This window comes from Diadema antillarum, unplaced genomic scaffold (assembly GCF_040938485.1).
Source record: "Diadema antillarum isolate AM-2024a unplaced genomic scaffold, OU_Dant_1.0 scf00000201, whole genome shotgun sequence".
Taxonomy (NCBI): domain Eukaryota; kingdom Metazoa; phylum Echinodermata; class Echinoidea; order Diadematoida; family Diadematidae; genus Diadema; species Diadema antillarum.
The window spans coordinates 3,091,632-3,208,360 of record NW_027271090.1 but is presented as its reverse complement, the minus strand read 5'-3'; the positions used below and the strand labels follow the sequence as shown (position 1 = coordinate 3,208,360).

General features: G+C 38.1%; 4 protein-coding genes across 4 annotated transcripts; 3 read left to right on the top strand and 1 right to left on the bottom strand.

The window, feature by feature from the left end:
* The first annotated feature begins 12,392 nt into the window (after nucleotides 1-12,392).
* Nucleotides 12,393-56,061, top strand: LOC139723837 (gamma-aminobutyric acid type B receptor subunit 2-like). The gene is made up of 19 exons (XM_071635043.1): nucleotides 12,393-12,656; nucleotides 23,923-24,060; nucleotides 30,820-30,990; nucleotides 35,353-35,454; nucleotides 38,007-38,072; nucleotides 38,913-39,116; nucleotides 43,410-43,667; nucleotides 44,261-44,321; nucleotides 44,727-44,958; nucleotides 46,585-46,799; nucleotides 47,251-47,328; nucleotides 47,665-47,830; nucleotides 49,976-50,108; nucleotides 50,694-50,801; nucleotides 51,704-51,826; nucleotides 52,681-52,827; nucleotides 53,735-53,923; nucleotides 54,776-54,940; nucleotides 55,516-56,061. Exons 1-19 carry the CDS (start codon nucleotides 12,393-12,395, stop codon nucleotides 56,059-56,061), a joined length of 3,366 nt encoding a protein of 1,121 aa, XP_071491144.1.
* A 4,116-nt stretch (nucleotides 56,062-60,177) lies between these two features.
* On the top strand, nucleotides 60,178-70,619 carry LOC139723868 (uncharacterized). Its single transcript, XM_071635074.1, has 5 exons — nucleotides 60,178-60,348; nucleotides 67,054-67,140; nucleotides 68,121-68,237; nucleotides 69,352-69,432; nucleotides 70,439-70,619. Exons 1-5 carry the CDS (start codon nucleotides 60,324-60,326, stop codon nucleotides 70,612-70,614), a joined length of 486 nt encoding a protein of 161 aa, XP_071491175.1. The 5' UTR covers nucleotides 60,178-60,323; the 3' UTR covers nucleotides 70,615-70,619.
* Nucleotides 70,620-78,678: 8,059 nt separating this feature from the next.
* On the bottom strand, nucleotides 78,679-97,714 carry LOC139723867 (uncharacterized). The gene is made up of 20 exons (XM_071635073.1): nucleotides 97,613-97,714; nucleotides 96,265-96,440; nucleotides 95,535-95,720; nucleotides 93,908-94,104; nucleotides 93,371-93,482; nucleotides 92,649-92,831; nucleotides 91,803-92,003; nucleotides 90,777-90,890; nucleotides 89,854-90,057; nucleotides 89,413-89,565; nucleotides 88,653-88,855; nucleotides 87,922-88,045; nucleotides 87,241-87,441; nucleotides 86,302-86,502; nucleotides 85,615-85,731; nucleotides 83,668-83,733; nucleotides 82,224-82,365; nucleotides 81,146-81,420; nucleotides 80,135-80,271; nucleotides 78,679-78,948 (listed from the first exon to the last, which is right to left on the bottom strand). The coding sequence occupies exons 2-20, from the start codon at nucleotides 96,428-96,430 to the stop codon at nucleotides 78,679-78,681; spliced, it is 3,252 nt and encodes a 1,083-aa protein (XP_071491174.1). The 5' UTR covers nucleotides 96,431-96,440; nucleotides 97,613-97,714.
* A 270-nt stretch (nucleotides 97,715-97,984) lies between these two features.
* Nucleotides 97,985-105,066, top strand: LOC139723866 (mitochondrial import receptor subunit TOM20 homolog). Its single transcript, XM_071635072.1, has 5 exons — nucleotides 97,985-98,130; nucleotides 99,394-99,464; nucleotides 100,811-100,892; nucleotides 101,616-101,758; nucleotides 102,482-105,066. Exons 1-5 carry the CDS (start codon nucleotides 98,007-98,009, stop codon nucleotides 102,548-102,550), a joined length of 489 nt encoding a protein of 162 aa, XP_071491173.1. The 5' UTR covers nucleotides 97,985-98,006; the 3' UTR covers nucleotides 102,551-105,066.
* The last annotated feature ends 11,663 nt before the right edge of the window (nucleotides 105,067-116,729 follow it).

The window sequence follows — 116,729 nt, the reverse complement described above, 5'->3', positions numbered from 1 at the left end:
CGGAGGAGAATATTACCTTGATTGCTTCCCCTTTCCGCGCGTGTGCGAGAGCTTCTGGTACGAAAAACCGAAGATGCGGGACACCCTATTAAGGTCAGATATGTCATGATTCGGTCGTTTTATCAATTTCACGCTAATCAAACTCACGAGCATTATCATCAATCTGCCCTGTCATCAAATGAGGAGGGTAAATTGAACTCTTCTATAATGAACTCTTCTTCAGACCTTCTTGCGACTGCTGTATGTTAGTCATAAGCCGATTCAGCTCTTTCTGCATACTCATCTATGGGGAAAAGTACATTGATTTCGTTTAATTTCTGCGCACTGTGTTGTACGGCATGATTCACTTTTCTTTTGGTACATCCGCAGATGCATTATTATAATTCAAAACAAGAGATTGAACTTAATCAAATAGATTTATGTCATCTCATATTTTGGCATAACTTTTGAAGGAAGGTCAGATTAAAATAGATGCACTTCAAACAGAACGTGCAATCAGGGAGGTGCACCTCCCTGGTGCAATCATCCACAAATGGACGACGCACCAAGTGGCACATGTAACTCAACTTTGATGCTGCAATAATTGAATTAAACTACTCAATGACTGCTGAAGACTATTTGCGTTATTTCCCGGCAAATTTCTGTATGTTGTAATGAGTGCATGATACGAGTGGTGAGTGTGATGGCTATATTGCATATTATGATCGGTGTATGTTATTGCGCCAGACTCCTTTAGTGGTGTTGTTCAATGAACATGGAAATACTACATTTGCATTTCGTTGGCACAAACTTCATCAAAGACAAACAAAATCATCAAAGTGAACATTTCATTCTTTTGTCGGACGTATCGAGTGATTCTATAGATTTCTCTCTTATAAAACCTAGTCGACGTTTTCGAACAAGAAAGAGGTATCAAATGATAAATACTTATTGGAGACGAACGACATGATAACGAATCATGTAGTATAAAATAATGTACCACACTACTGCATTCATGGACATGATGAGATAGCTAATGAAAACAAAAATAAATAAGAATACTGTCAGTGATGACGGTAAATCGACGCCCCCAGCGACTGAAATGGTGAACGTCAAATAGGCAATATCTGCTACTGCTGCTGAACCAGGCGAAAATTTGTTCCCCCTTATAATTGGCCCACAGCTGATATAATAGCGTGGTTTTTATCTGCAATCACAGACGATTAGAAAAACAAGGCTAACTATATAGGGGTGAACGTCATGAAACGCAATGATCATTGTTCTTTATAATGATAATGAATCTACCCATTATAATAAGGTCTTATCCAGGGTAGCCTCGTCAATGTTGCCACTGCTCTACCAGAGGGCCCTGCCATTATTATTACCCCAGCGTTGCCAGGTATAAGCATGAAGTTCCTTGGTATAACCCATTTATACACCTGGGTCGAGAGGGACATTGTGGGTATAAACATCTTGTCCAAGGACGTAAGCACTGGGCAGGATTCGAACTCGGGTCCTCCGATCGGGAGTCGAGAGTCTTATCCACTATGCCACAGCTCCCCCACTACGAGTGTTCTTTATTTTTCATCAATCAATTCTACTACTTTATTTAGACATGAAACCATTGGTAACCAGTTTTTAATCAGCAGGGTGATATTTTTGAAGGACACAACCTCGGTGATTTATGTGAATTATTTTGGTGATTTATGAAGGAGTGAGTTCACATGCTATAATAAGGAGCTTGGACAAGGAGACAGTGGGCAGCGTCGTGTAAAACCCATCATCCTGAGGGAAACGTGAACTTTATTGTTTACGTCCCTTTAGCTCAATTACCCCAACCGATGGAATTAAACCAGACAATCAATTGACAATAATTTTGAAATGCATTAGCTATAAAATGTGAAGGTCATCAGTGCGCTGTCTGTGTTTCACGGTACATGCATTGTGCTGATACACGTCGCACTGTGGTGATGTGTTACAGGAGATAGGACTCAGGGTTGTAAATAGAAAGTTTAGGTTCGACTCCTGCCTCATCCTTGGACAATTTGCTTTTATCAACAATGTCCTTCTTGACCTAAGCGTGTAAGTGGATACCTGGAAATTTTGGGGTAAAGATGGGCAAGACTTATACGGAAGAGGCTGATCTCTTTCTAAAGCAAGACCATATTAGAATCTTTTATTATGATTTCTTACCATTTACAACACTTTCATTGCGATTGCTATTGATAGTAATCATTATTTTATCACCATTATTACAAACATCATCAGATACAATCCTATTATTGTTGTTGTTGTTGTTGTTGTTGCTATCATCGATTCTCATTTCAGCATATAGAGGGGATTAGGTGTTGCTGAAATGATATTGTCAACCTGTTGGTGTAAGTCATACATCCTGACAAATAACTTTATCTCAACGCTTTCAACATTATGATAGATTTCTGGATGCCAAAGAGAGCAAAACACAAAAGTAAAAGAAAAATGCTCTTCCTCATGATTAATCTAAGCGATTGGTAATCATCAGCATGCATTCAATAAACAGTGGTCACCCTGCTGCTGACTTTGAACCTCTGCATATCCATGCAGCTTCTTAGGGGATCGACTGTTGTACATGTGTGGTGATATACCATATTGAACACTGTTGAATTGCATCCATGTTTTGTTGAGACTTATGTGATTCAAAGTTCCTTAAAATATCATGTACTCACGTAAGCGTTATGTATATTGCTTTCTATTACTCTATGTAGAAATAAAGTCACCTGACATAATTGATTGATATACTAGTACCTCCATCATAGCGCTATACCGGGCAAGGAAAATGATAGACGCGGAATATGTCATGTTGTAGTAGGCGGATGTATTCAAGAGGCTCAGTGTTTCTGTAACGCCATCGAGGGCCCACAAGGCAAATTATAGCAGGAATGGAGTGTCTAAAGTGGCTTAATATCTATTACCTACACGAGCTCATCGGATTCGGATTGTAAACCAAATAGTCGATCCACTGTCGTTACTGGACTGGATTTTTTGTTTGTTTGCTTGCTTAACGTTTTGATAACATATAGGACGAATGGTGGGGATATCCAACCAGCATGAAACTTGATTTGGGATGAGGTCAAATTCGTGATGCGATCAGAAGTGCGTGCAACTTATTGGAGAATACGCGATGTGCACAGGGGAGACAGATAGTGGGCTTGTCCACTTGAAAATTAGCCGCTAAATCAATTCCAGAAATATTACGGGCTGTGGTAGCAGTGCAGAAACGTATTTAACGTTTACATGATATGTATAATCTTATCAAACCGTTGAGTTATGGAACGATAAGGGAATGGTCTCTTAAAGTGATGACGATTAATAAATCACCACCTGTTGAAACAAAAAGTGTTAGCAACGGGAGTGTTTTAATTCAAATGCTACAAGGGACACCAAATCAAACTTCATTTGCTTGGTCTTGTTGGTGGAACGCCAGAACTCTCTATATACTGGTCATGGTGTACATCAGATATTGTGGCCAGATGTCGACTTTGCACTCTTTCCTTCAAGCAATTGTTCAGACATGATATACCGTCATCTAGTTTAAAGAAAATGCCACTATCACAGTAAAGAATATTCTAAGCTACAACAGATTGACATCGCAAACTCAGATAAAAGAGTATACAGTTCAACGAACACATTCAATAGTATGCAACATAATAAACAATATTGAATATCAACCAAATAGAAACCTATTGCATGATGATTACAGGAAATCTTTCCTATTAAATTGCCATAAACTATAGAAACGGCCTTGTTTCTAATGAACAACGAGGGAGTAATAATCACGATATTCTATTATTCCTGCAACACTCAATGTCATCGACGTCTCACTTTTAAAACCACCGTGAATTCGAGGACCTATGCAAAGTCAAATACATGTAGTACTAAACGTGAAAACACGAACAGCCTTGCTCATTGTATTGAGGAAACTTGTACGGAAATATAAACTGCATGCAGGTGTGCCTGAAAGATAGATTAATTGCCTTTGAACAAAGTCCTGAAAACACCCGTCTATTCTCTCGTATATTTAAAACAGAATGCAGTCAAACTGAAACAGAAACTGAAACTATCCTTTGTTAACTGGCTGTTGTAGATACTCGGAAAAACTCTGTGTGATTGTGAAAAGGTTAAAGGATTGTCTTTCTTCATATTAATATGACGAGCGCAATAGAAAGACGAACTGGTTTCTGTGCTTGTAAATTTGCCGATATTCTTCTAGATCCGTTCGCCATTGCCAGTGTTGAAGTTTTAAAATCTTTCCTCATTGTTCCATTGCAGATAATTAGTTACAGCAGAATGTTGAGGGCGCTGCTTTTCTTGTGATTTTGCCAGCAGTTTGGCGAGAAGCTGAGCAGCGGAAAACGTAGAGGTACGTCCCGCATCTTGCACGGACCAGTCACCACAACCAGTAGCAGATCGGACGTCAGACCGTCTACCGTAGACGTGTGTTCGTAGTATTATTACTCTAAGCCGTCTGCTGACATGGCAGACACATATTAGGGTTTGCATCTGCCTTGGAGGGGCGTGGTCTTCCATAACCAAATGTATATGTATGTATGTATATATATATATATATATATATATATATATATATACATATATATATATTCATTATCACCAAGTTCTTCTCTTCTCGTACAGCACATTTCGTATAGTCCACCTGATTTTGGATCTTGTGTTATTTATGCTTTATAAACATAAACAAACGTACATTTATATATTTGAATTGAAATAATGTTATAAGGTTTTGGAACCCTGGCGTAGCAAATACAAATCCGCCATTTTATTGAAAAATTATCATTATTTCTGGCGCAGTACCTTGAGATACCCCCGCCCCCAGAAAAAAATGGATGACTGTAATTTTGAGTACTTTATGGAAGACAACTTTGTTGCAACTATGAGCTCAGCAGTGCAGCAGCATCGTAAAACCAGCGACTCATCATTCACTACACCAGTATAGTGTCATACACATACATCAGCACCGCACTATGCGACACCAGTCCACGCCCAGGGGAAGACGGAAAAGAAGTGATCATGGGCAAGTTCGTTGATTGAAATGATCTCATCCTAAATTACTGTCCAAAATTGTAAGAGCATATGTCGAGAAAAAAACACAATCAAAAGGTGCTATCATTATTGAAATAATGTTCAACAGTGCTGAACTGACATCGGGATCATTATGGCCGACTGCTAAAATCTGGCACCAAATGAAAATGTATTTGCAAATCTTACGAAGATATTAAGATAGCACTACACAACGCCATAACCCGGACAGTATCACGAGGTACGGCGTGGTGCATCACGTATAAAGCATATTCCCTTATACGATGCAACTCGATACAATATAGTAGCATAGGTTAATAGTACATTAAACTATGAAGGCTTTGGTTGTACGCATACTTATTGTTGTTGTTTTTCTAAAAGATTAAGGTACAAAATGAAAGTATGAGAAACAATGATACGAAAAAAATAATGTTAAATATGTTAAATGCATGATATTTCGAGACCAGTTATATCAACAGTCATTTAGAATAGTCAAAGTGGTGCCAATAGAAGAAAGATGATCCCTAGAATATATTCCATTCCACCCCAATTTTGCTAGGTTCTCAACGAAACTTGAAAAATCGTGAAACAACGGAGTTGATAGTTGTTTTTTTTTTATTCACACGCAATAAATCTCTTAATTCTGGTCAATATAGTTTTCGTATAAAACAGTACATGCACTGATGCTGCAATCACAAGACTATACGCCAGAGTGTCGGGCTCCTTGGCGGACCATAAGCACGTGATCGGTGTGTTTATGGATCTCGGCAAGGCGTTTGATACTCTGGATCATAATATCTTACTTTGAAATTGCATCACTAAAGTGTAATGGGTGTCGCTCTTGATTGGTTTATTAATTACACTGTAAAAACATCGGTGTTAAATCTAACAGTGTAGAAAAATGTGTAGAAAGATGTAAAAAGGTGTAGAAAATGTATTGTGACGGTGTTAAAAAGTGTTCGCCTGGCACTTCGTGGTCTTAATTTGACACTGTGGCTGGTGATATTTTTGACACTGCGTTAGAGTTAATTCAATAATGACACCGCATGGTGTTGATTTGATATTGGTGGTGTTAATTTCAATGGTATAACACCCGTCCAGCTTCAATAGGGGACCACACCAACTGGTGTTACTGTGGTGTAAATGTGTTTACACATTTTTTTCAAAAATCAAGTACTTTATCGGAAAATTCTTTATCGTCTTTTTGAAGTTCTAAATTAACAAGAAGTGTAGTAACTAAGAAACTATTCAGAAAACACTTTTAAATTTTGAAATGACACCCGGAGGTGTTAATCTAACACCATGAATGAACACCGGAAATTTAACACCAGCTCGGTGTTTCATATTTAACACCAGACTTTTTGCAGTGTACTTGTCTAGACATCAATATACTGTTTGCGCTTCTTACTCATCTGCTTTGCTCCAGGTATAAACATGTGCTGTCTCCCAGGGATCCATTTTTGGTTCCCTTTTATTCCCAGTATAATTACGAAAACAATTTGGTTAACGTCTCAGATTCGTTGCAGTATATTCTATTTGATGATGATACGAGCGTACTCTTTCTCATGTCGATTAGAACTCTGTTACTATGGAGGGTTCAAAATTCTTAATAAAAGGCTTTCTGAGGAAGTATCACCCACAGCCTTAGGTAGGAACTTGATGTTCAAAATAATTATGTTCAATCTTCGAGGGAAACGAGGGACCGCAGCAACCCAGCAGCAACGGCCGAGCAGGCGCAGTGTGGAAGGGCGTAGTCCCAAGCCCTCCCACAACGGAGCTTTTGCGTTTTAAGAATAAAAAATTAACGACCTGGTGCACACTTGGGTTGCATATGTATAAAATTGTCAAAGAAAACAAAGACGATATGTTGGTATTCATTTAGATTGCAACAAACAAACACCCCAACCAAACTGAACTCTGTAATTGTTGTGTGATTTTTTTTTCTTCATTGATTGCTCAATTGATGTATACAAAAAAACGACCGAGCAGGGACGGGTGTTGGATTGGGTACCCCATAGTTTCTGGCCTGATATACATACTTATATATATATATATATATATATATATATATATATATATATGATCATCATTATATGCAGACGGGAATATTAACGAAGACATTGGGAGAAAAAAAATGGATAAGAGGCTGAGGTGATGAACGCGTATAGGCAAGAGAAACCCCCGTTATATAATCTAATTTTGTCTTTAATTTGTCGAGTATTATCAGCTGCAGCATGGGTCAGTGAGTGGTCACTCTCGGATGTCCACTAAACCACCTGTGCCTGGATCAATGGCCATCAACAAACAAAAGGTGGTGTTGCGTCAACGCGCTGTCGCGCTCCGCGGAAGAATGGGACACCAGTTGAAAAATTAATGGCACGCTGCATGGGAGACAAGTCAAATTAACGTTGGATGCTCCGTCATACAGTATACCAACGTTTAATGTATGCAGAATGATTCATGGACGCGTAGCTCCATGAATGATCTCAGCGCAGTATTTTACACAAAAAGCACAAGCACCGTAGCACGGTCAATTTCCTTAATGAGTGCAGAAAGCGTTGAAGTAAAATTTGCAGGGAAGGTCATGTCCATCTAGAACCTCAGGTGTGAGCGTTATCTTTGCTGATAAGACAATGACAGAAAGGAAAGGACTCTTAAAATGAAATTACATTAACTTTATTAGAAGAAGAACTGCAGGACAAATAGATAATGATATAAACTTAGGATGAAGTAAATGACGATAACAGTTTAACTGTACATAGGCTTGGACGACTAGAGTGGCGCATGTCAGGAGCAAGTTACTTACGAAAGGTGATCTTAGAACCGGCAGTGAGAGTACCTTAATAAAGGCATAAGTTACTTTTGCAGATGAAACAAAAACCCAGCTTTAGTGCTTCAAAATAGTTCTTAAATGTGCGTTAGGGATAGAAACAACCAATGTAAAAATTTGAATCAGTATAATCAATGTTAAGTATTGTTAAATATACGAAATGTGAACAACAGTTGCAATAAAATTGTATAGACTAATCCGTCTACAGTCATGGTTTAATGCGAAACACATATCTCCCTATATTCTAGGTTTTATTGCAAAAATTTCATATGATAGGATGTTTTGTGATACACCTGACCTACATATATGCATCAAATGTGATAACTTGAAAATTTTTAAAATCACTGTTCCCAAAGGTAAACTGTACCTTTAAATCACCCTGAAGTCAATTTTAAAAATCTATTAATTGGTTATACTGTGTACAGAGCCTTAGAATAATTGTATTTATAGTGATTGTGAAGAGGGATAAGAATGTTCAATTCAATTCACTTCAAGTAAATTTAGATTTATTCCCGTTTTTAGACAATAACATAATATACATCTTGCTTGCCTTTACTGACAGAAACCATTGCTTTCAGCATTCGTAAAAAAATCACACTGTGAATTCACAGGATGATGGCATAGCAGCTTCACATCGGAATGCATGATTGCATGCTCAAGGAAGCAGAACAAAAGAAGAAAGCATTAATTTATTCTATACATATGCAGGTGAAGTTATAAAGCAAGTGGTAATGGAATTACTGTGCTCCATTACTGGAATATGTGAGCCTCCTTTGTCATCATCCCTGTTCGTTGCAATTTGTTGTTGATTTTTTTCAGAGCATTGGTTTGTCTACTCAGGGGCCACAATATATCCTCCAATTTACTCAGGGCACTATCGATTTATGTACTAAATGATGTGAAATCACAAAAATCGTCTGGAATTCCATGTTAATGTACACCACACCTCCTCAGGGGTGTGAAAGTAAACATTGTGCAGGCTATTGATGTTTGAAGTGTATCCCTACTGGTAGCCACAGGGTTAACAGTACGGTGAAATGGACTCCATGGGGTTATGTCTCTGGATGTAGTCTGACAGACTGAAAAACCTCTTATCTGACCTTCTTTCCTTCTTGTTATCTAGACAATGAAAGAAAAAAAAAATAGGTCAGCATCACTTAATCTGATTACACCTCTATTTACTCAGAAAAAAAAAATCTGCTGTCTATATAGTCCCTCACATCAAATGTGATCAAAAAAGTGCCTGGTAATCTTGATACAACCATTCATAAAGTCCTCAGAGTAAAAGGCCAACGTGTTTAAATGGTAGAAATATAGTTTTCACACACGTCTCGCTTATGACACGAAACACGAACATTCTTCTTCTTTTTTTTTTTTTTTTTGCTAAAGCTTTAATCTATTATGATTGAAGCTGGTACTCTATCTTCCCTCCCTCTCTCCTTCTTTCAGCCCTCCCCTCCCTCCCCTCCCTCTCCCACCTCTCTATCTCTCTCCCTCTCTTTCCCTTGTTCATTTCCTCTCATTTTGAGAAACTTCCATTAATGAGCTATGAGAGTATATGTGCATGGTAAAGGATGCTCACATGCATGTATGTAATTATCATTTCTTTTGGAGAATTTATCGAACAGTAATTAAATTCACTTTGAATGACAGAAGTTAAACATGAACCAAAGCTCAGTAAGAAAAAAAAAAACTCCGAAAAAACTAAAGATACAGTGAATGTGTAGGCATCTACAGGGACGGGATACGAACGCATCTCTCTGGTATCAACAAGTCCATTACACCTGTGTCCTTGAAGCCTCGGTAGATGGCGCCGCAGTAACACTACTGTGACGTAGGCATATCTCCCATAGTGACGTATAATTTGAGAGCCTTACCCCTGATCCATCATAAATTTATGCCATGGCTGATTCCGCGAATACTCTCGAGATTATTATGATGAAGATTAGAATTCATACACTTATCTCATCGATAGAATTGGATTATGTTGCAGAAAGATTCTAATGACAAAAACAATACTTTGTTTTGTAAATACGAGACATCACTTCTTATAACAGTCATTTCTCATTTTGTTTAGGTTCGTTTGTGAATCATCCTTTGCTGCAGTATATAGTGCAAACTAATTGCACATGATTTCAGTCATACGGTTCGGAAAGTAGGAAAAATAATTCAATTTGTAAGCCCTAATTTCAAACGTCTTTCAATAAACGATGGTGTTTAAATCAAATTAAAAAAAAAATCAAGATTGTGCAAACAAATTAAGTAAATTAGTGAGACGCAAAATACAATAGATTATTGCATATTCTCTTTCACGACATGTTCCATAATGCAGGCGTCGCGCCGTCGCAATAAACAAACATAATATTGTTTGTGAGATGACAGCCTTTTCCTAACAAAACGACTGAAAACTGTTCTCAGGATTTACATACAAAGATAGAGTAAAAAATGCGAGTGCGGGGGGGGGGGGATGATTCACAAATGGCCTGAATTAGTTGTACTGAAGAAAATAATGATTATATAATTATAATTCAATTTTGATTTAATTCAATGGTTCATTTATTTCCATTAAAAAAAGTACATGATAGAAGACGGTACCTACATGTGTCAATTCGATTTTTATCCAGTTGGTTATTGTGGTTATGCTTAAAATAATAATGCATTTTTTTAACATGATTATATGTTTCTATTTTAGTTGTTGTGTAATATACTGCACTGTGTTTTGACATTGTTTTCATTGGTTTGAGTTTCATTCAAAAGACAAAAATCGACTACCCATCATCCTTTCCATCTAAAAGAAAAATGTAAATTGCTTTAGGTGGTTAGGGAGAGCATTCCATACATCAGGTCCATAACGTCTTAAGCACTGATTTCGTGAACCAATAGTATTCTTGGGTTGATGTCATTGCTGTGTTGGATATAATGTTTTGTTGTATCTTTGTTGTATGAAAAACAGTCGTTGGAAGCTTAATGTCGCAAGTTTTTCGTATATTTGATTATGAATATGAAGTTATTGTTATGAAGTTTGCAAGACATGTATATCGTCTAATTCAAGAACTTTTACTTTGGGAAATAAAGGATCTGTATGTCTTACAGTAATACAAAGGAAGAATTTGTACAAATTCTTACAGCCTTCTTTTGTAAGACGAAAATGCCTTTCAATTTGGATTTACAGCAGTCTGAGAATTATTGCTCTTTCGTTAAAGCACATGAAAATTCAAGATTAAGCAGCTGTCATATTTTGGTCTGATTATAGTAAAACTATTATATTGTTTTGCTTATTCAAATCTAATCTTTTCCTACACATGCTATTATTTATCTCAAATATTGAATTGAGTTTCTATTTCAACAATAAGAAGAATGTTGTTAGGCTAGTCACAAGACCCAGGACAATGTTGCAGTTATTGCTGTAAGGATTGTCTTCATAGTCACTTGGAATGCAATCTGCAACAGGTTTATCAAAATCATCACGATGAATAATGATTTTTAAAAGATATGATTTCCCTCTGCCGACCCCCTTTGAGGAAATGATGTGAAGCCAAAATGACCAGCACGACTGGTTAATATCTTTTAAACTTGTTGCTGTCTCCGCATATCCCAGCCCCCACCCCCCACACGCACACACAAACACCCAACGCCCAACACAAGTGCGTGACCCTTGGTACAACACTGTAATCACGCACAATCAGTTGCATTGAATTGCTAGATAAACGGAGATTTGACGTACAGCTACCATTTTACCTCGTCTTCTTTGAGCTCGCTGGGCGAACTTTGACTCTTTTTTGATAAAACTGCAAGAGCGATCATTATTTGAAAAATACATGAAAAGAGACACGTACATCTTCCTCCTGTTGGCTTTCATTCCTGACCCCCCCCCCCCAAAAAAAAAGAGAGACTACCGATATTACGCATTATACCCATGGACAGTTCCGCATGAATGCTGTCGATGAATGGAAACATATTAATCCTACAACACTGCGCATGAGATATGCACAATGACTTCAGGGACTTGGAAACCAAGAGTCGCTCAAATGCATTGAACAACGAGGAAATAAATATGGACGAGAGATTGTGGATAACGACGCCGGCGCAACATCAAAACATTGAGTGTGGCGAACAGGTGGTGGTAGTTTACGCCAATGTGCCAGTGAACGCTGAGTGCGTGTGGACCTGCGCAATTAACCATTTTGTGTCTCCATACCATTATTATATACCTGTCGTTGGTAGCAAAATCTGAGTGCTTTGCTCAGTTCAAGGGCTGACGCTACTGCGGGATGGGCATGCAGAATTAGTTCCTTGGAAGTTTGAATAGGTTCTAACAGGTTCTAACGGCTAGAGAAAACATTCACGTACGTTTTTGCTTCGCAAATTTGCGATTTTCATTGTGATGTATACTCGAGATCCTTCAAACGTCTGCATGGGAGGAAGCCTTTTTATTCTTCTCACAATTTCGACCGTGCTACGCGCTTCGACAACGTCGCCGACAACGGAATCGAGAGATGATTCCTCTACCATGCCAAGCCCTGTCGATGATGCCGATGTCACGGCGGTCTTGCTCGAAAGTACCGTCATCAATGAGCAGGATAGACTGACAGAGTCCCCAGGTGGAGCTAGCGGGGAAAAGATTCCCCTGTATCTGGCGGGATTCTTTTCAGTAAGTGGTGGATGGGACGCAAGTGGTGTTCTCCCTGCCGTCGAGATGGCGCTTGATCACGTCAATGAGCGACCTGACATCCTGCCCGACTACGAAATCAAAATGGTCTGGAATGATACACAGGTGAGATTTTATTGTGTAGATTATGCAACGATGATTCTCAGAGCTTCTCCGTTCCTGGGTGACTTACTTGGTTTTATCAAATGTTTATTTACAATAACAATTAATACCAGAGGACATTCTCCTAAGAACCTGACATTCAGCAGCAGTAGGAGTGATTATTATAATATATGATTATGGCCCGTATGAATATATACGTATATCAGCCGGTGATCCTCACATGAACTTATTTTCTGGTCACCCACTCTTTTTTCTTTCTTCACACATAATCAGTATACACTCACACGTATCCGAAAACACTATCACGACACGCGAATATAGGTACACCACGGTCTGATGAACAGCATATTGTCGGAAAGCGTGAGCGAAGTTATTCAGTTTGTCGCCTTCCTGCATATTGCCCTTGAGTAGCAGTATATTTCATTTTCCTGGATTTATTTTCAGAATGTCATTGTGATTGATTGACATAGTGAAGTCGACCGTGTAATTTCAAATGACGAAAAAAAAAAAAGGAGAGAAAGAAGGAGAAGTAGAGTGTATCATTTATTTCTCCTTTTTGTGGTTCCAATAGTCTCACTGGTATTGTTTGTTTACATTTTGAAAGAAGCTAGAGAAGAAGTGGGCGAAAAGAGTTAGGTCTGCGAGCTAGCAGTAGGCGAGAATCTGAGAATCCTTATGGCTAATATGGTTCATCCTGTGTCTCATTTCATAAAGGCTGTGGGAAAGGTTGTTGGGATAGCAGTTCTTGGTAGAAAAGGAACTTCTCGTAAGCAACAGCCAATCAGAAAGCAGGATTCGCGTCGTTACCGTGACACTCTTGTCATCACAGCAGGAGTTGATATTATAGCAACTTTCTCTAAAGTTGAGATTTGTCCCTCAAAACAATCAATATCTGTGTTCTTATTGCATCGTAATTGCCTATTCTAAAATAAACCATATATTTGTGTATGTGATGTACATAAACACAACATAAATGATTGGTTCGACGAACGAGATGATATTGAACTAAATGACTGAATAATTGAGAAGGAGCATGAGAAATAAGTCTTTATTTGTGTGTGTATGTGTATGAGTGTATGTGTTTGTGTGTGTGTGTGTGTGTGTGTGTGTGTGTGTGTGTGTGTGTGTGTGTGTGAACCTACTGGAATTTGATGCAGTGCAGTTTAATGCAATCTTTACCGTGTGCTTCTAATCAAGATAGAGTGTAGAGAACAGAATGATGGCGTGAGATGACAGGTGTGATGATACTGCTCATCCATTAGGCTAATAGTACCGGACGTCACAATGGCGCTTCCCCCTCCCTTGAATGTTAAGCTATTAACCCTCCATTATACGAATTCCCATCCTAGACATGAAACAAATGAATCAAATAGAAAATGATGCGATGTTAGGTGTCATTGGCTTGTCATCTCGACTACGATGATAAGATAGTCAAAATCACTACACATTCTCAAGTTCGTACCATTCTAGCGAAATGCAGTTACAAGAAATGACAACTTGTGGAACGACATATCATAAAACAAACACACGCACGCACGCACACACACACACATTTTTCACATTGTTTTTGTTTGTCAGTAATCTTTATTTGATTTGTATACATGTAATTTCACACGACAAAAATATTCACCTTAAATGTGTAAACACAATATACAATCAGGAATGTTTGATCAATTAAAAAAGATTTAAAAGAAATCAATCGGTGCGTGACCCGAAATACATACAGCTTACATTAAACACATATACTTTAAACACATACAGACATTAAACACACACGAACACACACACACACACACACACACACACACACACACAGCAGGCCTCGACACTTTTTTCCCTTCCGGTAAATATCGCTAACTACAGGAGTGCGTTCTCTGTGACCCAACCGTAATAGACGTTAATTGAAAACCAATACTCTTTGTCTTGCAAAGGCCTTGCCTTTCCATGGGTTGTAATCATCAGTGCAATATTGATTGACGCTGTTGGCTGTTGGTGCAAGACAGAAGGTAGCAGGTAGAGAATTTCGATAATGACCCTTCCGACAGTATCCACTTCACAACTGACCAGTGTTTCCTCCAGTTAGATGATTTTGATTTTGCATAAATGATGTATATAGTATGACAATGAAATGCTCATAAAGCCATTTGTTTGTTATTTTCTTTATACTATGTTATAGATACATGCGCATTGTACTATCATTTCTGGGCACTTTATTGTTCCGCGGAGGAATATGTAATTAAAGAGTTCGACAAGATGACCGACATCGACCATACACCTTGTTTGAGAGTCTGGGTATTTTTGGTGGTTATATGATAGTTCGTTAGTCCAAGTTAACCTTTGTAACAACTACGAGGACGCAATCAATAATGACAATAATGATTATGTTCACATAGTGCCTAGAGCGAGAGTGACAATATTTACGAAATGATAGCTATCACATTGCATATACGTATAGTCATTACGTGCATATCCATTAAAAACAAATGAGACTAATCTTGCTGTTGTATGAAAAAAGAGGAAACGGAACTCTAAAAGTATCATATTAGAATTCATAAGAGCTACATTTTTCTCTCAGGAAACCCAATTGGGGAAAAAAGTTTTGGTTTTATTTTGATATTTTCTAGACAAAGTAGGTAGGCAACAGAATCTACTTGAATCCAGAAAGATACAATGAGCATTACCTCCTTACCACAGACTTGATCACTATTGTGAAAAGCAAGAATGACAACATGGATACTGTTGTCATAATAAACGATTACATTAAAATGATTACTGAGCAACCGAAGCAAGGGTATCCTGGTTCGCTTTGGGATGAATATTTGTACATCACATTCCGCCTTTATTAATGTAACACACACGTTAATGTAACACACACACACACACACACGCGCGCGCACACACACACACACACACATGTTACTGTAACACACACGTTCGCTTGGGTATGGATATTTGTACACATTCCGCCTTAAATGTGACTCATACACCAATGTAACACAAATTTAAGCGCAATCATCAATTATTTTAACACTATATAATTCACATACTTCTGATGAATTAAGGATTAATTCTTAAATAAATGCCAGGGCCACCGCTCTCTTTTTCTTCCAAAAATCAAAATTCTTTGTTCAGTCTTACTTACATTTCTCCAACTGTAATACATTAAAAAGGAGAAGGGTGAGATGGGAGTGGGGATAAAAAGAAGAAAATATCAAGCGATCTTAACACTTTCCAAATTTTGCGAATGTAATCTTAGCTTACTATCTTCGAGAACTACATTGTATTTCTTTTCCTCTTCCCTATGTATGTTTAAAAAGTGTTTTGTCCAATGAGTGACGGAAGAGCTTCCCCTTTACAAGTATAAAGTTTGCTTAACCATGAATATATGATTTCATCCTGGTATACCAACGTGAATATTAGTCTTCATTAATTCATTCATTCATCTATTCATTTTTTTTCCATCTCCAACTAAACGTCTAACTTGTCAAAATACATTTTTTTTTTAAACAGAAGTGCATGATAATAATGTGACATTACAGAGTATAATAAGTGAAATTGCCATTTGCAAGGAAAGTGAAAAAAATAACTACAAAAACTATTTGAAAATATGAATATGCTGGAGATTGGGAGGAATGACTGTAGTGTCTATTCGAAGAAAAAAAAACCAATTACGTAACGTAATTGACCTGCTATTTATATGAATGAAAAGCGGGGTCGCAAAACCAAATGACATAAACTAAGAATACAAACCTAGGAACCAGCCCTAAAGAAACACCCGGACAAATTTCAACACTAAGTCGCTGTCATGCAGAAAAGAAATCAGGAAAGAAGGGGAAGAAGAGGATAAGAGAAAGAGACGAAGAAAAGCTGATAACACGGTGTAAAATAAAAAAGGTTGATGGAGAAGACAAAAAGTGAAGGATGAATAAGAAGCTACTGAGCTATCTAAGCTTAATGTTTAAGAATTGCAGTTAAAAGTTCTTTTGCAACCATTGACAAATCAGCACATTTTAAAAATAATTTGAATGTATAAAACAATTTATTCAAAAATAAAGATCAGATGCATGTTTGTTGATATCTACAAAAGAAAATATTATACTTTGAATCAATTTTGAAAGAGTTTGAACCTTGGACCACTTTAGAGCTACAACAGTGGCTATTCCTAAATTTTGGTCCAACAAATGTAAACGTATAAATTGAGTAAAAATAGTCCTAGTTAAAGGCAAATGAAATTCATTAGCCGTGGCGGATCCAGAGGGGGGCGCCTCTCTCTCTCTCTATTTTTGTTAAAACAAAAGAAATAAAAAGAAAAATGAGGGGGGAGGACGTGTGTCTCCCTTTTAATTTTGTAAAGGAGCCTCCCCTTTACGCGGAATTCCTGGATCCGCCCCTGATTAGAGTGATGGGTTGGGTATCTGTGAAAGGAGTTATTTTCAAGATGCACCCGTGAAGGTGGGAGGTGTTAAGTTACTGCTGAGTTTATATAATAAGTTGACCAAGATGATAATCATAATAATGAAGATAAGTTTTCTTTAAAAACTTATTTTCGGAAAATAAAACGCCAGTACGAGATCTCCAAGATACATTTCAAATTATTTGAAGGACTTTTTATTTCTTGGAGACGTATAATACAGTCTATCAAGATAGATTGAATGAATGTTTCCCCAAGCTATGATACCGTTATTAAGATAAGGCAGAATCAAAGTTGAGTATAACAGTATAGCATTAAAAGAGCGGGGGTGGGAAAACAAAACTTAACTTCGTTGATGACACCAATATTTCGAGATACTGTAACACCATCAATATGTGGCTTCCATGCACGAAAGTTTGTCGATTGTCAGACCTAAGAACTTGGTTAATGTGGCTACATCTATTACTATGTCATCTAATACTAGGCCTATATTATTAAGAAGATTATTTAAAGAATTACTGGAAAACATACACTTGTTTTTGAAAAGGTTTCTGTTTGAACTTGTTCAATGAATTAACTTTTGAAGTTCTAGATTTAAGGTTTCCAACCAAGGTGTTGGGATATGAGAGAAATACGCTTGAGTTGTCTTCCCAATCTATATCTTCCAATTCAAATAATTTTGACTTATCTATATCTTACTGCCATAATACTTTCACTTTTACACAATCTCAGAATAAATGCAAATGTGTTTCTATCCCTTGCTTACAAGAAAAACATGCATTATTCGTCACAAAGTCAAACTGAAAAAAAAAATGTTCCTTACTCTATACAACTCCATTAAGAAATTTAAATTAACATAATTGTGTTTACTGCTTTCCAGGGTACAACATTTAAACTTTGCTTCATGCATTATGATGCGAAAACCTGAACATTACGAGTTAAAGTTCAAAATGTGACACTGACATACCGTCCTGGGTTATGACTTTTGACTGTCGTTTATCCTTCAATCATTTTCGTTGGCAGTCTTGTTTTTCGTGTGTATTGTTAAAGTAAATGGTTAGGAAATAATGTGTAACGATACAGTTTACGAGAGAAAGTAAAAATATGTCGGCTTAAAGTTAGTTAACCATCAAAATAAAGAATCGACAATATCTGACTAATTTTAATGAAAAATTCATGAAATTGTGTGAACAAAGACGAATTTGATCTTCACATTCTGCAATCCGTCAGCGGGAGGGACGAATTTGAATGACAATTGATGATTCTGAATGCTATGTCTTCGAATATGTTTGACGAAAAACGAATTACAATGACAATTGACGAAATTGAAGTTAGGATTTGAGTTCCACGTGCTTCTCGGGACGAAATTGAATAATAAATCTTTGAAATTGAATGACAAAAGTGCGGAAATGGATGGGAAAACCTATAGTATCGTGACATTAGTCTATACGAAAGCATGAAACAATGGTCCCAATGCTGTAAAAAGGAACTGAGGAGAAATGGATTTTTCTTTAAATCTACAACTATCAATAAACTATTAAGATCTTACTGCTTGTTTATCACTGTTTCCACAAAATTGCTCCTTCTTACCTTTCAGAGCTCCTTGTAAAATATGAGCCTATGAGAGTTTTTAGGTCATCACGGGAGGATCTATATGTGATACCCTCCATTTCAATTATACTACTATGGCAAATGTAGTTTCAGGCATGCCCCCCCCCCCCCCAGAACTGTGGAACAACATCCCAAGCGATATAAAACATGCGAGTTCCATCAATAAGTTCAAAACGCATTTAAAAACGTATCTGCTCAGAAAGTAACACAGTGATTGTAGATAATGATTTATGCAGCATTTTATTGTTTCTGTAATATCTTTTTCTGTTTATCTCTTTGTTTCCCCTCTAAAGCGCATAGAGACCTTGCCAAAGGTATTACGCGCTATATAAGAATGGTGATAATAATAATGATAATGATAATATTTATATCTTTGCTTAAACAGGAAATACCATGATAATCGTCTATCATTCGAATGGCTTCGCTAATATTCCGGTTTTTCCCTTTTACCCCACTTGATCTGAGTTAATTATTTATCTTTCATTCTATTTGCTAAAAGTTTAGAAAAAATATATAGTTTCCATTCAATAAAGTAATTAGTCTGTAATTATGTCTATTCCTAGGATCTTTAATAACCTTTCCTGTTAAGGTTATCACACCTTATCTCTTAGATGAAGAGAGCCCCCTACACCCCTCCCATCGCGAACATCAACTAAAATTCCCCTTACAATAAAAGTTTCAAGCACACAAATACAGCTTCATTGCACAACATTGGGCACTTCTTTGCATACCCTCTGTTTACATATTCATTTACAGGTGGGACTGCAATAGTTCTTCGCTGTTGAGATAAAATGTAAAGTTGGAATGACATGAAATGGGATGAGCAAACTGATTGCTCTAATGCAATGTGGTATATAAGTTGTGCATTGACGAAGGTTGGTTTAAACTAAGCATATAGAATCGTCAACAGAAACCTAAGTCGCAATGAATATGACAATAAGTGCCTCTAATAACATACATTCAATCAGGTGGCAGTTATTGCCTTTTAGTCCCTGTCTGTACCCGTCAGGATAAAATAAGGCATACCCAAATGACTTTATTCGCCACCGTCCATGTTTAATGGTAATGACGCTCAATGCATGGCACATCTGAATCTGGGAAATCCCACGGATTTAACTGAGTTGGAGGATACGGCATTATTCAGTGCACATTATAACGACCAACCTCAATATTGGTTCGATTAGCAGAGAGACTCCACGGGGAAGGAGTTATCTTGCGCTAATTTAGATATTTTCCCTTCTCTTGATTTAATAATCGGAGGATAGAGAAAAACTGCTCGATCAAATAGCCACCTCATTTCATTTCATTTTATAATTCATTTGTCTTTCGCATATCATTTTGTTATGTATGCCTGAAAAAAAAAAGTATTTTGTTGATGGAAATGAAACAAAATTCACTTAAGTTCAAGTCACGTATTTGTATGGTAAGCGATCTCATTCGACGGAATTTTATGTAGGCTTCTACAAATTAAAATGGAATGGAAATCAGTTCACTTTGGAATTCAAGAAACATGTTATGGCCATTTGATGTCTTTTTGTGTCGTTGTTGTTGCAATAATGCTTCTTGTAATATTGATGGACAAATCTCATTTGAACAGCCAGGCCAGATGATGAGAGCAAAAAATATTTGACATCAATGTTCTCTCAAATACTATACAAGGTCATTATTTTGACGCTGTCTCATTAACTCGAAAACAAATCTATTTGTGATATCTATACATGTCTGCATAGCTTCCATTATTTTGAGTTGACATCGGCTATTCCGTCTTTTTTCTTCCTTTTTTTCTTTCTTTCTGGGATATAGTAACTAAAATGCGAGGAAAAGTAGAACGTGTAAAATATTAGTGTCTATTTAACCTTGCTTAGTCATGGTATGATTTCAAGATAAAGATCTTAGTGGAGTTAAGGTTTCCTAGAGCGAGGGAAAAAATCGATACTTTTTTTTTTTTTTTTTTTTTTTGCCGGCAGTATGGTTTGCACAAAATAATGGGTTCTGGAGTTACTCATCAGAAAGATAAAATGTATTCCATGTAACCATCAGCGGATGCTAAATGCGTACGAGATTATGAAGCCCGAATCGACATATTGATAACAATACTTTGAATAACTCGCACATCAGTTCCTATCAAACGCTGATGAAGTAAATGTGTCTACTCTCACACCAAAAGAGATGTTATACGCACTACATCGGCACTTTATAAAGCTGTTGCCAAAGAAGTGACGGCATTTATGTAACTTAGACGTAATCTAGTTAACGCATCCTTCAATACTATCGAAAAGAAGCGAAGGGTAGGATATTGTTCATCATAGCATGACAGTGTTTTTGTAAAGCAAATCGAACGATAAATGCAGTTCCTGAGGACTGCACGCCAATTTGAATTATTCTATTGAATTTACACTTCCTTATTTCTCGCGGAATGACCAATACGGAAAGGAATCATGGGGTTTTCGACTCAGTTGACATTCTCTGAAACAAGATTAAAGCACTCCTCTTCCAATTTTCTGCAGTTCATTGAGGATGGGATAAAGGATCCAAAAACTTCCCTAACTCGTATCGCCAAGCATTTCACACGTAAATAGTGTTTAATTTCGCTTGCTATATTAGTATAGTCTGTTGTTACTTTGGGTAGAGAGCAGATTAATTGCTACCGACTCATTGGCGTCCTCGCGCTCCATGTATCTAGCGGGACTCGTCCGAACGCGTTCATCCTGTTCAAAAGTCGCATCTCATCCGTCGCCGCTAATTTTCACCCGAGAATAATCAATGAGCAGGTTGGAGTCGTTAATGACGATCACGTTGCAAACGCTCCATTAACGGATGGAAGCGCTGAAATGCCTCCAACTGACTGAGGCGGTGGTGGCAATAACAATTCTACTCTGCTTTATGCTGCCTGCATCGCAACAGTTATATGCCACGGCATGTAAATTGAATTAGAATCCTAATAAGATGATGCATTAAAAGCTACCTGCGTGAAGGCCTGATACACCAGGTTCCCTCCAGTATATACCAAGTGGTGCTAAAGGTATTATCACCATCACAATGAGGGCAGTCTATCGAGAAGCGGAAGTTTGAGCCTGAAATATCTTATTTTATGCTTCTACACTCAATTATGTATCATACCTGCCTACTGGAATGTACGAGCTAACGTGATATGAGGGCCGAAGTTTGCTTCTTTTTTTCTCTTTCTCTCTAGAAAACTAATGGCGGTGCAAGGATTTTTAGCTCATGTTATAGAACATACTTGTATAGATACATCTTTGTCAGGAAACGGAGGAGTGGGGTAGAGTGATAAACGTTAAAGAGTTCTCAATATTCTTCTCGCCTGCATTCGTATAGTTTGAGGGAATTTTGTGCGCCAAAATGTCAACAGTCCTTCACTATGTAACCAGGGCTCTGAACCTACACACACAATTATGGAGTTACTCACAGCATGTTGTTATTGTCTTGGTGCGTATATGTGTTTATATAATATTTTGTGGGTAGGTTGGTTGGTCTATTTAGTTCCGTATACACGCACAAACGTGCGTGACGGTTGTGTCGTTGCTTTTTCGTCTTGATACGTCAAATGTCACATATTTACGGCGAATGTACATAATTTGGAATATACTTTATTTCTTTTTGCTTTTCCCCTTTTCCCTTTTAAAACATAAATGTAGAGGCCTACCAGCTTTTTTTATACATATAATATTATTCTCGAAAGGTTGATCAAAAAGGTAGAAAATGCAATTTTTCTATGAAAAATGAAAATGAAGTTTCGAAAATGAATGAGAAAAGACGGACCCCAAAATTTATTCATATGTTTGTTTGTGTGTTTGTTTTCATTTATTTATTTATTTATTTATTCATTTATTTGTTTATTTATTCATTTACTTGTTTATTTATTTGGTCATTTATTCGGTCTTCTTTAAATTCACAGGGTAGTCTGATTCAGGACTGAGGGGCCTGCTTTACAATAAAGCCCTGTGACGTTAAAATACATCGCACAATAATAGGTTTCAGAAGTAAAAACAAGAACAATGAACGCCATATAAAACACTAAGAGAGAGAGAGAGAGAGAGAGATAAAGAGAGAGAGAGAGATAAAGAGAGAGAGGGAGAGAGAGAGAGAGAGAGAGAGAGCGTTGAAACATAAAATATTGCAGCAACCAGAAAAAAAAAAAAAAAACAAACAACCCATATTAATCCTTAAAATGTTGTAAGCATATAAGACCACTATATTTAAAAAAAAAAAAAACACTCACATAATCGGGGTAAAAATATTGCAAATAATTAGCTTTAAAATCCTGAGTATGATAAACAAAAACGAACAAATTAGCCAAAAAATACAAAGAGCCACGTTTCAATAAAACTGCATAACAAACACGAAACACAACACAACACAATAAACATTTCTTCCTTAATGTAAAGCTAATAGTGTTTGTGTAAAAAGTAAGTGTAAAAATATGACAAAGCGAGACACAGTACAAGATAAAAAGAAACAATAGAAGTTACTATCATTAAAAAACATGAATTGAATATTGAGTCTACGAATTTGTCTGTGAATATTGAATATTTACTGGCAGTTTGTTTAAAAGCGAGCATGCGAAATATGAAAAAGATCGTTTCTTAAAATCAAATTGTATTTTTGAAGTATAAAATAGATTATTCATATCGCGTATCTGGAGTTATATATATTGCACGTGGCGATTGGAAACAATGTAGTCCCGATATGACGGTGCAAGCACATTCCTGGTTTTGAAAATCGCAACACAGTACTGATACTTAATTCTTTGTTTAACCGTCTTCCATTTAGTGAGGAGCATCAAGACATCTTTTGATGTGTCCAAATCAGCGTTTAGCACTTATTGGGCGAACTTATTCTACCTTCTCTGAAGCCTTAACATCAAAGTTTTGGAACAAGTGCCCCAAATGATACAAAATGATACAATCGTAATCAATATGAGGTAATATCATATTATAATATAACTGTTTCAAAATTGTATTTCACACAGTACAGTGAGCTAACACTAACAGAAGTTCGAGATATTTTTGAATGATTGAATTTGTGTATATATATATTTATTAGTGGGATAATCGTGTAATTGAGAGATATGTGTTCTCCTTGGTGTTCTAAGATAAACATTTCAACATCAACATACAGAAATTTTTTTTATTTGATCAGGGGTGTGTGACGAAATTTGATTATAATCTGTGTAAAGATTAGAGGAAAAAGAAACTAACATTAGTTGTTTTGTCTCTTGTTCTATAGTGTGAAGCTGGTCTTGGTACCCGTGTCCTTTTCAACCACCTGTTCCACACTCCGCAGAAGATAATCATCATTGGTCCAGCGTGCTCCACAGCGGCGCAGGCTGTAGCCGCCACCGCCTACCATTGGAACCTAGTCACAGTAAGGATGCCTTTTACCCTCAACATTGCCTTATCATTACAGACACTCCGCCCACACCCAAGTACTCAATTGTAGCAGAACCGAGGGGTATCGTAAGATACTTGCCCCTTCTCCCAGCCCCTTAAAGATAAAGATTTGCAAAGCTGCCTCCTTTCTGAGTAGAACATGCTCTTCTTGGTTTGCGCCCGTACTGGGTGCAAGGACAGTTTATGGTTTTTGACGTAGACCTACACGCTTCTTTTGCTCGGTCGCCATAATTAGTGATTGTCGTTGTCTTTGCGCCCGTGTCGGGTGGACACAAGGAAGACATATTGATCAAAAAGATCGTGCCTTCCTTGAAGGTACTTCCTATCTTCCTCGGTCAAGAGATACCAGAAATGAACAGATATAAATATAACAAGTTTTTCTTCTCTCGCTCTGGCTCAGTAAAGGTATGTACAAAAGCGTTTGATATCAGTTAATGAATATGCTTAGATCTATATCAAAATGTTAACATTTCACTTAAATTCAGCTGAAAGTTAATAGACAGCTTTATTGCTAATACCGTACTGTCATATTATTTGGGTTTATGTGATCCAAATTGCTTTTTCGTCTCACTATTTTGTTCCAATAAATGATTGATTTTTATTATTTTGTATTTTAAACTCTGAAGAAGACCCGTTTTTAAGTCGAATGCTTGGCAAGTACAGGTATAAAGTGAACAAATCCGCAACGTCCCTCTGGCTCTTTTGATAGTCACAATTACATACACATAGTGTTATGTTATGTCTACCACTGTTCATTAATTGCATACAGTGCCTGTGTTTTGTACGAACAATGGAAACCTCCAGCCGTCCTTGCATCCCTTTTATTTTCCATTTTCACACGTTAGGGTATGTAACCTTAATTCCTTTGCCTTCTGCATCGATACCTTAATGCATCTTTCTTTCCCACAAATCCTTGTGTATGTGTGAGTAAGCCTTAATAGTGAGTGTGTGTGGGTGTGGGTATGTGTGCCTGTAGTGGGGGCGCAAAGAGGATGCATTATGAACCACAGTTTTGAGTGTGCTTGCCCGTATGGCAAGCCATATTGCTTTTTAAAAAGATTTTCTGATATCACGAATTCCCTTTCGTGATATCAAAAATTCGAATTTCTGATATCACAAATTCGAATTTCTGATATCACAAATTCAATTTTTGATATCACAAATACCCATTGGTTTATCACGTAAAACCAATTTGTGATATCACGAAATCGAATTAGTGATATCACAAATTCAATTCGTGATATCACAAATTCAATTCGTGATATCACAAATTCAATTCGAGATATCACGAATTCACATTCTTGATATCAAGAAATACATTTTGTGATATCACTAATTCCAATTTGTGATATCATTAATTTACATGGAATTTCAGCACATATCTTTCGCAAAGAAATGATTTGATTTCGAGCATTAGTTTTGCGCTGAAATTCAACCGAAATACACAGGGAATTCGAGCTTTAGTTCAGTGCAGAAAACCAACGGGAATTTGAGCGTTAGTTAAGCGCAGAAATACATACGGAATTCGAGCATTCGTTTTGCGCTGAAATTCAGCTGTGAATTCGAGCGTTAGTTGATGGCAGAAATACACAAGGAATTCGAGCATTAGTTTTGCGCTGAAATTCAACTGTGAATTCGAGCGTTAGTTGAGCGCAGAAATACACAGGGAATTCGAGCATTAGTTTTGCGCTGAAATTCAGTTGTGAATTCGAGCGTTAGTTCAGTGCAGAAATACACAGGGAATTCGAGCATTAGTTTTGCGCTGAAATTCAACTGTGAATTCGAGCGTTAGTTGAGCGCAGAAATACACAGGGAATTCGAGCATTAGTTTTGCGCTGAAATCCAACTGTGAATTCGAGCGTTAGTTGAGCGCAGAAGTACACAGGGAATTCGAGCTTTAGTTTTGCGCTGAAATTCAACAATGAATTCGAGCGTTAGTTGAGCGCAGAAATACACTGTGAATTTGAGCATTAGTTTAGCGCAGATATTCCTATGGAATTTCAGGTGTTATCTTTACATAGTACAGGCTGTATATAACGATAGTTACAAAAAAAAAAAACCTAAATGAAGAGTTTTGGCAACTCGTCTTCATTTAAAGTGATTAGGAATTGGTTTTAAAAGAATCGATGAAAATAAATCGTTTAGCAACATATCTAAAATGCCATTATTTATATGTTGTCAATTACTTCAAGGTCATTATTATATTCTCTCTTTTTTTCCCTCCATTTCTCGCCACTGATTTGGCAGAGACTGGTTGACTTACAACTTGCGTTTCTCTTTACTCTGTCATGTGAAAGATACTCTCTCCCGACCTCCCCCTGTTACTTAATAAGAGAGATTTCTCATTGCTCAGATTAACAAAATTGAAGTCCTTCGTACCACTGCTTTTTTCCTACTACAAATTCTAACTGTTTGTTTGCCATGCATACTGCTGCATAAACTCCTCATAAGATCTGGATATCTTCACTCTTCTTGATCTGGTCTGAAGACTTTTGGGCTTGTGCGTTCCAGTTTTGTTCTCCCCGGTTTTGGTTCTTGAATAAACTTGCCTATATGATTACACTTTAAATCATTTTACAAAATCATAAACATACTGGGGCAGGCAAACTGTACACCCAACACAATTGGTCTTAATGGATACACCCCTTTGTTCTGGAGGACTGATTTTGAGGAGTGAGAAAATGTCTTTAGGAGAAACACGTTGCTTTATGTGACCACCAGCCGACACCAGTGGTGGACATTAAATTGGCAAGTTTACGACTCCCTCTCGCACCCCGCATGACTCACAGTCTCTCTCTCTCTCTCTTATTCTCCGCTGCTGACATACACAGACCAGAGGGTTGATTGCCCTCGGTCGGTCCTCCGCAATACAAACACATAGTATATGCTTTTATAACACACATACACATGCCACCACACATAATTATCATCGATTTGGTGGAAGAGTCTACTGTAAAGGGGATTACCACATGAAAAATGTATCATAATTAACAATAATGTAGTAATAGATGACAATTTGAGGACCAAAACGATGAATTAAATGTAAGCCCTAAGTGAACATAGTATCATTGAATTCATGATAACATGTTGCAAAACAATTGATTTGTATCAATAATTCATCGAATATACCTTGACGATCATGTACGGAATGATGGATGTGTAAATCTCTTATATATAGTTATTGGTATTTTGAACATTGTTCTAAAAAAAGTTAGCAGTAGTATACCTTCCATCTGAATATCAGCTCAAAAGTAATGTTCCAATTCCCTGTGTATTTCTGCGCTAAAAAAACACAACAAACAAAACCGCTCGAATTCACAGTTGAATTCCAGGGCAAAACTAACGCTCGAATTCCCTTTGTATTTCTGCGCTAAACTAATGCTCGAATTCACAGCGATTTTCTGCACTAAACTGACGCTCGAACTCCCTGTGTATTTCAGCGCTCAACTAACGCTCGAATTCACTTTGTATTTCTGCGCTAAACTAATGCTCGAATTCACAGCGATTTTCTGCACTGAACTAACGCTCGAAATCCCTGTGTATTTCTGCGCTCAACTAACGCTCGAATTCACAGTTTAATTTCAGCGCAAAACTAATGTTCGAATTCACTTTGTATTTCTGCGCTCAACTAACGCTCGAATTCACAGGGATTTACTGCACTGAACTAACGCTCGAAATCCCTGTGTATTTCTGCGCTCAACTAACGCTCGAATTCACAGTTGAATTTCAGCGCAAAACTAACGCTCGAATTCACTTCGTATTTCTGCGCTCAACTAACGCTCGAATTCACAGGGATTTACTGCACTGAACTAACGCTCGAATTCCCTGTGTATTTCTGCGCTCAACTAACGCTCGAATTCACAGTTGATTTTCAGCGCAAAACTAACGCTCGAATTCACTTTGTAATTCTGCGCTCAACTAACGCTCGAATTCACAGGGATTTACTGCACTGAACTAACGCTCGAATTCCCCGTGTATTTCTGCGCTCAACTAACGCTCGAATTCACAGTTGAATTTCAGCGCAAAACTGACGCTCGAATTCCCTGTGAATTACTGATATCACAAATTCGATTTTGTGATATCAATAAATCAATTCGTGATATCACAAAATGGAATTTGTGATATCAGAAATTCGCATTTGTGATATCACAAATAAGAATCCTTGATATCACAAATTGAAATTAGTGATATCACAAATTTATTTCGTGATATCACAAATTCGAATTTGTGATATCAAAAAATCATTTTGTGATATCACGAATTACCATTGGTTTTTCACGTGAAACCTATTTTTGATATCAAAAATTCGAATTTCTGATATCACAAATTCATTTAGTGATATCTCAAATTGAATTTTAGATATCACAAATTCGAATTTCTGATATCACAAATTGAATTTGTGATATCAAAAATGGATTTTGTGATATCACAAATTCGATATCTTGATATCACAAATTAAGTTCATGTGCTACACTTACGGGAATTTGTGATATCACAAATTTAATTCTTGATATCACAAATTGAATTCTTGATATCAAAAATTTGATTTTTTGATATCACAAAATGGAATTTGTGATATCAGAAATTAACTTTAAATGTAAAAACGGCTTGCCATATGCCCGCGCAACCATGCCTTCCGTCTAGCAACACAACACCAAACTGCAGCACAGAGCTTTCTACGCGTCACGGATTGCGATGTCTCCAAAAACCAGAAGACGAAGAAGAAGAAGAAAAGAAGAAGAAGAAGAAGAAGAAGAAGAACTATACTATCAGTACTACTAGGGTCATCCCACTAGACCGACACCCACGAGTCATACAGCCCGCGAGTTCGACATTGAAACATGTCCATTGGTCCATGAGTCATACAGCTCACGAGTCATACTGCCCATAAGTTCGACACTGGGTAAAAACTGCCCACGAGTTCGACAGATGCAACACGGGGGTTAATGGGTCGGTCTCCGTGGGTCTTATTCGCTTGGCGTCCAACTCATGGGCTGTATGACTCGTAAGCTGTATGACTCGTGGGTGTCGGTCTCTTGACGTGCACCCGTACAGGTTACTACGTCTACTATTTCTACTAGTACTAGTACTATTACTGCTACTATTACTCGCTAAGAGAAATAGGTTCGAGTTTCCCCTTTTAGAGTTGCAAACCAATGTGACACTGGGGGCACCTTACGGGTGCAACTTTGCACCTTTCAGATCAGAAAGGTACAAAGTTGCACCTTCAAATATGCTCCCATTGTGACACTGGCATATAAGGTGCCAAGTTGCACCCGTAAAGGTGCAAACCAAATTTCCGTAGAGCGTACAACTAAACAACTACTATACTTCTACTGCTGCTGCCATTCGTGAATCATCATTGACGGAAAACATGACTCAATGCTTTGAGGAATTATAGATTTTTAACGTTGCACTTGATGGCGTAGGATCGCATGTGAGGTACAAGGATCATATGATATACTAATAACGCCCTATTCACAGAGAAAAGCATGCATGCGTTAAAGCTTGCAATCAAAGCTGATTGAATGGTATTGTTTGCTTCAAATTGCAAAGACAATTAATTGCCGGGAAATTTTCCCGCCCCCATCAAACGAGACATCTCTGCATGTCATGATACGAACAAAGGATTGTCTTAAAAGAATTTAATATGGCCCACACACATTCCTGTCCTTCATTTTGTTTGCTACTTTTTGTCTTTGATTATTGAATCGTGATACATGTTTATATTAATATTATTTCCTTATACGGCTGCATGGTTTATCGAGAGCAACATTATATCAGGAATATACCGCATTCATATTCCAAATTAAATGTCTGCACTCATTTCCGCGTACAATCAATGGAATATCTGCTGACATATTCATTCCACCTTCTTTAAAAGCAGGTTTGGTCCATTTACAGCAACAAAGGCCTGCTTTACAAGGGAGTCTTGCGTCAAAATACATTACAAAGTGTGCACAAAAAAAGAACTTAAACGAGCATAAATAGATACAGTTAACGGACAATCGATTTGTAAGAATATAACAAAATTTCTCAGCGACTACGGGATGGGGAATGCTCCTGTTCAATAGAAAGATGAAGAGATAAGGGAGAAGTGATAAGAAAGAAGAGATATGAGATAAAAAGACAGATAATAACCGTGACAACACCAGCCTACGGCGACGATGATTCATTATGTCTCTATCCTCTCTTTTCTTGTTTTTTCTTTTCTAGCTTTCTTCCATCTTAAGATTTCATACGTTAATGAGGTTGGGACTTAACACAATCACGAACAAAAGTATAATAGATGCTGACTGTGCACACACAAAATAATGCGTCACCCAGTGACATGGGGTTAAATGCAACAAATACTAGTACATACAATGAGCATTTCAAAACTATACATGATTGCATCTTCGTGTTTACCTGTAGGTGAGTAAACGTGCAAATGTGACTGTCAGCATTTAGAACTTTGGGCCAATATTTAATTCTGCGAGATCTGTTTTTTTTTTTCGGTGTTTACAAAAGATATCTCACTATATTGACAGACATCCATTAGCCAAATATATAACAACAACAGAAAATACATATTGTAGGTACTGATCTAATGCAAAATAATTTCACGCACTAGCAGGACACACTGTAAGATTGAGGAAAATGCTCCCAAGATGTATAGATTTTCCCACGAAACGAATTTCTCCGCCAGTTTCATAATGATGTTATTCTTTTTCGCGCTAAAATTGTGCCATAGGTGTCTTACTCGGCTGCCTCTCCAGAGCTCTCCGACCGGAGCAAGTACCCGTACTTCTTCCGACTGACGTCTGACGACAAGATCCTCAACGCCCCGAGACTTCGTCTCCTCCAGCGCTACGGCTGGAGCCGGGTGGCGACCATCCACGAAAACCATGAACTCTTCTCCCTGGTAAGTTTGATCTGAATTAAGGAATTTGCTCTCCTGCGCATATACCATCACCATCACTATTTAAACGTTATTATCTCCTTCGATGTCATTCTGACGACTTTTGATAAGTATATAATCACTATCATTACAGTCATAACTATTGTTATCACCATTGTCCTCATCATTTTCCTCAACTTCTTCATTCGTCGTCACCATCGACAATCATTCGTCATCATATTGTTTCACTTTTTCACCTTCTCATTTATTTACTTACTTACTTCAATGTTTTCTTAGCAGTACCCCTTTCAATTGGTTATTTACTGTTCTACCAAGGGGCCTCGCTCACACATATACAGATGGAAATGTCATGAATATCTTGAACTTGAACTTGAACTTGAACTTTATTCTGTTTCATTAAAAAAAACATATAGTTTGTACAATGACAAACTGAGGACAGGAAACGAGTACACGAACATGCATACGTAACATAATAACAACTATAAATGAAACATGGAAGCTACAAAAGACCGGAGTCTTGTCAGGGTAGTTCCCAACAGAACAGAATAATAGGAAATAATATTGCATTACGATCAAGATATAGGACAGGTGAAAATATCACAAAAAACAAACAAACAAACAAACAGACAAACATACACAAAAAATATGTTATCATTAATGAAATTATAGTGTTAGGTCATATCACCCCTAGAAAACAAAAACCATAAAATTATCTATAATCATAGTGTATTTCATAATAACAACTCTAACTTTCTAACAAGTGTCTTTTCAGATTTTTCTTTAAAATATCTGTAGTTGGAGAATTTATAACTGTATCTGGTAAAGAATTCCACAATGAGGGTCCAGTGTGTCTAAGTGCGTGCATTACATACATCTTATCTACCTTAAATAAATGATATTTATTACTAATGCGAGTATTATAACTATGAATTTGATAATTAGATCTAAACATACCAGAAATCATCTCAGGTAACAAATTCATTCTATACTTGAACATATACATAAGAATATTAAACTTATTCAATTGATATATATTCATAACATTCATTTTCAGAAACAGAGGCATTGACGGTGCTTTATAATGGGAGTTTGTACAGAGTCGAATTGTTCTTTTTTGAAGGATAAAAGTGTCATGTAAATTTGATTGAGAAGTATTCGCCCATACAGCATTACAATAATTCAAATGAGATAAGATCAAACTGTTATATAACAAAATCAAAACCTTTGCTGGTAAAATACCTTTTAACCTATTTATTACTCCAATATTTCTCGAAATTCTTTTATTCATTATTGTTATATGTTTTTTCCAGTTCAAATTACAATCAATATAAACCCCTAAAAATTGTGTATATTCCACTCGAAATAATTTTACATCATTCATTTTTACATCATAATTCAAATGATTTATCACCACATTCAAGTCAGAATGAGAAATCAATAAAGAAGAATCATCAGCATATAAAACAAATTTAACCACACGTGAAGTATTACACATATCATTAATAAATATCAAAAATAACAATGGACCTAAAATGGAACCCTTGGGGACTCCACGTAAAATATCACATGTATCCGATAAAGTATCTTTATATAATGTAACTTGTGTCCGATTGTTCAAATAACTTCTAAACCACTTTAATGGATGACCTCTAATACCATATAACAATCAAGCTTTTTAATCAATATTAAGTTCATGATTTATCAGATCAAAAGCTTTAGACAAATCAAGAAAACTCCAATAACATGCAAATTATCATTAACGCAGTAAGAATATTATCTTGCAGATCTACATGAGCCATTTCAGTTGAAAAATTAGAACGAAATCCATATTGAGAATTACATGAAATATTGTTGTATGACAAAAATACATGCAAACGGTTACATACAATTTTTTAAGGATTTTTGAAAAACATGGTAATATTGATATTGGTCGATAATTTCTAACAAAATGCTTATCTTCTTTTTTAAATACTGGAAATAACTTTAGCAACATTCAATTTCACTGGAACAATTCCTGTTACTAATGACATATTAAATATATGAGTTAAAGGCTTCAACAATAAAAATATAACTTGATTAATCAAAATTATCGATGAATTATCGATTCCGGTGCTTGCAGAATTTTTCATCTCTTTAACTGTATCATATATCTCATGATCTTTGACAGGAAAAAAGAAAAAACAATTGTTTGACTGATGAGAAACAAAAGTCAATGGATCTGAAAGATAACCATATTCATCTTCATTTACAATATTTCCTATATTAACAAAATAATCATTAAAACAATTTGCAATTTCTCTTTCATCTGTTATTTGCCGACCATTATGTAATACATATGAAGGATAACTTGACCTTTTCTTCCCTAACAATCCATTTATCACGGACCATGTTTTTCTTAAATCATTTGAATATTTGTGAAGTCTATCATGATAATGTGTTTTCTTGGCATTTCTCAACAAAAATAGTTACCTTATATCTCACTTCTCCATACTTCCTATTTACATTCTCATTATCATCTTTAATACTTTTCTTTAATAATCTGTGTTTTTAATTAATAAGGGACAATAGTACAAATGAAATCCATGGTTTCCTAATTCTACTACTATGCTTCTTTTTCTTAAAGGAATGTCTTGTAGACATTACTGTTTTGTTAGTACAAAAAAAGAAGAAGTTCTGTGTTGTGGCATTGACACCTGTCTCTTCGGAGTCAGTGAACTTCACCAGTTGTCTGAGCAAAATATCAAAACAAAATACAAACAATGAAATAACCTACACTACAAATCAACGTCCGATAGTCAAAAAAAAAGAAGAAAACTCAACTATCTTGACAATTGCAACTTGGCAGGGCAATCAGGAAAGTATTGTCACTTTACCTATATACCCCCTACAAACTTACATTTCCCTTCTTCAACTCATTCTTCATCCTCATCCTCCTCTCCCCCCCCCCTTTTTTTTGGGGGGGGGGGGTGGCGGGGGTGGGGTCGTTTCCTTGCTCCCTTGCTTTTCCGGGTCCATCAATGACCAGCTATCGTGAGGATGTTTCTCAGAATCTGTGCATATTGTAATATTACATACATTATTATATATGTCTTGTAGACATTACTGTTTTGTTAGTACAAAAAAAAAAGAAGAAGTTCTGTGTTGTGGCATTGACACCTGCCTCTTAGGAGTCAGTGAACTTTACCAGTTGTCTGAGCAAATTGATGAGTCACGTGACATGATCATGTGGTTCAGAATCTAATGGCATGGGCTTGTGGTTACGATAAGCTCGCAACGAGGAAAAAAAGGAAATTGTCAACAACGGTGCTGAAGCACTTAATGGTATACAGTACATTTTTCTTCCTTTGGGAAAATGAGAAATTAATTTCACAATTGTATACTCTCATTTCTTCGTTTCTGTAAGTTCATAAAGTACACGCAACAGCCAGAAATGAGTAAACTATTGATATGCAAACTACTTTCAAAGGACGTAGTTGTAAAAAATAATCTGATCATTCGGGATTTGGTTAATGTACAGCGGTGCCAACGAGACCACCCCTGCCGCATTCTGTGATTTGTATTTTTATTCTATCTCACAATATACAATAATTATTCATCACGCTATACACACTTGATTATATACACCTGAGCCGTTTCCTTCACGTGGTTGGAGTTTTTCCTCTTTGTAACGTTTTTAAACTTGACAATCAAGTCTCCAGTAGTCTTCTCACATGCATTCCTTTAGAATCAAATTCATGACATACATATATATATATATGTATACATATACGAAAGAACAGAACTCAGGAAATGTGTCATGCTGTCAATACCAACAGTTTATTTCAAGAACACACAATTTTCTGGCTCCCTGCCCTTTGTCAAGTGATTTTGAATCTGAGAGAACTGCAGTACCATCCCAGCGCATCCTTTGTGTTGCGGTTGTAGTATTGTTAACTGTTATCGTTCTCTCAGAATCAAAATCACTTGGCAAAGGGAAGGCAGTCCAAAATGTGTGTGTTCTTCAAATAAACTTTTGATATTGACAACATAATTCATTTCCTGTGTTCTGTTCTATTTTTTATATCACTGTACCAACACGTTCACTACGAATTACTTAACAAACACACACACGCACACGCACACTCGCACACGCACACACACATACATTATATATATATACATATACGTAAAATATACAAAATGAAATGAGAGTATTACCTTCCCTCGAGGGAGAGAAGCACGGATTGGGGATGTTCTCCCGCAGTAAAAATTACTGTAGAAAAATGGGGTAAAGTACTTTTGTTAAGCCTGTTCCCTCGGGCGCAAATGCATGCATACTATGAATGACTAATAACATCATGCATTCAATCTCTTACGTACACGCAGGCCATTGACCATATTCTGACTCTGCTGAAGGAAGCCAATATTACAATCATCGCCTCGGAGAGTTTCTCGGAAAGTCCGCGAAACCAAGTTGCCAATTTGAAGGTATAACTATGAATCATAGTATCACATAGCAAAAAGAAAAAATATTAAAAGAGATAAATTAATCAGTCTATTGTGACGAAAGGAAGAATTAGAACATGATAGCCGTAATCTGTTTCATATTTTTTTATAGTAAAGATACTAAGAGAGGTATGTGTGCTCTACGCAATCTTAAGTTACGCGAATTCACGCAAACTCCACCCGTTGTATACACAACAAAAAAGTAACTCCCCCCCCCCCCCTTGATAAAAATAGACCAAATTTTTAAAGGTTTTGAGCAAAATAATTTGCCATGAATATTTCTACATTTATTGACTGACTTCTGTAAAATCATTGAATCTGCCGCGTTATGCATGTTTATACACATATAAAAGACAAAATAGTCGCTTTTCAAAAGTCACAAAAGTAACTTTTGATGATTTTGATTTGATTTGATTTGATTTTATTGTTCCACATTTCAAAACATCAAACATGATACGATCGATTGAACATAAGATTGAACATAGCGTCGTAAATTACAAAAAAATACAAGAGAAGACAATTTAACAAACATGAAATGTGGGGACCTACTAAAAAGCAAAGCTTGTAATGTATAGGTCCCTGTATATATGAAAGTGTTGGTCTTCTTAAACAACCTAGAAACGAAAACTATGAAAGGAAGGAAAGGGACGTAAAAGAAAAGAGAGCAAAAAGAGCAAAGGAAAGGAATAAAATATACGAAAGCATAGCGAAATACAAAGTAGCCACCTGTAACGCGTTAACAAGACTCCTTGTCACCCGAGCAACACAGTTACGTAACTGTAAGAATGCGCAAAAACGCACATGATACATAATGATTCATTAATTCAGGAATAGCCTTGACATAAATGACTCAGTAAAAAACAAACAAAAGGCAACCATGGAATACATATGATAAACAACGAATCTGATAAAGAAGAGGGAGTTCAAATAAAATTGCATGTTGTATTATTAGATATAAGCCTGCACAAGGGATTTTTTTAGTTTACGTTTAAAACAGTTCAATGACAACGATTCAATAATGTCGGAGTCAAGGCTATTCCAGAATGTTGGACCTGTATGTACTATTGTTTTAAGAGCAAATGCAGTTCTCACGGGAGAAAAGTGAAATGAATTTTCCTGTCTTGTAGGGTAGGAATGTATAACTTTATTTTTTACAAACATGGGAGTGAAAGCATAAGGTAATTCGTCTTTAGTTAACTGGTACATAAATATCCCAAGGGAGTAAAAATATATATCAAAAATCTTTAAGAGGTTATTACTTTTGAACAGAGGGCTTGTCGGTGCTAAATAATTGGTACAATTGATAATCCTTACAGCTCGCTTTTGTATTCTAAAGATAGACTCCAGGCGTATTTTGGAACAATTCCCCCAGGCCAGTATGCTATAATGAAGATACGGCAATAACAAAGTCGAATATAAGGTACGTAATATATATGTGGGGAAAACATGCTTAAGCTTCTGTATAACACCCAAATTTCTTGATAATAACTTACATAAAGATGATCTGTGCTGTTACAGGTTGGTATACAATATGTGATGTCAATTCTTTCAATAAACTAAATGGATGTTGCAGTTTTTCATAATGGTTGAGCACAGCCTATTCCTCTAAGATTGTTCTCACCTTACACTAAAGGAAGTAAATACCTGAAAATGACTAAAAAGTGTCAGGATAGTTGTGAGGGGGTCAAAACGATGGCTGATAAAACAACAACAGCACTTAAACACTCACGAGATACAGAATGTTTCGAAGACTCTCCAAAATGACTCTTTTGACGTTTGAAATGTGACCATTTTATAAATGCTCATTCATGCATGACTCAATATACCACCATCATGCTCATTCCTACACAGAAGTTAGTCATTACGTATAGACGATTCTACAGAATTCAAAACAGATAGAATCCATTTGACCCCACTGAGTGCAAAAAAAAAAACACCCTTTTTTTGGCTTAAACTTTTTTGTTAAAAAGTTGCCTTGTTTTGATCAAATGAGAGTCTTTTTTTTGTCACTGTTGTGTTTAGATACTTCATGTAAAAGTAATTAGGAGTTAAACAACATATCTTTGAGGCCAAGGACTTTATTTTGCTACAGAATATTGATCGCGCAGTATACATTTCATCCTAAAGTTTGGGTTAAAATGTTGCTATGCTCATGCTATATTGTCATCTCAAATTCATCCATTTAGATGAAATTTGTAGGAATTAGAAGCCCCTATATACTGAGAATGGCTAATTCCACTGGGTCACAAAACATCCATGTTGATCTTTTCCTTAATAGACATTAAAAGGGCTTCTAAATGAGGTGGGCTAATGGCAATAGGGTTTCATAATTATCTAAAGAATTACCAAGCAGTATGGAAACAAACTAATGGGAGTGTAATGTATCTTCCTTCAACGATACTCAGGACTCAATGGATGACAATTTTGGTGTGCTATTCTATATACATCACATATCAATTGAATGTCTGATAATCATATATTAATGTTCTATCTCTTTCTTTGTTGTGCCCAATTTTTCATTTTGCCAAACACAGTTGCAGGATACAAAAATTATCATCGCAAACATGTATGAAAGCCCCGCCAGACGCTTACTTTGCGAGGCAAGTACAGGTGTATTGTAATTAGTTAGCTTCAGTCAGCCGTTCATTGTTTTTGTATGTGATGTAAAGCGCTACAGTATGCTACCCTAGCGCTGTAATGGCTGCATCGCCTACATCAATTATCAAATTATATACGGGATGCATGGAATTGGTAATTTATTATTGAACTGCCTACGATGTTGCAAAGTTGTTGTTGTTTTTCATTTCTCCCTTTCCCTTTCTCTTTCTCTCTGGAAATTACTGTTAATGATATCAATTCCATTCGATATCAGTCACCTATAGAAGTACATCACACTCGCCGAAAATGATATCCGTAGAATATTGATTATTTGCTGGGCTCGTATGGTGCTTTTATACTCTGCGTTCGTACAACTTCACATGCGGCAAAGAGGAGAGCAATTTTGAGCTTGAAAGTGCAATATAGCTAATGATGATTCGAAGACTAATCCATCTTGAATGAGCGTAACACCTATAAATCTGAAGAAAAAAACTGCAACGGTAAAAAATAACAACAAACGAACACGACAAACACAATAAAACCAAACAGAAAGACAACTAAACAAAAACACAACGTAGGTGCTGAACACAAGGGAAATAGTTTAGGCAGTTGATAATAAATAAATCAATATGAAATAAAATTTGGAGGGAATCTTTACGGCTGCAGATACCCTATAAGATGACTTAATAATATTGTAAAGAAAGAAACAAAAAGCGATTCATGAACATCAAAAGGATTTGAAGGTCCATACGACGACGACAACAACAAAAGCTATAAGTAGACAAAAACCATATCAAGAGCATGATTGTGACGTAAATCTCGTAACTGACGTGTTATATCAGGCTTGGCTGCAAGGCATGACGGGAAGGGACCACGTGTGGTTCATGATCGGCTGGTACACGGACGGATGGTACCTGCAGCGGGATGACACTTTGGATACCCGATGCACCCCGGAGAGAATGAAGGAGGCTGTGGAGAACGTTACATACATCTCCGTAGAAGGCATCAATCTCGGCAATGACCACGATCTCACTATCTCTGGCTTGGTGAGAAGACGGAACTCTTTTCTTTTCTCATCCATGAAACCTGGTTTTTTTTTCTCTCTCTCTCATTCGGATATATATATATTTTCTCTTACGGCCTGCTAAAATATTTAAATTTGAAACTTTGGTGGTTCGAAATAAAAATAAACATAACAATCCAAAAAGATAATCTTTTTTTTTTTGGAAAGTTGGAGGCCCGACATCAATTTTAGTGGTCACAGGCTGCCGTCAATGTAGTGCCATTAAAAGTGATGTTGTGCTGCGCACTCAATGTCCAGAAGGCTATCTTTTGGTGGCCCGATTGTGATCGGGCACACAAGATTAAAAATGGATTGTAATGTTTCCTTTTATTTGGGGCCACTACTATTCATAATTAAAGTTGATAGTTGCCAGAAAGGGCCTCCAGAGAAATAGTCCAAAGTCGAGCCCTGTAAAAAAGAAAAAGAAAAAAAATATATATATACATATACATATTATACATATACATATACATATACATATACATATACATATACATATACATATACATATACATATACATATACATATACATATACATATACATATGCATATACATATACATATACATACCCGTTAGTAAGCTCTCATTTGCAAGAATAGTCATGCGTATGCTGATTTAAATGATCAAATAATTGCCATCTTTCCTTCTGATCACAACATTAAAATGAAAGCAAAAAAAAAAAAAAAAAAATGTCACTTGCTACCTGTAGATGACTGCTGGGTACCAAATCTTGTGTTTTCACGAGGTTGATTCGTTCGATTACTGTAATGTCTGTGCAGCGGTTGACTGTTATTGTCACATTTTCATTTCGCTATTCTCAAATAGAATAATTGTATTTCTGAGTGACTGGATAGTGCATCAAACTTCTGACTCAGTTAATCCTTCTTTCGTTATAATCATGTTGTTATTGTCATTTGGGAGCCATAACAATTAGTTTGATGTATTTTTGATAAATGGCATCCAGGGATGTATGACATTGAAGTCAGTGATACGGATCGTGACTGAATATCTGATAAGATGAGGGCACTTTGCCCTGGTGTGGAAACAAGCGATGACATCATTGCATATTCCTTGTCGTGTCTGTAATTTGTCCCCGCCGAACGAGTTCGAGCAGGGGACTATGAAACGGGCTCCGTACGTGTGTGTGTCCGTCCGTGTGTGCGTCCGTGTGTGCGTGTGTGATCAAAATGTTCAAAATGCTACTCCTTCGCCATTTCTAACCCGATTTTGATTCTGTTTGCTTTATATGATAGCACTACATGGGAGCTTTGAAACTTCTATACAGAATTTCAATTGTGACCTTTGACCTTGACCTTTGACCTATATTGTACATTTTGCTTCAAAATGCTACTCCTTCGCCATTTCTAACCCGATTTCAATTCCGTTTGCTTTAAGTGATGTCACTAGGTGAGGGCTTCAAAACTGCTACACAGAATTTTGACCTTTGACTTCTTTGACCTTTGACCTTGATTTTTGACCTATATTGTACATTGCCTACAAAATGCTACTCCTTCGCCATTTCTAACCCGATTTTGATTCCGTTTGCTTTATGTGATGGCACTAGGTGAGGGCTTCAAAACTTCTACACAGAATTTTGACCTTTGACTTCTTTGACCTTTGACCTTGATTTTTGACCTATATTGTACATTTTGCTACAAAATGCTACTCCTTTGCCATTTGTAACCCGATTTCAATTCCATTTGCTTTAAGTGATGGCACTAGGTGAGGGCTTCAAAACTTCTACAAAGAATTTTGACCTTTGACTTCTTTGACCTTTGACCTTGATTTTTTTACCTATATTGTACATTGGCTACAAAATGCTACTCCTTCGCCATTTCTAACCCGATTTCGATTCCGTTTGCTTTATGTGATGGCACTAGGTGAGGGCTTCAAAACTTCTACATAGAATTTTGACCTTGGACTTCTTTGACCTTTGACCTTCATCTTTTTACCTATATTGTACATTTTGCTACGAAATGCTACTTCCGGCGGGGACATATATTACGCACCGCGTAATTTCTACTTTTCCTTGTTTGTTTACACACACACCATCGCACACCCCATCACCCACGGACAAACGGGTGCACGTCACGAGTCCCACGAGTCATAAAGATCACGAGTCATGCAGTCGATGAACCATACAACCCACCAGTCATGAAGCCCATGAGCTAGACACTAAGTGAACAAGGCCCGTTAGCTTGACGTCAAGTAAAATAGGCCACAGAGCCATACGGTCCACCAGCTCGACACTAGGCAAATAAGGTCTGTGAGCTCGACACTAGGCAAGCAAGGCCCATGAGTCCGACATTAGGCAAAAAGGCCCACCAGACCGATATAATATCACGGGACCAAATGTATGCAGTGTCGGTCTCATGGGCCTTTTTTTGCCTATAGTGTCGGCATCGTGGGCCTAGTATCGAGCTCATATACCTTATTTGCCTAGTGTCGAGCTGGTGGGTCTCTTGTGCGTAGTGCGGATTACGGGCTGTGTGACTCGTGGGCTGTATGACTCATGGATTTTTTTTTCAATGTCGAGCTCGTGGGCTGCATGACTCGTGGATGTCGGGCTTAGGGGATAACCCCGACACAAACACACATACACACACACGTCATCAAAATTATATGCGCAGTTATTCTTCCTATTGATTCTCACCCTTGTACAAAGAAAATGCTGGGGCACTAACACAACGCACCACTATGACGTGTCATTACGTAGGCATTAGGTAAAAACATGATAGACTTATTGATGCAATGCTGTACCAATTACATGTATTTCACAATGTTCATTGATTCTTTCTGGGGGGTTTGTTTTTGTTTTTGTTTTGTCTTCGAAGCGATTTGGTAATCCTGGAGAATGTGAAATTAATTGTACTGGAACTACCCATCATCATTATCATCATGGAAAAAGAACAGAAACTTTTTAACGGATTAGGCTTATTATGCCTCCGCCACGAAGTGGTGCCGGAGGCATTATGTTTTCGGGTTGTCCGTCCGTCCGTCCGTCCGTCCGTCCGTCCGTCCTTCCGTCCGTCCGTAGTGAATTTTGTGGACAAGGTAACTATCAAAACCTGTTGAGGTATCCTACTGAAACTTGGCATGTATGTGTATTAGGGGGTGAAGTTGTGCCTATCAACTTTTGGGTGCACATGCTCAAGGTCAAAGGTCAAAAGGTCAAGGTCAAATACATAAAATTTCACTATTTCCACCATATCTATTGAATGCCTGAAGATATTTTCTTGAAACTTAGTGTATACATGTATTACCCAATTAAAATTCTCTGGTGAAAGTTTGGGTCATGAGGTCAAAGGTCAAAAGGTCAGGGTCAAATACATAAAATTTCACTATTTCCACCATATCTATTGAATGCCTGAAGATATTTTCTTGAAACTTAGTGTATAGATGTATTACCCAATTAAGATTCTCTGGTGAAAGTTTGGGTCATGTGGTCAAAGGTCAAAGGTCAAGTGCAACACTTCAAAATTTTACTATTTCCCTCATATTTATGCAATGCCAGCAGGGTTATTTTTTTTTTTACACTTGGTGTATGCATGTGTAACCTATTAGAAATTCTCTGGAAAGTTTTTTTTTTCTTTTTTTGCCTCAAAGGTCAAAGGGTCAAAGATCAAGTGAAAGTGCTGAACTAACTTTTTCCTCCATATCTCGGAAGTGGCTCAAGTTATCTTGAAACTTAGTACATATTATGCATGTTCTACCTGAAAGTGATTATCTTACGAATTTTAGGGTCAAGGGCCAGATGAAAACGGTAACAATTTACTATTCAATTCAGAAATTCACACCAATTCTCCACACCTGTACCTTGAAAATTACTCAATGCCTAAATATATGAATGGGTCAAAGTCAAGTTAAAGTCCTTAAATCCCTAGATACATGCTCTCCTATTCATGCAATTAAACCTAGGTCAAGGAAGGTGAACATTCAACACATTTGTGACAAATTTGTTATTTCAATTTCAATATTTTGCCAATTTTGTGAAAATGTAATTACACATTGTCCACATGTACTATCTAGACCTACTGGGAAAATCATGCATTATGGCGGAGGCATACCAGTCGCCAAAGCGACATTTCTAGTTTCCATATTGTATCCGAGTGATAAAGCTGTTTTTTTATTATCAAAAGAAATACACGAATTGATGGCGACTTTATTTACTCCTTGTCGTCCCATCCATCTATTTTCCACTCATCCAACGCCATCCAACGTCATCCAACAACAACCACACACTGCCGAGCCACAACCACCTGTGTTCCTATCAGACGGCGAAGAGCTACGAGCAGGCCTATTACGCGAGATTTAATCTGCCAGAGAACAGAGGGAAGACCCCGAGCCTATACGGTGCTCCCGCCTACGATGCAGTATGGGCCATCGCCCTCATGCTGAATCGGACCGCATCAGCCCTCCAGACCAGCTCGTCTGACCGCTGGAAGCGACTGGAAGATTTCAACTACGACGACAATGAACTTGGAAGACTTTTCTTCGACAACCTTAACACCACAGAATTCAGAGGTGTAACGGTAACTGTCGACGCCCAGGGTTTGATTGCTTGTTTGTCTATCTATTTTTATTGCTCTTGGCTTTCATTCATGTATCTCCTTTACTTAATAGTTGTCGTGCTTATCTGGCAGCGAAAGTTTTTGTCAAGTTGGTAGGGTTTAGGAGATTTAACTTAAATTGTTATTTGCCAATTAGTTAGTCAAATATAACCAGTATATGATATCGTCAACACATTGAAAACTTTTGTCCTACAGTTTCCATTATGATATTAAAGGTTGTGATACTTGACGAGAATTACTCTAAGAAAGTCAGAAGAAACAATGAACATTTGGAAAAGTAATGCAGCAGATGCTGTATAGTGTATCTTTTTTCCCTATAAATTGATATTAAAGGGTGTAATGTCTAACGAGAATTACTCTAAGGACCACACACACAAATACATGTTTGGAAAGGTAAATGCAGCAGATGTCGTTGATTTTCTGTATTTCTCACTGTACTGTATCTTTTAAATCTAAAGATATTACGAAACGAAATTTTTTTCATTCAAGTTTGTCGAAGTCCACAATATTGATATCGTCACCTTATTCTTATTGTCGTTCCTTTGAAACACCAGGGAACGGTTACGTTTAAAGATGGAGACAGAATCACGGATTGTGCCATCAAGCAGCTTAAACGTGAGCTATAAGCTTTTACGTCCATTCTTCTCGCATTGTTACTGGTACAGTACCTAAGTACGTTGTTTTTTGTTTGTTTATTTGTTTGTTTTCTTTTTTAAAGTCACACCAAAATAATATGTACGTATGCCTATATGTAGAAAGCATGCAGATAATTGAAGCGGGGAGGGCGAAATCAGTGAATTGCATGCTCATCTGTGGAGTGGAACTGCTTTCGTTTCGGGAGTTTAAGTAATAACAATATGCGTAGAAAATATGACAGAAATTTAATGTTAAGTTGAAATCGATGAATGACATTCTCAACTTTCAAGTATTGAATTATTTGCTCCAAGGCCATTCGCACGAAAATAAAAGGCCCTAGACACAAATTTCTCTTATCTACTGTTGCTCTTTACCTTGCACTAGTTGGCTGTAAGCAGCATCGAGAGGAGCTTAACGAGGAAGCGTTCCTAAGCGGTTCCATGTGCATAAGATTTGTGAACCAAATCAGGACCTGGTCTGAGGCTAGAATCGCATGTCTCTATGATCACGGTGAAGGGTTGATATTGGCTCCAATGTACGAGCGGGTGGACATCGAACTGATGGTGAAGACAGTCATGGAAGAACGACCAGATGACATCGCCTTGTACAGTCGATGGTAAAATAGGTTCCTGGCTTTAATATTAAATCAACGAGGCCATCCCACGAGACCGACACCCACGAGCCACACGGCACACAAGTTCGACAATATAAAAAGGTCCATGAGACACACATCCTACGAGTCATACAGCCCATGAGTTCGACACTTGGCAAATAAGGTCCATGAGTTCGACACTAGGTAAAAACAGTTCGACGTTACAACATGCACGGGCCTCATGTATCGGTCTCGTGGGCCTTGTTTGCTTAACAGTGTCGAACTTACGGGCTGTATGACTCGTGGGCTGTATAACTCTTGGGCTGTATGACTCATGGGCTGTATGACTCGTGGGTGTCGGTCTCATGACGTGCACCCAATTCAAAGTCAGGAAAAGCTAGATCTCACTTATATCCTTCGACTTCAAATTTCATGTATTGTCGTACACGCTACGGCACACTGTCAGCGTTTGTCTGTAGTTTGATAGTATTGAATAGAAAAAAAAACCATCATAAAATGATGAAGCAGATTTTAATTAGATGATTAGGTGACAGGGTAAAGGTGACCATGCAGGCATTTATTCTGCACTATATACCTACCTTTTCTTGCGACTTGCCATACGTAATTAAGTACGATGAGGTGTCATTAGCACTTTCCCTACGCGATGGTTATCGGGCGAGATTTCATCATTTTATTTTCTCGCGAAAGTGACTGCTGTGGAATTTAGACCGACTACATTTGAAATCATATTGGAGTCAGACCCATTGTGTTATCTTGCCTGGTTTAAGATCCAACGTTACATCTACGTTACATGTAGATCTACTGACCTATGAACTTTGATATGAGTTGGATTTATCAGACGACAAGGATCTGCTTTATAGTTTATAAAACAAATAATGCACAACATTTAATTCTGGCATTAGTATAATCACTCACACTCAATACCTTTAAAACAGCCCAAACAACATCGGCTATCCGATTCGCCTCAAGTGTGTTAAACTTTTAAAAAGGTACATTGTGTGAGTAATTCTTACTAGCTCTTCCCACCTCCCGCTCTTAGTAATACTGTATACTGTTGGTACAGGACGTATTTAAAATGATCTTTCTCTTTCCCTACACGATGGTGACCGGGTGAGATTTCATCACTTTATTTTGTCGCGAAAATGACTGCTGTGGAATTTAGACCGACTATTATACATTTGAAATCATAGTGAAATCAGACCCATTTTGTCATCTTGCCTGTTATAAGATGTAACGTTTTGGGATCTAAGTTAGATGTAGATCTACTAATTATGAACTTTGAGATGAGTGTAATTTATCAGACGACAAGTATCTGCTTCATAATTTATAAAACAAATAATGCACAACATTTAGTTCTGGCATTAGTATAATCACTCACACTCGATACCTTCAAAACAGTCCAAAACAACATCGGCTATCGCTTCAAGTGTGTTAAACTTTTAAAAAGGTAGTAATTCTTATACCAGCTCTTCCCACCTCCCTGTTCTTCCTAATACTGTACTGTTGGTACAGGACGCATTAGAAAATGAAATGGCATATGAGAGCAAGAACAGTGATGGCGTAGACGGGAAACACTTTACCAATGGGTTAGGAGGGAAGTGGTCATTTCAATTCAATTTGTATCCTCAGGTGGCTGGGGCTTTACGTGAACACCAGTGGAGAGGTGTGGCGAACCAGCTTGTCTGGCGAGGAGAAACTCTCCGAGGTGAATTTGAGCGATACGTGGACGTCAATTTCGTCGCCGTCAGCCCCAGGGTGCGTCGTCGTCGATCTCAACCAGGGCGTGGATCTCTTGGTCGTTGACTGCAGCAAAATGTACCCCTACATTTGTTCGCGCCAAGCCGGTGAGGAATAAATCACTGGAATGCCAATCCTTACTCTTTCATGTGCAGCATTTGGTTCTATAGTATTAATGTTGATGTAAAGCCTGTGTTTTCTTCCCGAGCTACTTTAGTATTGTCCATTTCACTTTAATTTGCAATAAACCTGAGGTGACTCATATCAAGTGAATTATTATGTTGAAATATGTATGGAAAGAGGATGGGGTCTAACTTTCCCTCAATACATTAAGGAACAGAAGCATGCAAGTAGATATTTTGCCCTCCGGAGAGAGAGAAAAAAAATGAAGACTCAACAGTTGCTCCGTTTCCGGTCAGATATGATATCAATAACGATAATCATAGTAGTCTTGCCTTCAAAAGTCTTTGATTAGGTCTTCCTAACCTCTGAAGAGACACGATAAGATCTCTTGATTATTTATGACGGACTGTTCCATAATTCTTTCTTTGGTTCCAGAATATAGCCAACAACGAATTGGGCGATATTATACTCTGGACGACGACCTGCGGATTGACACTGAAGTACTCTTCCCCGGTATGTACAAACACCAACATCGCATGTCGATCGCATGTTCTTAATCTCTTCTATCAATCTGTTAAAGAGAACACAGCAATGTTTTATGAAAGTTATTAGAATTATATAGCGCTAAAAAGTGATCATAGGGCCAAATATCCTGTGCCTTTTACAATTAAGAAAGTTGTAATTAAAATATAAGAAGCAAAAACAAAAAGAAAAGAAAACCGTTTTCACAACGCGTCTAGGTATGGCTTTATGAGGTAAAGGTCATGCATTTGAAATGTTCTCCAAAGAGTGTATTTTGTGACAGACTGAAAGTTCGAGTCTTTCTCTTTCCTCCAATGATATCCACAGGAGGCGTGATTCCCCTGGACAGAACCCCCGAGGTCATTCGGGTGGTCAACAAGATGTACTTGGGCATCACACTCCGTCTCTACATCGTGATGGCGTCTGTTGCTTTCCTCGGCATCGTTATGGCGGTCGTCTTTTTCTCCTTTAACGTCAGGTTTAGGAATCAAAAGTGAGTGAAGGCCGCAACTGTGTGGAAATTAGCACACCGTCAGTTTGCAAACAAGCAACTAAACAGACAATAAACAAATTAACGAGGAACGGTCATTCAAGAAAAAAACAAACAAAATAGTCTTGCAAATCAGAACACGAGCTCAGAACCAAACGCTCGAAAGAACACATGGTATTTCATGTGTATATTTTTTCAGGGATTGAATAACGCAACAGGTAATCTATAATTAGAAAGAAAGTGGCGCACGTTATATTTTTTCCCGAACGGATGCAACCGAAGGAAATGAAGCTTCTATGGGGCGTATCAGCTTGAACATTCTGCGACATCTTGAAAAAAAAAAACCCGGAATGACATGACGGCATTTTTACCTCATTTGCCGAAAACAATTGGAGCTCGGATTTTACTGGGCAGCTCAAACTGCAATTCCCAATCATGATCAAAGTTGACTTCCATATATCATTTAGTAAAATTAAAAGAACACCCAATTGTGATATTGGTCACATGGACATGATGTCATACATGGTTTCTTCACAAAAGTACCATGATTTTTGGTCAGAAATTTATGGCAAGCAACTCTTTCCCCTAAGTACCAGAGTTGCAGGGTCATTACACAATTATGATTATATCAGGCGAAGGATGCAACTTATTTTCCTGACATCATGTTAAAAAAAGTGAAATCAAATGGGGATAGATGTGTATGTCAAGGGAAATTTTGTTAGATAGCGATATCAATCATCACCTCCCCAATTTGCTGAGGTAGTTTTTCCTCTATTGACACTTGAAGACGCGTGCAACTCGTTTGGTAACATCCCTTCTTTCAGTCCGATTTTGAAGAGAATGTCATTCTGTTTGTGTGACTTTATCTATCTAATTCAACGTGAAGCATAAAGTGAAAATGCACGACGAATATGCACACATTATCACAGAATAATGTGTTGCATGTTTCAATGAATCCAATGGTGTCAACTTGGAACTTAACCCCCTCTTCCTTTCAAACCCCTCGGGAGTTTTTATTCTTATTTTTTCAGGGTAACTCTTTCAATATTAAATGAGTAAGTTAATTTCATAATTTACTCTCCATACTTTTCAATCAATTTCACAAAAAAGTGCATGAGCTTCAACTTTTGTTTGCTTTCCGGGTCAATTGTCGGTGAAATTGTTTAAAATGCTGCCGATTGCTGAGTCATTCGAAATCGGTATTGCCTCTATTTGGCCATGAAATCAATTTACACAGTGTGTGCACATCAGATTGTTATCAATTGCGAAAAATGTTTGGGTGTGCACGCGAGTTTTTTTTTAAAATTCTTATTGAAAGCTTGTCTGAAAGAGTGTGTACCCTTTACCATACAATATTGCATGGGTCTATTCTGCTCTCGCTAAAGCCGAATTTACATTTCAGCACAGCATCCAGCATCCCACAATGTTCGGATGAGATAACAACGAACTGATCAATTTACTTTATAGCCTTTTGGACGGGGTTAGTTATTCCATTCACTTGCTTTCTAAAAGCATGATGAATACTGCGATTCTTCGTTTGCAGCGTAATATAATGGACATTACACTATAGCTGATTGCATAGCTGTCTTTACTTGTTTTTTTCCTTCATGAATGCGTTTGCTCATGTGTGTGTGTGTGTGTGTGTGTGTGTGTGTGTGTGTGTGTGTGTGTATGTGTTTCATGTAACTTTGTGCCACATGTACCTGGGAAAATGGCACAATTTGACAAGGAATGGACGTTTGGTAGTCAAACACACATTCAGCTTATCTTGCGTGATAGGCAGGCCCACAAGTGATGTAATATCATCTTTGATTAAAAATTCTACAATTTTGGTTTTGCTTCAAAGTAGGTAGATCCAGAAGCTTTAGCAAATCGGTGTAACTCGCTGAGGGACAGTGAGAGAGAGAGGAATGAGAAGGCGGATTTCACAAAGTTGTCAAATAGAGACGCCTTCCTTGAGAATGAAAGATATGCCTTGATGCCTCGGAGAGTGTAGATAAGTCGCCCTCTCATTCTGAGATAAAAGCGGGTTTCAACAAACCTTTTCGCTACACCTTGAGAGTCTCCATAGGATCTCTGGCTGTGCAACGCTCTGTTAAATCGTGTCACAACACAATCATGTGGTTTGGCTTGTCATGTTGTCTGTAGGTTCGTCAAGTTATCCAGCCCAAACCTGAACAACCTCATCATCCTGGGTAGCGTCATGGCCTATGCTTGGATCTTCGTCTACGGACTGGACAAAAACATCATTGGTTCTGAGGGCAGCGAAAAGATTTGCATGGTACACTTTCAGCTATGAAGTCTCAAGAAAAAATTCGCGTCTAGCAATGAAAGACTGAAATATTTTGTTCCTAAAGTGGATTTCATAAACTCTAATATAACCCAATCGTTCCAGTGTACAGTCAAACTTAAGCTCATATCTCATGTTTTGTCAAAACAATGCCTATTTGAGGAATTGTATATCCGCCTCATGTAGACTAATGACCCTATTTGATGAAGTTTTAGTGAAGAAAAATGGGATTTCTTCCTATTTCCGTCGCTGCCTACAAAGTTATGAAATAAATTGGGAACATATTTCTTTTTGATTCCGTTTGCTGGCTTACAGCAGCTTTCGTGTGATCATGTTGGACACTTCATGATTAGATAAGGCCTGAAAGTTGAAAACAAACAGTTTGCTTGAAAGGTTCCATTGACTTCTGCTTCACGGCAGTGTTATTCAATAACAATAGAGTACAGTCCACTTTTTATCATGTCCACTTGAGTGGCATTCAGAAACATGGGTGACACTAACTGCGAGAAACATAATCTTTGTTAGTAAAATGCCACCTCATGATAGTTCCATATCGGTTTTTTTTTTTTCTGACAGGCGAGAAACTGGATTATTTCGCTGGGTTTTGTGTCGGCGTTTGGCGCCATGTTCAGCAAGACATGGAGAGTGCATCGGGTAGCCTCGTTCAAGACGCCAAAACGGAGGGTTCGTGCACACCTTATATCGCTCTGTATAGACAATATCTAATTTACCTCTTTTTTTTTTGTGGGCGTGAATAATGTCTGCATTCCCATTAGACCGGTGCAATTCACAACATTACATTACGAGTTTCTAACATTGTGCCTTGTTCAGAATCAAAGTTTTGCTTTGTAATACATGACTGTATCACAATCGTGTGGACAAACTGAAAGTTTGTACCACAAGAATGTCGACGCAACTAAAAGTAATTGCACACATTGTCAAAGGAAATAGCTTTTTGCTGCTCATCATGCAGAAACATATTTACACAGTAAACTGTGGATGATTTCCGAGATAATAGTCCGAATCTGATCTCCACGTTGCAGTAGCCCTCCATCACCATGACAAAGTTAGATATGTTATGATGGTTTGGTGTGTTCAGGTTTTTTCTTCTTAACTTTAAGTAACACCGTTTTGGACTCTGTTTTCATTACACCTATTTCATTGATCTCACAACATATGAGATCTCTGTTTGTTTGTTTGTTTGTTTGTTTGTTTGTTTGTTTGTTTTTTTTTTTTTTGGGGGGGGGGTTGCCAGTTGACACAGACTGACAATCTTTGATTTCATTATGTCGGCCACTAATAACGTATAGTTATGCAGTCAAATAAAAAGAAAATTCAGCTTGTAACTTTTTTCAATTTTTCTTCCCCCTTTTTTTGTCTGGAAATTTCAAGTATAAAACATGCTGCACATATTAAATGAACTCAATATGACATAAAAATCCACCATCTCGAATCCTGAAAAAAAAAAACCCAAATGAATAAAAGATACTTTCCCAGATGGAATTTATGCTGGGTTGAAACAGTAACGTTTCTTTTCTGTACTTATTGTGACTATAATGATTTCCATTCATCCTTCGGTCTCCCAGATCGTCCGTGACGAGCACCTCTACCTCATGGTATTCGTTCTCGTCATCATCGACTTCGGTATTCTTCTCTCCTGGCAGATCTTAGACCCAATGGTTCTCAATCAAAAGATGCTCTACTCTGTGGTAATTTTTTTATTTTTTTATTTTTTTTAGTAGAGGATCAGGGGTAAAGATGGAAGAACTCCCTTGTATTGCCGGGTGCAAGTCGCGAGACCGACACCCACGAGTCGTACACCCCACGAGTCATAGAGCTTACGAGTCTTACAGCCCATGAGTTGTACATCTCACGAGTCATACAGCCCAGTAGTTCGACACTAAGCTAACAAGGCCTACATGAGACCAACACATTCAGCCCTGTGTTGTATCTGTTGAACTCGTGGGCTGTTTTTACCTATCAAGTGTCGAACTCATGGGCTGTATGACTCGTGAGCTGTATGACTCAAGGACCTCTTTTCAATGTCGAACTCGTGGGCTGTATGACTCGTGGGTGTCGTTCTTGTGGGATGACCCCGTATATCCATGGAAACAGGTGGCCCAGCGAGTCCTTGGATCCTATACCCTTTCCCCTAACAACAACAACAACAACAACAACGACAAAACCACCACCACCCCAAGTCCCAAACAATATACATTGTATACCATATACCCTTCATCCCTGCTTTTGGTATATCCTACTTATCTGATATTCTAAAGGTGTAATCACTCCGATGTGTTCCTCCAAATAATTATCCTCCTAGCTGCATGCTTCTGCAAATTTACACGTGGCAGTTCTGATCGACGTTGATAACTATATAGTAATTATATATATATATATATATATATATATATATATATATATATATATATCTTATGAAGATGTGTTATGGCTTGGCCTGCTTGTACAGACCGAAATCTGGTACAGCTGTATACGAGTATACGATGAGATACAGTCATTGATTCAGAAAATATTGTTATTTACTTTTGTTTTTTTATGCCAGGTGGATCCTCACGACCATTTGTCTGACATCCAACCCTACATCGAATACTGCAGCTCGGACTACATAAACTACTGGATGATAGCTATCTACTGCTACAAGGGGCTGCTCTTGGTGTTCGGGACATTCCTGGCGTGGGAGACGAGAAAGGTGGGGGTGATGTGAGAGTCTTAGGTCGACTCTACTCCAAGTCTATGCGCACGATCTGCACTGCAAGAATTTTTGAACAATCTTTCTATCATTTCTGGGCCCATTTGCAAGAATAGTTGAAATCAAGTATAAGTCAGAAAGTCAGACATAAGTCTCTGGATTCTTAATTCTGATTGGCCGATATATACCTGACTTATGTTTGATTTCTTCTCTCTGATTTCTCGGTTATCTTTTCCCTCGCACTTTCTGCTGAGCTATAAAATTCCTTTCAGTGAATAAGGTACAACATCGATTCTATCCAACTCAGAACAGTTACGGAAGGAACCACAGCAAGCAGTTTTTTTTTGTCCCAAAGACGTGTGTAATTCGTACCAATATCTGAATTACAGGCACTCAGACACAGAACGGAAAACGCACAAAACGGGAAACCAACACAAACCATAATGAAAGCTCAATTGAAATACCTCTTTCAGAAAGCAGGAAAAAATATTATACCCGTAACATTGTGTCAGTAGCAAGACAAAGGAATTTGTTCTTTTCATAAAGAATGCCATTTTTGTAATTTTCTACATATTGTTTTACATCATTGTTTCGCATTGACGTCATGAACTGAAGTAGTCTTCTTATCCAGCACTACAGACAATGAAACTTGAAATATTCATAACTATTGAACGGACCGTCCGATATTCCTCAAACTTCACTGGTATCCAGTAATATCTTTGCATTCACTCAATTCACCTGTGTATTTTGAGAAACTTCCCCTTTAAGATATACATTTTTAGTCTGTATTATCGCTGCCATCTATAGGTGACTATCCAAACCTTAAACTACAGTTAGCTGATTGGAGCATGAAACTTCCCTTTAAACTAAAGTCTTAGTCTATGTTATCGCCGTTATCTCCAAACAGGTAACTATCCCAGCCCTAAACGACAGTAAGCTGATAGGTATATGCGTCTACAACGTGGTCATTCTCTCCTGCATCGGGGTCGGGGTCAGCTTCGCGCTCATCGACGACCGCGCCTCGCTCTTCATCTTTCTCTCCCTCATCGTTATTTTCTGTACGACCATCACCCTCCTCGTCGTCTTCGTTCCCAAGGTAAGAGTGTAGATCGACTACTTTTTCTTCATTATTAACGGATGACATTTCCTAGTTATTCGTGGTATTCATGCCCTTGTGTTGACATTAAAACACTTCACCCGCAAGCTACAGTACCCATATAGCCAATAGCTCACTTTCTTAATCTGAAGGGCTGATAACATCTGTAGTATTAATGTATATAGGCCTACATCGCCTCCAATGATCCAGAAGATGAGAGCACAGGTAATTTTCATCGTGTATACTCAAATCAAAGACATATGCTTTCATGGAGGCAATCATTATTCCATGAAGACAATAAATCATGAGCTTCCCCTTGAAGATCTATATCAACATTATCATAAATTTAAATAGTATTTTCGTTTGATCTGTTTGTAATATCGTGTCATTTGATATAACTAATGACTGAGGCAAATCATATTCAATAGGGCCGCAGTTTTTCCCATGAACAACAACAACATGTTTTCACTGTTGTATTTTCATTGGACTGTAATATTAATATGGACATCATTTCTGTCTATATTTTCAAAACCACCACACAACCCGTATAACTTGCATGAAATAGTCTCTACAAAATTAGTCAATGAGGACTCCAAAAATTGCTTGGTACCGCTGTTCTTGAAACCTTTTTATCTTTATAACTGTGATTATGTGAGTCAATAATGTCAACATCTTTGATACTGAATTGAAAAAAAAAGTGTTAACATATTATGTTATTCATGTTCCTATGTTGGCATTTAATATGATCCACAGATGTATGAGATGGACATGATCACTGTGATTAGTATTTAACATGTAAGTAGATTGAATCGGAAATTAGTAAGACTACTAGTATTTTGTTTTATTTTCTAGATGATTTCCGTCTACAAAGATCCTGCTGGAGAAAATGCCACGGGGAAGAAACCCGGTGGTCGTGGTGTATCATCACTGGTGAACATCGGAGGGACTTTGGGTAGTGAAAGAGCCTCTCAAAACCAGGCAGAAGTTATTCAAAACCTCAAGGAAAAGATTAAAGTGGTAACGATTTCTGATTATTAGTTACTTTACCATTCATTATCAACAACGATTAATGATAACCTTTTTGGTTTGGACACGCATCTGTACCTACGTTAAATTGTATAGTGTGTTTTCATTATGCTGTGTTGTGGAGTAGTACTTCCCTCCTGCTATTCATGTAAATTACTATATACATACGAATAATTTTGATATAATTTCATAAATAATAATACAAAAATGAACGCATTACTATACGATTATATCCAGACTGGAAGAATTCAATTTATTTGTATTCAGCATTGTGACCGCATGCTTTGTCATTCTGAAACAAAATACCGGTAATAACAATTCGAAAGGTCAGCTGTGCATTGTTTCGTAGTAAAAAACAAACAAACAAAACAAAACAAAAAACAGCCCACCAGCAAACTCTTCTTTCACTCACTTTAACTTGAACGGTGATTTCACTTTGTTTGCGACTTTTTTTTTAATCAGAGCCGATAGTTCTATACTCACAAGTTAACAGTAATTTATTCTCCTCATTTCATAAGCTTATATTAATTTCATTGTCATAATTGTTTCTAACATGCCCTTTGCAGCTCGAAGCCAAACTGAAGAAAGAGGGGAGCGCGCCACAGACGATGAATGAAGCAGGAGGGAACGTCTGCGGGTTACGGTGTATGGGTTTATTCTGTGGATGCTCCTGCAGGAATGGTTGTGCTCATTTGGACAATGAGGGCGAAGCTTCGGTCTACACGTTAACTCACGATGGAAACACTGAAGATACGAAACATGTTTATCTCGGGCATAGAGCAAAGACAGAAGCGAGTACATCTGATGTTGCTCTAAAAATTACATCGCACGATGTGCACTCTTGTGCTCCAGGGCTGAGAAACGGCGGCTACATCGCTGATAGCGACGACGGAGAGCATTCGGGTGGGGCGAAATCCTCAAGGACAAACTCGCCGTCGAGACAGGGTGCTACAACAACATGGAAACCGATAGAAACGAACTCTCCGTCGTCAACGGCGACGGCGTCGACGGCACAAGCGGCGTCAGGCGAAGAAGCGCTTCCGACCGAATTGACGAGTCCGCCCTCTAACGGGCGAGCGGAAGCTATTCAGATGAAAACGACCGACAGGTGAAAGGTTTCGAGGACTCAGAGGGAATACCCATTCACTGAGAGATGTCCCACATGGTGTAGTACTTTTAAAGGGACCACCGTTTCAATATAACTATTAACATTTTGAAACTGACATTTTATATATGAAAAGGATGCCGACGCTGATGATATGCTAACATTTCTCGACACCAAAAATTTGGCCCAAAACTAATGAATGTTGGATGGAGATCACGCTTCTTTACGTTATGGCGACGAAGCGGAAAGTGTGGAGATGTTCCCGTTTATGGCTCTGCGTGTTTCGTTACTTTCGCTAATTTAATTTCGGTGGCAGCATGCCATCTTCTGTTTTGATCAAAAGTATATAGTGATTAAAATTCATAAACTAATAATGTGTTTACTTTATGTGTTGAACTTTTGGTTTGATTGGATGCTGATTGGCACAGAAAATCCCATAGCGTTGTACACACTGTCCCTAGCACACAAATGGTTAATTGTTTACATCGTGTCATGCACTTTAGTGTATTTCTTAATGATCTAATGAGGGCAAAATAAAATGGTGTTAACCATCATCAGATCTCTAGAGACGTCTGTGACGATCGCAAAACATGAAAGATATAAAATGTTTCATAGTTTTGTCTAAGCTATACTGAGGTGTGGATTTAGTCATGGCGTTCGTTTAAAAGGATGGTAGTTTTAGTTGTGGTTCTAATAAAAGGAGGGTCCCACCTATAGCCTTTATTAGGACCACCTTGTTTTGGATAATTATCTCAGGCATTTCAAAGCCGATTTTCATTAAATAAACTTTATTTCCTCTTAGATTTGTATGCTCTCTCATATTTTATACGTATCAAATTTGTCATTATCTCACCAAAAGAAGCCCAATTTCAACCAAAACTATCCCATCCCATTAACATGACATGGCTTCGGTGGTTTGTAGTATTGCTTGATCAGACACATGGGTAGTTCAACGGTGACCTTCGTTATTTACAGTCAGTCAAAACAAAACTTTACCGTAGTCCAACTGGATAGTTAACACTTTGGTATGCTAATTGCTTCGTGGAAATGTGCTACCCTTGATAAAGAAGACCTTATTAATCATTATTTATCATCACCATTTATCATATGTTATGCCAAATCCAAAAATAGCTGCAGTTTACCAATCAAATACAGGTAAAAGAATGCTGACACAGCGAAATGTATGTACAACAGGCACAACGCACATGTATTTCAAGAGCTTCACAGCAAGACAAGATACGCAACCATCACTTCAATTCATCTAGAAAAATGGGAGGGGGGAGGGTGGATGGTTAATTGATTTGTAGTCAAACTTATTCGAGGTAGAAAAATATCAAGTGTCTTATATTATGTTCTTGTTTTTACGTACAGCCAAAAGGAAGTTTTCTACGCTTTTCTAAATATGACGTGTGTAAGTATACATAAAGCGTGTTACGAATAGAACTGCATATAAAGCTCAAGACTTCAGCAATAATTTGTGTATAAAGTCAAAGTACTTTTATCATCACTCTTGTCATTTTGTGTGACATCACAATAAAAACATAGAAACTGTGACCGGCCTATCACTTGTGAAATGTCGAAAATTCAAATTGTGTTTGTCTGTCAATTTCATTTCAATTCAATTCAAATATACTTTATTGCCATCAAACAAAGGTATAACATACTTTGATATCATATAGTATACTCCATGACATATTTCTTTCAATTGTTTAGCAGTATGAATTGACATATACTTTGTGTATATTTAGTATGTTATACCTTTTTGTTTTATCCGTACATACATTTTGTATCATATATTATATGATACAAAATATACAAATGTATGTACGCATAATTATATCACGAAAAACAATGCACACTGTATGTGCGTGTGTGTGTGTGTGTATGTAGGGGGGGGGGCTCTCTGGCTGATCTAGGACAGTCAAGAGTCAATATTGACCCCCCCCCCCCTCCCTTTCCATGGAAGAATCTCGGGCGGACCTCTCGGAGAGTCGTCGGTTCTGTCGTGGTTTTATATTTCCGTGTTGGTTTTTAAAAAAAAAATAGTGTGTGTGTTTGTGTGTGTGAGTGTGTGTGTGTGTGTATGTATGTATGTGTGTAGTTTGGTTGGTTGATAGCGTAGAATTTGTTCCATCGATATTTATTCACCTATATTATCAGTATCATCCTTATTCAGCTGCATCTAGGGAATTTTAGATAATGCGAAAAGAATTTTCCAAAGTTTAGAATCTTCAAGATTACAGTGTCAAACTTTCATGTTTCAATTTTCAAACTTCAGTTATATTGTTTATCATCTTTTAAACATACATCTCAACAGAAGTTTGCTTCTCGTTACTCTTATCCTGAAGGGTAGTGATAATGAGAAGAAGGAAACATATTCTGTGACGAAAAGTTAACGAATGTGGCATTTAACTGAATATAAAAATATCACATTCAGTTACGTTTTGGCAAGACATCTCCAAGTTTTGGGCAGTTCTATAGCAGATGCATTACACGGCATTTCTGTAAAAAGTTGCGATAAAAGTTACCAGCTAAATTATTTTTATTTTTCGATGACACCAAGAAAAAAAAAATATAGGGTGTGCAAACACTAACCATTAAAGTTAAATCAATATCATAAGGTAACTACATAGCATTACCTGCCAAAGCAAATACAGTGATATCATATATATATATATATATATATATATATATATATATATATATATATTGTTCCTACAGCTTTATACCAAGTTTCTCATTGAAGACATAATTCACAAAGTTTGAATTCGTTTCAGTTCAATTTATTTCTTTTCATTTCCATACAAAGTTATTAATTATTTTGATTTACACATAATGCAACTTACTCTAGAGTATAACGATAAAGAAAAAAAAATGCGACAGTTGATACAACACTCTGACCATCAAAAAGAATAACAAAAGGCGCCAGTATATTTTTTTAAGTGCGCCACTTCGGAAGTGCTGTACGGATAGGCTTTCAACCTACACACGCCTATTTATAGCTACTCACACTCATACACATATACATTCATAAACACACAAACGCGCACAGATGTATAAATCATTTGCGTATGTAGAATATTTAATGTTGTTTATTTCATAACATAAAATGATTTAAAAATGATAGCTTGGAAGCAATATTCTATATAGACCGTACACTATTCATGAAAACACTGAATGTCACGTTGTACAAATTCAAACAATCACAAGTAAAATGAATGATCTATATTTGCTATACAAAAACAGTCGATATTCTGTAATACACCTAATGCATAAAACACGCACACTCGAATGTGCATTTATAGGGCCTACATGATTGTATTCGGGCACATGTGTTCGCAATATTTAATGTAGCAATAGTGTCAACAGTGTAAGAAAGTGAGAGAATATAGAGCTAGAATCATTCGAATATATGGATAGAATTATACGAATATAAGGATACAAAATCAATTTCAAACTACATAACTAAAACAATGCAGGAATTCGTTTAGAATGAAGAACAATGAAAAGTAAAATTACGAGGCTGAGGGTTGTAAGAATAGTTAGATTTCTTTCTTTCTTGCCTGTAGTACACTTTAATGACATGCGTCATTCTTCTGCAAAAACTATTGTGAATCTTCACATTTCTAAATACACCAAAAGGTGAACAAAGTAATTGTTGGCGTCAAGCATCTATACCCTTAAAAACTGTTTGGCTGCTCTCTTTGGAATCAGGGGTCGCACGGTGGCTCTAACTGATTCCCCCTCCCATCTCCCTTCGCCATTGTTTTCGAGCTCTTATACGATTTCTATCTTCTTCTTTTTTCACCCGGCCGCGCCCTATCTTCTATCAAAGGGGATTTTGTGACAATGTAACGCGAAAACTGCGCACAGATCGGAATTAATTCACGCAAGGTACGAGTAGTTAGAGAATGAACGTTACCTCATCGTGATTCTGAAGCGAGCAATTTGCTATTGACAGACTTCATCAAGATGCCTCAAGTACTTCACTCTTTTCAGTTGCTGTCACATCGATGGGATTTGTATTCAGAGTGCCTTCGATTTGTCTGCGTCGGTTCAAAAGGTCGTGCCCTGGGGGTGTTCCGACGGTGAAAGCACCACCACACCGGGGCCTTCGATCGCACTTCATTCTATTCAGTGGTGCGAGCAGAGCGTAGTATATTTTGATTCGGCTGCTGAAGTCGCGGCTTCTCCGTCGTGGGTTTCAGAGGAGATCCCTGGTACTGGAATTTTGAGATTCAACTGCGAAAAGCAGAAAGAGACGAAAGCATGTTCATCACCGTTCGTTTCGGAGGTAGGTGCCTATTTGATTATTCTTGCATTATCGCTTTCCCGAACTAATTTCGAGAAAAGCAAAACCTGTATTACCGTGACTGTTTGTATGTTGTATGCTTGCGGAGTCAATACGCCGAATTGTTTGCGCACAAAACATGAGTGCACACACACACGCACACCAAAGGTAGTGTGTCTACCGGAATGGCGTACAATACAACACAGCGTGCAAGGTTGCTAAGTGCCGCGTTTATTCAATTTCTATAATAACACACCAAGTGCGTGGAGTGTTCGCGAGAGGATAATAAAATCGATGATCACATTTGATATCTACTGTATCTGCATATAGATATCGACGTTCAAATGCGTAATGTTTCATTTCAACCACTTCACACACTTATCTTTCAATCACTGAACAGATCATCCACCGATCCACTTACTGAAGAGAGTTCTTGAGTTATTGCCCTGTCGATTTACACTACATATTGGCTGCGTTCAAAAAGTTTTCCTGACCTGACATTACAACCTTTTTCAGTATTCTCTCCTGCCCCCTCAGAGTCCCATACGTTGTTCGCCCACTTTTAGTCACTCCACCTTATTTTGATGTCTTTCATACTAGATGATGTTTCTTTGTATGACTAACCTATACGGGCGAATATGTTCATATGTTCATTAAGCCCGCCGTAGCTTTTTATATTTTGTTTTACTTCTGGTTTTGTTTTTCTTAAGTATTATAGGTTTTTTTGTTTGTTTGTTTCTTGAGGGAGAAAATTAACACAGCTACCGAGCTTCCGAGCGCGCATATAGCATATAGCAGCGATTCAATACTGTACAATTTGATTCACATCAATAAGCGAAGCGTATAGTAGCGTGTATGTTACCATGGCGAAAGCGTGAATTAGTCTGATGTTGATAATCAATCTGACTAATACACTTAATTTGCAACGAGCAGCGATGAGTGGTACTTGATACAACAAACCTTTATAGACGCTCATAGACAAAGCTATGTGTATAGGCGTAATATGCTTCCATAATGGAATGTTGAGTATTAGACGAAGGACACCACTGTGTATGATATATACCATTATGGTTACATTCACAAGATGTCCAGCAATAATGAGGTTTAAACATACGAATATTCTAAGCACATTCATACCAACTACATACCGCAACACAAATTACTCAATCATGAATTGGGAGAATAAGGATGACTGTGATTTAGATTATCTCATTTCACTTCGAAATCTTTGCTCTGAAATTATATTCCCTGTCTAAATTTCGACCGCATCCATGAATAGAATGTAAAATTAGTCTCCTCTGCTTTGAAGATACTTGTATCTGAATCTGTATCTGAATAGAGCATACAACTAGCTCAGTTTCTTTTTTAAAGAAATGCGGGATAAAAAAATGAACCTCTTGTTAAGACATAATGAATTGAAAGACGTGTTTTAGATTGAGTACGTCTAGGAATGCGCGACCCGTGATCCGAAGCGATGATTGCACAAACTGTCTTTCAGACTCCTGCTATCGTACGTCCTCCACCAAATGGACAACCCAGTGTAAGATGACAATAATTCTAAGCCGCGGTCACACCGGCAGAACTTCTCGAAATTTAACGTCGAGAAGTTTTGCCAGTGTGACCGCGACTATCATAGTAGCTATAATAAATGGTCAAGGTTGTCCAATACCGGCATTGATCAGAAGCAGGGAAAAGGGGAGGGGGCTACCATTATCATCACTCATTCCCAGCATTGCTGGGTACCCAATTAGACGTTTTAACCATGAGAGATGCTGAAATAGGGTGAAACATCATGTCCGATAATGTATCCATCAAAGCGGGATTCGAACCCGAGACCTCATGTTTAAGAGGTTTTTGTCATGTCCGCTGCATGTCACATCTCGGGGCGCTACGCCGTGCGTGGTGACAATATTATAACTTATTTGATGATAGTGTAATGTATTAAATTCATGAATAATTTGGTAGTGAACCAAAAATCGTCTATATTATATACAGAGTTCTATTTTCATTATATGTGACGGTATGCGCTGTGTGGGAAAACACCTTTACTCGTCTATAAAATAAAGTGCCGTGTCTTTTGACTTGAGGTTTTCCCCAGTAATGATTGTTATCTGTTCAATCTAGTGAGATTGGCCTGGAATTATTCAGTCTTACATGGAATTATATGCTCCCCGCCCCCCCCCCCCCCGTCTAACTTTTCTGAGCTGTGCACTTGCTAGATAATTTTTCTCTGGGCCTAGAGCAGCATACGAAATGGAATTGACGGATTATAATTTCTCAAGATGATATTTGCTATAATTTTCATTATAGTGGATAGTGAATCATAATTAGACAGTTAATTGTTATTTTATTATCATAATCATTATGAGTAGTAGAGGTAGATATAGTAGTAGGTAGTAGTAGTAGGTAGTAGGTGGCATAGTAGTAGTAGTAGTACTACTACTACTACCACCTATACTTCCGTAGTAGTAGTAGTAGTAGTAGTAGTAGTAGTAGTAGTAGTAGTAGTAGTAGTATAGTAGTCCCCCAACAGTAGTAGTAGTAGTAGTAGTAGTATTAGTAGTAGTATAGTAGTCCCCCAATAGTAGAAGTAGTAGTAGTAGTAGTAGGAGGAGGAGGAGTAGTAGTAGTAGTAGTAGTAGTAGTAGTAGTAGTAGAAGGAGTAGTAGTAGTATAGTAGTAGTAGTAGAAGGACTACTGCTACTACTACTAGTAGTAGTAGTAGTAGTAGTAATAGTATCCAGTAGTATAGTATTAGTAGTAGCTGTAGAGGTGGCATTTAAGAAGTGGCGAGGCTGCAGTTTTACTTGATTTACTTGTAGAAATATATAGATACCACAATCGATACAGACGGTCCAAAATAAAAGAATGGCAATGGTCTCAAACAACAGATCGAAGAAGACCCTTACAAAAAGCTCATTTAAAAGCAATATATTATTGACCACAGACTAACTCCTAGTTCGTTTTCATCTTCATGTGTGGTGGAATAATTAGCATTGTAGCCGTTGCAACAAATCGTGCATAATTGATAAGATCTCCTATTTTAAACTCTGTTCCAGGTGTCGAGCCGGTCGTTGCTATGGTTACGTCACGCCACAACCATGCTCGTCAGTAATAACCATAGGTCGCACCAAGGAATTTTTGTCAGTAGACATTCATTGTAATGTCACCTACCAGCGTTCAATAAATGTTTCTTTCTTCATATTTGCAGTGAAGTAAATTGAACATAAATCTTGCTCAAGGGGCTATATTATATTCGGCATGTCCGCCATTCATGTATGCAACTGATATTGCATTTATGATTTTGGGTGTTCAACTTGATAAGCGAGCTCTTAATTTTTACCGCCATATATGCATGTACTCCTGGCAAAAGCTTGGATTATCATAGCAACAACCTACACATTACTGATTCTGTTTATGTTAAATGAAAACTATTTTATGATCCTTTAGAAGATGAAAGTAGGTGTACGCTTAGATTGTATAGAAAGGTCGTCGAGTTCTGATGTCGTTGAGCATATTAGAATCTGTTGCTGCTGTACGTCCCAGGCCGTTGTACATCAGTTAAGAATCTCATTTTATACGAGCTAACTCTTCTGGATTTCCATGATCTCACATCATAATATTTTGTGTTAGTGATCGACTGTTCCTTTCAAATCTACCGCTTTTGATCAGACCGCTCTGAATGTTGGCATTCAGCAGACTATAATCAGTTTCATATCGTACACTCGCGCTGATATTGAAAGAGCATCGCCGAGCAGGTGCACCCGAATGCCAGAAGTGGTAAATTTAATTTTTGTCCGTGTGCTGTAGCGTCATAACAGGCATTTACAGAGGTCCGTTTTTGTTCGCTGCTTTACTCATTCATTTGACTAAACTTGTTCCACTTAATTTCCCGAGGGTTGGAGAATTGGTTCAAAGTTGATAACTAGTAATAGGAGTCTTAATTATTCACTTCACTTAAAGAGTAAGTAAAGGAAATTAATTCTGCTGTAATGTTGTTGTAAAAACTTGAATGTTCGCTATTCCTGACGGATAAATGGCCCCAACTCTCACCAGGCAGCATCTACCCAACACCCCCCCCCCCCAAAAAAAAAAAAAATGCATTGACTTCAAATACGGCGTTTACTATCATCAGCATGCAAGTTCATTGCCGAGTTGTTCCATAGCAGTCTCACTAGTTCACTTTACGACCACCTTCCATGATTTTGCTTTTGATAGTTCGATAGAACCATCGTGTCATTCTAGTGCTTACACAACTTCAACTCGTGTTGGGATGCATTTGTATAGAACATCAAATTTTGAGTCGTTGTAGCCTTTCTAATAACCATGTAGCCAGCCGACGTCCAAAGAGCGTTATTGAAAGAGTTTCGGCCAATCTGCAAAATACATTGTAGGGTGGACTGAAGTCGTGCGCGCACAAAGCAAAGGGGTGTTTACACCTCCACTCCAGTCGGCCAGATGTCCTTTGTAGGTCCGTGATGTTTGTCCAAAGAAGAGAGATACTAAATGAGATGAAAGCCTCCAAGTTTTCAAAGGCCGCAGGCATGTTGGCTGAGCAGTATGAGATTGGACAATGGAAACAATGAAGAATGTTTTCAGGTAGCGCCCAGAGATATAAGAAGGTTTGGGGACAATGAGTGTAGAGTGAAGCTTTCCTCACAAAAGTGTCACTATCGTTAGAGTCTCGCATTAAATGTGGCGTGACTTAAAAGCAAGGCCAAAGAGATTTTAGTCTACCCCATTGATCAATCAGGCAATAGGATTAATGGTGTCCCAATCCCCCAACCCCGCATCCTAGTGAGTGATTCTGCGTTGTTAGATTGACTTCGACATTTGATGCAATATTTAAAGGAAAATAAAGTCTAGCCTAACAATTCTGGTCCTGTCAAAGTAATACTTGTGATGATGGGGTTTCGTAATTTGCGTTAATTTTAACTCTCGTTAAACTGACACAATTGCAAGTGCCACATGAATGGATATAACCTAAGATTCGACAGGGACGCTTCAGCTCTTAGACGTATTATAGAGTAGTGATGTTCCACGTGCAGCATGTGCGTGTAAAAACTGTTGTCAAACACGACCTACTCTCTAAACCCAAGTACGGAACATTACTTCCCCCGGGGTGCCGATACAATCAACGCCTCTAGAAGGTGTGCTGTGCACACATGGCGCTTTTAAGAATGTTTGCTATGTCCTTCTTCTATTGATGTATCGATGTTTGAGGGGTTAATGATATTGATCCATTTCAATTATATGAGTGAACATCAGGGGAAAAATTCAGGCCGTTCGTAGCTACAGAGTTTTGATTGTTCGCCTTTAGCACCTTGATTATGAAAGCCTCACTTACTTAGCAAACATCCAAGCTTCGTACAGTCACGAAAATCGAGATAGCATCGATTTTTTCTTTGTCCCTGAGCCTTTTGATTGGACACATCGAGCGATGCACAAAGACAGAATACGCTTTGGAGGTGTGACGTGGAAGATTATTATGCCGCTCATTAACACGGGGATACAACTCCTTTTCTTTTGCGACGAAAAAAGGTATAAGAAGTCCATGATGTTGCAAATCAACAGCAGTTGAACTACTTCAGTTTCACAACATAAGCCAAAGACAAGAATTTTTTTGATAGCTTTACCTTGAAACTAAGCAATATATTGTTTAAAAACAGCAATGTGACTTTATCAAACGGACTACGTTAAAGCATATAGATAATGGAAAATCTGGTAAATGTTCTGTTTTCGTGTTTGTATGCACCTGTAATGCCTGCTTTTGTTTTCTTGCGACATCATGAAAAGTGCATTTAAAGTTACAGCCAATTTCGACATAGAATTTTTAATCATAGTGATAAGAAACGAAGAGTGGCAGTGGGCAATGAAACTTTTCCCTGCGTGCAATCGAGCTTTAGGTTCGTCACACTTTTCGCATATACGCAGAACAGACGACAATGAATACGATTGTGATCGATATCAACCACTCGTGACAACCTTGCGTATATATTGGAACGTGATGCGTGCTCCACGAGTATGTTTCCAACAAGCGGTCGATAAGTCGGAACTGAAGTGAGCAGTTTCTGTGATGGAATCTGACAAAGCAATCTTTTAACAGTCATTAGATTTCAGTTGCTCGCTACAGACCTATATCATGAATAATTTTAAAATGATGTTGGCCTATGTGAATCGCATTTTATATCTTAACTGTATCATAATGTAGTGTTTTCCTTAAATTTTGGACGGTAACATTTGTTTATCTTAATCTTCACTTTGCTTTTGCTCCTGTCTTGCAGAAAGTGTATTAGAAACGAAGATGATAACGAACAACAGTTCATATTAAAGCATGCTTTCTCTTGAGTAATACAAATTGACAAACAAGATATCAGTAATTATAAGTCTGTCAGCTACAACATGCAATGTAAACAGATTGTCCTTGAAGACAATAAGCAAGTTGATTTTACAATTCTAAAATGAATCAACTCTAGAATGATACTGTACTACTGATTTGCTTTTCCTGGACTGTTGTGTATTCATAGAAAATAAAACTAAAATATAGTATGGGAATTATTAGCTATTGACAACAAAGTAGTCTCAACGAACTGCATAGGGGTAAAGCATTGCCATTATACGTGCGGTAATAATTATACGGGGGGGGGGTCGTAATGTTAAATAAATGAAATGTACCGTCTAATTCCCTTTTACTTCAAACCTCTCCAGATGACCGGAGTGAATTATTCAACCCAAACTGTCGAAACGTGATTCTTCTGGACAATATACGGGAACGGTGCAACTGCGACGATGATGGTACGTATATAGCCATGGCAACTGCGCATCCGAGTGACTCAGAATCCGCCATACAATCGATTACAGACGATCGGGTCAATGGTTAGACAAAGGGGTGACGGTGCTGAGCTTTCATGCATCGTGATTCTAAGAATAGTCCAGTACTATGGCTAATGCCTACAGGGAAAGACAATGGAAAGAGATTGAGTAATACTGGACAGTGAGCGTATGCATGCGTCAGAAGAAAATTAGGAAGTAATTGAATGCCTCTGCAGAATTTGACGCAGTGAAATTATAACAAAGGAATGCTCCTTCATCAACGCAGAATACTAGTAAAGGAACGAATCAAAGGGGTAGATTAGAAGTTGTAAGATCGGGCATTTAAACAACGTGTTCATGTACAGTACTCGTAACCATGATCGCAAGACACTTGGCCTTACACCATCGATGATTTTACGTTTCCGAATGTGTTATTAATCTACTTACTTAGAGGGCCTCATCTGTTTCTATCCTATATATGAAATAAAAAGGGCAATGATGAAGCTTCTTCTTACGTTTCCCTGGTTATATTTACGTGTTCCAGAAAGAATGATTTTGTTTTGTCACTGACAGTGTCAAACACATCAAAAACACATACACTCCTACACACAAGCACACACACATACACACACACACACACACACACACACACACACACACACACACTCACCCACACACACACACACACACACACACACACACCCACACCCACACACACACACACACTCACCCCCCCCCCCACACACACACACACACCAGACACACACATACACACATATAGGATGGCAACCTATTGCTGGAAAGGCACGCAATATTATTCTCTATACCCAAAAGAGGAACGAAACAAAGAGAACCAAGAAAGACCAGCAGAACAAAGTTAATTCACTTCTCCTTATTCATTGCGTATGCGTATTGCAGTTAGACTTGATTGTCTCATTTGATGTTCTTTGGGTACATCCTAGATGTCATCGACCTGTCCGACGAGCACGGTTCCATCGCCAACTTACCCGGCCATCTCGACGACTACGGCAAGAACTTCCTGGCGGACAGGGGATCGTTCATCTTGGTCCGAGTAGAACGTGAGTATGCCTCTCCTCTTTTGACTTCCGGTGAAATGACCTTCCTGGTACAAGGTCATTTCGATAAATACCATAAAGTTAGACAAACTCGGTGGTAAAATTTTCGTCGAAGGCAAACATGACATGACGTCATGACACTTGGATCTTCTGTCCACATCCAAGTTGCACCAAGATGTGATGATTGTAGTCGTTGTCTTACTAGCCTCTCGCGGACGCCTGAGACGAGCCTCTGCTAAGTAATCTCTTATTTTGAGTGAAATCGACACGACTGTATGTTTGCATCCTTGACATTCCATTATTGTAAAGACAGTTTCTTCCTTCTTTCTTTCATCTTTCTCTCTCTGAAACCCTCTTCCTTGTGTTTTTTTTCTCTCTGCTTTTCTCTTTTTTTTTCTCTCTCTCTGTACACACTTATCTTTCCTTTGTTTTGTTTTTCTTCTAGTCTCATTTATATATAGGTGTCAATTTTTAATGAGATTTTTAATGGTATTTAAACTTGTTTTACAGTGTATGTGTTTAACAATTTTTTTAATGCTGTCATGAATTTCACTTCTTGATTCTCATATTCATGTCAAATTTTACGCTGTAAGCTCACTCTGTCAGTCTTCGGACTTGTGATGAGGAACAATAAAGACCGAATTGAATGAATTGAATTTTGGTGGCAATTTAGCAACGATGAGGTTAAGGAAAGCAAGAACACTCAGATATATAGATTGATAGATAGATACACAGATAGATAAATCAACAAATAGATATATAGATACATTAATAGATAGATTAATGAATAAATAAATAACGATCATGAATACATATTCAGCCGCAAATCATTAACAGTGGAGATTCGCAAAATTTGTCTGTAGCCGTGTAGCCTTTGATGAATTGAGTGTTGGTGACAGCTGAGACTGCAACAAGATGACGATCATTATGATAAGGATGTCGATAGTGATGGTGATGTCAGATGATGGTCATAATTGATAACAGTGAAGGTTTGCAAAAAGACTTATGCCGATTATCCGCATGGGCGACGTTAGTGTATTGTCAACAGTACTGGTAGCCTATCTAACTACAGAGGTAGGATAAATGATAACTGAAACGTTTATATCTATTCTGGTAGGTGAAACAGAAGAAGGCGATGACGACCGCGTGACGTATATTCCCCTTCTCCACGGAATGGACAACGACAAGGACTTCTTGTGTAAGTAATCCACTATGGGGTCTTCAGATTAGTTTTACGCAATGCTAGGACAGCAGCCGTCTTTAAGAGAGCGTATACTGTTATACCGTTCTTCGGCTCTTTAGAATGTTCGTCATCCCCAGACAAACAGTTGTTAGCGTTCTTGGAGTAGCTGTCTGCTTACTTTCGCAAAACATAACAAGATGAATTCTTTGGTTTGAACTTCATCAAGATGATGTGAACTGACCAGTTTAGATAGGTTCATTACGACGTTAGTAATCTAGATTGATTGGAAGTTTTAAACTTCGAAGATTGGCTCGTAGTTTAAGCCCCGGGGAGTTTTAGCCACATAGACGGACTCGAAAGTTACCAATTCTTATAATTAGTCGAAGATTTAGCTATCGTCGTCGATGATGAGCCGCCGAATAAGCATGCATTTGATTTACATGCATACCTTTATGACAAATTTTTTTTTTCAAACAACCAGAATTAATGCTTTGCATCAGGGTTACCTAAGGGTTGTCCGACTTTGTACTAATATAGCAACAATAGTGCATGCAGAGCAGGGCCGCCGAACGATAATGTGTGTTTGTGTGTGTGTGCGCGTGTGTGTGTGTATACCTTTAGAGTCAAAAGGGGCCTGAGCTTTCGATCCTAGCAGAATCTTCGTCAGAGGCAAAATGATTTTGAGGGGCCTGAGCTTTCGATCCTAGCAGAATCTTCGTCAGAGGCGAAGTGATTTTGAAACCATATTCTCTCTGACGAAGATTCTGCTAGGATCGAAAGCTCAGGACCCTTTTGACTTCATTGTACTCAATTGGCTCGCCACTATTGGATAAGCAGTTTTCAGCAGCTTTTTTTGATACACTGTGTATACCTTTATAAAATTCGAAGTAATGTCACTCCCCTTACGCACACTTCCGCAGTCTGTCTCGTTTAGATTTTCGCCATCAGATTCTCTCACATTCCGTGTTTTGAAGAGTGAGTTTTACACAAAACGCTTTCTTTGTCCTCAATTCTTTTCAAGCTCGTTTGAACCCCAAGCCATCCAAGGGAGGAGGAGGAAAGGGACGAAGGAAAGGCGATCGTGCCGGTTCCCCATCGTCAGCTAAGGGTGACCGGCGGAAAGGTCGCCAGAAGCAAGACACGCAGAGTCGGCGGAGCGGTGGAACTGCTTCAAGAAACGCTCCACCTAAGCGGTGACGTCCCTCAACGACGACACAACTAGGAAAAGCTAGTGATGATTACATTACGCTTCGAACATTTTATTTTTGATGGTATTATTTCCAGCCGTAAAAGCACAGAACTTGACAACATTCTCATACATTACTATCATCTTCATAGCTGCATATGCTGCTTGGAAATAATGTCATAATATTGTGTACATGTACTGCCGTGGTATATCTACACTACCGTGACTGCGGGATGACATCTGTTCTCCCGCCTTCGCTACCTTCGACAGGAAGCTGGAATCGAGTCGAGAGAATCGAGTAGGATTCTCTTTCTTTGCAAGAATATGTCTCTATGTTTTAAGTCCTCCACCCAACATTAATTACTAGAGGGGATCCTCTTGAGTGAAGCTACGCCCCCATCGTCACGATTTGTTCCTTTGGAGACCCTTTTAAATTATAATACAATTTATATCAGTTCGTATGCAATTTGATTGTTTGTGGTGATGAGGGTCGTGAATAAGATGGCCCTGCAGTAAAACTCATCTGTTATCGTGCCTTTTTGAGATGGCATTCCATGTCATAAGATATCTCCACCTTGTCTAAATGTGCGCTCCTCCTATTCGTGTGAAAACAAAACAAAACCAGCGGAGTTATTTTTGTTTTTGCACGCATTTTATCATCGTTTGAGCGTTCAGTGTGTGGAATATTAATGTTGCTGCTTTTCGAATTCAGATTTTACAATAGGCTTACGATTATCCCTGCATTGATAAGAAGTGGAGGTCACAAAAACTTTCACATATATTTCATCCAGATTAAACAAACAAATAAAAAATGTACCATGTATACAACCGTTATCCTGATGTTACATTAAAACGATAAATAAACTGGATGCACTCGTACATCCTGCGCAGCTTCAAGCAGCTAAAACAGTAAAAACGCCTTATATGCGCACAAAGCCACTAATATCGTAGATAGACATAATGAATAATACTTATGCAGTCACCATTTAGATTTGCAGAGACATAACAGCAGAAAGCCCGTTTAACGGGGCAGCGTCAAGTTCGTAAAGTTCGGTTAGTACATTTTTATGTCGGTCCTTTTGTGATTGTGCTGAGGTGAAGTGATGCCCTCGTTCTGCTGTATATGATTGATGAATCTACAATATTTACTTTCGTTAGTTCAAACGAGCACGGCAAGCTGTTCGCTCAAAGTCTGCGGTGCCAGTGCTGTTAGTTTGAAAAGGAGTGGGCGATCTTTAATTCATTGAATAACTATATATGCGTGATAAGTCAGAATATAATATGGGCAGTGAATTTATTTTCGGCTCACAAACGATAGTAATATAGGTCGTTATCAGAGGCGTGTTTGCTGTGATGGTTGTAAAGATGGTCGCCTAGTTTCCAATGGGAAATGTTGCTGTCAGCTTAAATGAGCTATACCTTTATGAATAGACTTTTAGCACTGTCATTAATTTCAACAGACATTTGGGTTTCCATACCATTACCTTGTTGGAAGTGCAGATCGCGCAGCGGTAATAACTATAGTCACAGGCTGGGTGTTGTTGTGCCGATGACTATTTGGCCGAAGTCATTTTGTCAAAATAAACAATTTACCAGTCAATGCAGTAAAGTAGGGAGAGCAACTATGCGAACTATTTTGTGTGTTTGTTTGTTTGAGTATATAGAGCCCACGTATTTGAGTCTCCAGAAGATCAAGTACCTAGACGTGTAGGGATGACATGCTTCGCCGCGGAAGAATAAGAGTGGTCAAGAAGCTTTACTCCGTGTCACGAGGTATTGTTATGCGCTGTGTGAGTTAGAAAATAACAATGTGTTGGCAAGGTGACTCTGTAATCTGCAAGTTAGAAATATTCATTGCTCCGTATAGAGTAGGACTCTCATTTCTCCCGTTTACTGGACTCTGGTGGGTCCCAGCGCGCCAGAATATATATATATGTATATATATATATATATATATATATATTTTTTTTTTTTTTTTTGCTACCCACCCTCGTTGTTTTGTTCATGAATCAGCAAAAATGTTTGATTTCAGATGTCACCAACTTTCACAAATCGTCTCGCTGTCATAGTTGTAAATTGTCGTTCAACATTGATTCAAAAGTGATAATAGGGTAAGACTTTGGTTTAGATTACTCCCGCATGCCTCGATTGTTTCTTTTTTTTTTCAGTGGTATCACACTCGGTAAGCTCTCTTAGGACCACCACGACAAACTGCCATTATCCTTGATATTGTGTACAAGCAAATTACTGGTTGTGATTTTGATGAGTTCTTGTGAAATGTTGACTAGCGATAAAGAATATGATATAAAAAACACATACTCGTATCATTTTTCAAACGATCATTATGGTGATCTGCATGTACTAACCACATAAACTCTTGCCCATAAAGTTTAGTGATTGTCCACCCTCTCCCCGCCCCCATCCCTCTCTGCGTGTGTGTGTATCCTGTGTTTGTGCGTGTGGGCTACGTTGCTTGAAAGACGGAATATTATTCACATTTAATTCCATTTGATTAATTTATACTACTGGTTATGTAAGCTTGAAACAATAATGCGTTAAATTCCCCAGCACATGAAGTCTTTACCTAGAGAGAATAGGAATGCGTGGAGTGTTAAGTGAGCGACTCGGAGTAAAACGGTGGTGTGTGATACTAACAGCATCCGTCTAGTTTTAAAATATTATGGCATAAAGTAATGAAGACGAAATCCATGTACCGAGTAGTACGTTTTTTTCCCCTGTTTGACATCCAGGTTGTTTTAATTCCATTTTTTTTTTGTACGTCAAGAAATAGAAAATTCCAGCATAGAATAGTAATAATTATCACTGCAAACGTTTTTTTTTTCTTTTCTTGTCATCAAACTCCACCTTGGTGTCATTGAAATGCAATTTTCATTAAATTCGTGTACATAACGGTTGCGTGTGTTAGCTTTTTCTAATGTCAGCTTGCCTAAAAACTGATGTATTGACAGTGTATAGAGAGGATTCCTCAGATTTACTTACCACCTGACACTAAAAGAGTGAGTGAATTTAAGATTCAAACAAAATACACAAGTAGTCGTTTTTACTCCTGAATTTTACCAATACAGAGAGCCCCATTTCTTCAAGACTTTACACCGATCTCAGCTCCAAATCATCATCATTACCTTAGCAACAAGAAAGCGTGCAACATCCCCATCAGCTTTGAAAAAGGTAGTCGTTGCCAACATTGCGCGCTCTACATGTTCAAATTGTGTTTTGGTACCGTCATTGTCGAGACTCCTGAAGAAGGTGGAGGCCACCGAAAATTCGAGTCAAATAAACTCATTTTTTATTGGCAAAAAAAAAATGCATTACCGGTTTATTTCTTGATTCTTATATATATATATATATATATATATATATATATATATATATATATATATATATATATATATATATATATATATAATATGAAAAAATGAGTGTGTGTGTACATACATTATGTTTATTTCTTGTAGCTTATTATCAATTTACATATAATCATGATCAACAAGGTACATTATGTATGCAGGAAGAACGACTCATTTCATAGACTGTGATACGTACAGAAAGAAATACTTGGTTTAATAATCTTTCATGGGTCACAGGAGTCCATTGCTCAAGGGAGGTCATGAACAAACGAAGACTGAAAAATAAACATCGATATGTATACAACCACAACATACCAGTTCATCAAAATACAGACACAAAAATACACTCACTCTAGACAGCAGCAATACATGCACAATCCATCATTCAGTAAGGTTGTAGCCTCAATTACAAGTCCTCATGATTTCTCAAAATAGTGTAGGTTGTCAGAACTAGATGTGGATACATCACACATTCTTTCATTTCCAGACTTTACATGCATCACTACAGGAATTGGATTCATTTACCTATAAGCTACAGGAAAAGCAATTTGCCTGCACAGGAATGCTACCACTTCCTAGCAAATGTTTTCATTTCTACTGCTTGGTAGAAAACAGTCATACAAAAAATGAATAATTAATAAATTTAAAAAAGAGAGAGAAAAGAAACACACACACACAGTTGAAAGCTGGAAATCTAGGGGCTGCTATAACTTATGCTTCTATTGGAAGCAGACTTGTCCAAGCTATTGTACAGGAGATCTTATCTATTTCCTATATCTTTGGTATATTTTCATGAAAACCTACTGAATTATCAGTGGATTTCAATCGAACGATAAATCAAAGAAGCAAATTTGCCTCAGAAATCACGATTCTACATTTACTCTGGGTGCAGCTAACTAGAAATATCGCTTCAAGAAGATCACATGCTTTCCATTATAGACATACATAGTTCCTGTTTAGATTTAGAGGCAAATATACACGATTAGGAAGGTGTAAATATACATAATTAGGAAGGTGTAAATAAAGTAATTACTGGTATGCATGATGATTTGGAGAACTGTTTTTTTTTTTTTCTGATCCTAGAATGTTCACTTAAGATCAACAGTTACAGCCAAACATACCTGATGCCTCCCAACGATATATATTCAAAGTCTCTGCTTCTTTAGAGAAAATATTGTAATCCTTAACAATCATTATATTTTTGCAAAGTTTCACATCGTTTTAGTCCTGAAAAGGTGTGTATCCTCCAATTGAACACATAAATAGAACACCTCTCTCCCACAGGCTTAATTTCCAGGGGGAGAAATCCTGACCTGGGTACTTGACAGTTAATCATCATCTGCTTCGTAATACAGTTCGACCTCAATTATCTGGCCATGTCGGGACCGGCGCTCATCCGGATAAGTGAATTGGCCGGATATGGGAGACACAATGTTAATGTATATAGCTGCCGTCCAAGCTGCCGTCCCAGTGCACTGGCAGCTAGGCAGGTAGCGTACCCCGCAACGGTGGTGTAATCTATGCTAGCCTGCGCAAAATTGTAGTCCCTTACTTTTAGGATGATAATGTGGTGTGAATTTATGTTAGTTCTGTCAGGAATATTGTAGGTGAATTGTGTGAGTTTTGTAGAAATTTTAATTGAGTGTAAAGTCACTGTTTTTTCTCAATTTTTGGATGAAAAAAAAAAGTCCTTCACTGCGTGAATGTGTCCGGATTATAGAGATTTCCGAATAGAAGGAGGATAATCGAGGTCGAACTGTACACTTAACATTGGGCATAAGACCTTCCAACACAATATGGGTTAACAAAGTGGGGAGACTCATGCTATAAAACAGCATTTTCCAGATTCAAATAAGTATTATATTACATGGATACAATAAGATATAGGACAGATATTTTATGTACATGTACAAGAGAATGCACTATCATTGCACCTAAGCTGCAAATGATGAATTATTTAGTATAGGGGTTGTGCTGTGTCCATTACTTGCACAATGCTTGACATCACAGGGATGTAAAATGGAAATACATAAGAATAAAACAACACACCTGAGAAAATGGAATACATTAGCTTTACTTTGACTCAGTCTTTTCAAAATGAAGGAAGTACATTTCATTCACACATAGATCTCAAAGACAAGGTTTGCACTGGATAACACAACAATGAAATACTGTTAAAAACAAACAATTCAAATACAATTCATACCGACAAAAGTTCCTCTATATCATGTAGAAAATCAAGAAGTACATGTAGAACCTACAGAAGCATCAACACGATTGTACGCTGCAAAAGCATACCTAGCTATGAAGCTTGGGTGCATGATATCATCACTTTTATTTACCATTGCTGGTAAACATTGGATTACCGGTATGTACTATGCAGAACAGTCAACGATGGTATCATCTACGAATCTGGTGAAAATCAAATGTTTTAGATTTTATTGTTAGATAATCAGTTAAGTAATGTCTTGTCCAAATCCCAGCTGTCCTGTAAACCTAAAAAGAATTTACTATGACATGTCAAAAGAAAGCTCATCATTTGTTACAGTGCTATAGGGCTGACATGTTTTTGCTCTCCTAACATTTGGTGTTTTTGAGATACAAGATCTTGTCTTAACAACATTGCTATCAAATAATCTTGCAAATTTTTATACCTTCGATTAATAGTGTACACAGTGATAACTGGAGGGGCTAATATTCATCAATACAATATAACACAGGTAAGTAATTCCTGGGGTGAAGATACACTTTGCAAACAATTCTAAGTATGTTAGAAGTTTCTACTTGGAAGCAAAGATGCCTTCTAATGAATACCAGAGACGAGCATGCCTTCCGCAGTATCACACAAAAATGTCACATCAAGGTGATAAGATACAAAAATATTTAGTACAATTATTTACATATATCTACCGACACTTGCCTCTGAAGAATACTATGCATGAAATTTAAATCACTGATACAAGCAGCCTATAATTCAACTTGTGCAATGCACCTTGTTTGCATATATATCTATAAAGACTATAACTATACAATGGATTGTCTCTGACATCTATAGGGCAGAAATCAATACCTGAAAGACACTGACAGTTGCTGAAAATAACTTAGGAATCTACAAATGCAGTCGGAATAGTGAAAGACATACCTTGTTCAGAAACATGGTACAGGTGCACTAGGGCAGAACATCTCTAATAGCAGTGCTACAGTTTTGCACAGAATTGAAATGTATCAAATGCGATATCACACAATACACTGGGATTTAGTCATGAGGAAAGGGCATTGAACCTGCATGTGACAGACTATCAAGAAAACATAATTCTTTTTTTTTCTGTAATCTGATCCTACAAATTAAAGCAACAAACAAACTTGTAATCTATGATATAACTTCTTTTTTTCTTAAAGTAATAAGCTAATTCAGGAAGTGACAGAATCAAGAAACACTGCAACTTAGAGTGTTTCATTTCTCTGTTCTCAATTTCTGTATAAATCTTTTGAGAAAAAAAACAAACAGAATTGACTGCTACACCCTGCTCAAGGCCCATCAAAGTTGGCTGCCACACATAATCTCTAACACTGTACAATAAAGTTTGCAAATATGCACTTTGTCTTTGTAATTTGTACCTAAACTTACACTTTAATGCAGTCATTCAAAACTTTTGTGACCATATTTTATACGTTTTTTTCCCCCCTATTTTTGAACAGCTCTCGGTAGAAAACATCTCATTGAGCTATTCAATGAATACAGTGGTGAGTGAAACAAAATACAAAGCAACACAGCAAGTTTATATAGTTGAACATTAATACACCTCGCCTGACAAATCACATTCATCATAAAAACTTATTTGTTTAAGTTTTTTTTTTCTACAATAAATGAGCAGTTTGAGGGAAAGAGAGAATACTGCAGAACCATCCACTCTTTCAGTAAATTCTCTGCCATCACATCTACATCCATGCGTTAACAAATCACGTGATATGCAGCTTTCATACAGTGGAAGACACATGAAAACAGAGATTTGTGATCTCACACCATCACAGTGCCTCCATGGAAATCAAAAATATTAACCCACTGAGGACGGGCTAATTTTGCTACAACATGCATTTCCCATAGACCCCTGCCTGAGCATACTCGGGACTCGTCCTCAATGGCTTAAGTGTGAGGCCATACTAAATGTGTGCCAACCATCCATGCTATTGACAAATATTGTCATGTAGTCTTTAATCAGACTCTTATTGTAAATGAGTATGATGGGTGACATGTTGCTGGTGACAATGTCATAATTTGGGATTACAGCGATTCATACAACAGGGCCCTACAAGTATTTGTGCACTGATTTGCTTCTCCACTGACGGCATGTCAATGTGTGGGATGCAAAAACAGCATGTTCAATTCACACTCGTACCAAAATATTGCAAAGATTTGAATTTCACGTGGAAACATTAAAAAAAAGAGCTCAAATTATTGACCGGGACAGCTATCATGGACAATCTCCTCATGAAATGTCCATGGGAGATCTTACTTTGTGTAGTGACTGTGAAAAGGATTAAAATGAGGTATAAGGAATACAGCATGTGAAAGAAGAGAGAAAAAAAACAAAACAAATCGAAAGAGAGGGAGAAAGAAAAGTGGAAATGCACATACTAGTACTCCAAATTACAGGGAAAAAAAAAAAGAAGTCTAGTAATGAATTACACGTCAGTTGCATACAACATTTACAGAATAACACAGGTTTTGGATGTGTTGTTACCACGGTTACTGCGGCTGCTAGCCGGCCGTCTCCTGTCCTGCTCCTGGAATCGTGACCTGGGTTCCTGGAAGTCGCTAAAGGACAGAGACCTCCCCCCACTGGCTCCGGCGCTGGGCCCTCCACCATTGATGTCGTCGCTACCAAAGGGCTTATTAAGTTTGTACCTGTCTGCATCCGCCATGGCCGTCTTCAGGGCATTCGGGTCGCTTTTCTCGTTGACCGTCTTGCCTCCTTTCTGTAGTGGTGATCAAATCATAGTTCCTAGTTATTGGGTTTGTCAGTACGATGATTACCACTGGCCATAAAACGTATCAGATATCAATAGTGCCTTTGAGTACGGGTTCTAAAAAGATTCCCAAAAGAACATTGCAACTGCATACACTGGCACTGTAAACTATTCTCTCTTCCTACTAAATCAATCTCAGTCACTTTAAATGTGGGTCTTAGAATAAAGGCCAATATCTGGTCATGTTTATACTATCTTTAATGAAAACTGTCAAAACAAGTTAGTCCCAATGCAGTTAGTTGTTTTTTTTTTTTAAATGAAGCCTACTGTTTCACAATTATAAAAGAAAGAGATAATCGTACAAACACTAGAATAAACCATGTTGCGACACTGGACATGCAGAATGGCAAGAGCAAGGGAAAAAAATGATGGAAATCTAACCAGATGTTAAAGAGCTTATTTGCTTTCAAGCCTTGCTGAATATCTTGGAGAAGTCTCCTTGAGATAAAGCAGAGATAGAGAGACCTTACCCGTGGTCACACTGGCAAAACATTGCGAAGTTTCAGTTGCGAGCACTCAGACTGCACAAACTTTGAGAAGATTTGCGTGGGTGCTGGTAATTTCCCTGGTTTTGAGTAGGAAGTTTTGCAAGAAGCAAGTTTTGTGATTTTTTTTTTTTTTTTTTTTTTTTGGGGGGGGGGAATTTGCAGTCTAACTGGCTAAATGTAAACTCTTCTCATTCATCAAGTCAAAGTACAAGTTGTTTTGATTATTTGAATGAAAACAAACAATTGGAAAAGAACTCACTAGTTGCGATATTTCAGTAATTATCAATTGGCTTCTTTGGGGCGAATGTAGCTCCCATTGATGGGATCACCCTTGCATAGTGTGAGATTATAGCACAGACCAGGCCATCTGTCGCACACTGGACAAGGTCCAGTGCATGATAGCTCTACACAATCTCGCACTATATAAGGGCCATTTCATCAATGGGAGCTTCATTTGCCCAAAGAAGTCAATTGATAATTAGTGAAATGTTACAACAATTGAGTTCATTTCCAGTTTGTTTGCTTTTTCAATTTAAATAATCATAACGACACTGGCTAAACTTTGAGAACATCGCGAAATAAAACTTCACGATAATTTGCCAGTGTGACAGCAGCTTTTGAGGGAGAAGAGTGCAATTTGCTCTCACCTGAGCATCGGAATACAGCATTTGGGCTCCCTTTCCTTCTTTGACTCGGATCTCCCTGCCATTGTAGCCCTTGTCCTTCAAGTTCAAAGTTTTCTCCTCAATCTGCTGGATGGCCCAGTCAAAGTCACCACTCGTTTCTGCATGATGGCGATACAAGACACATGAGTCAGTCACTGCTTACCTGCTGAACTTCACTATCATGCAGAGATTGGTACATTTGTGGCACAGTCTGTAACTGATGGTAATCACATTCTCCCACAGAGATCATTTTGAGTTCACTACTAATTCCTATATCAAACAGTTTTAAATAAAAGCTCTTTTCCCTTTAGATTTTTGTTACTTAACCTCAAAAGTGCCCTGTCATCCAAATATATGATTTTTCTATTTTTTTTTTTCTCAGCAGACGCTGGACGAAGCCAGGAAGATAGTACTATGAAATATTTTTCTTCAATCATCACTATGAATATGAAGAGTGTATAATATTATGTCATTCTTCACTTTTCATAAGTCAGAAATGATATATACAAACACTAGCGCTGATCTATCTTGACAGCACATTACATAGGGATGACCTTTGCCCTGGGTTACATGGAGCAACAGATTCATACCAATTCATTAGTTTGTGACTCTCACATTCCTAGGATCTGACTACCTTGTTACGATACTGAGAGTGAATGAGAAGATGAGAAATGTACCCATTGAGTGTGGCAGTCACTGTGCTTTCTTGAACCAATAGTCTGTTACAGACACTCTAACACTTGATGGCTTGGCAAGAAGCAAGCCCCCACCACCCCCTTGATGGAGGTGGGTCCTGGAACATAACAAGTTTGAGGTCAAGGAAGTCTTGACAATTTCCTAAACTTGTAAAAGTCTTCTGCAAACTAAGTGCAGCTTATCAATTTTGTGCACGGCAGGTTTCTCCACAGTTTTTCTGCAGACATAGTAAATTAGAAAAAAACAAGGAATTTTGGGCAATTTCTACTCCCTTACATAAATGTACCAGCTTCTTACCAATTTTGTGCATGACCAGTTTCTGCCACTCTTTCTGAAGCTCGCCCGCTGGCGGCCACTTGACTTTCTCCAGGATGAAAGGGAGCACCGGCTTGCTGCATCTCTGGGCCAGCTGGAGGACCAGGCCCATCTGCTGTGTCTCGCTGATCTCTGGGCCCATGCAGCACACCACCGACGTGCTCGCAGAGATGTGGCCCTCTATGAGAGGGGTGATGTTGACGGAGTTCAGCTTGTCCTCGGGAAGCAATTCCGTAATGAAGCCTTTGGCATCAAGCCTGCAGTACACGAGTTACACAGAAATTTTTGCCTTGGTCGCACGATCAGCATGAATACATGCATGTAACTTGCACATTCTTGCATGTTAAACGATTAACTCTGGCCTTCATGTGCAATTTCAATTGAAATGCACAATGCCTGTCTACATTGCGAACACCTTTCACATAAAAGAAAACAAAAGTTATTCTGCATAATGACTACCACTTTTTAATTCCAATGACAACAACATTTAAAAATGATTTTAATTTATCATCTATTTCAGGACCTTACTGCAATCAATGTATCTTTGTCTACTTAGCATGATCAATTTAACACAAGTTTGCCAGAAAGCAGAAAACATACAGATTGAGTACTTTGAATTATGAATTGACAGTTCACTTCAGTCAACAAGAATGTCAACAGAGAATGAAGAGCTACAAGAAAGTAGAGGATAGCAGCAGAAATCTTGTGACTTGTTTTGCCTTTCGCCAAATTTGACCAAGTTCTGATGTGAAAGGAGAAATAGTTGTGAGGGTTGTGGTAGCTCAAGAAGCTGCTGTGGTTCAGTGGATGATACTACATACTACCAATCATGAGGCCCCTGGTTCATGTCCCCCTAACAGCAGCGATTGATGGTGCCCTTATGTGCAACACTTTATCCTTAAAGGCCCAACCCTTCAGAAGGGACTTTTCATCCGTCCCATTGCATACACAAGCATTTGTTGTTTTCTTAATGGCCACAGGAAAAACATATCACAATTCAATTAAAAATCATGATCCAATTTATATATGCGTGCATTACCACGACAGTGCAGGTGCCTACCTTGCTCGTATGTGGGTGGCTTCGTTGTAGCGCACTGGGTCACAGTGGATATACACCTGGTACTTTCTGAGATGATTGTCTGGTCTCTTGGCGGGCGTGGCTGGCCGGGCTCTCCTCTCTTCAGCTGTCTGTTTGTGCAAGCCTGCCGACAGAACATGAACTTCCAGTTAGCATGCTCCATTATTATCATATTGGATAGCTGAGATATTAATATGATATTAATATTTCTCAACAGTAAACATCAATGTCATGGAAAATCCAAGAAGGAAAGCTTTTTAAAACAAAGAGAAATAGATGTGCATGTATTGTGCACGTATATGCACACACACTGCAAGGATATTAGTGTACAAAATCACTTGCACTAGGATAACTTGCTAAAGGTTGTGCTACATGGTTCTTCCTAATGATAACATTTGTGCTAAGGTACTGTTTATCTACGTGCAATGATTTGTGTTCATATCATCACAGCTCCAATTGTGATAATTTTCCTACTCAACACAAAAACATGATGATTAGTGAGAAATGGAAGGGAGGGGTGTTACAGTCAGGGAAAAAATAGGATGGTGTATTTTCTTAATTGAGTCAAGACAATTTTTCTCATATGCCTCTCTGAAAATTTGGTCCCATAATGGATAATGATCCTCTTTAACCTCTCAATATACAGCGGTTTGTGACTTTAAAAAACCCCACACACACATGTACAAAAAAAACTACAACACAATTCAACACAACACAGATCTATAATGCTCAGTGACTAATACCACTCAAACATCCGAAACTCATTTATCAAGTCCATGACATAACATGAATTTGAATGCTGCAGTCTTTTCTTTCATTCTTCCCCCCCCCCCATCTGCTGTCATGTGACACGCTCCAATCTAGCTCATCCAGTGACATTTACGTACACATATATTACATGCTCTATGCCTTGCACGTCAATGACATGCAATGCTCAGTCTTTCCTTCAAATATTATTAGCACTTAGCTATCCATTTCCTCTGCCTCTCATTTCACTGCAATATGGTGGTGCATATGACAATAGTAAAGGGCTTTTTAAAAGCATAGTTGTAACACAGTCGTAAAGATTATGCATGACAAGAAAGATAAAGAACAGAAAGTGAAGTGAAATGACAAGACTGGCTTCCACCTCAAATTTGTTTCGTGATAACTTAAGAGAAATAGGACCTCAAATTGAATCTGCTTTCGCAGAACATGACCAATAAAGTCATATTTCTGTATTTGTTTTTATGCCATTAAAGACAAACAATGGAGAATTGAGACACAGATTGTCATGGAATGACAACAGTCTAGAAATGAGAGGTTGCCTTCCTTCCGAACTCTTTTTTTGTTTCGTTTTTTTGTTTTTGTTTTGTGGGTAGGGGACAAATTTGGTGCAGAACCCGTTCCCATCACTTCGCTTTCATGTGATGTCTCTCTCACATACCTCGGCGAAATTTCTGTTTTGAAGGCAAGATTGGGCGCATGAGGTATGGTAGGTATAGCACAAATTCTGCAGGATGAAGCAGTCAAAACATTATCATCACTTGAGAAGCAGAAGGTCAGTAAAACCATTATAGTAAATGGTAGTATTAACCTTCAGGTTCTAAATTGATGGTAGTTATATCAGTAGTGACACCGCATGATTAATGATTTTTTTTTTTTTAGTATTCCTTACTGAATAGAGTGAACAAATAATTGATTGAAGGGTAAGATAAAATTGTGAGTGCATGTCACACAGTATCTGTTGTACCACTAGCCTCGATTGGATCCCCAGCATTCAAATGTGATACATGACACACGGAACAGACAAATGTTTTCCTTTCCCTGCCATATGTTTACTTGACTTGCAAAGGGATCTAGTTTAAGCCAGACATGCAATAGCCACCATGACTATAATGAACTTTATATTTCCTTGTGTCCTACTTTCAAACAAAAGGCTGACAATACACGAAGTTTCTATGGTTGTGATCATAAGGTGCTTACTATCAAGACCTCACAACATCCTTACTCAAATACGTGCTCACAAATTGGCTTTCCTCTCTTCTGGTCATATCCCAACCCAATCAACCAAAATTCTTGCTAATAACTCACAATGGCATTCACACTGTGTGAAGTGCCATACCACAATGTTACCAATGACATTCCTACACATGACATGGAGAAACACAGTTTATAATAGGATGTTACAAGAAAGAAGTCAGAAAGTACGAAACACTGCAAAGTGCTACACTCATATACTAATACATTCTACTTGAAAACACGAGCATCGTAAGTAGCTTTGAAGTCAAATGTAATACAAGTTAGTACACATTATCACATAATGCCTGGATTGTTTCATTTAATGGACTTGGCTTATTATCATAATTATCATTAATATAAAAAAAAAAAAAATGTTTTACAGCGAGGATGCTTTGACAGGGCACAATGTCTCTAATTTTATATTTGAAAATGCGTGCCAGAAAGGCTTAAAGCTTGCCACATTATAGCACATGTAAGCCTACACTGATAAATGAAGGACAGATGCATTTTGATAGCTTATCAAATAATTTGTCTTGATTGAGAAATGAAAGTCTTACCAAATTACATAACATGAAATTAGTGTAGACTGGCAGATATTTGGAAATCTCACTCAGTAAGATTTGGTGTAGAAGACCTCCCTGAGAAAGTTTTGCAAAGGTTTTGCAGAATGTAACATGCCACCAATATAGTCGTCATTGATGTATATGCTATGCTCATAATATGATATATATTATATTGATGTTTCATAACCAACCTCATGGAAAATGGAGGTGGGGTAGACAGAAAAAGAAGAGAGGGTAGAAGAGTGAAAGAAAGAGAGAGGGAGGGAGGGGGGAAGAGGAGAGATGGACAGAAAGAAAGACAGCACAAGAGGTGGAGGAAATATATTCATAAGAAATGACTTTTTTGGAGAGACAGACTACATAAGATGGTAGCCTTGGAGAGACAGACTCACAAAAATTCAAAAATTACAATTGGATTTTCGCATTGGTTATGCGGTCACAGAGAAATGTGGATTGTTGTAAAGCATGTCATGAGTCTGATTCTTCCAAGTTTAGCACTTGGATGCTCTTGAAACTGCATATTAATGTGTAAACACAATAGACAGAACTTGGCGGAAAGAGATTCCTGACATGCTCTCCAAAATTCCTTATTTCTCTTTGACCACTGAAGCAAATCAAATGGGATTTTCTGTTTATAGTTTCTGTGAGTTATAGTTTCAAACCCTGAAATTGTATTTGGATTGATTCACTATTCTTAAAGTTATTGTTGTGGAGGGTACCGTTGTAATCTTTTGGAGGGACATACGGTACAATGGAGAAAGAGTAAGAGGATAAGTGATGGATGATGACAAATATTGATTAAGACCTACCGGCAGCTTTCCGCTGCTTGTCCACTTCTATCCTGAACTCGTCAGCCTCTTCAATCCAGCTGGCTAAACTGGTGAAGGCAGGGGGTGTCTGGTTGACTAGCAGCTCAACTACTTCACCTGGTGAAAAGAGAGGAAGGGGGCATACAGAATTTCATGGTTGAGGATAGCAAGACATCATCAAAGCTACTATGCAAATGTCAAAATTAATGGCATAGCTTTATTGATAGTCTGTGCATTTACATTGTGAAAATCTGAATGTTCAAATATATAGTTTCCTGTTTCAAATATATAACAATTAACCTCTGAAAGAAAGCACAATACACATACTTTATATTCATATCTATATATATAAATATTTCAAACTCAATTACGGCCAGTTGCTGACATAACGACCTATGATTAGTAATTTTAAAGTCATTACAGTCATTTGAAGTGAACACCTGACAAAGGTAGTAACACTACCATATATCAAGTGTTGGACTACTTTAGTATACTTTACAGAAAAGGATATTTCTTATCCTTTGTATCACAACACACAGGCACATGAATAAGAGCAAATACTTCTGGTGCTCTTGCTGACACAACAGTAAAAAAGCAACAAGAAGATTTTAGACAAATGCAATAATTTACTAAATACCCCCTTGGCAGTTACTACCAGTATTTACCAGCACAAATACAGCCACTTACCGTATTTGTAGAGATTGACCAATGGGTACAGACCACCCCCTGGCTGCTCCATGGGTTTGTGGTAGACCACCTCACCATTGATGCAGCAGTAGACAATGACCACCTGCCTGGCCAGGTCGCTGGGAATATTCTTGGCCGAGGGGTAGATCAGACCCCAACCGATCCTGTCCCCACTCTGCACATAGTTCTTGATTGGTACCACTGAAAAACAACAAACAAAAACAAAACAGTAGCTAGCAAAGGAATCAGGGTGAACATGTCAAGCAGATATAATAAAGAAAAAAAAACTCATTGATAACAAGCTATGACATGCTAATTGAGCTACAAGCAAATTCTACATATAACACAAAATGAAAAAAAAAATAACTACCATAAGGTTATAGTAGGCCAATATTGGCTCTGTTCATTTGTTTTGTATAAACATTAAATATTCTCTATGTTTTAAACACAATCATGCATGTAGCATAACTTGCAGATACACCTTTGGTTGACTATTTTTCACAAAAAGGGTAACCATCACAACACTATGTGACATTCCTTGACAATACACTTGCTACATGCCTGTGAAGGAACTTCATTTAAATTTTCACTTAAATTTCAGCTCTTATAGCAGTATCTCGCTGTATAAATTTGGGCCTAGCTTTGAACAGATATTGCCCCCTGGGGTAACAAGAGCTTTCTTTCAAAAATTATGAAAGTTTAGGGGAGCACAAAAACTTTTCATATTTGCAACATTTTTGCAAAATAACATCAATGTTGACATCAAATAATGTAGAAACATTGTTTTTGATAACATTAATGATTGTAGTCTTTTCAAACTCATATCAGTATTTTCGATATTCAAACCTGGCTTAGCAGGATTTTGAATTATGTATGGCAAATAAAAACACATGACCTTGTCATTCCAGGAACCATATACCAGAACAAACTTGAACTCACTCTCTTTTTTCAGGTAGTCTACATAGCCCACAGAGTTGCTGTGACAGAAGTAGCGGATGTCTCGCACATCTTTCCTCTTGGAGATGTCTTTGTACCGTGAGAAGGTCATCATACTGGTAAGCCCGATGACCGGTGCCTTCAGCACCTTCTTGGATTGTGTAGACATCTTACAGGTGACCTGTACCTCGAAGTAGCTCCACGCTTCAGAAAGAAAGAAACAACACAAGTAACATTAAGCAAGATGATTTTTTTGGTGAGTTGTTGGTCTTTTTTTCTTAAGTAAATTAATCTGAAATATATCTATGACGGGGCATGTAAATCTACCTAGGAGGAATGTTGTTACAATTATGGTATGCCTTGCAACAGTTTTACGACAAATCAAAAAATATCTCCTTTCGTGTGTCTGCTTGTGTGTGTATGTGTGTGAGAGAGATTCTCATGTTGTCCAAGGACATTCAGAAATTAAAATATATGCGAGTTGGATTTCTGATTGTCTTACTGAATATTTTCTGCACATGCAAACGACACTTGTAAACAGCTTGTTCCTTAAATGTAATTGGAAGAATATATCATTACTTGAATGGTTCAAAGAGGGCAATGTACATCTGCACTCCACATATTTTACTTTGGGGGTAAATTGGGACCTGAGCACATGACCAAATGAGACATGTGACTACTCACTGTGCGATAGAGGTTGAGGAGAAAGAATGACCCTTCCCTTCAGTCTGCGATACTTCTTCTCCATGGAAAACCTGCCACGATCCACGTGCACATCGGGACTCTTCAGCCAGTTCTGAAGTTTGTTCTGCAGGGAAAGTGTTTTGCTGGACCAAATTAGAGCTTCCCACAATAATAGACATAATTATGCAAGTGGAACTACTGACATTACCTCCTTATGGGGAGAGGTGGGTTGTCTGTCCTGCAAATGAGGAACTACAATCATCAATGTACTTACTTACGATATCAACTAAGCTCTATCACTTTTGGTTCTAGAGAAGATTTTAAAGATTCCTTAATTGGGGGGGGGGGGGGGGGGGGGGCATGGTGCCCATTTGTTCACATTTATATCCTATCCCTCTGGGGATTTTTAAAGATTCTTTAATTTGCAAGAAGACAAAAATGTAAAAAGTTTACGCATGACGGACACCGGATGGTGAGTAATGGCAATAGCTCACTTGAGCCTTCGGCTCATGTGAGCCAAAAAAAAGAAGAGATAAATAACTGCTAGTAGAATGTTTGAATGTTTGGCACGCTTTTAAATAGAGCACAATTCTGTCTGATGTTGTTGATAGAAGGTTTTTTTTTCTTCCTTTTTTAAAATTTCGGTGCATTCAGTAACCGTGCTCGTGATGAAATAGACAGAATTTAGGAATCTGACACAATTATTCTTCAGATATTTTAGTTAATTGTACCTTGCTGTACGTGGGAGGTAGGTCTGGGCGCGACACGTGCCATGTGGCTTGAACTGTCGACGCCTTGCCCATGAAGCCGAGACTGGGGAAGATGTCCTTGTTGCTCCCCCTGATCACACTCTGGCCCATCAGCTGTCCATTCTTAACAAACTGGACCACTTTGGTCAGATCCACAAACTCAATGTACACACCAACGACATCACCTGTGAGATTAAGACAACATCGTTACACAGTACAGGTAATATGCTGAGCTTGGACAAGATAATATTTCTGCACTTTATGTGTAAATACAATAAAATAGAGAAAATAACTGGCTATGGCTGTACATACAAGTTCATCCGAAGAAATGCTTTCACAAAATGCAGGTAAATTACTCTTTTTCTTAGCTAGTATCTCAACTGTAAATGTATGGTTGTCATCATCATTGTATGACACCATTCCATTTCATTTCAATACATGCTTGGATGGTTCAATCAATCATCCAATGTCAATCGATCCTTTCGTCATGAAAACAGTACAACAAGTGTGGCATGAATTGGTCTTTCATTTCCTTTTCACCTATCTCGGAAATGTGACAAAATTAACTGTTTTGATCAAAAGATATTAATTAAAAAAAAGTCAAGAAAAATACTTAAATATATGTAATTCAAGGGTTTCAAGTACAAGTCTTAGTTATAATTTTCATGATCGTCTCCAAAAAAGAATACGAAAAGACTGACAATTGTGGGCCTAAGTAGCAGTGAAAGGCTGTACAACTCACCCTCGACAAACTTCTCCGTCTTGAAATAGCCCTCGCTGCCCAGTAGGATGTGGCCATCCGATGAGTACCCAGCTGAATCCACTAGTGAGCCTGGAGATGAGCCACAGCTCTGGCCCTCTCGACTTACTCCAACACATATCCCGCTGTCCTCACCTACACAGGCAAGGTATGCAACAGAAGAATAGATATTATGACATAACATACCATAACATAACATAACATGATAAATGTTTCCACAATACTGGGGAGTGCAGTGCATTTTGAAGTATATCCTCATAATCATCCAGCATTCAGTGGTTGGGCAAGAAAGGTTTCGATACCTTCAGTCTTGACTACATGTGAACATGAAAACAGATATTGAATTTTGAATATTGAATGATCTCATTCAAACTAGTAATTATTTACAGGTGACAAAAACATAATAAAAATCCATGTACAAACCTAATTCCAGTATTTTGACCGTGAAGTAAGGCTCCGAGGGCGTCATCGTCTTCAAGAGCTGGAGGAGCTTCCCGTCTTCCCCATCCAGGTCTTTCTGTGGACGGATGGTATCCGATGTTGGGCACCCGATGGGCTCCGAGAAGCGGAAGTTACCCTTGGTGATGCCTTCCTCGTGCTTTGATGACTTGTCATTGTTGATGGAAACTGCAGCCAATAAAGAAGAGTTTGCGGGATAGTTTGCGGGTCAACATCAGAGATTTTACTTCAGGGGTCAAATTCAGACACTGTTAGGGAATGTCATGATCCCGATAGATATCATCATTAGGCTCACATGTGAAGAAGATATCGTCAAACACTGCTTTGGAAGGGTTGGTAGACGGCCCTTACTGCACTGATGTTATCATGAGATTCCTTGTCCTCCTTTGTATATCAATCACTAAAATATATTTTCAAAGAAAAAAAAAATTAATTACAATCTGCCTCAATTTTGAAGTCACCATCACGTAATGTCAAAAGACCTCTGAAAGTCATAAGATAAGATACTTCTCTTAAGGCTAATGACACCTTCACTTTGGAAGAATAAACTTTTTGATTAGTGTTTCTTGAGATCCTCTACAAAGTCAAAAGCATGTGAAATTTCAAAACAAAACAATCCTGTAGAAATATTCTAGTATTCTTTCCTGTGAGGGGGGGGGGGGGGGGGGGGCATAGATTGTAATCATGAGTCCTCTTATTGTCGCAATACATCATTATTTCCTCTTATAATATGTATTTCTTAGTGTTTTTGAGGCAGGGTGTGACATTCAATGGAATTGAAAATTTTCATTATAACTAAATGCAGGAAAACCTCCACAAATTTGGTTTTACAATTATTGTTCCAAAGTGTCAGAAAAGAAAGACAGCAGCACAGGTGAGGAACTCACAGTCAAAGCTTCCAAGACCAGGGAAGGCTATTGCCCGCTGAGCAGCAGCTACCCAGTTGTTCTGCTCTGGAAGTTCTGGGGGTGCAGCATCCATGATCATTCTAATACTGGATCCTGCAAATAACACAAAGTATAAAACAAATATAAATACACCTCGATGTGAATGACATTCATGCATGATGAGGTGAAATTCACTTGATCATATTCTTAGAACCCCTTTAAAATCCATAAGGGTTATATATATACTTACATCATCTTATCAATTTCTTATCTAGCTGTCAACATCTTGTGAGTGTCTGTGTATGTCTGTCTGTCTGTGTGTGAGGTGCACCTTTGTCAACCGCCATCTTAGCAGTGAAAGCAACGGACAGCACACTCCCTTTTATAGGTGTGAATCCGTTGTCCATCGAAAATTGATATACACAAATATCAATGGTGACATAAAATCAAAATACCATGTCAAAACACACATGCCCCTCATAACCACTGTGCCAGCATCATAAAATGTATGCCATGAAAAAAATACCTTCATCAACCACCGTATTACTATTTCTTGGAATTACAGGATTTACATGGTGTGGAGTGAAGGTGCAATTTTCATTCAATAGTGTCTGAGGTAAAGAAGAAAAACCATACTAGTACATTTCCTAGGTACTATAGTACCTACACAAACTTTACAAGATAATCACTATAACCAGGGCTTGACATTAGCAGTGCCCAGGGCCAGTAAAAATTGGTGTTGGGCTACCAAATCTATCTTTCGGCGGCCTGATTGGGCAATTAAGATTAAAAATAGATTATTACTTTTGCTCCTAATTTCGGGCTACTATATGCCTTTTTTGGACCACCAACTACAAATAAAAATTCAAAGATTTTGGTGGCCAGAATGGCACACAACACAAAAAGGTTAGTTTCGAGCCCTGCTGTGACACAACATAAGTATCAAAAACTGTCACTCTTTTGGAAAACTTCCTTCACCAGCATGTACACATGTTTGGATGCTCTCAGTAAAGATGGTACCCATACCTTTTCCTACAAAGGATGCTGATGGGAAGAATCCTCCAATGGACTGCTCCACGTTGAAGTGGTGCACAACGCTCCGGTTCTTGGTGAAGTAAGCCACACCCGTCTGGGTGGCCGATGGCTCCTTGTCCTTCTCCACCAGGATGAACCCACAGCCAATCACATCCCCAGCCTGGCACTGGCCCGTAGCACCTAAGTTTTTACCTGCAGAGGGCGAGGATGGAAAGGGTTGATCAGTTCAGTGCGCCTGTTTGTGTATGGCAGGGGTGACTAATGAAAGGGAAATAGTGTATCAGCATTCTCTCTCTGGGATTGCATGTCGACAGAACACTTGAAAGTAAGCATTACCTGGTTCATAGTGCTCGCTGCGTGAGGTCATGTCAATTAACGAGCTGATGTTGCTACAACGCGCGTTTCCCATAAACCCCTGCCTGAGTAAACTTGGGACCCGTTCTCAACAGGTTAAAATACCCAGAATGAAATAGGAATGTTTGACACACCCCTCTATCACAAACAACAACAAACAAGCACACAAATTATACAAGTTAACAATTCATCACTGCCCATGACACGTCTGACCGCATTAGCTTTATTTATTCTATTCATGACCTATCAGTTTTATTGTAGATAGAATACCAGTGTCTTTTTACACCATATGGCCTACTGTTTGCATCTCATCAGCCAATCCATGGAAAGCAATGGAAGCAAACATGTCTAAAGGATACAATCCTCATGACTAACTGCTCAGACAGCACAAGTATCCTAAATGACATACTTTCTTGCTGTAAACTGACGCTGCCATTTCAGTCACTGCGTGTTCCCGTTCTCAATGTACAACATTTGACTCACCTTTGGCTGCCTCCCCACTACTGAGTATCTTGCCTTCAGCTGCATTGTAGGAGATGCTGCCCTGTTGCTTTCCAGGTCTCCCACTGGAAGGAGACCACGTGGCAGTGGTCAGGCCAATGTATGGCCCTTCCTTGTCATTATCCCCCAGCGAGACGAGGGCCGCCTCAAAGTACATGGATGATCCTGAGGTTAAGGGAAAGAATTGGAACATTAGCAACCTCTTTACAAATTTCAGATTTGTGTTTGGTTCAACTTCAAAAGCTGATAAAAATACACCAACAATTTTACAACCAATTAAACATTCATGTGTGTCTCTTTCTTTGGGAAGTATTTTGTTCTTACCTACTGCATTTGCGGAGTTGGTTCTTTGGCAAGCCACAATGATTACTTAGACAATACTAGACGATATTACTACACAGAAGACCACTACCTTTTATCTTTGACTCTTTCTTTCCCTTCCACATTTGCCATTATTTCAATTCATCATAATTTCACAGCAGTTTAATGTCCTTGCATTTGCCGAGCCATACTTTTTTGGCGAATCAACTGCCTCAGTTGGTACTATCAATAGCAGAAGAACACTAATCAAGCTAGTAACTGGATGATAACTCTGCTACTTGCTGGCCGGGAGGATGCAGGCAGGAACAGTGAGACAGAGGGAACCTCTGGAGGCGAGAGAGGTTTTTCATGGGAGGAAGGTACCAAGGATACCCTTGACTGACCTTTGTGGAGTGGCAGGGGGGCCTGGACATCCCCTCTCTTGGCATCCCCGAGGCTCAGCTGGTCTCCTTCTACCATGATATCATCAGATTTCAACCAGCAACCCAAGTTTGTCTGGCAACAGAGTGGCATGTCAAACATAGCATTGTTGTAAATTAAACAGTAAATTCACAAAGGCTTTCTGTCTGCATTATGTCAAAATGAAATCATAGTCTCCAGCCATCAAAAAGTGCCCTGACTGACAATAACTATAAGGCAAATGATATGTTTTACATGTATTGTGATTATCACGATTTCAGTAAATATGAAAAACAACAACAAAACAAAACAAAAAACCAAATACAAATTGTGTAATTGGGCTTAATACGAACATATAAGTAAGCAGGACATTTTGAGGCAAAAGTACTTCTATCAGTTGCCACAGGTATTTAATTACAATGACCAAGGCCAGCAGCAACGAAAGTGCTACGGAGTTGTACACAGTGACATCTCATGTCATGCATGACTATCACCCAAACGAGGAGTCCATTGGAACATACCACTGACAGGGAGGGCCCAGATGTGGCCAGCCACTCCACATGGAGCTCTGCTGGCCCCCACCATGCATTCACCGTCGGGAAGAGGTCCTCCGCTTTCATGGTCAGCCACCGCCTGCACTGGATGGCGTCATTTTTCAGCACGCACACGAGGGACTTTGTAGCAGTGAGTTGCTCTACGACGAACGTTATAACATCCCCTGCAGATCAAATTTCAAACAATAAAAGAATGGTGTCATTTCTCTTTCCTATCTGCATGTACATGCAAACTATAAGTGCAGCAAATGCATCAAAGATAGAAATAGGAAATGATAACCACACTATGATTGGTGACAGACCAACATTACAATATTTTACAGGTTTTTAGAGTCATGAATTATTGACGATATCCTCTTGTCTTCCTATTCATCTCTATTTCTTTTCTCTTTCATGAAAACAGATACATCCACACGATTGAATGAATGAAATTCACTGGTATTGAGACAAGAACACTGTCATTATTTCTGTATATAATTTGGTAATAGCTGACTCAAGACATTTATTTTTTTTTTTTTAATGGAAAAGAGACTCATGGACTACATAGTACCCTGGATAAGGAAGACTAACAATCATCAGACAGTTTATCAATACCAGTGGCGGATCCAGGCGGAGGCGCACCGCGCGTGTGCCCCCTTTATTTTTTTGTCAAAACAGAAATAAAAAATTGGAGGGGGGGGGGGGTGCGTGTGCCCCCTTTTAGTTTGTAAAGGCGTCCCCTCTTTACGGAATTCCTGGTCCACCCCTGAATACACTAAAGGTTTTTAGCTGGAGACCCTTCGCAAAAAAAAAGAAAAAAAAGGAAGAAAAAAAAATAAGAAAAAGAAATGTGGCCTGTCATATTCATGATACTATTATTAACAAAACAAACTCCTTGGATTACATATAACAGGGGCAGATCCAGGAATTCCGTAAAGGGGAGGCGCTTTTGCAAAATTAAACGCACCCCCCTCATTTCTTTTCTTTTTATTTCTTTTGTTCTAACCAAAAATAAAGAGGGGATGCGCGCCCGGAGCGCCCCCTCTGGATCCGCCACTGTATATATACAGCCCTGTCTCACAAAGAGAACTTGCATTCGACTGAACATTTGTTCCATAAGGGCCACTGAGTTTGATTTGCTTTTACATTGCAATAAATTGTTGCAGCATTACGAAAAAGGGTCAGAATAATTATCTTCATTCAGCAAATACACCATATTTGTGAATTATCACGTGGAGACAAATCACAATAAATCACAAATACTGGCATCATCATTCTTCCCCACACCAGCAGAGAATGGAATGCACTGAAGGCCAACTTCCAATCACTTGAAGCCTTCAAAGTGCTGGTTTTGTGCGAGACGGTCCTGACAAAACAAATCTAATCAATAAGATGAACTAGATGTTTCAAAGATACTGCTAACATGTAAAAATGACTGTGCACATTAGCAGCATTCCGACTTCATGATCAGCATCCCCATTTAGGGAAATAAAAACACACACAAAAAAAAAAACAGAAAGAAAAGGATGAAGAAAAGAAGAAGAAGAAGAAAAAGGAAAAAGAATAAGAGGAAAAAAAAAAGAAAACAAGAGAAAGAAGAAGAAAAAATAGATACCTTCAGCGTATTTTGATGATTTATTTCCATGGCCTTTTCTCGCTGGTGATGCTACCACACCATCATCACTGTAATAAATGATGCCGTCTTTTGACAAGTGATCATGAGACGATTCCTTCTCATCATCTTCCTCCTCCACCACAATGGGGTCGATACTGATCCCAAGTCCAATCACTGCATCTTTGCCTGGAGACACAAATTTGTGAAAGAAGGTCATCAACTCATCAATACACCACACCCCACACTTTTTTGAAATTTCTCACTAACATTCAAGAAGACAAAAAAAAAAAAAAACTTAAACAAATTGATTATCCAATGATTAGCTCATTGCACATAATTTTAGTTCTGAAAGTGATATCTGCAACCATCTCAGCACCCCTCAAAAAACAAACAAAAAGAAAAAAGACCCCCACACATACACACACACACACACACACAATACAAACAAACAAAGGAAAAATAAAGTACGGCCATCACTCTTTTTTATGAACCAGGGGAAGCTATTTATGCAATTTCAAGAAGGCATCAATTACCTGTAACGTTTCTCCCAGTCATTTCCTACGCACATTTACAAACATACATTGTGCATTAGAAATCCCATTTAACAAAATTGTCTTAAAAGACCATCAAAATTTGTAGTGCTGCACGAGATCTGTAACAGAAAATATTCACTCCACTATTGGACAAAGTTGGCATCTGTTATGACGCTGAGAAGTAAAGTTCAACCTACCTAATTGCACAAGTTTGACCCTGAAGGCTGGGTGGCTGTTGGAGAGGGGTGCCCTGCGATGGTGGGCGAACACCACATGGTCCACGTCCTCCTGCAAATCTGGTATCCTCAGGATGGCCCCATCTTCGCCCACTTCCACTTGTTCACTGCAGTCGAGTGAACTCATTGCACAGGTACTGCTGAAGAAAGAATATTATGGTACGTAGAATACAAATTAGAACAACTCTCATTTCAATCAATTTTGTTACACACACAGTAATCTACATGTCCACTCTCCATGATAAGAAGGAGAAAAATTCTATCTAGATCTAGAACCTTGCTTTGACAAAACTCAACTTTTAATCAAAACAAACAGATATAGATCTAGGCCTACCGGTAATTTTTTCGTCTTCTCATCATGGAGAGTGGACATCAATGTGTGTGTAACAAAAAAATCACAGTGCAAACTTGCAACCATTAATCAGATGTAAAATGGATGAGAAGTGAAGACTAAGAGGAGGCCTCATGAGCACTACTCGGGGAGGGAGCCTCTTGGGTACCCCAGAGGTGCTCATCCATGGGAGGAGAGTGCCTGTGTGTGAGAGGGAGCCCCCCTCATCTGAGCAGATTTTCCGGACTGATATGTGACAGGGGCATTTTCATTCATCAATGAAACAGCTAATGAATATCATGCATGCTTAGTCCCACTTTACTAGAACAATCTTGTAATTTTTTTTGCAGTGTCATCATCACTGATCATGGCATTCATGCATCATTGATTGTCTCATGCAAGTGAGTCTGCGTCTGATGCGATGGCCTGGCTGGGGGGCATTTCATGAAGCGTTTTGTCCGACAAATTTGTCGGACAAATTTGCTCTCAGCCAATCAGATGCAAGGATTTCGGATTTTTTTTTTAAAAGTTAGTTTATAACCGTTTGTCAGAAAAACTATCTGACAAAACGCTGCATGAAATGCCCCCAGCCCAGGGCCCAATCAAATAAGCAACCCTTGCTGGAATGGCAACTTTCAATAGCAACAGCCAATCAGAAAGCAGAATTCTTGTCGTTACCATGACAACTGCCAATTGTCATCCCAGCAAGAGTTGCTATCATATCAACTCTTTATGAAATGGGGCCCAGGTCTCAGCCACGCATACCACACACACCTCCCCTCGTATCGTACTGGTCAGAACGCTGCTGCTAGCGCTAGCGCTAGCTAACGTTACAGAAGATCACGTTGTTGGGGATCTGCATCGCGATCTAACACTACTCAGACAGTCTCTATCTAGCTGAGCTGACTGACCCTTTCTAAAGCAAAAGGACAAAACACCATAAACTGAGTGGATTTCGTATAATCGAGAACTACTCACTCGTTACAATACTATCTTGGACACCAGACCCACACAACTTGAGGACATATTTCGTTGCAGCTGCTAAAAAGATTGTGATAAAGACATGGTTGTCTACAAGCATTATTCAGCAGTGCACACACAGATAGTTAGGTATGCGATCTTCATCACAAATCGTTTACAATGTTGCTATGACCCCGGTTAGGTCCCGAAGGTCATGGCACATGCGCAGATGGAAGCAGGACACATCTCGGATTTTACGAGATAGATCGAGAGAGCTAGCTAGAGCCACGCAGGTACGCACGAGCATATAGCTAGGCGCACAATACAATACTGTACATGTAGAGAGAGGAAAAAAAATCTCGTCCGCATGCGTACTGTATGCAGCGGTGTAGTTACGTATGTTCTGTGCAGAATGATTTCCAGAAGAACTGCCGGTGTTTTCGCCGGAATAGCTGGGACGCTATTCATTGGCTACTGCATATACTTTGATAGAAAGAGGAGGAGCGATCCATTATTTCGCCAGAAATTAAAAGAGCGTAAGTCATGCCTTGTTAGACTCGCTAAGATTAAATGGCAAGATCGGCTCATTTTGTATGTACATGAATGAGGAGTGTGCGACCGGAGTGCCCGGTCATTCAGAGTCGAAAATGTAACATTAGTCAGTGATTCCGGTCATTAACGTGTCGTTAATACTTGTCAATATAAAGCCAGCCCTTCTCAAGTTCTTGCCTGGCAGGCAACATCACATCACTAGTAAAATTGGTTACTTTTCATTGATTAATGTTCAAAAAAAGAAGTTAACGTTAACTTAGAATCGTAGATAAAGATAATAAAAAGTTTTGGTACAAAAGTTTCCCTGAATTTCCTTGTCTTACTCTTAGTTTGTGTTTCAGGTTAAAGTATGTTGTCTGTGAGACTTACTCGCCCCAAAGTGCTCTCATTGCCCTCTCATGACATTGTCTACCCAATTTGATGCAAGGTTTGACGAAAAAATGGTTTCGTACCAGAGCCGCCGACGGCGGCGAGGTACCCTTGTAACAGTTAGTATTGTACGAAACCACTGACTGCGACCAGGGCAGCAGCGTGCAGCCCCATCATGCCCATACGCATAGCTAACTGCGACCAGCAGCCCCATACGCATAGCGTAATGGGGCTTCGCATTGGGAATGTAGCATTCAGGATCATGACAGATTTAGTATCGCGGGTAAATGTCAACTTAAAATCCAAAAATTTCTTCAATTTGAAGACTTACCAATTAAGTTGAAGTATTGAAAACAGGCTTTGGACAACGTTTGGTTCTGCCAGTAGTCCCTTTCTGTTCGAATTGATGACTGAATGTGACTCGGTCGAGAGGACCTTGGGAGAGCTACATACACTGAATACTACGGCCAGTGCATGCGCACACAAACATCTTATCCGTTCATGGATTTGAAATTTGTGCGCATGTGATGTGTTCGCCATCGCATACACAGAATTTTGACCTTTGACTTCTTTGACCTTTGACCTTGATTTTTTACCTATATTGTACATTGGCTACGAAATGCTACTCCACCATTTCTAACCCGATTTCAATTCCGTTTGCTTTATGTGATGGCACTAGGTGAGGGCTTCAAAACTTCTACACAGAATTTTGACCTTTGACTTCTTTGACCTTTGACCTTGATTTTTGACCTATATTGTACATTGGCTACAAAATGCTACTTCCGGCGGAGACATATATTACGCACCGCGTAATTTCTACTTTTCCGTGTTATTTTATAACATCGCATTTCAAGATGCTTTTTATTTCATAAATGCAGGAAGGAGAAAAGCAAAGTCTCGTTCAAACCAATCGGCTGGTGGAGCAAGTGTCGGGGGACAAGCAATTGAGGTTTGTCAGCCAACATTTCATGGTATTTTATTAAAGTAATTAAGTCTTGATTGCAAGTAGGAAAAAAAAATAATGGAATGAGACATTTCAAAGTATTATAAACCTTCATGTTCATATTGAAAAAAGGGTTTAACTGATATGAGTATGTCATTTGGGAAAAGGATTTTCCAGAAGGGTGGTTTGAATGGAAATAAAATTATTTTACTGCTAATATCCCTACACAATTCATTCTGTTGAAATATAAGGGTAGAATGAACTGCCAATGAAAGTGTGTTGTGTTTCAGTCAGAATGCTCATTATGGTTTACAACTGAAACCTTTATGTATGACCAGTAAAGATGATTCATTGAAATTTTTGACTGATATGCCTGGTAATCTTGGTACCTGGCAATGCTTTGAAAAAATGGCTTGCATTTGACAGAGTTTAAAGCCAAAACATAGTTCTGGTACGCCTGCAAAAGTTGTCAAATTTTGCTCCCAAATGTGAACGTATGCCTAGGAAATGTGCGGAATAACGCTGTAATAACAAGATATTCGATGGGTAACGACGAAAATGCGAAAAATTAACCAAAAAGGTTCAGTCTCAGAACTTACCCAAACGGGGTCAGGTTAAACTCGGACTCGGGGATAACTCGGCCTCGCTTTGACAGCGGGCTGAGTTGTATTGGTTGTCCCTCTGGATTGTACAGTGTTGTACTATGGGAGCGGCCTGTATAAACTAGCGCTTCGCGTTCTGGCTACTCGCAGTAATGGTCCGAGTTGTTACAAGGCGCGCATCAAAAAACTCTTTGGCGCGCATGCAAAATTATTGTGCGCCTATCAAGCACCTCTAAAAACAATCAAAGATGCTTGATAAACAACAACGAAATCTTCAAAGACAGCGTGTCTCAGCAATGAGGTGATGTGCGTATAGGCTTGAGGACCGCGTGCTGTCCATTTGTTCTGTACAGGATTAGCACGCCCTTTCCGGTCTGTTCAGTTAGGCCTCGTTTGGTATTATGCAATAGAATATGGCGATCATGAACTGCGACGCTCCGTGTAAATTGTCTGAAATAGGGTTGAGTTTTTCCTGAGACCGAGTTAGTCTGGATCTTTCTGGAATAAAAGTCGGTTTTCCGACTTTTATTATTTTTCTCAAAATACTCCAAAATGACTCATCATTCCGGCAAATCACGTCAGCCAGGTAAGTTTCTTTGTAGACTCTTTCGATATATATTGCAAGCAAATATGAAATGGTGCCAGACGGGTTCTCAAGCCCTTACCAGAACTATGTTTTCACTTTAACCTGACCTTTTTGTTTTCTTTTCGTAATTGTGTAATGTTGTTTTTTTTCTTGATTTCCTGTAGCTGCCTAACTTGCAAGATGCAGAAGCAGTCCAGAAGTTTTTCCTGCGACAAGTTCAGATGGGAGAGGAACTTCTTGCCCAAGGTTGGTGCATGAAAGATGAATATGTGCAAAGATCCATCCAAACTAAATCTTCTGTCACATACTTGTAGTTTTTGGTGGTATATTTGTTGATGTGCTTTTGCTTGGGTCTAAACTACATGTTAGTTGTGATGTTTGGTTCAGAAGAGTCAATTTCAAACATAACAGATTTACTCTAATTAGTATCTTCCATGTAAGTGCATGGTATGTTTCACCTCACAAAGATTAGAAGGAGTTTATTGTAGGGCTTGCTGCATGCATGGTAGTGGAGAATTGTGCAAATCTGTTAGTATTGTAAACAATGATTCAGTGTTCATTCATGATGCACTCATTGCTATTTGATCAATCAAAGCAAAAACATTACAAAAACTTGCTTTCACACAGCCATGAGATTGCAGTATTTCTACAACTAGATTGCGGACAGCTAACGTAATTCCTGTCAGTGGCTGTATGTGAGTTTGGCTGTTGAACTGACAATTACTCCACACCAAAAGACATAGTTGAAAATTGATATATCACTAACGTTAGATTTTTGCAGTAGACAAGGCAGAAACGGCCGGAGAATTTGATGTAGTACAAAACTCTCTTGATTAATTCAACTCCATAGCCTTTCTCTTTGCCCCCTTGTTCTTTCTCTTCTCTGTTTCTGTCTGTTTGTCTGTCGGTCTGTCTGTCCCTTTCATTTTCCTCATGCACCATTGGTTGTACATTGTCCTTTCATTGCAGGTGACTTTGAGAATGGTGTGGAACACCTAAGTTATGCTGTGGCTGTGTGTGGCCAACCCCAGCAGCTGTTGCAGGTCCTCCACCAGACCCTGCCCTCTGCAGTCTTCCAGTTGCTGGTACAGAAGCTGCCGGAAACCAGCAAGGTATGACAGCGTTGCCTCCTCCTGTTCTGTAACATAAAGGGATCGTATAGCTTTGGTTGAGACGTACCTTCAGGTTTCTTACATTTTTTGGTGAGATAATGAGAAATCTCTTATGGAGATATGAAAGAGCATGTCATTCCAAGAGGGATTCAACATTCATTTGATGAAAATTGGTATTGAAATGGCTGAGATATCCAAAACAGAGCAATCCTTTGTTTTACTTTGTTTTTGGATGTCTTGGCCATTCCAGTACGAATTTTCTTCAAATAAACTTTGAATTCCTCTTAGAATGGTATGCTCTGTATTATTTCATAAGTGGTTTCTTAGTAACTTGAAAAAAGAAATATATAAAAGGCAAAAGCCCAATCCTGATCTCTACCAATAGTATTTAACATGTGCATAAACTTAAATAGATGAGTACCAAAATATAAGTTTCTATGATCTTAATGTTATCTTTTTATGAATTTTACCTCCGTGTTGAGATGAAATATAATCTAGATTTATGATGCTGTAATTCTGTTTTGTCCGTTCGGTTATCTGTATAAAGGAACATGTAAAAGACTTGGCATTTTAATTTAGCCTGTCAAATGTATGACTTTGATCATTTAAAAGAAAAGGCATAATTCTTCCCAAGCCAGGTAGATGAATCGTAAGAATGTTGAATAAATGCTATGAGATGTATTTGTCTTCATTTTCTGTGTATTTTTTACCATTGGATTGCAGAAAGTCAATGGCATGGTGGCTGGAAAGAGTGGTGGAGCAACAATACAAGAAGTTGATGACCTGGAATAGATCCTTTGATGCATATGGATCAAAAATGGGGAATCAATTATTTTCAAAACAGCAAAAGACTTTGACATCAGCAGTGTTTGGGTGTTGCCACAGTGGAGGAGGCTGCCTCAGACATCACAAATCCTGTGTGAGGGTGACAATCTTGATTGTGATCCCAGCTTCAATTGATTGGGTTGGGATATTGAAATTGAATCATCTCGTGGACACAGTGCTGTTATGCGAGTGGTTGTGAGTCCAGGAAGAATTTTTTTATCCTTTGGCACTTCTTAAGATTGCATTTTGCCAATCAGACATTTAGCAGAGGATGGTGATATGGGTTTGCTATTGTGTATTTCGTAGAACCCCATAACTTCATGTACCCCATGGCCTATCCTTTTAAAACTGTCTTTGATCAATTAAACTCAAATTACAGATTACACACACACACACACACACACACATGCATGCAGCACACACACACACACAGACACAGGTGTCACAGACACACGCCATTGAAGACTACAAAATGTTAGATTCAAAGATATTGCTCATAGTTGAGTTCTTTGTGATATGCCAAAATGAGTATAAAGTTAAAAATGTATATGTACTATTACTATGGTAAGTGTATTGATTTTCCAGATGCTACAATAGAAAATTTTGAGTGAGAGAATATTTTCAAATGATATATTGGGGTATCATTCATACACTTTCTTTGCACTAAATGCATTAAAAAAAAATGCAAATAAATCTTCATATTGAAACAGAAACACAGTTACCGTGTTCAATTACGAGAGTGCAGTATAGCAAAGTTCATGTATGAAGTGAGTATTGTGCAAGGTGGAACATATTGTACAGTTCTGAACTGCAGCATGGGTTTATTTACACATCCTGCAATTATCTGCTTGAGATTATTTTGTAAAGTTGCTAGAGTTGCAGTTCAAGTGAATTTTGCAGTGTCAGCCTTCACCATTTTGATATGACTGTTTAATCATGCACTCTTCTTTTTTTTCCCCTGTTTTAAAAGGACTATTTATTAAATCAGTAGTGATGAAATGACTCCTCTCACTGCAGCAGGTGTAATACAGGGAAAACTCTGTGATGAGGTTGATGATACTGCCTACTCAAATAGGCTATGCAACATTACATACTTCCGAAAATGTTGGATTCACATTTGCACTCTCTCCAACGTCTGCTTGTGTAGGTGCCAAAGAGGGATGACATGAGAGCAACAAAATTTGCCTGAATTCAATGAAAAGTATCTTCATCACCTGGAATCTAAATCTTTCGAATGTTACTGCTGCACTGCTGCTTGCAACTGTTGACAGAGTTGATTAATTTCCCTTATGTGCTGAGCAGCAGCAGTGCATGTTGAAAGGGTTTTCTTGAAAAACTGTCTTGAACAGACTTTTTGAATGTGTCCGCTGGTCCTTCGGCGAAATTGCATGGCATATAGAGCAATGTAGTAAGTCCATGTCTCTGCAGAGAGTAATTACTTTGTAGAAGAGGTACTGGTGCGCCATGAGTGTGAATACCTGTGGCCAAATACATTTCTCTAATTATTGGTATGCATGAAACACGTGCTTTGAATGTGATTTAACAGCATTTCTCAGTATGAGCAAATCATATTCCCACTGAACAAGATGGAAGGAGAATACGGACAGTGATATGAGCACTCTCCTGTATTGGCCAAAGCTATCTCACCACATATGCCTTCTTGATAACGTGGCTCCCCTCCTACCTTGAGGGCGTGTTTCGTGGTGCATATATGGAAAAGAGATGCCATTTCATTCATTGTATAGTGTTAAAAGACTGTTTTGCTTATAAATGCATGTGTAATACTGCCCTTCTTGGCTAAGTTTTGATGTACAAATGCATCAAGAAGGATTGGCATAACTAATTGGATTTGATTTGTAACATTGTGAGACCTATTGTGTCAGGATTGATGCTCATAACAGTGTTGGTGGATGAAACAGGTTCATATTTTTTTTTTTTTTTTTCTGAATGCACACATCATTGTCAGGCATATTGGAAGCTGCATTTGGCAGCCATAGCAAGCAATACAATGTACATAACGATATTGACAGCGTGTATGTATGTGTAATCATAACCTTGTCCTGAAGTCTGTCAACCTGTTACCATGGGAACACAAGGTGTATTGTGGATGAGTCGGCATCTTGCCCCACATGAATCCTGGCTTAGTTGTGGGGACGGTACTATGTGAAGAAGGTACATGTTATTTATTCGTTTTTGTGTCATACTGATGCATCTAGCAATGAATGTATTGTACCAAATGATTTATGGTCTTGTATATTTTTGTAGGAAAGGACAGGAGAATGTCCTTTTTTACCCTAAAGTACATTTTACTTTTACATGTTGGTGGCATGAATACAATGGATTTAACTAGAAAAAAAAATGTCAGAGGTGTTTCAATTCTTTTTAATGTGTATTGTCAAGTAATGAGCATATGTAGATTTTGCAGTGACTGCTAAATTTCTGTTTGTCTCTGTGTTTGTATGTGTGTTATTATAACAGCTTCAATTGGGGATATTGTAGTATTTCACTCTGGGCACATGATTGCTTGTCTAAACAAATGAAAAAGCATCCTCTTAAAGGTATTAGCCCACATTTGTAAACCTGCAGCAATTGGTCTCATAGTTAGCATGGAGTTTGGGTATGATTGCAGTAACACCTGTGCAAAATTTCGTTCCAATTAGTCCATTACTTTTATAAAAATAAATGAAAATGCACCGTATGCATGCATATAACGCTCGCTAGCTCCGGTCCACGTACGTACTACATGCATGCGATACATGTGTAAGTTACATGTACGTAGCTAGCCCGCGCTCGTAATTCGATTTTGGGTCGGGTTGACCTGGTTTGAAAATTGATTTTAAAACGATGATTTTCTCTCTTTTATCGAATGGTATAGACAAAGAGCAACAGGTGAGGTATGTTACTGTTATAACTTGTACTTGAAGTCATATTGGACCAGTTTTATGCAGTTTTGATTTTCGTGGGTTTGCAAATGTGGGCTAATACCTTTAAGGCCCTAGGATAGTGTAGGTTATGTAATGTTCCTGTCCATTCTGCATATTTCATACCTGCATGTACGCGAATATTGCTTCAGACTATTCAAATGGGGAAATTTGAAAATTTTTAAATGTATTCTCGATTGTGTATGCACATATACGCTACATGAAGCCTAATTTTTTTTTTAACTTACCAAACTGAATTTGAATATTATTTGTGATGATTTTCAACCCAATTAGTCAATTTATCAGTATAAAGATAGATTTTTTTTTCCAGAAACAAATAATAAAGTATACCGGTAATGGAGTATGCCTGGTTACCCTCAGCATTTACAATAGCCCCAGTTGAAGCATCTTATGAGAATGTGTGTGTTAGTGTATGTGTGTTTGTGTGTTGTACCTACGTGGGGAAGGAGGGTGTATTAGGGAACGTTTATTCATTCATTACTGATGCCTTGTAATGGTCATGTGACACCAGATAATACACAATACCAAGGTACCCTGGATGTGTACTATTCATCATTCTCTGTTGCTATGTAATTAATTGAAAGCCTGTTTTAAAACATCCTGTGATGTGCATCAATATGATATTGTAGAGAGCTATGAGATTCCAATTTTCCAACAAACAAAAAGTGCTTGGTGTGGAAACAAATGTACTGACAACGCAGCTATTGTTGGCTTGTGTATATCCCTGAAATATGACCAACAAAAAAGTAGGCAGTTTTACACAGTACACTAGAGAGTAAGTCATTGGCAAAATCTCTCAAAATGAATACATCTTTAATCAGACATTTATCTCACATCATCCGTTGAGAATGAGAAGGGCATTAAGTTGTCTCGAACATCATGGGTTTAGTGACAACTTAACGCCCTTATCATTCTCAACTGACGAAATTATGTACACTGAAAGTCAATGTAATGTCATAAGTAGCACTCTGTCCCATTTCAAATTACATGTGTAAAGGTTGGTATTTGTAGCTTCTAGTGTTTGTTGTCTTAACATGGACTGCCACACTTACGAAGCCTTGATTTTGTTTTAAAACACATGGCAATGAAATTCTCTAGTACAGCCTAGCCTTTTGACAAGGCCTCGTGGCTGAAGGTTGAGACTAACTCGCCACAACGAGAACTGCGAGAAACGGGTGAACGCGAGACCGAGTGGCGCAGCCACAAGGCCTTTTGAAACCTGGATTTTTTTTCCCTACCGCCTCCTGACGAAGGCGAATATGAATTATTCATATATTCATGAGTCAGAGCACAAATGATTTGCTAACGAGGACGTGTCAGCGCTGCGCTGGCAATGCAGGCAGCTACGGATGAGCGAGCCGCCGACATGCATACTTATGCGTATTCATTAGATGCAATGGCGTGGTGAGCAATGCGGTCGCTGATTGGCCGCTACCCTATAGGGTAGTAGAATCAGCGAGAAACAAGGCTCAAGATAAGAAATTCACGTCAGGTTTCAAAAGGCCTCGCGGCTGCGCCGCTCAGTCTCGCATTTACGCGTTTTTTCGCAGTAAGTCTCTTTCACAGCCACGAGGCCTTGCCAAAAGGCTAAGTGCAGCCATGATTTCTGTCTGGAGAAAACCAAAAAATGATCAATGGTGTGTATCTGTAGGCCCTTTGGAATTTATCAACTGATACATTATACATGTACGATGTAAATTCTGTTTGCAACTATCTTCTGTATGTGCATTCAAAATGTGCAATCAAAATTAATTTCTGTAAATTTTTATTGTTTGTTTAATTTCTTATGTATTTCATTGTTTTTCGACCTTTTGCACTTGTTTTTGCCAAAATTTGTTGCAGACATTTTTTCATGCTTACTACATTAGAATTGATTCGTTTCAATGATCAAAAGTTGAAATAATCTCATGTATATGACACAATTTGCGTTAGATTTGCACAAATATTACAAATTTGAGCTGTTTTGGGCTGACATACATGTACAAAACATTACATAACTTCAGAACGGTGTACCAGGACATCGCAAATTTGGTCTCACAATATGCGGGAGACTTCAAAGAAAAAAGTCATGAAATGGCGCAGCAAAATCTTTGCGCGTTGCAGAATCATCACATGAAATGTGGGGGGGGGGGGGTCAATTTGACCCCCCTCCCCCGTTAAGATAGGGTTAGAAAAGCAAGTACTCGGCCTATATATCTATTTAGATTGATGAATTCTTGCATTGAGATATTTTTATTGCAAATGATTGATGAATTGCCCTTCATTGACATAAATGAGCACCGATTATTCAGTGTTTCAGTAGTAGCCATGATAAAAATCATGGGCATACGGCATACTCACTTGGGTTGGACTCAAACCAACGATCTCTTGATTACTAGACATCACTGAAGGTAAATTTGTCTATCAGATGCAATAAAAACAACTCAACATAAGAATTCATTAATTTGAATACTTTCCACTCATAGCAGTTATTAAAAATTGTCTCTGTGATTTATAATCTTCTCTTAAATACAAATACCTTGCGCCACACATACAGTACATACACACACGCACACACACACACACACACACACACACACACACACACACACACACACACACACATGTATTATCAGAATTTGTACACGACAAATGCACGAATAAAAGATATACACACACCAAAACAAATGCACACTTGCACTCAAACATCAAATAACTTGGCTTACTCATACTGCACAGAAAAGGCTACACTTACACAAGCGAAACAAACCCTCTGGTTTACATTTTTTCCTATTTAATGCAAGTTAAATGAAGATAAACAATACAATTGCTGCATGTGGCCATACATGACGAGTACAGTACATGAGAATAAAGATACTTAAATAAATCTATACCTCTATGGTACATTCGTACATACACTTTCTGGTATCCCATAGCAAAACCCCATAACTAAATTGATGTAGCATTTTAAGACCTGCTTAGAAAAATATAATATGTAAATGATAAGGTTAAAAGTACACAGTATATGGACATCAACAATTTACAGAGTTTTCATTTACACGGGTATTACAAAATGGCAATTGTAAAAGAGATGATACAAGGCTGTCCCACCTCAAATTTTGAATACAAATGAAGTGAAGAGGCTTAGAATGTAGACTAGCCACAGCAAATCTTTTAATTTAATCAATAAGTACAAAACAGCCATTAGAAAATAGCATCTTAAAGTCTGCAGCCAGCCTTCGAAGTGTGTTAAAATTGGGATGGGTGTAGTAGCCACTCAGAATGTACCTCGCTCTAGGCCCTCCACTATCGAGAATTCATAAATATATTTGAATACAGTAAGGTATTTCATCATCATCTTTCTATTGACATAGAAAACACTGCTTGCAATTCTGGTCCCTTGCAAGGCAAAAACACGGGATAGTTCATCCTCTGGGCTACCAGTATTTCATTTCAATGTTGTCAACTGCATTGAAAAGTTAATAGAGAGAATAAATAAGGACAGTACACTCCGTTAAATGCTGTACACACACCATATCAACTGAATAATGACGCCATATGGCAAAAATAGATCCCATGTCTGGGGCGGGGCAAGCTATGAAGATAGAAGATGCTGGAATTTATAACATGAATGAATAGTGATGATTGTGACAGTACCGTAGATCACACGTGTGTCAAGTTTTTGTGAAATGAAAGTGATTGAAAATTTCCATCATGGGCAGTGTCTCATTGACAAATCTTATAATATGCATTTTCACACATTGACAGTATGGTATCTAATAGGTAAATTGACATACATTGTACCTGGTACACATTCTTTCCAGTATGTGCACACTGCAATGCAATCAAGAGCACATGGGAATATTAACAATGCCTGCAGGCCACGGATGTTACTCTTTTGTTAATATAGTATACATTCTTCCCTGGAAATACATGTTTTAAAAGAGGTATCGAAGTCTGCAACGGTGGATTCATTTGGTCAAACAACTTCATGTTGTGCCTTAAAATGTGACTGACCATTTCACTTACATTTACAGGAAATACGTTCCTGCCTATTAAACACGATCACAAGATTGAACAGTGACATTATTTCATTTCACAAACATAGCGCCATCCCAGTTATCTTGATAACTTACAGGTAATTACCTTTCTACATGAAATCATAATTGAACAGTCTATTTGACAGAGCCCACGTGCTGTGCAGTCCTTTTGAAGACAGACATGATGATGAACAAACATTAAAACTGAGTGCAGTGCTTGACAGAGACCACTGAAAAGTACACAACCTTTGCACAGTACGTAGCATTAGACATGAATGATGAGCACTGTCAAAATCAAATTCAAAGTAATGATGCAGAAATGATGAACATGACAGTAACATTAATACTACAAATACTGAAAAGAATGGTATGTAATCTTTCAAATAATGGTAATAAAATAATAAATATAATAATGACATCAACATAAAAGATAAAGAAAATAATCATAATAACAATAACAATAATGATCATATTCATATTCATATTCATAATAACAATGACAATAATACAATATAATAATAGAGAGAGTTGGCTCGATCACAACATTTGAAAGTTGAAACACACAGACACACCTTTCACAATATCTAGTGGTTGACCGATTTTCTATTACCTGTGAAAGGTACACAGAGCATGGTTACTCAAAACAGACCAAGACGGGACAAGACCCACAACAAAGACGTACGGAGCAAACCATTTGATGGCCTGTAAGGAGTTGACACTTACGATACACTAGCTACGCAAATGTAGATTTAAAGGGAAGCACAGATCATTCACTGTTCAACCTCAATGATAAAATATGCTACTCGTCTGCTTAATTTGTATTATTCACTCTCACTTCACAAACTTCCAAATCCATCCCTTAGAGTCCAGGAACAGACAACTTTTCGCCTCTGATGTGTTACAGAAACAAAGACCATCCATGTACAGATATGAAATCTATCAGACAGATACACACATTTATTATAAGAACACAGGACACCACCACGAGTTAATGACATTATCACTGATATGTTACTGGCAGAAAAATCTTTGGTTACGATCACAAGACTCTTTCATATGTATGCCTTAGTTCCAAGCCAGTACTACAAACATTATATAAATGCATTATGTATCACAAATACATCCAGCCATTTACTCTTCAAATATTTGACCAGGTTTGTGAGAAGCGCATTTCAGTGAATAGCCTTTTACTTACTGGAAAAGCTGTTATTTTCATGAGGGTTTAATTGTCATGAATTTTGTGAATCACGGTTGGACCGCGAATTCATGTAACAACAGGCAAAAATATCCCCAACAGACAGGCATTAGTGCACTTGTGATAGCTGTTAAGTCAAAATCCCGAAAACAACATCTCCCCAACAAAAATAACAGCTTTTACAGTAACTGTTCACATCTGCTGTCATTTTCACTATTTCATTAAGTATGATCCAAGTGATATATCATCCCTTCTCTTGCTCAAAAAAGAAATACAACATGATATAGTACATCAAAAAGTCACCTTCGCATGTGCTCTCAGACAAGGCCTCGTGGCTGAAGGTTGAGACTAACTCGCCACACCGAGAACTGCGAGAAACGGGTGAACGCGAGACCGAGTGACAAGGCCTTTTGAAACCTGGATTTTTTTTCCCTACCGCCTCCCGACGAAGGCGAATATGAATTATTCATATATTCATGAGTCAGAGCACAAATGATTTGCTAACGAGGACGTGTCAACGCTGCGCTGGCAATGCAGGCAGCTACGGATGAGCGAGCCGCCGACATGCATACTTATGCGTATTCATTAGATGCAACGGCGTGGTGAGCAATGCGGTCGCTGATTGGCCGCTACCCTATAGGGTAGTAGAATCAGCGAGAAACAAGGCTCAAGATAAGAAATTCACGTCAGGTTTCAAAAGGCCTCGCGGCTGTGCCGCTCGGTCTCGCATTTACGCGTTTTTTCGCAGTAAGTCTCTTTCACAGCCACGAGGCCTTGCCAAAAGGCTAAGTGCAGCCATGATTTCTGTTTGGAGAAAACCAAAAAATGATCAATGGTGTGTATCTGTAGGCCCTTTGGAATTTATCAACTGATACATTATACATGTACGATGTAAATTCTGTTTGCAACTATCTTCTGTATGTGCATTCAAAATGTGCAATCAAAATTAATTTCTGTAAATTTTTATTGTTTGGTTAATTTCTTATGTATTTCCTTGTTTTTCGACCTTTTGCACTTGTTTTTGCCAAAATTTGTTGCAGACATTTTTTCACGCTTACTACATTAGAATTGATTCGTTTCAATGATCAAAAGTTGAAATAATCTAATGTATATAACACAATTTGCATTAGATTTGTACAAATATGACAAATTTGAGCTGTTTTGGGCTGACATACATGTACAAAACATTACATAACTTCAGAATGGTGTACCAGGACATTGCAAATTTGGTCTCACAATATGCGGGAGACTTCAAAGAAAAAAGTCATGAAATGGCGCGGCAAAATCTTTGCGCGTTGCAGAATCATCACATGAAATGTTGGGGGGGGGGGGTCAATTTGACCCCCCTCCCCCGTTAAGATAGGGTTAGAAAAGCAAGTACTAGGCCTATATATCTATTTAAATTAATGAATTCTTGCACTGAGTTATTTTTATTGCAACTGATTGATGAATTGACCTTCATTGACATTTAAGCACCGATTATTCAGTGTTTCAGTAGTAGCCATGATAAAAATCATGGGCATACGGCGTACTCACTTGGGTTGGACTCAAACCAACAATCTCCTGATTACTAGACATCAATGAAGGTAAATTTGTCTATCAGATGCAATAAAAACAACTCAACATAAGAATTCATTAATTTGAATACTTTCCATTCATAGCAGTTATTAAAAATTGTCTCTGTGATTTATAATCTTCTCTTAAATACAAATACCTTGCACCACACATACAGTACATACACACACGCACACACACACACACACACACACACACACACACATGTATTATCAGAATTTGTACACGACAAATGCACGAATAAAAGATATACACACACCAAAACAAATGCACACTTGCACTCAAACATCAAATAACTTGGCTTACTCATACTGCACAGAAAAGGCTACACTTACACAAGCGAAACAAACCCTCTGGTTTACATTTTTTCCTATTTAATGCAAGTTAAATGAAGATAAACAATACAATTGCTGCATGTGGCCATACATGACGAGTACAGTACATGAGAATAAAGATACTTAAATAAATCTATACCTCTATGGTACATTCGTACATACACTTTCTGGTATCCCATAGCAAAACCCCATAACTAAATTGATGTAGCATTTTAAGACCTGCTTAGAAAAATATAATATGTAAATGATAAGGTTAAAAGTACACAGTATATGGACATCAACAATTTACAGAGTTTTCATTTACACGGGTATTACAAAATGGCAATTGTAAAAGAGATGATACAAGGCTGTCCCACCTCAAATTTTGAATACAAATGAAGTGAAGAGGCTTAGAATGTAGACTAGCCACAGCAAATCTTTTAATTTAATCAATAAGTACAAAACAGCCATTAGAAAATAGCATCTTAAAGTCTGCAGCCAGCCTTCGAAGTGTGTTAAAATTGGGATGGGTGTAGTAGCCACTCAGAATGTACCTCGCTCTAGGCCCTCCACTATCGAGAATTCATAAATATATTTGAATACAGTAAGGTATTTCATCATCATCTTTCTATTGACATAGAAAACACTGCTTGCAATTCTGGTCCCTTGCAAGGCAAAAACACGGGATAGTTCATCCTCTGGGCTACCAGTATTTCATTTCAATGTTGTCAACTGCATTGAAAAGTTAATAGAGAGAATAAATAAGGACAGTACACTCCGTTAAATGCTGTACACACACCATATCAACTGAATAATGACGCCATATGGCAAAAATAGATCCCATGTCTGGGGCGGGGCAAGCTATGAAGATAGAAGATGTTAGAATTTATAACATAAATGAATAGTGATGATTGTGACAGTACCGTAGATCACACGTGTGTCAAGTTTTTGTGAAATGAAAGTGATTGAAAATTTACATCATGGGCAGTGTCTCATTGACAAATCTTATAATATGCATTTTCACACATTGACAGTATGGTATCTAATAGGTAAATTGACATACATTGTACCTGGTACACATTCTTTCCAGTATGTGCACACTGCAATGCAATCAAGAGCACATGGGAATATTAACAATGCCTGCAGGCCACGGATGTTACTCTTTTGTTAATATAGTATACATTCTTCCCTGGAAATACATGTTTTAAAAGAGGTATCGAAGTCTGCAACGGTGGATTCATTTGGTCAAACAACTTCATGTTGTGCCTTAAAATGTGACTGACCATTTCACTTACATTTACAGGAAATACGTTCCTGCCTATTAAACACGATCACAAGATTGAATAGTGACATTATTTCATTTCACAAACATAGCGCCATCCCACTTATCTTGATAACTTACAGGTAATTACCTTTCTACATGAAATCATAATTGAACAGTCTATTTGACAGAGCCCACGTGCTGTGCAGTCCTTTTGACGACAGACATGATGATGAACAAACATTAAAACTGAGTGCAGTGCTTGACAGAGACCACTGAAAAGTACACAACCTTTGCACAGTACGTAGCATTAGACATGAATGATGAGCACTGTCAAAATCAAATTCAAAGTAATGATGCAGAAATGATGAACATGACAGTAACATTAATACTACAAATACTGAAAAGAATGGTATGTAATCTTTCAAATAATGGTAATAAAATAATAAATATAATAATGACATCAACATAAAAGATAAAGAAAATAATCATAATAACAATAACAATAATGATCATATTCATATTCATAATTTCAATGACAATAATACAATGTAATAATAGAGAGAGTTGGCTCGATCACAACATTTGAAAGTTGAAACAAACAGACACACCTTTCACAATATCTAGTGGTTGATCGATTTTTCTATTACCTGTGAAAGGTACACAGAGCATGGTTACTCAAAACAGACCAAGACGGGACAAGACCCACAACAAAGACGTACAGAGCAAACCATTTGATGGCCTCTAAGGAGTTGACACTTACGATACACTAGCTACGCAAATGTAGATTTAAAGGGAAGCACAGATCATTCACTGTTCAACCTCAATGATAAAATATGCTACTCATCTGTTTAATTTGTATTTTTCACTCTCACTTCACAAACTTCCAAATCCATCCCTTCGAGTCCAGGAACAGACAACTTTTCGCCTCTGATGTGTTACAGAAACAAAGACCATCCATGTACAGATATGAAATCTATCAGACAGATACACACATTTATTATAAGAACACAGGACACCACCACGAGTTAATGACATTATCACTGATATGTTACTGGCAGAAAAATCTTTGGTTACGATCACAAGACTCTTTCATATGTATGCCTTAGTTCCAAGCCAGTACTACAAACATTATATAAATGCATTATGTATCACAAATACATCCAGCCATTTACTCTTCAAATATTTGACCAGGTTTGTGAGAAGCGCATTTCAGTGAATAGCCTTTTACTTACTGGAAAAGCTGTTATTTTCATGAGGGTTTAATTGTCATGAATTTTGTGAATCACGGTTGGACCGCGAATTCATGTAACAACAGGCAAAAATATCCCCAACAGACAGGCATTAGTGCACTTGTGATAGCTGTTAAGTCGAAATCCCGAAAACAACATCTCCCGAACAAAAATAACAGCTTTTACAGTAACTGTTCACATCTGCTGTCATTTTCACTATTTCATTAAGTATGATCCAAGTGATATATCATCCCTTCTCTTGCTCAAAAAAGAAATACAACATGATATAGTACATCAAAAAGTCACCTTCACATGTGCTCTCAGACAATGCTGTCATAACACTTGAAATATGACGTAAAGAAAAGACTTCACAAGTCTGTATATACGTGATCCATTTTATTGCTCCAGCACTGCTAAATGGTTGCATAGCACTGTGTGCATACCAGAGAAACACCTCTAAATATATATCGTAATTTGAAGAAAAAAAAATGGGGAAAAAAAAAATATTTACCTGGACCCTGTTGCACATAGTGTATGACCAGGGAGGTGGGACCTGGTATGACTGATCTCAAACTTAAAAGTCAAAGGTGAATGATTGACCATTATTTTGAGGTTCTTCAGCCAAGAATATCATGATGTTTTACACACTCATAGTACAAAAATTGGATTTCATAAGATTTTTGTACCCAACTAATGGAAAAATTTTGAGGTGATGACATCATCAGCTCACCCATTTGCACACTGTACACCTTGCTACTTTTTAGAGGGTTTAATTTTGGCAAATTTTGTGAATCAGTGTTGGACCGCAAATTTAACAACATGCAAAAATGTCGCCATGCGCTAGGGTAATAGTGCACTTCCAATAACCTCGATGTCAATTCGCGAAATCAACATCTCACGAATATGTCTGTGACCTCCTCATTCGCGAAAACATCTGTATGTGAAAATAACAGCTTAATACAGTATCTACATCACTTGTTTGGGAACTGTATTGCAAAAATTAACAAAACTTCACATTCTTACAAATTCCCAAATTTTTAATCCAATTCTTATCATATTTTCACTGTTGTGGTTATGAAATTTAGTTTCTTTTCAGACCAACTTGCATCTGATCCAGAATTCCCCTTTAATCCACATTAAGATTGGTTGGAGATTGAGTTACTAGTATATTTGATGTAGGAAAGAAATGTCGGCACAATAGGGTCCAAGTATCCCAGTAGCTTGCACTGTCTAAGATGATGAAACATGTTAGATTGACAGTAGCATTCAGTGTGCTGGGCCAGTAGATGAGAAGATAACCCAAACAACTCCTTTTTAGGGGGTTAATTTTTATGCAATTCAGTGCACATTTAAACATGACCACTACAGCATGTGGTATATCATGTTTGAAAGGAGAGGGAAGCATGTGACATAATAGAGAATTGTCATATGTTAGCAGTTAGGATATCACTTGTGACCAGGCATTTACACACATTTAAAATTTCGGGAGGGGGGGGGGGAATCAACTAAAAGAGAGATCTTGTAACAGTATGAGCAAGCCACCTAGATGTTAACATTACTGTAAACGTGGAAATTTTCGCAGTGTTGAAATTTTCGCGCAATCGGAAA

Excerpts from the sequence above, each read along its gene's own strand:
- LOC139723868 (XM_071635074.1), top strand. The coding sequence starts at position 60,324 with ATGTTCATCACCGTTCGTTTCGGAG. Across the intron at positions 67,141-68,120 it reads GTGCAACTGCGACGATGATG|ATGTCATCGACCTGTCCGAC; the intron begins GTACGTATATAG and ends GGTACATCCTAG. Across the intron at positions 69,433-70,438 it reads CAACGACAAGGACTTCTTGT|CTCGTTTGAACCCCAAGCCA; the intron begins GTAAGTAATCCA and ends ATTCTTTTCAAG.
- LOC139723837 (XM_071635043.1), top strand. The coding sequence starts at position 12,393 with ATGCCAAGCCCTGTCGATGATGCCGATGTCACGGCGGTCTTGCTCGAA. Across the intron at positions 30,991-35,352 it reads ACCATGAACTCTTCTCCCTG|GCCATTGACCATATTCTGAC; the intron begins GTAAGTTTGATC and ends ACGTACACGCAG. Across the intron at positions 46,800-47,250 it reads CATTTGTTCGCGCCAAGCCG|AATATAGCCAACAACGAATT; the intron begins GTGAGGAATAAA and ends CTTTGGTTCCAG.
- LOC139723867 (XM_071635073.1), bottom strand. The coding sequence starts at position 96,430 with ATGAGTTCACTCGACTGCAGTGAACAAGTGGAAGTGGGCGAAGATGGG. Across the intron at positions 90,891-91,802 it reads AGCATCCTTTGTAGGAAAAG|GATCCAGTATTAGAATGATC; the intron begins GTATGGGTACCA and ends TGTTATTTGCAG. Across the intron at positions 81,421-82,223 it reads GCCACCCACATACGAGCAAG|GCTTGATGCCAAAGGCTTCA; the intron begins GTAGGCACCTGC and ends CGTGTACTGCAG.
- LOC139723866 (XM_071635072.1), top strand. The coding sequence starts at position 98,007 with ATGATTTCCAGAAGAACTGCCGGTGTTTTCGCCGGAATAGCTGGGACG. Across the intron at positions 98,131-99,393 it reads TCGCCAGAAATTAAAAGAGC|GAAGGAGAAAAGCAAAGTCT; the intron begins GTAAGTCATGCC and ends TCATAAATGCAG. Across the intron at positions 101,759-102,481 it reads AGCTGCCGGAAACCAGCAAG|AAAGTCAATGGCATGGTGGC; the intron begins GTATGACAGCGT and ends ATTGGATTGCAG.